The sequence below is a fragment of the Saccopteryx leptura genome, chromosome 4, assembly GCF_036850995.1.
Source record: "Saccopteryx leptura isolate mSacLep1 chromosome 4, mSacLep1_pri_phased_curated, whole genome shotgun sequence".
Lineage (NCBI taxonomy): Eukaryota > Metazoa > Chordata > Mammalia > Chiroptera > Emballonuridae > Saccopteryx > Saccopteryx leptura.
Genome location: NC_089506.1, coordinates 192,548,586 through 192,678,816, shown reverse-complemented (window position 1 = coordinate 192,678,816; position 130,231 = coordinate 192,548,586). Strand labels below are relative to the sequence as shown.

The window sequence follows — 130,231 nt, the reverse complement described above, 5'->3', positions numbered from 1 at the left end:
TTCAGATAACCAGACCACGCTTGGCTACTTCTGAGATTGGGAAAAACATTAAACACACCCCCAAATTGGAGCCCCTGCAGGCCAGATTGGCTCCCACTGAACTACGGCATCCACAGTGGAGGTGGGATTGACATGGTAGGTGTGACCTCACTCTGAAAAGTAATGTCCTGAGGAGCCTTCTCTTGAAAGAAGTGTCAGCCTGACCAGGCGGTGGTGCAGTGGATAGAGCAGGGGTCCCCAAACTACGGCCCACGGGCCACATGCGGCCCTCTGAGGCCATTTATCTGGCCTCCGCCGCACTTCTGGAAGGGGCACCTGTTTTATTGGTGGTCAGTGAGAGGAGCATAGTTCTCATTGACATACTGGTCAGTTTGTTGATTTAAATTTACTTGTTCTTTATTTTAAATATTGTATTTGTTCAAGTTTTGTTTTTTTACTTTAAAATAAGATATGTGCAGTGTGCATAGGGATTTGTTCATAGTTTTTTTTATAGTCCGGCCCTCCAATGGTCTGAGGGACAGTGAACTGGCCCCCTGTGTAAAAAGTTTGGGGGCCCCTGAGATAGAGCATCGGACTGGGATGCAGAGGACCCAGGTTCGAGACCCCAAGGTCACCAGCTTGAGCGTGGGCTCATCTGGTTTGAGCAAAGCTCACCAGCTTGGACCCAAGGTCGCTGACTCAAGCAAGGGGTTACTCGGTCTGCTGAAGGCCCGCGGTCAAGGCACATATGAGAAAGCAATCAATGAACAACTAAGGTGTCGCAACAAAAAACTGATGATTGATGCTTCTCATCTCTCTCCATTCCTGTCTGTCTGTCCCTATCTATCCCTCTGACTCTGTCTCTGTAAAAAAAAAAAAAAAAGTCAAACCACAGAGGTGAGGTGTTTTTTTTGGGGTTTTTTTTTTTTTAATTTTTTTTATTATTTATTCATTTTAGAGAGGAAAGAGGAAGACAGAGAGAGAGAGAGAGAGAGAGAGAGAGAGAGAGAAGCTGGAAGCATCACCTCCCATATGTGCCTTGACCAGGCAAGCCCAGGGTTTCGAACCAGTGACCTCAGCATTTCCAGGTCAACGCTTTATCCACTGCGCCACCACAGGTCAGGCCGAGGTGTTTTTTTTTTTTAAGTGCGGTTCATCAACCTTTAATTGATCCTGTGTGAACATGTAGATTTTTTTCCCAGTACACTTAAGAAGTCTTTAGCTTAAAGGGGGCCCTGTGATCTAGCAGTCCAATCCTACACAACAGAGCCTAAGAAGAAGAATAAAAGGGACCTGCCGAGACACCTAGCAGGCCCCCTGCCCTCTGCCACTCACGCTGCTGTCCTTGAATTTTCCAGATGTCTCAGCCGCGGTTCAGCCCTGCTCTGTGCTCAGGTCCCCAGACTTACTGCGTCAGAACCTGTGCGGTGCGCCCGGGCCTCAGCATTGGTGTAAAACGCTGGGCGATTCTGGGCAGCCAGGCTTGAGAACCAGACCAGAGCCTCATGAAACTGCATTTCTAACCTGCTCCCAGCTGAAGCCGCAGCTGCTGGTCCCTGGACCGCACCTGAAGTGGCAAGACTTCAGGCAGAATAACTTTTACTTGAAATAAAATTTTTAGGACACAAGTAGTTCACAAGTAATTCTTATGGTGGAAGACTAAAGCTAACAGAAATGCATGGCATGAACCACAGGGAAAGTTCACCTAGTCCCCTTTACCACCACTGTCCTCCCAAGAGGACAGCTAAGGTTGCTTCCTTCGGGCAGAGATATAGTTTCTTTTTAGATACATTAGGTTATGATTTTTCCGAGACTTTGGGGGGGGGCGGAGTCAGAATACATAGATGACCTTCCTATTTTAGTAACTGTGTAGTATGAATACACCATCATTACCTAACCATTACAGTATTAATGAACATTTCTATCATTTCCTGTTTTCTCCCATTCTAACTGGCTGCAGTGAATATCCTAATACAGATGTCTTTGAGCACATGGGTAAACATTGCATTTAAAATTTTTTTAAAATTTATTGACTGATTTTAGAGAGAGAGAAAAAAACATTGATTTGTTGTTCCACTTATCTATGTATTCATTGGTTGACTTCTTTTTTCTTTTTTTTGAGAGAGAGGAACAGACAGGAAGGGAGAGAGACAAGAAACATCAACTCATAGTTGTGGCACCTTAGCTGTTCACTGATTGCTTTCTCATATGTGCCTTGATGGGGGGCGTGACAGCCGAGTCAGTGACCCCTTGCTCAAGCAGGCAACCTTGGGCTCAAGCCAGTGACCATGGGGTCATGTCTATGATCCCACACTGAAGCTGGCAACCCTGCGCTCAAGCTGATGAGCCCATGCTCAAGCCGGTGACCTCGGGGTTTCAAACCAGGGTTCTCAGCATCCCAGGCCAATGCTCCATCCACTGAGCCACAGCTTGGTCAGGTCATTGGTTGACTCTTGTATGTTCCCTGACAGGGATTGAACCCACAACCATGGGGTATTGGGATGATGCTCCAACCAACTGAGCTACCCGGCAAGGCCAGTGTGTAAACATTCCCGTAAGAGGGTTCTAGAAACAAATTCTGGGTCAAAGAATGCATTCTTCTAAAGCATTTCTAGAAACAGACAAATTGTTCTCCAAAGAGCTTTATAATTTATACAGAACAGAAAAATGAGCAAATGAACAAGTCACAAAAGACATCAACACACATTAAGTGTAAAAGGTGAACACATGTTAAAATGTGCTTATCAAGAAAATGAAAACACAGCAATTATATATACACATATATTCTATGTCACACGTAACACGTATGTTTCATGCAGTAAACATATATGCATGCCAGATTGGCAAACAAAGAAAAATATGCACTCCTATCTCTCATCTGCTGTTGATGGAATGATAACTGGCCCTAACTGGAATGAGCTCGGTGCTCGGATTCCGGCCCCTCAGCAGATTTACATGCGGCCACATGGAGGCCAGGGTGGACATGCTGACAGAGAACAGGAAGCAGGGAGAGTCTGGAGGAATAAACAGAACAAAATTAGAAGTAAAGAACCCAACAGCCTAATGATCCATGCTCCAGAGTGGGGGGCAAAGAGCTCCCTACACGCCTGTATCCTGGGGTCAGCCTCACATCACAGCACACAAATCACTCAGCACTCTGCGACAATAACCCTAAAGCATCAGGAAATATTCTGTACCCTTGGTTTTAAGGGGGCGAGGAAGCGTGTTAAGCAGTTTTCAAAGTTTCCCAATTATTAAAATGTAACAGAACACTGAAAATGAACAACTTTGGACACAGAGGGCACTTTCCCGGAACAGGTCTTTATGTAGAATTCTCTGGGAGGGATATTAAAGTATTCCTATTCAGGATTTGCTTAAAGCAGGATAGATTCTCTTTGAAATCACCAGCCTCACTGCTTCTTGGCCTTTTGGCTAAAATCAAGTGGAATCACCAGCCTCCTCCACTCTAAAATGCCACTTTGTGAGAAAAAGTAAATGTCTTTTAAAAGACGTGTCTTAGGGTATTTTGGAGACACCTTCTCTACCCCTCAAAATAGAGGTATCAAGGAACAGAGCTTTTCTGCTGAGAGGTGTAAACATGTAAAAAAAAAACCCCACAAGAGTCCTCTTGGACACACTGGCTCAGGAGCACTGAATTTAAACTTGAGCTGTGCTTCCCATTGAGGCCTAGCTCACAGATCATGTCCCCATAGAGCCTGGGCCATTCTAGCCACAAATGACCTTTCCCTCCCTGTGCTCCTCAGGTGTCACCAGTGGTGTGTGGGACGCCTGAACATCTTAGACAATGAACTTGTCGTCAAACTCATTTTTGCTTCTCCCACCATGGTCAGAACAATGCTCCCAAAACAGTGCTCACAGGAGGCTGTTCCTTTGTGGGCTGACCGTGTTGGAGTCACATCCAGACTCCATAGCACGACCTGTCCTTGTCCAAAGGGCTGCCTTCTCCAGGATGGACGCCTGTGGAGGCAGCCCAGCAGGAGGTCGCTAGCAGGTGTGACAGGAGCAAGAGACACCACACACACACACATGCAGAGACACACACTGGATTCAGGGAGAGGCTCAGAGAGGCAGAGACAGGCATGGAGGGAGAACCTTTCAGGTGTCGGGTCCCCAAGCTGCTAAGGCCCCCAGGAAGCCCCTGGAGAGTCTGAATGTCCTCAGAGAGGCGAGCAGCTGCTCAGAAACGGCTGAGGGGCACAGCTCAGGGTGGGGCCCTGATGATGGATCCAGGTTCCATCTTCTGCTCACGGAGAAACCTGGGGTCCTGTGTGCCTCAGTTTCCAAATCTGTAATGGAGATAGTAACAACCTCACAGAGGGGTTTCGAGGAAAAGTGGAAAGCCTTTTGTTATTATTGTTAGTTATTATTACTGATCCTCAGCAATGCCTGAAGACTGTCACGAGCCGGAGACTCCCCGAGGGGACACCAGGTAGAGCAGGCTGAGAGGCAGCTGTCCAAGGTGGAAGGGGAGGCCCTAGGGAGCGGCTGGGGGTCTGGCACACACTGATCCAGCATGCATTTGCGGCAGGTCTCACTGTCCTCAGCAGCCCTTACTTTTCTATCTGTAGCAATAGTAGTACTTGGCCATTGAATAGCACTGTAAAAAATTACTGTACCTCCCGATTCTGCTTGTAAGAGCATGCGCTAGCACAACCCTTCAGGACACAAGTAGCAACACTCACCCCATGGGAATATGGGTTTTCTCGTGGGCCCTATGACAACTTTTGTGTATTAAAAAGCTTATTTGGAAAGTTGCTTAAAATTTTTGTTTTGTGCCCTGTCCGCATAGCTTGGTTGGTTAGAGCATCGTCTGGAAGCCCAGAGGTTGCTGGTTTGATCCCTGGTCAGGGCACATACAGGAACAGATTGATATTCCTCTCTCTCCCTTCCTCTCTTGCTAAAATCAGTTTAAAAAATTATTTCACTTTGCCTTATGAAACCTACAAATTTGAAAAATCTCTTTTTTCCTCAAGCTTTCAAGTTCACTTTACAAAACTATTTTTCTTTTTATAACTCTGGCCAATTTTGACAACTTTTAAAGGTCATTTAGGTACAATATAATTAAATTCTCTGAAACATTTTAAACTACACTCACAAATTTAATATATTTTATTTCCTTTTTAAGTATCTTAGTTATCTGACAAATCTTCCAAGTACTTAAATATATCTTATAAACCTAGTAAATTAAACTTGTAATATGTTGGATCTCAAGTTTTTTTTAAACATCCTAACACTATTTATAAATTTGGTAAATTTCAATCTAAAATAACACTTAATTCAATTTTACATTTAAATTAGAATCATACATTTCCCCTGTTATAAATTTGGTAAATTTCTATCTAAAATCATGTTTAACTTAATTCCATTTTACATTTAAATTAGAATCATACATTTCCCCTGTTAGACACTAGTAGGCCAAGTTTTCGTAAGCATTTCAAATCCTTAACATATCAAATATATAACAATTATGTATGAGTGCTACAAAAATTACTAACATAAAATTTTTACTTTTTCATCATATCTGTAATTCTGAAACTCCCTGAGGTTATTCATTCACTCAAAAAATATTTATCAATGTCTGTAAAGTGCCAAGCACTCACAATTCAAGGCACTCACCACAGCCGTGGCTGAGATAGAGAAAATCCTTGCCATCATGAAACCTATTCCAATGGAGGACACACTCAATAAATACATAAGACGTTTTCAGCGGGAGTTATATGTTATAGAAAAGGGAAAGCAGGGTAGGTTGGAAAGGACTTGGTAGGAGGAGGAAAGCAGGGAAGACTCACGGAGCAGATGACACTGAGCAGAGACCAGGATGAGGCAAGGGGCAAACCATGTGGACATCCAAGGGAAGTGTGAGTACAGAGGGCCCGGGGTGAGGATGTTCTTGGACCTTCTCATTTGGAGCAAGGAGGCCCACGTGACTGGAGTTAAGTGTATGAGGGTGAGGGTGGTGGAAAGGGAGGTCAGGAAAACACCTGTGTGTAGGTACGACACACAGGCTCTTGTAGGGCTTGGGTGTTTATTCTGCCTTGACCTTGAATATTCTGTGAGGATTCGTCTGGAGATCTTCTACAGAAAGTCATTCTAGCCTGACCTGTGGTGGCGCAGTGGATAAAGTATTGACCTGAAATGCTGAGGTCGCCTGTTTGAAACCCCAGGCTTGCCCAGTCAACACACACATGAGAAGCAACAACTAGGAATTGATGCTTCCTGCTCCGCCCCCCTGCCTTTTCCTCTATCCTCTCTCTAAAATCAATAAATAAAATCTTTTTAAGAAAGAAGGGCCTGACCTGTGGTGGCGCAGTGGATAAAGCGTTGACCTGGGCTTGCCTGGTCAAGGCACATATGGGAAATAATGCTTCCTGCTCCTTCCCCTTTCTCTCTCTCTCTCTCTCTCTCTCTCTCTCTCTCTCTCTCTCCCTATCTCCTCTCTCTAAAAATTAATAAATAAAAAAAATCTAAAAAATTTTTTTTAAAAAGAAAGAAGTATTCTTTTTTTGAAAAGTCATTCTAATGATCCTTATTAAGCTGAAAATGCCCTTACCTGGGACTCGACAGTTCCATTTCTAGTATCCGCTATAGAGAAATTGTCTCAGAAACACGCTGTATGGCAGAAAACAAATTCATTCATTCGGCAAGTTTTTATTGAGCTTTAACTTTGTGTCAGGCAGTGAATAAAAAGAGATACGTAATTTTACATTCCACAAGATGAAATAGACTGATATAGATAAACCTCCAAAACATAATGCTAAGTGAAAAAAATTAAGTTACCCAAAGAATGATTGAATTTATGGAAAGTTTTAAAGCCCACCAAACAATAGTACATCATGTTAACAGATACACTGGGGAACATTTTTTTCTTTCATTTTCTGTTGCATGAGGTTTTAGAACTGTTTCTATATATTTCTGCATTGCTGATTCCAAATCTGAAATCTATTTTTTGGTGCATGCTCTAGTTTTTATGCAATTTTAATTTCTTTTTGTTACAGTTAATGGCATCCATTGTTTTTTTTTTTGTTTTTTTTTTTTTGTATTTTTCTGAAGCTAGAAACGAGGAGACAGCCAGACAGACTCCCGCATGCGCCCGATCGGGATCCACCCGGCACACCCACCAGGGGGCGACGCTCTGCCCACCAGGGGGCAATGCTCTGCCCCTCCGGGGCGTCGCTCTGTCGGGACCAGAGCCACTCTAGCGCCTGGGGCAGAGACCAAGGAGCCATCCCCAGTGCCCGGGCCATCTTTGCTCCAATGGAGCCTCGCTGCAGGAGGGGAAGAGAGAGAGAGGAAGGAGAGGGGGAGGGGTGGAGAAGCAGATGTGCGCTTCTCCTGTGTGCCCTGGCCGGGAATCGAACCCGGGCCTTCTGCACACCAGGCTGACACTCTACCACTGAGCCAACCGGCCAGGGCCGGCATCCATTGGTTTTTAAATTGGAGTTAAAGGGCAACGACTCTTGGATTGAATAACCACAAGGCAATTAATGTTTTACAAACATCACTTTTACATAATTGTAGTTGTTTTTAAATGTAAAAAATTATTATCTGATAAAAAACACCCTTTTATTTTGTTTTAAGATTGAATCATGGCTTGTTTGAGTAATGTAAGAATAGTCCTGACACCTTCTGTTATATATGTGGCTGTTACACACTTCAATGTCAAAGGTGTAATATTTCATCATTTGTGACACGTGCATATATTGCCTATTTTCAAGTTCCCCTTGGCAATCAAGACAAGAATTAGGCTTCTCATATTGTGTGTTATAATTGTGAGGAGATGCTTCATGACTGGACAAAAGGAAAATGCAAAGAAATGCCTTTTTTTGTGTATTTTTCTTTTTTTTTTTTTTTTCTGAAGTTGGAAACGGGGAGGCAGTCAGACAGGCTCCCGCATCCGTCTGACCGGGATCCACCTGGCATGCCCACCAGGGGGCGATGCTCTGCCCATCTGGGGTGTTGCTCTGTTGCAACCAGAGCCATTCTAGTGCCTGAGGCAGAGGCCATGGAGCCATCCTCAGTGCCTGGGCCAACTTTGCTCCAATGGAGCCTTGGCTGCGGGAGGGGAAGAGAGAGACAGAGAGGAAGGAGAGGGGGAGGGGTGGAAAGCAGATAGGCGCCTCTCCTTTGTGCCCTGGCCGGGAATCGAACCTGGGACTCCTGCACACCAGGCCAATGCTCTACCACTGAGCCAACCGGCCAGGGCCAAGAAATGCCTTTTGGTATTCCCATGGTTTGGTATGAACCTAAGGACCACAGCAGTGACTGTTATTTCTGTCTGATCCATACAAAGGGCATCGGCAAGAAAAAACGGCACAGGATCCCATATCCTATACTCCTTCAGCAATACGACCTATCCCACACTCTGAGACACTCCCGGTTCCAGTTTTTATTTTTTATTTTTTTTTATTTTATTTATTCATTTTAGAGAGGAGAGAGAGAGAGACATAAAGAGAGAGAGAGAGAGAGATGGGGGGAGGAGCAGGAAGCATCAACTCCCATATGTGCCTTGACCAGGCAAACCCAGGGTTTCGATCCGGCGACCTCAGCATTTCCAGGTCGATGCTTTATCCACTGCGCCACCACAGGTCAGGCCCCGGTTCCAGTTTTTAATGGTTTTATTTCTTCTAAGGACTAAGAAAGTGAACATGGTGATCAAGTGTATTTTGATAAGATGCACGAAGAAATGGCTGTAGAATCTGAAGGGTCTTCTTCTGATGCCAAGTAGTCATTAACCCCTCAGCAGTTTAGCCAACCTGAGTTGAATGACTTAGTAAGAATGACATAAAAATTGTCCTCGACTTTCTGAAGTATGAGGAGCATAACTGGATCATTTGTGTGGATCTTAAAATGGTAAATTTCCTGCTAGGACAACAGAGAGGTTTCATGAAGTATCCTTGCTTTCTGTGTTTGTGGAACAGCCGAGCTCGGGAGAAACACTGGACACAGAAGGAGTGGCCGAAACGTGAAGCTCTGGAAGTAGGGATGCAAAATATTGTGAATGAACCTGTAGTTAATCAAGACAGAATCATTTTTGCCCCACTTCACATCAAACTTGGCTTAATGAAGCAGTTTGTTCAGGCTTTGAATAGAGAAAATGAATGCTTTCAACATATTATTTCTGCTTTTCCTGCCCTGTTTTTCGAGAAGATAAAAGCAGATGTATTCGATGGACCTCAAATTTGAACCCTCATACGTGATGAAGAATTTGCCAGGAAGATGAATAAAGAGGAGAAAGCAGCATGGCAGTCTTTTGTGGCAGTTACAAAGAACTTCCTTGGCAACAAAAAAGCAGAAAACTATGAACTTCTGGTTCAAAGGATGCTGTTGGCTTTCCGTGACATTGGATGTAACATGAGCGTTAAGATTTATTTCCTGAACAGTCACCTAGATAAGTTTCCCGAAAATCTTGGAGCTGTTAGTGATGAGCAGACTACTGCTGGAGCATCAAACAAGATTGTCCTCAACAAGTACACAAACGCAAGAGCTACAAATGCAAATTTTTGCCTGAATAGAATTTAAGTAAGTTTTGCGCAAATTTTATGATTAAAATAAGTGTTTTAATGTGTTTTATTTTGAAATTGTAGACAAATTCTGATGCAATCCTATCTTTTAGTGTATTAGTGTATTTACTGCATTATATAAATTATTATATTTTCACAAAGATGATGCCCAAGAAGACATTCTACTTCATTATGTTAAACTAAATGTTGAGCATTTTACAATAATATGAAAACCTAAAATCTTGAATTGCATAAACACTTACAGAGAAAAACTAATGTCAGATTTGAGATCAGCACACTCGAATTAGGTAAGAACAAGTGTTTTTGTGGATGCAACAAAAATTTTGTTCCCCAATGAATCTATATCTCATTGAAGTACAAAAGTACATAAAACATATAGGCCCTGGGCTCAGACCACCTAGTCTTGATCCAGAATGTCCCCTACTCACCAAGAGACCCTGGGGACCAGCTTGATCTCTTTGTGCCTGTTTCCTCTTCGGGAAAGGAGTGGAAAAAGAAGGAGAAAGAACGCACAGGAGAACTTTAGCAATATCCATAGTTTTATTTCTTTTTTTAAAAAAAGGAGGCAATGCCCTGGCCGGTTGGCTCAGCGGTAGAGCGTCGGCCTGGCGTGCAGAAGTCCCGGGTTCAATTCCCAGCCAGGGCACACAGGAGAAGCGCCCATCTGCTTCTCCACCCCTCCCCCTCTCCTTCCTCTCTGTCTCTCTCTTCCCCTCCTGCAGCCAAGGCTCCATTGGAGCAAAGATGGCCCGGGTGCTGGGGATGGCTCTGTGGCCTCTGCCCCAGGCGCTAGAGTGGCTCTGGTCGCGGCAGAGTGATGCCCCGGAGGGGCAGAGCATCGCCCCCAGGTGGGCGTGCCAGGTGGATCCCGGTCAGGTGCATGCGGGAGTCTGTCTGACTGTCTCTCCTCGTTTCTAGCTTCAGAAAAATACAAAAAAAAAAAAAAAGGAGGCAAAATTTGAATAGCCATCTTGACAGAGAGCACATGAATGTTGCTATGTTCAGTATGTTTGAAATGTTTTATAATTTAAAATTTAGATTAAAAGATCATAAAACAAAAACAAACACCTCTACACACCTTTCCTCCACACGCGCCCTTGCCTTCCTCCAGACCACTTGCCGCGGGGCAACCAGTCATCTAAAATGTAAACTAGGTGTGTAGTTTTTTAAAGTTGGAAATGGGGAGGCAGTCAGACAGACTCCCGCATGCTCCCGACCAGGATCCACCCGGCATGCCCACCAGGGGGCGATGCTCTGCCCATCTGGGGCGTCGCTCTGCCACAATCAGAGCCATTCTAGCGCCTGAGGCAGAATTCCACAGAGCCATCCTCAGCTCCCGGGCCAACTTTGCTCCAATGAAGCCTTGGCTGCGGGAGGGGAAGAGAGAGACAGAGAGGAAGGAGAGGGGGGAGGGTGGAGAAGCAGATGGGCGCTTCTCCTGTGTGCCCTGGCCAGGAATCGAACCCGGGACTCCTGCATGCCAGGCCAATGCTCTACCACTGAGCCAACTGGCCAGGGCCTAGGTGTGTAGTTTTACCTAGCCTCCTCCAGGGGCTCGTTGCTTTTGTCCTGCACTAGACTCCTCTCTCTCCAAGCCAACTCCCACTCATCCCAGATAGATGTGGCCACTGTGTACTCCACTGTCACTGTCATTTAGTTGTTCATCCCTTCAGGACATATGGTACATCTACTCTGGGCCAGCCATATAAGCAACAGGGTACCATGGTGACCAGGACAGAGAGAGTTCCTGTTCTTGAAGGGCTGCCATTCGGGGGTGGGGGGACAATAAACAAGGCAATAAACCCAGATAATTATAATAAATTGTGAGTAAGTACAATAAAGAAATAAACAACACAATAGGGGAGAGAGTAGTGAGAGACAGGGAGGGTGTTAGGAGGGTTCATATCTCAGATTCAGGGCTTAGATCATGGGTCAAATGCCTGTCCTGTGCCTGACCTGTGGTGGCGCAGTGGATAAAGCGTCGACCTGGAAACGCTGAGGTCGCTGGTTCGAAACCCTGAGCTTGCCTGGTCAAGGCACATATGGGAGTTGATGCTTCCTGCTCCTCCTCTCTCTCTTTCTCTCTCTCCCTCCTCTCGAAAATGAATAAATAAAATAAAAAAATGCCTGTCCCCAGCAAAGCCCTTTCTGATCTCCCAGGTAAGGTGGTACCCAATTGATATCCTAACAACCAATCAGTGCATTTTCTAACATGTCTTAATTATAATTATGCATATGATTGGTTGCGTAGTGTTGGTTTCCCTCCCTTTAGTGTAAGCTCCTTGAGGGCCAGAAGCTTGCCCTGTTCTTGCATCCTGTGCCTATCATACACAGAAGCTGTAGGCAATTATTGAAATTTGTTAATGACAGAAACCAAGAGTCAGGCTAAACGATTACCAGCTTCGAAATTTTACAAACCTATTAAGAATGATTTCCAAGGACAAACGTTACTCAGATGAGAAGAAGGTCTCTACTACCATAGATGTAATTAGAAAATATGCTTTTTTATTACATAATGAGCCTTTTTTGTTTGTTTGTTTTTTTGTTTTTGTTACAGGCACAGAGAGAGAGTCAGATAGAGGGATAGACAGACAGGAACGGAGAGAGATGAGAAGCATCAATCATCAGGTTTTCGTTGCGACACCGTAGTTGTTCATTGATTGCTTTCTCATATGTGCCATGACCATGGGCCTTCAGCAGACTGAGTAACCCCCCGCTCGAGCCAGTGACCTTGGGTCCATGCTAGTGAGCTTTTTGCTCAAACCAGATGAGCCCACACTCAAGCTGGCAACTTCCGCATCCCAGTCTGACGCTCTATCCACTGCGCCACCGCCTGGTCAGGCCATAATGAGCCTTTTAATATTGAAAATGCTAATAAGAATATCAGAAAAACTCTTAACAGTGGTGGAACACTACAGTGTCTCAGAGAAAACAATTATTTCATTAATAGCACCACCATTTTAAAAATAGCTAAAATTAATTTTAAAAATCTACTAGAAAATAAGTGAATTTTTAAAAATTCAGTGTAAACAAGGCAAACGGCATCAAGCAGGTTCGACATTCTGGGCCAATGGGTGGGTGGGTGGAAAGCAGACGTATCCAGTAGTCCTGGTCTTGAGATGCCACCAGATTTTCAATCCCATCCAGCAACAGGGAAAAGTGGACTATAATCTAATGGTAAAAGTCAAACTGTCATTTTAACCGAGATGTGCCGTCTGTCCCATGTGCTGTCCCATGTGATAATTTGATTGGAAGGCTCTGGCTTTAGATAAAGGATTTCAAATTTTATCTCCTTTCCAGTCTTCCCTCTTTTCTATAACTAATTGCTCTCTTGTGAGAAAATAATCTGGACGTTTAGCCCAGTGGTGAATTCAATATTCTGGGATTTCACAGATTTGTTTGTTGGGAAGTGTAGGAATTCTCTTATGTTCATCTTTGCTCTTTCACAAGAGCCTGCGGTTTCCCCAATACTCCCTGGTTGCTTTGTGGCCCTAGGGGGAGGGCTGGACTTCTTAAACTCTTAGCTATCTGGGCTCAAGTCCAATAAGTCACAGAAGGCTCAGTCTAGGGCAAAGAAAAATGTCCTGATAGCGCAGTTCCGCCCCCCAAAGGTCACCTCCTTCTCTGATCCTCCTGGCATTCCAAGCACTGTCCTGGGAATGCCAACAGGCCTCTTGTAGAGAGGGGTTTTTGGAAAAGAACCGTGAAAGGGGAAAGAATTGTGCACTGTTTTCTACATCTATTGAAGATGTTTGGTTTCTAATCACAAACATCCAGGGTTTGTGGTGGGAGCTATGTGTGTGTGTCATAGCTGACTATAAGGAGAATATGAATATTATTACCACATGGGAACAATCCCAAGGGAAAACTACAAAGAGACATTTCAAGAAAAGTTTATTATTTCAAGAAAAGTTTATATTTTCTCCTTCAGAGAAATAAAGGGCTGGTGAAGAGTGATTTTAAAAATATGCAAGATGGCTCCATCAGTTTAAAGGGGAATGAAAGAGAGGCAGCCAACCTCAAACATTCTTACAAATCGTATAAAAGGAAGAAGAAAAACACCAAGTAAGTTTTGAACCTGGAAACTTTAATAATTAACATCATTAAAACAAAATGCTTCAGAATTTGAGTCATTTGAGGTTCCTGCCAATGCACAATAACTTGAAAAGAATGAGAAAGCACATGTTCTCGTCCCATCTCATAGAACACAATTGTGAATTGTGCCCGCTGCTGGGACCTTGCTGGCCTGGCGACAGAGCTGGAATGAGCTGATGTCAGGCAGACATCAGCTCCACGCCTACTACGTATAAGGGATGAAATGAGGAATCCGGGGGTAAGTACCATGTCCTTGAGGAGCTAAACGCTCAGGTTGCAAAGATGAAGTACAGAATTTACACATGAAAAATAAACGTAACAGCAATATTGTCTTCTCCAATAAATTTCCATAATGCACAGGGCTTTTTGGGGAAAGGAAAACTAAAAGATAAGGATAAAAATAGGAAAAGCAATCACCTACAACGTTGAGTCTGGAGCCTATATTTATTTGAACGACTAGTCAATCACCTAGAAGACAAGGTCCTCTACCTGTTATATACATTGTGGATGTTACTAAACCTAAAGAAGTCAGGGGAGGCCTGCATGGCAGGCTTTACAAACATAAAAATTCCTAACTTAAAGCTGGTCATGCTGGGTAGTCATGTCCAAGGCCTGTAGCTTCCTTGCCAAAGATCAATCTTTACTTTAAGTAAGCCTGTCTACTGTCCTTCTGCACCTAAGGTAACGTATCTTTGAAATGTTAATCTTCATTTCCAGATCTCTCAAGGCACAGCTGCTGGACCAGAGCTCAAGACCACACAACCCCTCACTGTTATCTTGTTGCCCCAATACCACCTCTGTGTGCTGTAAATATTAATTATTAACCATCCTGTATCCACCAATTAAAAGAAGTGTTTCTTTATTTTGCCTTTTTATCCAATTCTAGAGATTTCTCCGCTTTGCTTTCTCCTGCCCCCTTAATCTACCAAAGGATTTCAGGTAATAGTAAATGATAATCATTCATATTTTTATTTATTATTCATTATTATAACATTTGAGTTATGGGAGAAAAGATTAGTAAACAGGTAGAAAACCAGCCAAAAGAATGCTCAAATCACCTTGAATATGAAGTACGTATTTCTCTGAAATGTAACTGAGTCACATCTTACAGAGTGGATAGTTGTCTCCTCTGCAAAATGGGAGCAATTCCCATCTTGCAGCATCGTGAGAAATTTCCTGTTAATAGAAGTCAAGTTCCAGGGCGCACGCAGGAGCCCATCAGCAGGAAGCTGGTATTGCATGGGAACATTCTGAGCAATCGGGTAAAACCGGGCACCGGTAGGTTCCAGACGTCGGCTTTCTGCCACCCAGCATGTCTGGACCTCACTCAGTCCTTGTTCGTATCCGCCGCCGGGTAATGCGTTTGGACGGACCATCCATAGGCTCCTCTACGCACCGGGCAGCACAACCCGGCGCGCGGCCCCATCTGGCTCAACTGTTCTACGGGACACGAGGAGAGGGCCTTCCAACAAGTCACACAAAGACGAAAACTGCGAACGTCCCTTCCTGGAGGGAGCTACCTGCCTTCTCCGAAGGTAACGCAGTCGGGTCTGGCCTTCCTCTCCCAAGCCCAACGCCAGCTCTCCCATAGCAACCGCGGTCTCTAGCAACAGGCTACTCGCCACGCTAGTGTCCTCTGCGCAGGCGCAGAAAAGGGGAGCCGCCCGGCTTCCGCTCGGATTCCGTATCCCTAGCGTCCCCGGGGCGGGACTTGCGTCATGACACAATGGGGCGGGGCCTCGGGCGGCGGGAAGGGGCAGCGGGAGAATGGAGGTTCAGGAGATCCGTGGTGGCGCGGAAGAGCTCGGGGCCCAGGACCCTGGCCGGGCCCCCAGCAAGGCCCCCAGCAGCGCTGGCCACTACGAGCTGCCGTGGTGAGGGCCCAGGCCATAAGTGATGGGTGCTCTGGGGTGGTAGATGGGCAAGGGGTGGGTCGTGTCCCAGGGGAACCCAGGGTCGGGAGCTCGGTCCCGGGCACCTGAGCGGAGCTGTAGCCTTCAGGGAGGCGTCCAGGAGATTATTATTTGAAGAGGGCGAGGGACGTGGGTCGCTGAGCCCACCTGGGGTCGAGAGTGGCTGATTTGACATCTGGAAGCGGACTGTCGATCTGGACATTGCTAAATATGATCCTAGCAGTCCACTGTGATCACCCGCTCTGCGCTAGTACGGGGGCGACTCCGATGGTCACTTGGCGGGAAGCGTCGGATGCAGGTTCGGAATTACGGGCTGTGGAAGGCACCCGCTTCCTTTCCGTGGCTTGCTCCTGTTAAATAGCAGCATCCTGGATAGCTGAGAGGAAGTGGTGACTTGGGAAGTCACCTGCCCCTGGCACAGGTGTGGGGCGGACTCTCCCCTTGGGTCCCACCACCTGTGAGCACCTCTCAGAACTCTCCAGGGCACGTGTAACAGTTTACACGCTGTCCTCTGTGTGTTCCTATTTCTGTAGCCCACCCCTCTTCTTGATGAGAACAGACACCTAAATGGAGCCTGTATAGTTTATTGGAATATCTACAGCTGCACTATGCAGTCCCCAGCCACTAGCCACACGAGTCTGTTAAGCCCTGGAAATGAGGCCAGTCTGAATTGAGATGGTCTTTAAGTGTACAATATACACCTGGATTTTGAGAACTTAATATTCAGAAAAACTTAGTGACTTTTATATTGATTACATGTTTAGAATGACAATATTTTGAATATGTGAGGTTCAGTAAATTATATTATAAAAAATTAGGCCTGACCTGTGGTGGCACAGTGGATAAAGCGTCGACCTGGAAATGCTGAGGTCGCCAGTTCGAAACCCTGGGCTTGCCTGGTCAAGGCACATATGGGAGTTGATGCTTCCAGCTCCTCTCCCCTTCTCTCTCTCTGTCTCTCTCTCCTCTCTAAAATGAATAAATAAAATAAAATAAATTAAAAAAAATTAACTATTCATCTGCTTTTTGTTCATTTTATCTTTTTCAGTGTGGCTCTCAGTTTAAAATGACCTATGTGGCTGGCATTATATTTTTCATGCACAACACTACATACTTAGGATACTTCAAGTATACAAAACAAACTCTGCTGTCATGGAGCTTCCATTTGATAGGGAAAGACAAAGTAAAATAATAAGTAGATGTATATTTGATGGTGAAAAGTGCTGTGGAGTAAATAGCTATGGTGTTCAGGGAAGGCCTTTGATGAGATGACATTTGAACAAAGACCTGAACTCAGGGAGTAAGACATATGACTGTGGAGAAAACTTTCAGATAAAGGAAGCTATGAAGATCCTGAAGAGGAGTGTCTTTGCCTTGTTCAAAGTCCGGCTCAAATTTAAGCTCGTAATATTCCCAGGTGGTGATTCTCTTCCTCCTCTGGGCTTCCACAACTCTTGGTTGGTTTGTTTGTTTTAGAAAGGGGAAAGGAGAGAAAGAGAGAAATACTGATTTGTTGTCCCACTTATTTATGCATTTATTGGTTGATTCTTGTATGTACCTTGATCGGGGACCGAGCCTGGAACCTTGGTGTTTCTGGATGATGCTAACCAACTGAGCAACCCAGCCAGGGCCTTCTAGCTCTTGATTTCTATAACAAGTTTAGCATTGTAGTAGGACTTGGCTAAGTTCTACCTCCCTGCCATTGGGAAAGCCCTTCAGAGCAATAACTATGTCTTACTTATCTCTGTATCTTCTGCTTTCCTGCCCTTGAGATTTCTAACTCCTTTCACAGTGTTTAGCATCTGGAAGGGACTGGATATGAAGAATAAACAAGTAGGAATAAGCATGCTCCATCTGCTGGTCTAGGAGGAGAGCTTTCTCTTTATTTCCTGTAGTATATGAGAAACAAGCTTCTCTGCATGCTGTTGCTTCTGGAGCACAACCAGTACCTGCATAATAAATCAAGGAATAGCCCTGGCTGGGTAGCTCAGTTGATTAGAGCATTGTCCTGAAGTGCAGAGGTTGCTGGTTTGATCCCTGGTCAAGGGACATACAGGAACAGTTCAATGTTCCCGTCTCTCTCTCTCTCTTTCCCCCTTTCCTCTCTCTAAAATCAATAAATAAAATGTTTTTAAAATAAATAAATTAAGGCGTATTGTAAAGGACAGAGGAAGTCCTGACTGTCAAATCATTTCAAATTTACTGCCACTTCTATTCTCACTGAAGAAAGTCATTTTCTTGCATAGCATAGCCTGCTTATTTATTTAAAAGAGAGAAGTATCATAGTAGTGGTCTGACTAGGCCACTAGCCTGTCCATTCCACATAGGGTCACAGGATAGTCCTATGGTTTCTGTCTAGCCAGCCCTGCTGTGCATCTCGCCAGGTCTGCAGAAACTGGTAGGTAAGAGATGAGAAGGGGACTTGGATGTACCAGTGTCTGTCAGATCAAATGATGTCAGTGCTGTGTGTGCTGGACCTCTGTTGTGACAGGCAGACTGTGTTGCTGCACAGTGTCACATCGGTCCAGATGGCCTGCTCTGGCCCTTCTCCAGCAACAACAGGTATTTCTGTGCTGTGGTGGGTTTGAAGCCTCTGGTGTGTAATTTTCATGCATATAACTTTCAAATGGCAGTTGCGCACCCCCTTAAATTGAAAACCTGCAGCCATTTGGTGTATTTTTATTGAATATATCACCCGACAAAGCTCTCAAGATTGCTACCCTTTTGTGTAGAATGAAAATAGCTATGTCAACATCTTTATGCTTTTTTCTTAAAAACAGGGTTGAGAAATATAGACCGGTAAAGTTGAATGAGGTTGTTGGGAATGAAGACACTGTGAGCAGGCTGGAGGTGGGTGATTTTTTTATAGATGAACTTGTATCACATTATTGTGTCTTGATAAGCTCAAAGCATTTGGAGGAGGACAGCTAAGGTGGGGGATGGGGTGAACCACAGATCCAGAAGAGTTGAGGGAATGGGAGGCATTCAGTTTGGAGATGACTAGAAGTGGGGGTAACTTCAGATGTTTAAAGGGCTGGCTTATTGGAGAGGGATTATCAGACTTATATTCTTCAAGAGCAAGGGTGGCAGACCCTTTCTGTAAAGGCCAGTTAATAGATACCTTAGACTTTTTGCAATAGGTATCTACTGACAAATATTCTTTGTTCATTTTTTAAACAATCTTTAAAAAATGTGGAAGTGCCTGACCAGGTGGTGACGGAGTGGATAGAGCGTTGGCCTGGGATGCTGAGGACCCAGGTTCAAAACCCTGTAGTCACCGGCTTGAGTGCAGGCTCATCCAGCTTGAGTATGGGCTTGCCAGCTTGAGGTCACCAGCTTGAGCATGGGGTCAACGGCTTGAGCATGGGATCATAGACATGACCCCATGGTCTCTGGCTTGAGCCCAAGGTTGCTAGCTTGAGCAAGGGGTCACTAGGTCGGCAGGAGCCCACCCCACCCTGTCAAGGCACACATGAGAAGCAATCAATGAACAACTAAGGAGCCACATATATGAGTTGATGCTTCTAGTCTCCCTTGCTGTCTGTCTCTCTCTCTCTCTTTCTTTCTGTCTCTCTCTTGCTTTAAAAAAAATGTGAGCCTGACTAGGCGGTGGCACAGTGGATAGAGCATCAGACTGGGATGCAGAGGACCCAGGTTTGAAACCCCAAGGTCGCCGGCTTGAGTGCAGGGTCGCTGACTTGAGTGTGGAATCATAGACATGACCCCATGGTTTCTAGCTTAAGCCCAAAGGTTGCTGGCTTGAAGCCCAAGGTCGCTGGCTTGAGACCAAGGTCGCTGGCTCGAGCAATGGGTCACTCACTCTGCTGTAGCCCCCGGTCAAGGCACATATGAGAAATCAATCATTGAACAACTAAGGAGCTGCAACAAAGAATTGATGCTTCTCTTCTCTCTCCCTTCCTGTCTGTCTGTCCCTATCTGTCTCTCTCTGTCTCTGTCACCAAAAGAAAAAGAAAAAGTGAAAGCCATTTTTAGCTAAGGTTCTTATAAAAATGGACCTCAGACTGTATTACCCCCACTTGCTCCATGCCCCTTTCACCAGTTTGCCAACCCCATCTAGAGGGACTAAGTGACAAGGCAGCTGGCTTCAAAACGGGCAGGCAGAAATGTTTAGCACTACAGCAAGCTTTGAATTTCTAGCCATAAAGGTCTTTAGGCAGAATCAAGAGGCCCAGCTATTCGAGACATGACAGAGACAGTCTCTGTAGTAATTGGGGCATAGACTTTAATAGCTAATGAGATATTTGTTTATTTTACAAATTAATTTATTTTACAACATTTAAGTATGTTCTCTGAGCCAGATATGGTGCAGTGTTAGAACCTATTGATATGAAGGTGAACAGAATAGACATGATTCCTGCCTGAGTAAAATTATTAGTCTGATGGGCAGCATTAGAGCCATCAGGCAATGTGCTAAGCACTCTGCTGGAGGAGGTATGGGGGGCTGTGGGAGCACATGGGAAGAGTTTAGGGAGGAGCTAACCTGACAGTATCTTCATTCCCAAGTGCAAGAAGTGAAACCAAAGCTTGAGTGGGAGTTAGCCAGACTTGGAAGGGAGGGGTGGAGAAAATAGAGGTAGCAGGAATAGCATGTGCAAAGGCCCGGAGGTGAAAAAGCTTGGCTTGTTCTTAAGGGGTGGGAGGTAATGCCATCTGATGGGAATAGTGCAGTACGTGTGTTGTGGGGTGGAGAAATGAGCTGGTGAGGTTGGCAGGATTTAGACTGGGCAGGGCCTCATGGGCCATGTTTAAGAGTTTGGGTTTTGCGCCCTGACCAGATGGCTCGGTTGGTTAGAGCCTCATTCTGAAGCCTGGAGGTTGACGATTCGATTCTCGGTCAGGAACAGATTGATGCTCCTGTCTCTCCCTCTCTCTCCGTCCTCTCTCTAAAATTAAAAATAAAAATAAAAAGTTAAAAAAAAAAAAAGAGTTTGGGTTTTGTGATGAGGGGAGTGAGGAGTCATCTAAGGGTTTCAGGCAGGTAACACTGTTTTAATTAGATATGTGTTTGAGAAAATTGGTTTTGGTTACAGTAAGGGAAGTGGATTGAGGTGGGGCTAGATTAGAGGCAGGGAGACTAGGAATGACTAAACCGGTGTAATTAAGGGGCTGTGTGGGGTGAGGAGGAAGGTCAAGTCAAGGATGACAGTGACCTCCTTGTTCCTGGCTTGGGTGATAGGGTTGATGGCGTTGATCGTCCGTGGAAGGGGAAATGTGGATGGGGCCTCAGGTTTGTAGACAAAAATGAATTCACTTGTGAATATGCTGAGATGGGAGTTCTGTGGGGCATCCATAAGGAGAAGTTTGTGGCCACGTTTATTACACAGGCCTGTGTGGCTGGGGAGGTTTGGCTCCTTAAGGTTTACAGGTTAACCAGTTTTAATGAACATTTCTTCCTTCAGGTCTTTGCACGAGAAGGGAATGTGCCCAATATTATCATTGCTGTAAGTACTCAGTCCTGGCCCTGGTGGACATCTTGAAGTCTCATTTTTGCTTCTCTCTGAAGTGCTTTCTTGTGCGCAGAGCTTCCTCTTCAGAGAGGCCTGTTACTACCAGAGCTCTTACCTACCCCTCTGCAAAGGAAAACATTTCACCTGTGTTGGTCAGGCGGCCTGTGCGTTGGTTGCTGTGTTGATTTGGTGTGTGCCGTGGGTTAGGGTCGAGGATTCGAGGGGGAGGCAGGTACAGGAAGTGGTGGACAGCAGATCAGGAGCTCTGTTAAGTTCATTCTATGGCTCGAAGCACTGACTGGAGCTCTCATTCCTAGGGCCCCCCAGGAACTGGCAAAACTACCAGCATCCTGTGTTTGGCACGAGCCCTTCTGGGCCCCGCTCTCAAGGATGCCGTTTTGGAGCTCAATGCCTCAAATGACAGGTACGTCTGGGAGTTAGGACTGAAGACCAAGCATGTTTTACATTTTGAATTGTTATAGAAGCAGCCTTTTTCCCCCCGCTCTGTGTTGTCCACGGAGCTTGCCTGGCCAGCCTTGCATTTTCTTTTAATCGTTATCTTCCCAGTGAAAGAGAATGAGAATTGCTTTCTCATCGCGGACGCATCATAGGTACTTGACTTGACGGCTTAGAGTTTATAATGGAAATTTAATGTATTATTTTTAACTGTGGTAAAATACACATGACGTAAAATTGGCCATCTCATTTTTAAGTGTACAGTTCAGTAGTGTTAAGTATATTCACGTTGTGCTGCCAATCTCTGGAACTTTTTCACCTTGCAGAACTGAAACTCTACTCACTCCCCCTCCCCCTGCCTCTGGCAAGCACCATTCTACCTCTGTATCTATATGAACTTAACTCTTATAGAGGCCTCACATAAGTGGTTTCATCCAATAGTTGTCTTTCTGTGACTGGCTTATTTCACTTAGCACAGTGTCCCCAAGGTTCATCCATATTGTAGCACCTGTCAGACTCTTTCCTTTTTAAGCCTGAATTATATCCCTTGGTAAGGCTAGCCCACCTCACATTTTGCTTGTTCATTCATCCATCAACAGATACTTGGTTGCTTTCATCTTTTGTGGTTTTTTTTTGTTTTTTTTTTTGTTTTTTGTTTTGTTTTTTTTTGTATTTTTCTGAAGCTGGAAACAGGGAGAGACAGTCAGACAGACTCCCACATGCGCCCGACCAGGATCCACCCGGCACGCCCACCAGGGGCGACGCTCTGCCCACCAGGGGGCGATGCTCTGCCCCTCTGGGGCGTCGCCATGTTGCGACCAGAGCCACTCTAGCGCCTGGGGCAGAGGCCAAGGAGCCATCCCCAGCGCCCGGGCCATCTTTGCTCCAATGGAGCCTTGGCTGCGGGAGGAAGAGAGAGACAGAGAGGAAGGAGGGGGTGGGGGTGGAGAAGCAAATGGGCGCTTCTCCTTATGTGCCCTGGCCGGGAATCAAACCTGGGTCCCCCGCACTCCAGGCCGACGCTCTACCGCTGAGCCAACCGGCCAGGGCCTGCTTTCATCTTTTGTATATATGCTGCCGCTTTCATCTTCTGGATATTGTGAAAATGCTACTGTTGTATAAACACGGCTGCACAGATATGTTTTCAAAACCCTCCTTTTAATTCTTTCGGATATGTACTTAGAATTGCTGGGTTACATCTGGTAATTCTGTGTTTAATTTTTGGGGAACATCCATGCTGATTTCCATAGTGGCCACATCTTTTTGCGTTCCCCTCAGCAGTGCTCAAGAGTTCCGGTTTCTTCACAGCCTCTCAGACACTTGTTGTTTTCTGGTTTGTGGTTGTCAGTAGCCATCCTAGTGGCTTGTTTATTTATTTATTTATTACTTTTAATATTTTAAAAATTAATTTATTGATTTTTAGAGAGAGAGAGAGAGAGAGAGGAAGAAACATCAATTTGTTGTTCTACTTATTTATGTATTCATTGGTTGATTCTTGTGTGTGCCCTGACCGGGGATGTTGGCATATCGGGATGATGCTCTAACCAACTGAGCTACCCGGTCAGGGCACCAGTTTACTTTCTAGCTATGAAATACTAGAGGATTGTAAAATGAGCACATGTTAAATAAAAGGTCTTCAAAGTCTGTCTTTCATTATTCCTTGAGGATATAGTTCTCTACTCTTTGGCATTGTCTTAGTGTTGAAGATCTATGTATATTTGACCAGGTGGTGGCGCTGTGGAAGATTCCATGTATACAGTACTTGATATAGGCAGTGTCCTTGGAATGCAACTAACTTCTCACCAGCTGTCAGGAATAAGCCTATAATCAATCCATTTTATTAATGCTGATTCTTTTCATTACCTCTGTTCTTCTTGCACTTGCATCATCAAACTATTATTTTTGAAAACTGATGGCTCATAATTTTGTTGAAGAAAGAATGGCTCATCATTGCAAAATATTTTCAATTTTAGATTTATAAACACCTATTTGAATGCTCAATACAATAACTGTTTTCCATTTCCATATCATTTGTTTCCTTCCAATCAAGTTTATGTACAAACCTGCCTTCAGCTTTTGATCACTTACAACCGGTACTGTATAAGTGTTGGTCTACACATGTCATAAAAAATGAAAGAATACTGTCACATAGTTTTTTATCAAAACAGAATGTCCAAGTTCTTATCATAGGATATTGGGGAATGAAGTCCTTCTTGTTGAGTGACGAACTGGATGAAAATATATTTAGTTTTTGTCCTTAGAAATATATTGTTCACTCTTTGATTCTTTTTTTTAAATTCACTTTTTATTAAAATAACAGTTAATATACAATATTATATCAGTTTCAGGTGTACAGTAAGTTATTCAACATTTATATACCTAATGAAGTGACCCCCATAGTAAGTCTGGTAATCATCTGGCACTGTACCAGGTTATTCAGTATTATTGACTGTATTCACTCTGCTGTGTATTATATCCCCAGAACTTAATGAGTTTAAAAATATGGAATATTTCATGAATTTGCATGTTAATCTTGTGCAGGAGCAATGCTAATCTTCTCTGTGTCATCCAGTTTTCATAGATATGCTGTCAAAGCGAGCACACTTCTTAATTCTTAAGTTTGAGAAAATGCATCTAGGATTTTGGCATCTGAGGAAACATGGTCGGCTGTGTTGCCTGTCTGATCACTTCACCATCATTGAAGTCTCGAGTGCTATGTGTTTCTCTGTAGTCATTTTCTGATTTGTCTAATTGTGAAGCATCTTCCTGTCATTTTTTTTCTCTTTGACATTGTGGGTGGAAAATGAAAAGCTCTGATTTTTTTAGTTGTGGTCAATGAAAACTTTAAAAAAGAGAGCAAAGACGGTGTATCTGAACTTCCTTTTATGTCTTCTAAAAAGACAACGCGGTACCTCAAACAACACAAAAAAATGAAGGATAAGACAATAGTAACAGTATTTTCCCTCCATTATTGCATTATTCTTCTAGGCAATTCCTTCCTTCTGTTTTATTATTTCAGTTATTTTTAGCATAGTTGGGAATAATTGATGAGTAACAATGAAATAATTACTAAGACAATGAAACACCAAACAGTTTCAAGATATAGAAAGAATAAGATCACTTAGACCTTAAAATATATCTGATTATAAAGTGATTCAGTGGACCCATGTAATTACACGATAAAATGAGTTTCATAATATTTTAAATAGTAAGTTTTTTTGTTTTTCTGAAGACCTCAAAGAAGGAATAAAAGTAATGAAATTTCAGTTTTTTTGTTTTGTTTTGTTTTGTTTGGTATTTTTCCAAAGCTGGAAACAGGGAGGCAATCAGACTCCCGCATGAGCCCGACCAGGATCCACCCGGCACGCCCACCAGGGGGCGATGCTCTGCCGCAATCAGAGCCATTCTAGCGCCTGAGGCAGAGGCCACAGAGCCATCCTCAGCGCCAGGGCAAACTTTGCTCCAGTGGAGCCTTGGCTGCGGGAGGGGAAGAGAGAGACAGAGAGACAGGAGAGGGGAAGGGGTGGAGAAGAAGATGGACGCTTCTCCTGTGTGCCCTGGCCAGGAATCGAACCTGGGACTTCTGCACGCCAGGCCGACGCTCTACCACTGAGCCAACCGGCCAGGGCCGAAATTTCAGTTCTTATAGTTAAAATTGCTAAAAAAGGAAACTGAAAAACTAAAATTGGGTCAGTGATAATGTATGAGGGTTAAAAGTTCCCATGAAGGTAACTGAATTTGTCTCAGAAGGGTGGCAGTTAAATTCTGGCTCATTGTTTCAGGGGCATTGATGTTGTGAGGAACAAAATCAAAATGTTTGCCCAACAGAAAGTCACTCTTCCCAAAGGGCGACACAAGATCATCATCCTGGATGAAGCCGACAGGTAGGGGGCTTTGCCAAACATTTTGACCTTGATCTCTAAATCTCTTACTGAGCTTTATTAAATCCAGAGAAAAAGCTCCAACCTTTGTACTTTTGTGGTATATTTGCTTATCTTCAAAAGCAATTGAATAGGGAGCCAGAGCTCTAACCCCATTTTAATTAAGTAACTTACAAACGTTTGTCTAAGACAAATATTAATGTGTTTTTTCCAGCATCACTTATAGTAAGAATGATTTAGATGTCACTTTGTTTTATTGTGGTAAAATACACATAACAAATTTTTTATCCATTTTAGTGTATAATTCAGTGACATTTAGTGCATTCACAATGGTATACAGCCATTACCAGTATAAATGAAAAGTTTTAAATGATATTAAAGGAAACCAGTAACTCATTCTTTGAAGAAAATTTAGAAAATGTTAATGTCTTGCTTTATTTTCTTTTTCTGTACTGTGTATTTTTACGTTGTTGAGATTATATAATTTTTATATCCTGGCTTTTCCTTTTAATTTTTTTTGTGAAGATTTTATTTGTTGATTTCAGAGACAGGAGAGAGAGAGAAAGGGGGGAGGAGCAGGAAGCATCAACTCATAGTAGTTGCTTCTCATATGTGCCTTGATCGAGCAGGCCTAGGGTTTCCAACCAGCGACCTCTGCATTCTAGGTCAATGCTCTATCCACTGTGTCACGACAGGTCAGGCTCCTTTTATGTTAAAGCAGTGTTCCATGTTATTATAATCTTACTGGGAACATAGTTTGTAATTGCCGTATTATAGTCCGTAGTTCGATGCCCCTTAATCTGTCTTACTGTAGCACAGCAATAATAGCAGTTAACCTTCATTGAGCACTTATAGGTAAGCATTTACATTATCCCAGCACACTGCTGAACACTCTCTATGTTATTGTCTCATTCAGTTCTCATCACAAACCTCTGAAGTAGGCAGTATCATTATCTCCTTATAGGTGATGACCTTGAGGCTCAGATAATTGGCCTGTGGCCCCAAAACTAGCAGGTGAAGGAGCTGCGGGGTGAACCCAGGCAGCCTGGCCCCAGAGTCTCTGCTCCATGCCTGTGTGCAGCCTGCCTGTGTAAGACCCGGACGGGGTCCTGCAGAGAGTCTGAGCATGCTTACTGAGGAGCCAGGGTTCCCAGGCTCGGTAGGGAGGGATTTGTGTCCACGGGGCCCTGGGTCACAGTTGTAAACTGCACTCTTACGTTTTTCTTCTCAGCATGACTGATGGAGCCCAGCAAGCCTTGAGGAGAACCATGGAGATCTATTCCAAAACGACTCGCTTTGCTCTGGCTTGTAATGCTTCGGATAAAATCATAGGTGAGGGGCAGCTCTGGGTAGCTTGGGGTCCACATGGTGTTCATTTTTGGCTTCTAGCAGCAGAAGAGTAGGGGCTTTGTGGTTGCCGGTTGTGAGCCAAGCACTATCCTGTATAATCAACTTTTTCATTTAATCTTATAGAATTATTTGCAGAAGTATTATTAGCTCCACATTAGAGATGAGAAAACTGGAGCCCAGAGGTTGAGTAATTTGCCCAAAGTCGTGCAGCAAGTAGAAGAGCTGGGACTGGAACCCACATCTTTCTGACTCTTGCACCATCACAGACACATGTGACATGTTGATATCCTGTGCACAGTGTCATAGTCACTGCCTGTCTCCAGACATGCTCCTGCGCTTTCTGTGTGTCTGAGTACTTGGCATGCACTGTGTCTGCACGCCAGACTTGGTTATTACCAGGAATTGCCTCACCTTTGAAACTGTATATGTGAATCTTCTTTCTGACCTGGCATTTGTCCTTTTAGTTCCCTCCTTCCCTCAACTCCCTCCCTCCTTCCGTCCCGCCCCTTCCCTTCAATCTGTTTCCTCAGTGCTTTGAGCCATCCCATCTGAGCATCTCAACTTCCTGGTGGTTTCACATCCTTCCCCTTCTGATGCAGACTGCGGGCACAGTCCAGCTTTCTCTCTCTCTCACCGTTCCTCACAGCTCTCTTGTCCCGCTGTCCTGGCCTCGCATCTGCCCTGCTAAACCGCAGTCTGTGTGAACTCGGCCCTCTGACTCCCCCTTCTCCGCCCAGGCTGCTGTGCGCTGCTGCAGACAAGCAGGTTACCAACCGAGATACCCCTAGAAAGTTGGCGGGCTCTTCGTGTTACCAGAAATCCTCTATGTCCTTTTACCTTCCCTAGATAGTCATTGTTTGTTCATTGATTTATTCAGCCATTCATTCAACAAGCATTTACTCTGTTCTCAGCTGGTGTCGGGTACCATTAGTACAGAGCATACAAAGTTTAATGAGAAATATTCTCTATCTTCAAGACATCAGAGGTGTGGTGGGGGAAACTGCTAAAAGTTCTTGATTGATGGATGTGTATGTAGCTTGTCTTCTTAGCCAGAGGTGAGACAAATCTGAGGGCAGGGGCGATATTATGCTTAGAGACACCTCCCCAGTGCATTTTGCATAGGGCCGTGTGTTAATGAGTTGCACTGATTTGAAATGGCACTAGGTGGAGAAAGCTCTGGCCCTCCCTTTTTATGAAAGTAATTGTGATGCACACAGCATTGGAGTTTCTATTTTTTTTAATGTTATTTGGTTTATTTCAAGTAATGTGGCCCCTTGTAATGTAGAAATGAGTCTTTTTTTTTTTTTTTTACAGAGACAGAGAGTCAGAGAGAGGGATAGATAGGGACAGACAGACAGGACCGGAGAGAGATGAGAAGCATCAATCATTAGTTTTTTGTTGCTACACCTTAGTTGTTCATTGATTGCTTTCTCATATGTGCCTTGACCGAAGGGCTACAGCAGACCAAGTAACCCCTTGCTTGAGCCAGCGACCTTGGGTCCAAGCTGGTAAGCTTTGCTCAAACCAGATAAGCCCACACTCAAGCTGGTGACCTCAGGGTCTCGAATCTGGGTCCTCTGCATCCCAGTCCAACGCTCTATCCACTGCGCCACCGCCTGGTCAGGCTGGGGTTATTTTTTAATTTCTAAAGGGAAATAGCAAATGTAAGTGAAATCTCTAAAGGAATTTATTTCTTAACATTAGAGGAAGATCAAATTGCTGCAGAGTTGATTTTTAAAACTTAGTAGCCTAATCTCACTGGTTCCTGGAGTCATACAGGTAGAGGGAGATATACTTTCTTTGAGGAAGGCCATGGCTGCCTTATTCTGATATGTATTTAAGTTCTGTGAATTCAGCTTTTGGAAGTTCTCAAAAGATAAAAATCGACTAAAGGAAACTTCTAGTGTAGTTGGAATATTAATTGCATTAAAACAGTGTTTTTCAGATGTCAGTCTGCCAGAAATTTTCCACAAAGAGTTAACCACCCTGCTTTAAAATACAGACTCCAGCCTGACCAGGCGGTGGCGCCGTGGATAGAGCGTCGGACTGGGATGCCGAGGACCCAGGTTCGAGATCCCAAGGTCACCAGCTTGAGTGTGGGTTCATCTGGTTTGAGCAAAAAGCCCACCGGCTTGGACCCAAGGTCGCTGGCTCGAGCAAGGGGTTACTCAGTCTGCTGAAGGCCCGTGGTCAAGGCACATATGAGAAAGCAATCAATGAACAACTAATGTGTCACAATGCGCAACGAAAAACTAATAATTGATGCTTCTCATCTCTCTGTTCCTGTCTGTCTGTCCCTGTCTATCCCTCTCTCTGACTCTCTCTCTCTGTCTCTGTAAAAAAAAAAAATACAGACTTCAGTTTCTAATTGATCTTTCTCTTGTCTGTACTGATTAACCATATATGCAAATAAGGTTCAGCTTTGAGGCTTCCTGCTTTCAGGTAACTTGAGATGGACTAACTCTTAGGAAAGCTGCTGTTGGAAAAGTCTCATCCACTAGGCCCGAAACATATGCAGCATCTGCTCAGCACCGGGCACAGCGGAGGCTACAGATCTGTGTGAGGCTCTGTCCCTGCCCTCCAGGAGCTTAGCAGATAGGAGAGGGGCTCCCAAACAGCAAGCCCTGACCCACCCAGGTCCTTCTCTGTCTGCTGACCACCAAGCCAGCCCCTCCCCAAAATCAAATTCACCGTGGTCCCTCCCCAGTGTCTCAAACTCCGACCCCTTTCCCTTGCTCCAGGTGTGTCCTCACTGTCTCCCCTTCCCTGTGCGCTGTTGTCTCCTTTCACTCCGTGCACTGTAGCCTCGACGTCTCACCCTTCCCCGAATCCCCGGCCCCTCTCATCACTCTTGCCTTTGAGTGTGCTGTTCCTTCTGCCTTTCCAGCCTAAAAACCCAGCTCAGAACTCATCTCCAGTGAGAAGCTGTCCTTCACCAGGCTGAGTTGATGATCACTGTGGTCGGGGTTCCCAGACCTGTTCCTAGAAACCTCTGTCAAGGCCCTGCTTTATTGTGTTGTAACTTTCTTGTTTATATCTCCTCATATCCTGGTAAACAGAGGCTCTGAAGAGCCACTACTTTATCATAATATTCTTTATCATAATATTTATCCATTGCATCCCCCAACCTGGGGAGGTAATTGGTCCCTTCCTTCCTTCCTTCCTCCCTTCCTCCCTTCCTCCCTTCCTTCCTTCCTTCCTTCCTTCCTTCCTCCCTTCCTCCCTTCCTCCCTTCCTCCCTTCCTCCCTCCCTCCCTCCCTCCCTCCCTCCCTTCCCCCTCCCTCCCTCCCCTCCCCCCTCCCCCCTCCCTCCCTCCCTTCCTTCCTTCCTTCCTTCCTTCCTTCCTTCCTTCCTTTTTATTATTGATTTTATTGATTTTAAAGAGAGGAAAGGAGAGAGCAGGAGAGAGACAGGAACATCAAGCCATTCCTATATGTGCCCTGACCAGGGATCAAACTGGCAACCTCTGTGCTTTGGGAGGATGCTCCAACCAACCGAGCCATCCAGCGTGTAACTGGTTTCTTTAATGCAAATCAGCTATGAGGAACACATTCCTTGAACACTGTATGAACAAAGGAGAGGCCGCTGCAGGCTGGGGAGATCTGGGCTGGCTCCATGAGGAGGGGTTTGAGAGGAGCTTTCAGTGATGGTTGGGATTTAATGGGAAAAACACCGGAGGAAAGGACATCCTGGGTGGCAGGAGCCCTTCAGGAAATGCAGGGTCTCTGTTCCAGGAGAGATGAGGTAGCAGGCGTGGAATTAGGAGGGTAGAGACAGGTGAGGCACAAAAGGGTGAGTGATGAAGTACACTGTAGCGTTAGGGGGTGGTCAAAGGGTCTGCCTTAGCAGGGAGGGGTGACAGCAAAACATTCTGAGAAAGGCCAGTGCGGCAGCAGAGAGACCAAACTGGGGCTTGGAGGAGCTGTTGTCATAATCTATGCCGAGGCTCAAGGACAGCTTCCGGAGTTCTGTATCCATCAGTCTAGCAGTCTAGTGATTCTCAGCCCTGCCTGTGGTCAGAACTTCCTGTGGCTCTTCTTTTTTTTTTTTTTTTTGGACAGAGACAGAGAGTCAGCGAGAGAGACAGCTAGGGACAGACAGGAAGGGAGAGAGATAAGAAGCATCAATTCTTTGTTGTGGCACCTTAGTTGTTCATTGATTTGCTTTCTCACATGTGCCTTGATGAGGGGTGGGTAGACTACAGCAGAGCGAGTGACCCCTTGCTCAAGCCAGCAACCTTTGGGCTCAATCCAGTGATCATGGGGTCATGTCTGTGATCCCATGCTCAAGTTGGTGAGCCCACGTTCAAGCTGGATGAGCCTGCACTCAAGCCGACGACCTCGGGATTTCTAACCTGGGTCCTCTGCGTCTCAGTGCAATGCTCTGTCCACTGCGCCACCACTGGGTCAGGCTCCTGTGGCTCTTTAAAGAAACCACACAGATGTCTTGTGCTTACCTGACTGGCTGGGACGTGACCTGCCCAGAAGGGCTCTGATGTTCAGCACACACAGTGACCTGGCGTCTGCCTGGGCCCACACTGGCTCACATGTGGGCGGCGGCACGTGGATGCCTCCATCTTGGAGAATCTTTCCATTCTGGAAACTGTGGCCAGCCAAGGCTGTCCAAGACAGTGCTGGCTGAGGCCTCAACTTGTTGCTTATCAGTTGATATTTTGAAATTTAGCCTCAATGACTCAGTCACTGGTGAGCAACTGCTGGGTAGAGAGCATGGCTGGGCTGTGCAGCTGCTTCTGAGTAACTGGAGAGCCAGCAGGGTGGCGCCACCACTGGCCAGGGGAGCCTCACTCTCCTCCTGTCTCCTTCAGAGCCCATTCAGTCCCGGTGCGCAGTTCTCCGCTACACGAAGCTGACCGACGCCCAGATCCTGGCAAGGTTAATGAACGTGATCGAGAAGGAGAAGGTGCAGTACACGGACGATGGTCTGGAAGCCATTATCTTCACCGCCCAGGGAGACATGAGGCAGGTGTGTGCACTCACTGCCACTGAGGCGCAGGCCACCTGGGCCTGCTGTGCCCCTTTAGGGGGAGGAGAGGAGTGACCGCTGCACAGAGCCGAGCAGAGCCAGAGTGGGGAACGTTGACCCACACGCTGTTGGGGCCTTGGGCTGATTGAGAGCAGCCTTGCCAGGAGGGCGCTCAGCTAAGGGAGATGGGGAAGGGCCGAGCCTGAACACCTCCCTGGACGTGTGTCTGTTCCTCCACAGGCCTTGAACAACCTGCAGTCGACTTTCTCGGGATTCGGCTTCATTAACAGTGAGAACGTGTTCAAGGTACAAAAGCTGGCTTGGGCATCACAGTCTGCAAAAGCAGTGTTGACTGGCAGGCGCTAGTGGAGTGGAGGTGGGACAGCGCTGGATGGAAGGGGCCAGACACGGTGCCACTGCTGTGGGGCTTGCCCTCGGCGGGTGGGGGCCTGCCCAGCCTCCGCCCACACCGCAGAGTTGGGAGGGCCTTTGGGATTCCCCAGTGCGCAGCGAGTACAAGTGCTGCCCACTATGTCCGGCCGGGCCCTGGCGCTCTCCCCTGTGGGCCCCGGCGCTCTCCCCTGTGGGCCCCGGCGCTCTCAGCGCCCCTCTCCTGGGTGTTCTCATCAGCATCTGTGGCTGAGGAGACGAGCTCAGGCGAGACCCTGGCTGCTGGGGGCCAGGAGGGAGCACAGCACTTTCCTGCTCAGGCTCTGGCCCCCGCCTGGGACTTTCCTTCAGCACTTCCTGTGCCCGGAGGATATCAGAGCTCTGCAAAGCCAAGGCAGAAATCTCACTTCCATATTGGCAAAGGATTTTTATTTGGGGATTACTTTTTTTTTTTTTTTGCTGAGAGAGAGACAGGCAGGAAGGGAGAAAGATGAGAAGCATCAACTCAGTTGTGGCACTTCAGTTATTCACTGATTGAATTCTCATTTGTGCCTTGGCTGGGGAAGGGGGAGCTCCAGCCGAGCCAGTGACCCCTTCCTCAGCCAGTGAGCCCTTCCTCAGCCAGGGACCCCTTCCTCAGCCAGTGACTTTGGGATCATGATGATTGCCATGCTCAAACCGGCAAACTCGGGGTTTCGAACCTGGGCCCTTAGCGTCCCTGGTAGACGCTCTATCCACTGCACCACTGTTTTGGGAATACTTTTGAAAACTTCCACATCCAGCAGCTTGGTGTTTGCTATTCCCCTTATTTGGGGGTAAGAATTGGGTAGGGCTGTCCGTGTGTTCCATCGGTAGCTCTTTCTTACCAAGTTTTTAGTAAAGAAAGCTGTGCTGAGGCCCTCTGCTTAGACCTTGGCAGTGATGTATATTCAAGGACACGAAGGGAACTTGTTTAGTCACCCATAGTGACAGTTAAGGGCTTGTCTCCTCCTGGAGCACAGCCTTGAGGGTTCTGGAAATCAGGACTTCTGAGGGAAGTTAGCTGAACTGGGAAGAGAAGGCCAAGGGCCAGTGTAGGCACTGTCTTGAGATATCAGAAAGCTTTCACTTAGATTCAGGTGCTGAGACTGCACTAGAAGGTGGGCTCTAAGGCGAAAGGGGGCGTGGCAGGGGCAGCCTGTGGGCTTGGGGAGAGCTTCCCCAGCCCCCAGCAGAGGCTGCTCTTCAGGGTGGCTGAGGTGGGGGGGGGGGAGCCAACGGTGGTTCCCGAGGGACCAGCCCAAAGACCTCACAAGTCTTTTTTTCTTTTTTTAATGTTTATTTTATCGATTTTAGAGAGAGGAAAGGAGGGCCAGAGAGAGAGACAGGAACATCAGTCTGTTCCTGTGTGGGCCTTGATCAGGATCGAACCAGCAACCTCTGCGCTTTGGGATGATGCTCTCACCAACTGTGCTATCCGGGCAGGGCCCTCCCAAGGCTCAAGTGGCTTCTAAGTGGTTCTGGGCTCTGAGATGTGACTTACAATGGCTTCAGAGCTGCCCCCCCCCCCCCGCCCCGCCCAGCAGAGATTCCTCAGTGGCCCTTGTTCATTCATCTTCTGTTGGAAAATTGGTAACATGCTGTAAAAGCCTTCCTCGCTACAGTCGGTCCACATCTGTTCCCCCTATTATTTAGTGACTTGTTTGGTGCTGAGGGGCTTTCTCCAACCTGTTTCTGTTTGCTGGAGAATTTGATAAAAAAAAAAAAAAAGTTGAGGGTTGGTTGCATAGATTGTGCGGAAGGTGATGTGTCAGGGGCGCCCCTCAGGTGGCCCCGCAGCTGTTGACGCGTCTTCTCGGTTTGGTCAGGTCTGCGACGAGCCACACCCGCTGCTGGTGAAGGAGATGATCCAGCACTGCGTGAACGCCAACATCGACGAAGCCTACAAGGTGTGCTCCCCACCCCGATGCCTGCCGGGGACCTTCCCCGTCCTTGGGTGGAGCTGGGGGAGCTCCCTGAGCTGGGACTCAGTGTGTCTCTCCTCCTCACTCTTCAAACGGTGCCAGGAGCTGTGCACCCTGCACATGAGAAAACCGCGAGAGGCTACATTCCCCTCTCGGCATCACACTGTTTAAAATAGCAGACCTGAAGTTTAAAATCATGTTTTTGCACTATACTGATATTCTCTGAAACAGGAGTTTGTCCACCGAACACCTGAGGAAGACCAGCCTAACTCCTTACTTTGCAGGGAAGCCACCTTTCTCTGTTAAGGGGAGATTTCCGCTTCATCCTCCCAGGAACTTGGGGGTAGGCATCCTGGGTCCCTGTCAGCCAGGAGGGCTTTCTGGCCTAATGATAGTCTGGTCCTGGGAGTAGGTTCCAGCGGGCACCATTGGGGTTCAAGTGACCCTCAAGCCACAGGGGTGGCAATGGTGTGATCTGAGGCCACTGGTCTGACACAGTGGGTTTCCCTGCCACCACCAAGTTAGGCTAGAAGTTGACTGAGTGGAGGGCCGGGCTAGATCTCATGTGAAATGAGTGCAAGGCAGGGAGACTGAGGCAGGGCCCCAGGCATCCAGACTGGTTCACTGGGGGGCCTGAAGGAAGCCTTCAGATTTGGGCACACAGAGCTGCCCCAGCCCCGGAATGTACCCCAGATGCCGAAGCAAAGGGAGAAACAGCTGACTGCGGCCCCCGCAGTCCCGATGGGGTGGAGTGGGGAGTGAGGAGCAGGAGGCCGAGACCACTGCTGCAGTGTCTGCCCTGGCCAGGATGTGTTCAGCCCGCCCCGCTGCGGTGCGATAGAACTCGGGCAGAAAGCTGGGGAAAGCATGGCGGATACAGGGTCCGCTGCTTCCACCCTGAGGTCTACGGGGATGATTGATAAAGTGTGTAAGGTCCCTTGGGGTTGATAGTAGACTTTGCAATACATTTTAAAATATTTGCAATATTATATTTCTGCCTGCTGGAAAAATTAAATTGTCCCCACATGATATATAGGGCAGTGGTCCTCAACCCCCGGGCTACAGGCCAGTACCGGTCCACAGAGAAAGAATAAATAACTTACATTATTTCTGTTTTATTTATATTTAAGTCTGAACGATGTTTTATTTTTTAAAAATGACCAGATTCCCTCTGTTACATCTGTTTAAGACTCACTCTTGACGCTTGTCTCGGTCATGTGATAAATTTATCCGTCCCACCCTAAAGGCCGGTCCGTGAAAATATTTTCTGACATTAAACTGGTCCGTGGCCCAAAAAAGATTGGGGACCACTGATATAGGGCATGGCCCACCAGCTCCATGGTGTTCAGCTGATTCTCAGAATCACCTGAGTTTTCTAAGGTGCTCTGTCCACTCCCAGCAGTGTGACAGGCCCAAGACTGGTGTGGCCTTAACCTCATTTCCCCTGAGTACCCTTGTCATTTTTAGAATTCAGCAGCCTCATCGTGTCCTCTTTTGTCTAGATTCTTGCTCACCTGTGGCATCTTGGCTATTCACCAGAAGACATCATTGGAAACATTTTTCGAGTGTGTAAAACTTTCCAAATGGCAGAGTACTTGAAACTGGAGTTTATTAAGGTCAGTGAATATGGCCATGCCTCTCTCCTCAAGAATGCGGGCCACGCTGTGGTTTTCTTTGTTTTACTCACAGGCCTGACACCAAGAAGATGCTCAGTGAGTGTCCCCAACATCGATGGAGGCGCTGGCTGCTTGCCTTGGGGGCCAGAAGTTTGTTTAAGCCAGTTCTGCTCAGGGACCTACTGTTCCTTAGGATGACTCTCTCTTTTTTATATATTAAAAAAAAAATTATTGATTTTAAAGAGAGAGAGAAACATCGATTTATTGTTCCACTTATTTATGCATTCACTGGTTGATTCTTGTGTGTGCCCTGACTGGGGATTGAACCCACAACCTTGGCATATGGGAGAATGCTATAACAAACTGAGCTACCCGGCCAGGGCTAGGATGACCTTCATTAGAGATTTGTTTGTTTGTTCATCTTTAAGGTCAGATTAATTGAGGTATAATTTATACAGAGTAAAATTTAGCCTCTTAGATGCATTCTGTTAACAAAATCATTCAGTCATGTAAACACAACTCTCTAATCCCCTCAAATTTATGTGCCTGTATGTAGTCAGTTCTTCCCTCTAGAACCTGGAAACCACTGATCTACTTCTGTTTGGGGGACAGAGTTTTCCAGAATGTCATACAAATGGAATCGTGCAGGAATGTAGGCTTTTGAATCTGGCTTTTATCTTTCTTTCTTTTTTTTTAATTTTATTTATTCATTTTAGAGAGGAGAGAGAGTAGAGAGTATGAGAGAGAGAGAAAGGGAGGAGGAGCAGGAAGCATCAACTCCCTTATGTGCCTTGATCAGACTAGTGCAGGGTTCTGAACCGGCGACCTCAGCGTTCCAGGTCGACGCTTTATCCACTGCGCCACCACAGGCCAGGCAAGTCTGGCTTTTTTCACTTAGCTGAATGCATTTTGGATTTGTTCTTGTTTTTGCTGCGAGTATCAGTGGATCATTCCTTTTTATTGCTCAGTAATATTCCACTGTGTGGAGGTGAGATTGCTTGGTTGAAAGGTAAGTGTAAGTTTAACTTTATAAGAAACTGCCAAACTTTTCTAAAGTGGCTGGAGCATTCTGTATGCCAGCAGCAGGGTGTGAGCATTTCAGCTGACCCACGTCCCAGCCAGCACTTGGAATGCTCAGTTGGTTTTCCAGAGCCAGTCTAATAGGTATGTAGTGGTACCTAATGGCTTTAATTTGCATTTCCCAGTAACTAATGAGCACTTTTTCATGTGCTTATTTGCCATCCAAAATCTTCTTTGATGAAACATCTGTTGAAATCTACCCAGTTTTTTGTTTGTTTGTTTGTTTTGTTTTGTTTTGTTTTGTTTTGTGACAGAGACAGAGGGACAGATAGGGACAGACAGACAGGAAGGGAGAGAGATGAGAAACATCAACTCTTTGTTGCGGCACCTTAGTTGTTCATTGATTGCTTTCTCATATGTGCTTTGACCTGGGGGCTACAGCAGAGTGAGTGACCCCGTGCTCAAGCCAGTGACTCTTGGGCTCAAGCTGGTGAGCCTTGCTCAAACCAGATGAGCCTGCGCTCAAGCTGTCAACCTTGGGGTTTTGAACCTGGGTCCTCTGCATCCTATTCCGACACTCTATCCACTGAGCCACCGCCTAGCCAGGCTGGGTTGTTTCTTATTATTGAGTTTTAAGAGTTCTTTATATATTCTGGATGCGAGTCTTTTATCGGATATGTGCTTTATAAACTTTTTAATATTGCCTCACTTTTTATATTTTTTTTGTATTTTCTTAACAGTATCTTACAAAGAAAAATCAACATCCTTTTAAGAAATACATTGGACTTCAGTTAAACATAATCCATGACAACTTAGAGTTCATTTTCTAGTTGGATTCTGAGGTCATTGCCTCAATTTTGAGTAAACCGTTAGTACAGATTTTAAAAAATAAATTCCTCCCCCGCTAATTAACCATCTTTAAATTTGATTGTTTTTGTTTTGTCTCTTTGTTTTTTCAGGAAATTGGATACACTCACATGAAGATAGCAGAAGGTGTGAACTCCCTCCTGCAGATGGCAGGTCTGCTGGCCAGGCTGTGTCAGAAGACAATGGCCCCGGTGGCCAGCTAGCGTGCAGGAGTCACTCACCGGGTTACAGGAAGCCCAGAGAGACAGGAGTCATAGCCTTCCACTCTGGGAAAAAATGCTGCCCCGACTGGCATTGGAACTTGCCTTTCTTTACCACGTCCTGTCTTCCTGGTGCTTCTGCACGTCTCCAGGAGCATCTGCATTCAGTCCCAGGCTCGGGAGTGGTGGCAGGGGAAGGCCCTGGAGAACCTCCAGGGCACGGCACCCAGTCTGGGCATGTGTTGGCATTTTAGCTAATAAAACCGTACAGTTTTGTCAGCAATAATGTGGCAACGCAAGGCCACAAAGAAAGCCAGCTTCCTGTCTGTATGCCCCTTGCACCCTACAAGTAGATAAGGATATAATAGACTAGACAAGCTAATCTGGTTTTTTAGGTGCCTAGTGAACAGTTCCATGGGTTGAGGGCAGGGTTTGTTGTAATTTACTGACTATTTAGAAAACTTCTGGGAGGGGGTATAAAACTGAGACTCATGGACATAGATAAAAGGGAAGTGGTTATGGGGGGGGGGGAGTAAAGAGAGACAAATATACAGTGAAGGAAGATGATTTGAGCCTGACCTGTGGTGGCACACTGGGTAAAGCATTGACCTGGAATACTGAGGTCGCCGGTTCGAAACCCTGAGCTTGCCTGGTCAAGGCACATATGAGAGTTGATGCTTCCTGCTCCTCTCTCTGTTCTATCTTTTTTTCTCTCTCTCTCTTCTCTCTAATAAAAATGAATAAATAAATCAATTAAAATAAAGAAAAAAGAAAATGATTTGACCTTGGGGTGGTGGGCACACCACACAATCAACAGTTCAAATGCTATAGAGATGTTCACCTGAAACGTATGTACTCTTATTGATCAAAGTCACCCCATTAAATTTAATTTCTAAATAGAATAGGGAGAAAAAAATCAGAACAAGCTGAGGCCATGAGCCCTTCAGAAAGGACTTACAGGAGTCACCGAGGGAAGTGGTGCAATCAGCACAGCCAGGCCCCCGCCATGCGGCCTCTGCTGTGCAGTACTTGTCGCTTCAGAATTTCCCAATGGGTATTTTATTTTTAAGATTTTATTTATTCATTTTAGAGAGGAGGGAGGGAGGAAGAGAGAGAGAAGAGCCGGGTGAAGAGCAGGAAGCATCAACTCCCATTTGTGCCTTGACCAGGCAAGCCCAGGGTTTCAAACTGGTGACCTCAGTGTTCCAGGTTGACTCTTAATTCACTGCACCACCCACCACAGGACAGGCCCCCGTGGGTTTTATATTAACTTGTAGAATTGCAAGGCACTGTATCTTCCCTTTTTTTTTTTAATTATGAAAAATATCATTTGTACATGAAGCAACGATACAGGATACCTTCACATACTCATCCAACTTAATTATACCAACACATGGCCAACCTTGTTTCCTCTGTATTCCCACCAGCCGCCCACTCAGGAACTGATCTGAAGCAGATCCCAGAGGTCATTTTAGAGTGGTGTTTTGGGGGCAGAGGGTTGGGAGTGCCTCAGCTTCTGTGATTAGTGGTATACTGAAAAGCTTTGGGGACACTTGCGTGAGGTGCTGGCTCTTCCTGCCCTGTGGGCTCCTGGACAGAGGGCCTCCACTGTGTGGCCGTGTGTGCCCAAGCTGCCCGTAGTCCTGGAACCACTGCGGGGGCCCGTTTGCTTTTCCCCCTGCCCAACCTGGCCAGCAGCGGCTCTGGTGCTCTAGCCTGAACCTCTGAGATAGGAGGAAGCGGGAGGGAAAGGGCCTGCCAACACTTGACACGTCGTAGTGCCATCCCTCCTGGGCTGGTTAAGTCACCTACCCAAGCCACACTGTTGGATGGGGACACGGGCTCTGAGATTATTGGCTCTTCGGGTTTAGGTTTTAGTAAAGAGGGAAAAAATGTTCTCAAAAACTGCAAGGTGTTTTACAAAATACACAATTTCTTGACCTTCATTTTTTTGTCGAATCTCGGGATCCCAGTGAGGTGAAAGAATGATTGTGTCCAGTTTGTAGGTGGGGGCCCAGTTGAGATCAAGGTTTCCACACCTGTAATGGAGAAAGGGCCCACCCCTGCCTGGAGCCTCCTGGAAGCCCTACCACCCTCCCTGCTCAGGTCTAAGCCCGCCCCTGCGCTTGTGAAGTCAGGGCTTCGGGGTTTAAAGTGACAAGTGGCCAACAGTTGTGTTCTAAATTTTCTTTTTTCAAATTTCCTAACTTGTGGCATTGATTTCTCATGGAAAGAATTGGTGTGGCATCCTGGAAGAGAGCTGGACTCGAGGCCCAAAGCCCTGTCCCCAGGTGTCTCCAGGCCTCGGTTCCTCTCTGTGGAACGAGGCTGGCTCGCTCCCTTGGTTGTACACGACGCAGGGAAAGCAGACACTGAAGAACTACTGCTCTTAAACTGAAAAGGTTTATTGAGATGCTTCAACTGGGGGAGGCATTTTCCCCTGACTGGCTTTTCTGGCTCAAGGTCCCTTTGGACCTCCGCCATTCCCATGAGACAGTCACACTGTCCAGTCAGCTGAGCTGAGGCCGTCCCTGCAGCAGAGGGGTTCAGGGCAACAGGGGCACCACCGCTCTGCCCAGCTTGCCCCTTCTGCACTTTGTCCTCCGGACATGCCCACTGAAGAGGCATGTGGGTGGCTGTAACCTCATCTCTCCTCCAGGGAACTGAGGCCCTGAGAAAGACGCCCCAGGGCTCCCCCCTGCGTGCCTGCTGAGGTGAGAATGTGTAATGCTTACAGGAGACAAGACAGACAAAATCTACCCTGGAGTGTAGAATATTAAATAGGGCTCCATCTATATAAATTAATTGTACAAGCCTATCGATCACAAGACAATCCGGACCTTGGTAAGCAATTTGGGATCCAAATCCAAAGCAAAAAAGGACGTGGAGACCAGTATCGAGTGATGTTTTAGGTACGGGGTGGGGACGCGGCTTGTCCTTGGTGCTGGGCAGTCAGTTGCCACAGGAGCTGCACTGCCCTCGGCGCCAGGCTCCTGCCCAGCCGCGGAGAAGCTGATTCCACGTGTCGCTGCCTTCTTCAGGCCGGGCCCGCGAGGCCAGAGGGACGGTCATCAGGACCTGTTGGTGCACCTCCTGTGAATAACTGGTGGGGTCCAGAGGTTGAGCAACTGAAGAAGTGATGGTTGGGAGACGGTAAACATTCCTATAAGCTTTGGGTTCCTTGGCTCCTTCCGTGAAGATGGAAACGGTTGGCTAAAAGGAAGAGGTTTGTCTTGGCTAGCACCCTGTCCCCTCATGCGGGAGTGACTGGCTCAGTAAGGGGAGGGATGCCCAGTGGTGGCCGGTGTTCAGCTCACTCCCACAGCCCCATCAAGCTGAGTTTCTTCCTGGAACTTCCACTTTTCGTGTGAAATCCTGACTGCGCTCTGGTCCTGGCTCATCCCAGCCTGTCCTCAGCGTCAGTCTCCAGCCCGACTTCTCCCTGACTCCAGGCGCCGATGTCCGCCCATTCTATATCTTCCCCCGCATGGACCTCTGCAAAGAACAGGCCCGGAAATAAACTGGCTTTGCCCCCAAAACTCGCTGTGCCTGGAGCCTCCCGGACCTCGGTCGATAGAGAAAACCTCTATTGCTCAGGCAAAAACCTGCGGTCCTTTGCAGTTCCTCCGCCTCACACCACGTGCAGGGCGTCAGGGTGACTGCACAAAACACTCAGTATCTTCCTCTCCCACTGCCTCCCTGGGCCAACGTGGCACCTTTTGTCTGGACTCAACTCACTGGTCTCCCTGCTGCCCTTGCTGTCCCCCTGTGTAGCTGTTCCTCGGTATCCTCAGGGGATTGATTCCAGGATTGTCGCGCCCCCCCCACACACACACACCCCACCAGATATCAAAACCTGAGGGTGTTTAAGTCCTTACGTAAAAATGATGTATTTGCGTATAGGCTACACATCATTTGTGTGAATTCAGTATAGTGCTCAGCATGCAGCAAATTCCAGTTTTGCTTTTGGGAACTCTCTGAGATTTTTTCCCCCCTCAAATATTTTGCATATGAGGTTTGTTGAATGTATGGCTTTGGAGGGCTGACTGTAGTCATTGCTCTACTCAGTAGCCATTGATTCTTTAGGCATATCAAGTCACTCTTGTGTTTCAAACCTTCCCATGTTCCCCCTTCTCACCCCCAAACCTCAGACAAAACTCAGGTGCTGGCCCTGCGTGACTGACCTCCACCCCCACCGTCCCACCTCCTGCTGGTGTCAGAGCCTCTGAGCACGCCTCTGCTGTCCCTCTGCCTGGGTGCCCTGCCCCAGAGGGCGAGGGGGGCCTCCAGAAGGCTCCCCTGGCCCCCCTACTTCATGGTCCCCCTTCCTCCCTGTCCCTTCCCTCTGCCGTGTTGGTCTCTGCAGGACTTCCCACCATCTAGAATGCAGTATTTCCTCTCTGCCCTCTCTTAGCCTGTGGGTATCTGTTGTCTCCCTCCCCCCACAATGCCAGGCATTTTGTGTATTGTGTTCATTACTATGTCCCCGGCACCCAAGGCAGGTCTTGCCCCTGACAGGTGTGGTAAATATTGGGTGAATGAAAGAAAAGTGGGTCTTCTGTACCCTGAGCTCCACCTTCTGTGGCTGACTCCCGACCAGCCGGGACTGCCACCCACTGAGAGGGCTGCCTGTGCTCCTCAGGTAGGGACCTTAGACAGCCTACAAGGGCTCTGGGGTGGATCCTGCCACTCCGACCTCCCCTCCACTTATTCTGAGTGTGACCTTGGGCAGATGGCTTAGTGCTAGGTGCCTTTGTGGTGGCAGAAGATGGTGTGTGTGAGCACTTAGCACCATGTTATGCTGGCCAGAAAAGTGGCTGCTTAACAGCGCAGCCACTATTGTCAGCAGTACCATCTTCTCCCTGTCCTGCTTCCTGTTTCTGAGTCCAACACGGGCCCAGCAGGACTGGGTACAGTGTCTTATCTGAGACAGATCCCATGAGCTCCATTTTGCAAGTGAGGAAATAGGCCCGAGGAGGTTAAGTCACTCCCCCAAGGTCGCAGGGACCCACCCAAAGCCCACCTTCACCCAACGACTTCACCAGCCATCCCCGCCTGACAGCGTCAAGGGCTGAGACCCTTGTGCTTGCTGTGAACCTGTCCCCTCACCAAGTCTGCCAGGGAGTTGGGTGCAGGATGGGCAGAGACTGCATTGGAGGCCCGGCACCCTGCAGAGGCACCGCCTTTCAGCACCCATGGGTGCTACCCCTTGGCCCCCACCACGCTCCTCCAGCCCAAGAGCTCATCTTCTCCCTTGGAATGGGCCCCTCCGGCCAGTGAGGCCCCCACCCTGCACCGAGGCAGGTGTACCTTCTCCCAGGGGTGCCCTAGGCTTCCCTGGCCGCCACGTCCTCGTTCACGTAATCGGGCTCGCTGTCATCCTCGTCTGGGCTTCCTGCAGGGGACGGAGGTGCTTCTCTCGGAACTTGCCCTGTGGACCAGCAGGCAAATCCTCAATTGGTTCGCGTGGACACACCCAGACCTGTTCCCTGGGGCTCCCACCAGAGCTCCCACCTGGGGCTCAAACCCTCAGGTGTCACAGAACAGCCTGAAGGAAAAGGCGGCTGTGGACGGTTTGTCTGTCCCTGTTCTGGGATTTGCCAGAGATTTATGCTGCCCGGGAAGCAGAGAGAGCGGGACTCCATCCGTGCAGCTGGTGAGCAGCCTGACCGGCAGGACCTGACCTCAGGCGGCCATGGCTGCCGAATACCTCCCGGCATGGTTCAAGGCCAGCGCCACTGCTGCTGTGCTGAAAGCCTCACTGTGGAATGAGCCGACCTGGCTGCAGGGAGCTCACCCCGGCCTGGCCTCCCCAGTCCTCCTCCCCAACTCCTGCCTCCCTTCCCTGCCGTCCTCCTGGGCTAGGGTCCTCTGAGCCTGCTGAGGCTGACCACTCAGGAGCCCCTGCTCCGGCCACATACCCACGACCCTTACGGACTCCCGCCACTGCTGGATGGAAGCTGAGTTCTGATAATCCTCGGATTCTTCATCCCCTGCCGGGAGAGAAACCGAGAGAAGGGCTGCAGGGGGAAGCCTCCACGGCTAGTCTTCTGGCCAGCGAGGCGCCATGGGCCCTGCCCGAGAGGCATGCTGTGCCCTCGAGCTGGGCAGCCCTCAGGGGAGGAAAGGACCCCACAGAGCAGTCCCACTGAGGCCCAGGATGAGGGTGCCTCCTCCCGGGACAGGAGTGAGTCAGTGCCTGACCCAAGGCACTGGCGGATCGGTGAACTTTTATGCTTCAAGGCGGGTGATGCCCTTGGGCCAGGGAGACTTCAGATCTCACCAGTCCCTGTCCAGCTCCAGGCTGGCAGCCTCACCTGAGTCAGGCTGCTTCTGCTTGCAGATGAGCACATTCTCATAGGAATTAGCATCGTCATCATCTGCTGGGGAGAGAGGGGAGAGGGGAGAGGGGAGAGGGGAGAGGGGAGAGAGGAGAGGGGAGAAGGCAGAGGGGAGAGGGGAGAGGAGAGAGGGGAGAGGGGAGAGGGGAGAGGGGAGAGGAGAGGGGAGAGGGGAGAGGGGAGAGGGGAGAGGGGAGAGGGGAGAAGGGGAGAAGGGAGAGGAGAGAGGAGGGGAGAGGGGAGAGGGGAGAGGGGAGAGGGGGAGGGGGGAGGGGAGAGGGGAGAGGGGAGAGGGAAGAGGGGAGAAGGGAGAGGGGAGAGGGGAGAGGGCAGAGGGGAGAGGGGAGAGGGCAGAGAGGAGAGGGGAGAGGGGAGAGGGGAGAGGGGAGAGGGGAGAGGGGGAGAGGGGAGAGGGGAGAGGGGAGAGGGGAGAGGGGAGAGGGGAGAGGGGAGAGGAGAGAGGGGAGAGGGGAGAGGGGAGAGGGGAGAGGAGAGGGGAGAGGGGAGAGGGGAGAGGGGAGAGGGGAGAGGGGAGAGGGGAGAGGGGAGAGGGGAGAGGGGAGAGGGGAGAGGACTCTGGTTACGGTGGGCCCTGCCCATCAAGGCTTGCTCTTCCTCCCTCCCTCTGCCCAGTCTTCGTTTGGCAGGTGACCTGTTCCGCCAACCCCCCAGCCGTTTTGGTTCCGCAGAGCCTTGAACATTTTCCTGGACAACCTTCTTAATGGGTATTGTTCTGGCTCAGCAGCTGCCACCCAGGCTCCTTCTGTGTCCTCCAAGGCCACCCCCGAGTGCACTGGGGAGGGGAGGTTAGGGGACAGGCTGCCTTCAGGCCCAGGATGGATAGCTAAATGGAGGGAGGCCCATCTCTCTCAGGCAGTGAGGGGCAGGGAGAACCACTGGGCGCCCAAGAGAGAGGTACCAAATCTAAGCTTATCTAGAAGCAGAACCCTTTAGGCAGGGCTAGGTGGGCTGGAAGCCTTTGCCCAGGGGCTTAGGCTGGGTGTGGCATATCAGCACCTGGCACCCTGGCATCACCCCCACTCCAATGGGGAAGTGAGCTCTAACCACTGCCCCACCCAGTGTCCATCTACATCAAAAGGGTTCTGAGGGCCCCAATATGGAAGCAGCGGTAGGAAGAAGAGGACCCCACTCCCTGCCCCCCTGGTGTCTCACCCCCCACCCCAGCAGGAGCCCGGTCTGTGCATCTCTCTTCAGGCGCTGCCTAGCCTCAGTCCTCAGTTTCTCTTTCTGTAAAGCAAAGCTGTTAGGGAGGGCCTAGAGTGCCAGCATCCTCAGAGCCTGCAGGGCTCAGCACCCATCAGTAAGTCTGCCATCCAGGGCCTTCCTCTGGGGTCCCATATGTGCCCCGCCCTGCATGGGGCTTGGGTGACAAAGAGCCCAGCTTTCCTCCTGTCCCCAGATCCCTCTCTTGCTCCCTCATCCCTGTGGTCCTAACTCCTACCCCTGGCTCCTAAATGCCTTGGTCCCACCAGTGAAGCAGTGCTCTGATCTCCTCCCTGCTGTCCCCCTCCTCCCCCTCTGCCTCACCTTCCGAAGGCTTCTGGAACTTCCCCCAGTTGTAATAGTCCGTGGTGATGGGGTTTCTGGAGAGAAAACAAAAACACACCAGTTGCTGGGCAGGCTCATGGCTGGGCTGGGGGCTTCATGGCAGGGGTGGGGGCAGGGAGGCCAGGGCCGCTCCATCCATCACTGCCCTGGGGGCCCATGGGGTCAGGGCCAGGGTCTCCCCTGATCCCTCCACCCCACTTCCTTGGACACCTGAGCCACCTTGAGGCTGATGGGGTGGCAGCCTGGCACTAGCCACCTTGCCATGTGACCCTAGGTAAGTCCCCGGCTGCCCCGGGCCTCAGTTTGCCCATCTGTGAGATGAGGTATCGGAGGGCCTTCCTCTCTGGAGTCCCAGGTGCTCCTGTAACTTGTCTCTGACTGGGTGATGCAGGATAAGTCCTCCCACCCAGCCACTCCCCAAAGTAGGTCTATGTCCCTGCTCTCCCATCCCCACAAAGCCTCCTGAAAGGAAACACTGCTACTGAGTCTGCTCAGTAGCCTGGGCTGGTGGGTGCTCGGGCAGGAGCCTTTCATAAATAAGGAAGTTCGGGGCAAGGTGGGCAGGTGTGGGCAGGAGGTGTCAGGGCTGGGAGAAGCCCACTCACATGTAGGCGGCATCTGATCCGTGTCTGCTTCCTGCAGGAGGAGGCAGAATTAGGCCTACGCTCTGGGAGGTGGCCCCCCACCACAGCCCCCACATCCCTGGAGCCCACCTACTTTTGCTGAAGTTCTGGTACCTTGAGGATGCAGAATCTGGAAGAAAAGCCAAAGGTTTCCAGCCTTCACACTTTTGTTGTACGTGCTCTCTGCCTTCTCCCCCACCAGGCCAACCCCGTCTGGCCTCCCTGCCTGCCGAATGTGTCCACTGCACAGGCCTCCCTGGCACGCCCAGCTAACCTCCCCTGCCCCTCCCTCTACAGGAATGAGGGAGCAAGAGAGGGATCTGGGGACAGGAGGAAAGCTGGGCTCTTTGTCATCCAAGCCCCATGCAGGGCGGGGCACATACGGGACCCCGGAGGAAGGCCCTGGATGGCAGACTTACTGATGGATGCTGAGCCCTGCAGGCTGTGAGGATGCACAGTGCTGGTCCCACCCGGTATTCACCTGCCTCAGTCCTGCTTCCCCCGCCCCCCTCCTGTGTGCCAGGTCACTCACCCTCAAGGCTGGGGGAGAAGCGCAGTAGCTTATCCTTCCTGCAGGGGAAGGGGAAGGAGGGGGCTGAGAAGGGGTAGAGGGGTGAGGAATGGCCCTAGGGTGTGGGGGGTTTGAAAGCCACCGCCTGCCCTGCAGTCTCCTGGTGGGGCTCTAGAATCCAGCACCGGAACTCTGAGGTTTGAGGAGGGAGGAAGGTCTTGTTCTGGGTTCCGCCAGGTGGGGACCCCAGGGTCCTCCTCATTGCCTCCTGTGGGGGCTGCAGCCCCTCTGGGCCCAGGACAAAGGGCTCATTCCTACCTTGCTGCTGCCATGTCAGGGGCCGTGTCCATCAGGGGCCCTGGCCAGGCCTGCCCAGCTACTGCAAATGACAAGGGGGTTTTGTCTGGACCCCCAGGCCAGCTTGCCAGTGTAACCCCCTCACCATCTCACCCCCCCAGATCAGGCGTGGGCACAACCTCAGGATGATGAAGACAAAAGGGACTCTGATATGAATTCCCCGCCCCGAGCCCCGCCCCTAGACCCTCTGTTTGGGGACTCACAGGAATAGGTCCGGCCTACTGCAAAGTTCTGCTGATTCTCTTGCCTGGAAACACATGGGACTATTCTGAGCGAGGGCCTGGCCTCCCGCAGCCCAAGGGACAGAGAGACAAGAGACATGGACAGATGGGGACAAGGAACAGAAAGGAGGGACACATCATGGCAAGAGTAAGGAGAAGGAGCTGCCCCCCCTATGCGTCTCAGAGCCCTGTTGCCTGATGGCCTCGTTCTCTGGACGGCTCCCCCATCCTACCCACTGGATGCCCACACTTCTCACATGGTGTTGGGCTGGAGCCATGTGCCAGAGAGACCCATCCTCCACATGCCCAACCAGGAATCCCCAGAGATACAAGAGAGTCTGTGGGCAGGGCTTGGAGGCAGCCCTGAGATTCTGAGGTGTGAGGTTAGGAGGACTACTCAGGGACCCAGCAGTGACTTCAACCAGGAGCAACAAGAAGGCTGCCCCCACCAACCTATAGCCCCAGGAGTGTCTAACATTCCTAAAAGAGCACACTCCTCAAACACAAACACACCATCTACTCCCAAATAACTGGTGGGACTTCTTCACGGTTAGCAGACAACAGCCAGGTATCTAGCCATTTCCCAGTGTCCCTGTCTTCCTGGGAAACATAACCCTGATTTGTTTAATCAGCAGCATGCACATCCAAAAGACTGTATTTCCCAGCCTCCCTTGCACCTAAATGCACCTCCCTTTGATGTGGTCATGTGATTAAGGTCTTGTCAATGAAATGCAAGCCAAAGTTGTTGGGAATTCCAGCAAAAAGCTCCTTAAAGGAGTTACTGACAACTGGAGTAGAGAGAGCAGTTTTGTTCTTCTCCATTCTTACTACTGCCTGAAATGCAGAGGTGAGGGCTGGAGCCTTAGCTGCTATTTTGGGCCACGAAGTGCCCTTGAGAATGGAAACCACCACTGAGGATGGTGGAGGAGATTAGCTAATCATTAAAACACTTTGGGCTCCTCCCCTGAACTAATATGGGTACCTGGCCCAGGCTTCCAGGAGCTCCTGGGGTGCTGGGGGTCAGGGTGATCAGATGTAGGAAGGATGCTCTAAATCTACAGGAGTCAGGCATGGCTTCCAGAGGGGGCGGTGCAGGAGCTGGGCCTGGCACCCACAGCAGCTGTTTCACAAAGGCTGGCCGGAGTGAGCCCCAGTGAGGTGGGGAGAAACCCAGGCCGCCCCTCCCTTCTCCTCTCACCCTGGCCCCATTTGTCCACCTCCGACAGAGGAGGTTTAGTCTACAGTTCTAAGATCAGTCAGGGGCCCTGAGTGGGCAGGGCCTGAGTGAGGAGGGCAGGGGAGGTGCTGAGGAGGGCTGGCGTGGGCAGGAGAGTGGGGGGCACCAGGGGAGCACAGCCCACCCCTGGTGGAAGTTGTAGGTTGGCAATCCAGATGGCCAAGTAACCAAAGCTGCCTAGCAAGATCCAGTCCTGGCCTCGGGGGTGGGCCTGGGTGGGAAATTTCTGTTTTCAAATCTCACTGTGGTTTTTCAGTTGCAAAAGGAAATGAGAAAGGGTGTGTGTGGGGGTTTGTATGTGAGTAGCCACCCGGGTGTGCATACAGTGCTGCGTGTGTGAGAAGTGCATGCATGAACAAGTGTGCAGGGAGCATGTGGGTGTGAGTGGGCGGGCAGGCCTCTGCACGTGTGCACACACAGTCCTCAGAGGTCCCCAGGCACTCCATCGGTCACGCTCCTACTCAGTGACTGCTGCCCCCTGCCTGGGGTTGTTCTCGGGTCACCCCCTGGTCTGCACGGCTGACTCTCCCAGGACTCAAAGAGCGGACCACCTGCCCTCAAAGTGCCTGGAGTTCCATTGCCCGGCCCGGAACTCTGCTGGGGTCACTGAGCCTGCCTCCCTCCTTCCTGCTGCACGGGAACCCCTGCTTCCACCTCTCTGCCCCCTCCCCCGGGGCCCTCAGAACAAAGGCCAAGGCCTCTCCCCACAGTCGAGGCTCTCATCCAGTTCATCTCCCCCAAGACACACGGTACCTGCCACCTCATCCCCGGAACACAGTGTCCACCCGGTCCTACGTCAGCGACTGCCCACACTGTTCTCTTTCTCTCTGGAATGTCCCCTTTTGCCCCCTTCTCTCTTAAAATCTCCCCCACCTCCTCTATCAGGCCTTCCTTAGTCCCCCAAGGGACATGCCCCATGCTCCCCCAAGCTCCTTCAGCATTTTCCGGGGGAGACCCAGCGCCCACATTGTGCTTTGTGCCCAGTCTCTGCTCCACACCCCTACCTCCCACTGCAGGAAGAGGGCGGATTCCTGGCCACACCCCCCAGCACAGCAGGCCGCCCTGGGCTGGGTCCACAGGGAGGCTCTCTGGAGACGCTTTGGGCCAGCTGCGGAGTGGCATCCCCTCCTCCTGAAGCCCTTGCTGATCAGGCTGGGGCAGGACAGCCCCTGGGTGCCTCCCTCTGCCTCCCTTGGCTGCTCAGGATCCATCGGAGTCCAGCATGGAGGAGGTGTGAGTGAAAGGGGGAGGGACAGCATGTAGGGACACCTGCGGGGATGCTCACGCCCAAGGCACACTACATCTGAGGACACTGAGGCACTCACATGCTCCTCCGCTCAAAGATCCTCTCGGACCGCTTCGCACCTGCAAGAACAAGACCAAAATAGCCAAGTATCCAGAGCCAGGGTGGAAACTGAGATCCGAGGCCTCCCTTATCCTGTCTCTCCTGTGTCCTGTGCGGGTCTAGGACAGCACATGGGGACCTGCCAACCACTGTGGGCCACCTGACATTGACAGACTGTTTCTCGCCATTTATTTAGGACAGCAGAACTTAGGGAAGGGGGACATCCAGGCAGCCCACCCTCCCTCCCCTTATCCAGAGCAGCCCTCTGCCCCAGATATAAGCCCTTGATCAGGCAAAACCAAAGCCCTACAGTGAGCCAGAACCATTGAGTTCAGGGGCAGTTTGGGGCCAACCCTTGGGGGAATCACCCCCCATCTTGTGAGGCTTATCTGACTGCCCCTTCCAACCACAGCCAGGTCTGGGCTTGCAAGGGTTTCTGGGAACACCGTCTTCTCCTCCATCGCGCCACTACCACCCCACCTCCGCCGTAAGCCTACCTTTACCTGGGCGGGAGCAGCGTGCACACAGGCTGGCCACCACCCCCAGCAGCAGCAGGAGGGCCACCCCGGGCCACAGCAGCCCAGTCTCTGCACTCATGTCCGCTCCTGGCCACTTATCCTGCAACAGTACAGTGAGCCAGGGTGGGAGGGCGGCAAGACTATACCCCTCCAGGAAGCTGCCTGGCCCACACTCTCGGGTTACCCCACTGTTTCCTGCCAGCCCCACAGCTGAATCTAGGCTGTGGGAATGCCCTTCCTATCCTGCTGGAGGACCAGGGCAGGACCAGACCTATTCCTCCACCTGACCCCCCACCCATACTCTTGGACTCCCAGGACCAACAACACTTGATAAGTGCTGGAAGGTTCTGGGGACCCGCCTGACAGCACCACAAGTATGTGCACACTCCTACATATGTCGTTGCTTAATCCACACAATTGTCCTTCAAGGGAATGGGTTGCTCCATTTGACAGATAAACTGAGGTCGGAGATCTCACAGTTGCTAAGTGGAAAGACAGGGTTCAAGATCCAGCCTCCAGACCCTAACTATGGCTTTGCCCATGGCATCCCCTTCCTCCTGTAAATCCAGATTTAATCCGCAAGCTTGGAGTCTGTGGGCCATCCTGCATGAGAGCCCCAGGCAGCCCTTATGCAACCTAGGGCACTTCTCCGCCCCATCCATGACTTCCTGGGGAAGCTGGGAGGGAGAGTTCCATTCATTAAACACCTGTGCACCCAGATGCCTCCTGTTGTAGGAGCTGGAAGGAGGGAGATCAAGGAAGGCTTCTTGGAGGAGGTAGGTTTGAGAGCATGGGAGAAGTGTGCCCAGGGCAGAGGGACCTTGCGTGCTGCCCATGGCGGCTGGTGGTGGGATGTGGGGCTGGAAGAGAGAGGCTGCAGGACGAGGAGGCCCTGGGTCCCTGACTGCCGGCTGCTGTCTTAGCGGGCTGGTCTTAGCCATGGCCTCGGGCCTTGGCGATCACAACCAGGCACCAGGGTCTGGTGAAGGTGAGTACAGCCTTCTTGAGGGGGCTTCTAAGGAGAATCATTGAAACTGCAAAGGGATTCAGACTCTCAAAATAGCCAGGACACAGCTGAGGACAGCAGGGCGGGCACACGGAACCCCGGCACTGGGCATCCACTCTGCACACCTGTGCATCTTGCATCCGGCACCTGGGAGGAGGGCTTCTCCCCACCTTACAGCTAGAAGGGTGAGGCTTGGGGAGAAAATGAACTTTGTACTGCCACCCCTGAGGCCTGTGTGCACCTGGCTGTCCCCTCGCCTCTTTGAGCTTCACAAATCTCTGTGGCAAAGACAACGAGGAATGTCTGTGTGGCGTGGAGCCTCGGTCAGGGACCTGTCACAGAGATGCTACTTCTCCTTCCCCAAAACACCAGTGAGTCAGTGGGAACATGGGAGTTCTCAAATCTCGTGACAGAGCAGCCTTCATGTGAGGAGTGACCCCGTCACACAGGCTCTTGTTTGAAGGGGAATCTGCTCCCCCACCTCTCAGAGGCTGGGCACTGTCCTTCTGGCCTGCACACCTTTCTCGGCCTCAAGGGGCAGTCCCGGGGCAGACGCCCTCCCGAGTCCCCAGGCACGGCTCAAGTCCATCTCAGGCTGCTGGAAGTTGGGGACCTGCTTTAGAGGAAGGACTCCGTGGGTCAAATCTTGCCTGCGCTTCAGCATCTGTAGGCCTCAGCTTTCTCATCTGTAAAATGGGGGCCGATCGTGTCCAGCCAGGCTCACGCTGGGGCTTTCAGAAGAGTAACCTGTTGAGGGTCTTATTTCCAGCTGGCTGGCTGGTTGAGAGTTTCTCCAGGCTCCTGAACCTCGACAACTTTGTCCTTTGATTAGGACAGTGACTTTTTCTGTCCTCAAAGGAGATTTGGGCACAGATACATGGAGTGGGTCACACACATGCACCCTCTGAAAGCCGGAACACGAGTCCACCATCAGCCATCCCTAGGGGCTGCTTAAGACCCAGAAGCAAGTCCACGCTCTCGACCTGGCACTCGAAGCCTTGGGTCATGGCCTGCTGACCTCTGGGGAGAGGCAGCCCTCCGGCCCAGAGGACCCTGGCTTGTCAGAGAGCCCTCTTGCTTCCTGTGGGGAACAGCACACTCAAGAGTGGCCCCAGCCCTGGTCCATCTCCACCCACCTGGAGCATGAGAAGGCAAATTCTGCTCAGGAAGCAAAACTGAATTCCAGAGTCAAGGGCCTGTGCTTGCCCTTTGTTACACTGGGGAAATAATGACACTGTGCTTGTGGGTTTGTCACATGAGGCCTGGCATTGAGATGATGCTAGTGTAGGGCGGGCACGTACGGTTGGCTGTGACTCCCATGCCTGGCCACCACCGCTGTCCCAGTGGAAGAGGCAGCCGCAGCTTGTCGGGGCCAGAGCTGACTGGGCAGCTGCAGTGAACCATGTGGGGCAACTTGACCAGGAGCCTTCCCCGCCTGACCTTCCCTCCACTGCCTCGTGGGCGTGTGCTGGGACCCTGAGAGGGGCAGGGATCACAGGAAAGCATGGCCCTTGCCTCAGTTAGTTGTCACAGACACTCTTGGCATCATGTGGGAGACACCAGGCCCAGAGAGGTGAGTGCTCCGCCCAAGGTCACACAGCTGACCAGTCACGGAGCCAGGATCAAAAGCCAGGGCAGGCCCTGGCCAGTTGGCTCAGTGGTAGAGCATCAGCTGGCATTGTGGATGTCCTGGGTTCGATTCCCAGTCAGGGCACACAGGAGAAGCGACCATCTGCTTTTCCACCCCTCACCCTCCTTCTCTCTCTCTCTACTTCTCCCACAGCACACTGGCCCCAGGCACTGAGGATGGCTCCGCGGAGCCTCCACCTTAGGTGCTAAAAATAGCTTGGTTATGAGCATGGCCCCAGATGGGCAGAGTGTCAGTCCTAGACAGGGGTTGCCGGGTAGACCCTGATTGGGGCTCATGTGGGAGTCTATCTCTCCTCCTCTCACTTGGAAAAGGAAAAAAAATAAAGTAAAATAAAATAAACTTACATAGGATTTAAAAAAAGCCACAGCAGGCTGCCTTCAAAGGCTGCACTCCTTTACCTTTTTCTTATACCTGTATTACATTTTTAAGAATCATGAACTATTTTTTAAAAGAACCTAAACTAGTGTACAGCGATGGTGGCCAGGCATGGGAGTCACAGCCAACCGTACGTGCCCGCCCTACACTAGTTTGAGGAAAACTCCTGTGCCCCCCCCCCCCCACTCTGAGTAAACCTGCCCTCTCTCATTACTTTCCACCCATGTTCTGAGAGCACAGAAGACTGGGCCCCAGGAGAGGCAGACCCAACAGCTCCAGGAGGCCCCAAGAAGACAAGCAGGGCTGGGTGGGTAGGGACGGAGGCTGCCACAGTCTGTGGCTCTGCAGGTCAAAATAGCACAAGGGGAAGTGGGCAGTTTTCATATGAACAAGGTTTGCAACAAGCCGGCTGTGGGAGCGCCCTGGGTGCTGGGCCGCGTGGGCCTCCGCGTCCGAGCCTCCCGCCCGGAAAGGTCCTTGGAGATGATACTGCCCACTGCCCCAGCATTTGTCATTCTGTAGGTGGGGAAACTGACACCCACCAGGGCTGCAGGGCAGGCCGGGGTTGGAGGTGGAGTGAGAGGTCCCAGTCTGAGCCCAGGGAGGGTTTATCCACTGGGCTCTGCTCTGGTGTCTGTTTCGTTTTTCCAAATAACCTTGGCCTTCAGATGAGGCCGGCCGAGAGGCTTCCAGGGGAGGCTCTCAGCGCTCAGGTGACTGGTGCAGGGCCCGGGCAGCCCTTCCAGAGCAGAGGTGGGGGAAGGTGAAGGCCAGGGCCGCCTGTTGAGAGAGCTGGGCACAGTGTGCTCCCCAGGGCCCCAGCCTCTCAGAGCCCCAGCAGAGAGCTGGCCGGCCAGGTCGGACTCTGGGTGGGGGCGGCAGGGACAGGTGCTTCCCTCTGGCCTGGGGCAGGGCCTGGGCGCACTTGCCTGCGGGCTCTCACCCATTCTCCCGTAGCCCTGTGTCTGGGATGTTACAGTTCCATTTTACAGATGAAGAAACCTAGGCTCGTGGGCCTGACCCTGGGAACCACTGTCCTGGCCCCTCACCAGTCTCTGGAAGCGATGGGACCACTGTAGGGGCTTCCCAGGATGGCAGGCTGGGCTGGGGAAGGTGAGGGCAAGAAAGTGGCGGTAGCGCCGGAAACAGTCTGCTCCCCTGAATGTCACAGGGTCCCAGGTGAGGACTCCCTAGGCAGGGGTGCCAGGGAAGGACTGGGGCCACAGCAGGGGTGCTGACTGTCCGACATCTTTCCACCTCACCCAGTGGGCTGCCAAGTGCTCCCGCCTGGCCAGAGAGGCCGCTCCAACCCCAGGGGGTGTCGGGGGAGCGGGGGCGGCCTCAGGAGCCCTGTCTTCAGGGCCAAGCTCCAAGCGCTCCTGGGAAAGGCTTACCTGACTGAGAGTTGGGGGCTCTTCACTGCGGCCACCTCATCCTGAGCCCGTACACCTGCACGAGCTGACAGCAACGCCACGGATACTGAAGGGCAGCGGGGAGGGCGGCAGGCTTCCTGTCAGCCACTGAATCATCCCTCACACATCCGCTGCCCTGCCGGACAGGCTCCGCTGTGTGCTGTGAACAGAAACACACACACACACACACACACACATGCGCGCACACGCCCACACACAAGAAAGAGACAGGGAGAGAGAGATTGAGAGAGACAGAGAAAGAACGAGACAGTCAGAGAAGAGAAAGACGTGGACACACACATACTAAACACATACACACAAACACAAGCCACACAAAGAGTAAGAGACACACAGAGGACAGGGAGAGAGAATGAAGTGGGAGTGCTCACATGGACACATACACAGGCAGCGAGACAGTAGGAAGACACAGAGAAGCACACACTAAACAACACACATACACACCCACACTGAAAACACCCATACACTCAGAAAGCCAGAGACACTGAGAATCAGTGAGAGAGAGACAGAGACAAACAGGCAGAAAGAAATGAGAAAGAAAATAAATAAAAAAAAACTAAAAAAAAAAAAAAGGCCTGACCTGTGGTGGCGCAGTGGATAAAGCATCGACCTGGAAATGCTAAGGTCACCGGTTCGAAACCCTGGGCTTGCCTGGTCAAAGCACATATGGGAGTTGATGCTTCCAGCTCCTCCCCCCTTCTCTCTCTCTGTCTCTCCTCTCTGTCTCTCCCTCTCCTCTCTAAAATGAATAAATAAATAAAAAAAACTAAAAAAAAAAAAAAAAAGAAATGAAGAAGAGAAGCACACACACAACATACACAGAGACCCAGAGAGGGTCGGAGAGAGACAGGCAGAGACTGAGCCTGAGGTCAGCCCAGAGACTCAGACTCAGAGGGAGAGAGACACACAAGAAAACAGAGAGAGAGAGAGAGAGAGAAAGAGAGAGAGAGAGAGAGAGAGACCCAGACTGTCAGAGACGCAGAGCCAGAGCCAGAGCCAGAAAGCCAGAGCCAGGTACTCAGACAGCAAGAGTCCCAAGAATGAGGCACACAGTACACACACACACACACACACACACACACACACACGCCATGGGACATGGTGAATGGAGAAGACAGAACAGCTGGAGACAAGGATAGCTGAAAGAGTGAAAGAGAAACGGACAGCCATAGAAGCCTTAGAGGCAGCCAAGCTGAAGGACAGGAGAAGGAAGGACAGTCATGTAGTCCTGGGAGTCACATCTCATCACCCCCATTTCCCAGAGGAGGCTCCTGGAGGTGCAGAGGTGGGGGAGAGCCCTGGCAGTGTGACCACAGCCCCACTCAGACTGGCTGCTTGCCCTGCGCCAGCCCCTTCTTCAGCCGTGAAAGGTGTGAGGTGAGGTCTGGAAGGAATCAGCTCACTGGGAGAGATCTGTAACAACTGTGTTCATGTTGCTGGTCATTAGGAACTTGTCCAAGGCCATGGAACTATTGGTGGCACCTCAACTGCCAGAGATCCCAGGGAAGCCCCCAAGGGTCCCCTGACATCCCATCAAGCCTGGCACTTCAGAGCCTGGTCTTCCCAGCTCCAGGTCTGACACCAGGTATTGCTTGTGGCCCCAGCAGGGGTGCCCAAGACTTCCTGCATCCTGCAGCCCAGGCCCAGCCAGGGCTGGCGAAGGGCCAAGTGCAGACAGGAGTCTCAGCCAGAACTGAAACAGAAACCGAGGGCTGGGCCCGCTGCTGCCTCCCCGTGGGGGAGCAGGGCGGTGCATGGACTAGAGCTCATTTTGGGAGATGGTAGGCCCTCAGCGACAGGAGCTTGTCCCCATCTGTGTATGTGGTGGGACTGGGACTAAAATGAACCTCACTTGACTCCCAAACTTGTGCCAGTGCAGTCACCACTGCCACGCTCCCTTATTTCATATGGGTGAGACTCCCTTTAATCCCATGGGCACTCTTGCTGGTTATATGTTTGTTTCTCACACAGGCGAGAACATACTGGCTCAGAGGCTAACTGGATTTGAACCCAGACCCCCAAAACGTCCTGAGCCTGTTGTCTTCTCATCACCCGAGCACAGGGACATCAGTGGGTGAAAGCCAGCAGTCCACCTCACTGGGCTGCCTGTCTGGCCCCTCCTCATAAACTGGGACAAACCTGAGTAGGTTTCCATCTATCCCTGGACCATGTGCCTCCTAGGAGCGTCCTGCCTGCAGAGACGATCAGAAGCTCCAACACATCTAATGGGGACAGAGTTCTGTTCTATATTTCTGGCTTCTTAGCAATGGCAGGTGCTGGAGAAGTGACCTCTGACCACTGACAAGGTCTCCAGGTCCAACCAGTGTGACCAGGAGCCCTACTGGACCCTTTCTGGACCTGAGTGGGAGGATCTTGCTTCCTTTCTAGGCACTTCTCAAATTCTTCCAAGTTCTACTTTATTTATAAGCCATTCACTTATGAATTAGAAAATTAGCTTTAAAAAACTAAACAGTTCATGTCCAGTGCATTTTTTTTATAATTCAATGGACTTTGGCATATTACATTATGTATAACATAAAATTTACCATTTTAACTGTGCAAGTCAGGGGTATTAATTATACTTACAATGTTGTACAACCACAACTATTTCCACAACTTTTTCATCACTCCAAATAGGGCTTGTTATAGAAGCAAAATGTCAGATAGCAAGGCAAGACAAATCTCCTGGGGTCACATATACTTTATAGGCTAATGGAAAGCTATGGATTTTCTTCAGAAAAATGCACCTTAAGAAGCGCATACAACATTCTAGAAGCCCCTGGAGCCCACTGACTGACGGAGTTGTCTGACTGCCACTCTCAACTCTCAAGGTGCAAAGGAGCATTATTACTCCCACTCCTCATCCCCAGCGTTTATGGTGTTTCTCTGGTAATCAACTCACTATCCAATGGACCTAGAATATTCCATTCTTCTGCCTCACCCTAAGTAATTGCTTTTTTAATGAATTTTATTTTTATTTTTTTACAGAGACAGAGAGTGAGAGAGAGGGATAGACAGGGACAGACAGACAGGAACGGAGAGATGAGAAGCATCAATTATTAGTTTTTTGTTGCACATTGTGACACCTTAGTTGTTCATTGATTGCTTTCTCGTATGTGCCTTGACTGTGGGGCTACAGCAGACCGAGTAACCCCTTGCTCAAGCCAGCGATCTTGGGTCCAAGCTGGTGAGCTTTGCTCAAACCAGATGAGCCTGCGCTCAAGCTGGCAACCTCGGGGTCTTGAACCTGGGTCCTCTGCATCCCAGTCTGACGCTCTGTCCACTGCGCCACTGCCTGGTCAGGCAGTAATTGCTTTTTAAAACACTGGTTTTGTTGGCCCTGGCTGGTTGGCTCAGTAGTAGAGTGTCAGCCTGGCGTGTGGAAGTCCCTGGTTCAATTCCCGGTCAGAGTACACAGGAGAAGCGCCCATCTGCTTCTCTACCCTTCCCCCTCTCCTTCCTCTCTCTTTCTTCCCCTCCCGCAGCCAAGGTTCCATTGAAGCAAAGTTGACCCGGGCGCTGAGGATGGCTCTGTGGCCTCTACCTCAGGCACTAGAATGGCTCTGGTTGCAACAGAGCAATGCTCCAGGTGGGCAGAGCATCACCCCCTGGTGGGCATGCTGGGTGGATCCCAGTAGGCCAGTCTGTCTGACTGCCACCCTGCTTCTAACTTTGGAAAAATACAAAACAAACAAACCCCACTGGTTTTGTCCTGTTATTTCTCGTTTATATATATATATAAAAGTATTGCCCTGGCTGGATAGCTCGGTTGGTGTCATCCCGATATGTAAAAGTTGCAGATTCAATCCTTGGTCAGGGCACACACAAGAACAGATCAATTTTTCTAAAGTCACTCAATAAAATGAAATAAAATATGCCATCTGTAAGCATTTGAGACTTCCTATTACCATAACCCACCCATATTGTTGCAAGTGGATGTAGTTGATTCCTTTGGACTTTACAACATTCCATCATCTGAATATAGGTTTTGCCACTGTGAATATTCTTGGACGGACACACACACACACACACACACACACACACACACCTGGGAGGGGAACCACTGGGCATAGTGTGGGAACATTCGTTTTCAAGTTCATTTCCAAAGCGGCTGCACCCATTTACACTCATCTGTAATGAGACTCACAAAACCTCCAGCACCCATTTACACTCTCCTCTGAGACATGAGACCCACAATCACAAGCAACTTGTTTGTCAAGTTTCCCGACTTGCCATTTGAATGGGAGTAAAATAGTATTTTGTCTTTACAATTCCTTGATTGCTAATGAAGCAGAACATAATTTGGGGGCCGCATTTCCTCTTCTGTGAAATACCCGTTTGCTTAGTTTTCCATTGGGTTTTTATTTTACCAATTTGCAAGAACTCTTCATATATCCTTCACCTTTTTTTTTTAAAAAGTTTTCATGGGTCTTTTCTGTTTTTGTTTTGATACTTTAAAAAATTGTTTTAATGTGCTATTTACAGAAACTCTGGGCTACCTAAAGTTCCTCTGATTCCCCTCCCTCCCAATCTTCAGAAAGAAACTCTAGGCCAACAGTGATTTTAACATTTACTGCCATTGAACAGAAAAGCAGTTACAGGAAACACATCCTCTCTAGTGTCCAAACTGAATACCAAAGAGCCTCCTGCTGTGAAATAGTTTGTTCTTTTTTATTTGTGTACTTTATTTTACAATTAGAGGGTGGTTACAGGTGGGAAAAGAGATTAGTAGATTATAATTAAGTACACAGTCTTCATTATTTTAATTCATTTTCATGACAAAAAACTGCAAAAGGAAGACTTTAAGATACCAGATATGTTTATTAGCCTGTTAATCTCATACAAATAAGAAACTCAAACATCTCAACGTTGTAAAACATCAGCCAAGAAAACATGAAAGAGCAAAGCTCCTCACCAAAAAAGGACACATGTGGCCAGGCCCAGACCAGCCATTCTTTTGAGCATGAGGAGCCCAGCTAAGCAAGCAGCCTGCCCCTGTGCAGCCCCCCTCCAGGGGGAGGTTAGGGTAACCCAGGCAACAGCCACCTGTGACACACACCACTGACTGCTGTCCTGTACTAAAAAAGATCCTTTAGAACAGGGGTCAGGAACCTTTTTGGCTGAGAGAGCCATGAACACCACATATTTTAAAATGTAATTCCATGAGAGCCATACAACGACCCGTGTACGTTAAGCATTATCCAATAAAAATTTGGTGTCCCAGAGGACAGCTGTGATTGGCTCCAGCCACCCACAACCATGAACATGAGCGGTAGGAAATGAATGGATTGTCATACATGAGAATGTTTTATATTTTTAACATTTTTTTATTAAAGATTTGTCTGTGAGCCAGATGCAGCCATCAAAAGAGCCACATCTGGCTCGCAAGCCATAGGTTCCCGACCCCGGCTTTAGAAAGTCTGAAACGTGACACCCTGCCCTTCTCCTCTCCCAGCTCCTTGAAAGAGCTCTGGTGAAGAGTCCCATTGGGTAGATAGTAAAAAGCAGCTGAACAGACAATGGCTGCCTACCCCCTTGTCCACCAGATCAAAAGCCCCATGATTGACATTGGGCCCTGCGACATTCCAGAGTGAACCCTGTCACAGTGGCGGTGACCCTGCATGACCTCAACAGCCATTTGGAAATTGAGGACTGAGGGGAATGAACAAAAGTGTATTTAAAGTACAATTTGTGAAAAGAGCAGATTATAAGGCTGTTTAAAAGCCAAATAGGCACAGGGCCCTCTAGAGGCTGCAGAGCACAGTGTCATCACATGGTGAAAAAAGGCTGGTTCTAGTTGAGTCTAAGCCAGAGTGGCTTTACGAGTTGAAGTTAAATGGCTCTTCTTGTTCTAGACTTAATTTTAACCAAGTAATCTCCTTCACTGAGAAAACCAGGCTATTACTTTAAAATCACAAATTGGACACTAGGTAATAATCCCAACACCTCCCGACTTCTTCCGTTGTTCTGCCTTCTCCCTAAAGAAACATGACACTTGAGTCGTGATGGGAAACCTAGGCTTCTGTCTGCTGTGGAAACAATTCCTTTCCCAGGACCTGGAGAAGGTCTGGCCTCTGACAAAATGGATTCCGAGGTAAGGACATTCTTAGAAACCTGAGTCCCTTATTAATAATAAAGGGGCCTCGCTTGTTACTTCACTGTTTCTCTGAAGCCAGCTCAGTAGCAGAGAGAAATCAGGCATCAACCATCATTTGAAACTTATCTCTGGAATATTCACATAGCAGGTACAAATGTTTATGAAAATGACCCAATTTACGTGCTTCTTTGGGGAAAGATGTACCCTCCTCTCTTAATGGACTTATGGATGGGAGGCAGATACTAAAATACCTTCTGTAATATTTAATGTTACAGAAATATTACACACCAAGAGAACAGGTGCTTGTGAGGAGCAACCATTGTGAAGTTATAACCACCTCTGAGGGAGGCAGGAAGACAGCTAGCTGCACAGGAGTTCCACTTCAAGTAAAAAGAAACCTCTGAATTCCTGGGAAACCTAGCTGAGCTGAGGGTCCAAACATTCCACAAGCCTTCGGAGCCAGAACCTCAAAGGACCTTTGGAAAGAAGCCTCACGGAGTTGGATTGCAAGCCTCTGGCCACCAGGGAATCCCTCCAGAGCAGGCAGAGCGTGCAGCCTCAGGGAGTACCCCTTATAGAAAACACCAGGAGGCACCCGGTCCTTTCCTCCACACTCCGGGCTGGGGAACAGGTGAAGTAAACAGTCACTTATACACTCGTCAGACAGCACCTGTCTCCACACCTGATTTCTCCTGATCAAGCTGGAATCGAGGCTCTCACCTTAAGGTAAGCCAATTCTGCACCGGGTCAGGCCCTACAGCACCACCTCCCACGCCAGCCAGGCCTCTCCCAAACAGCTCACAGCTCTGCACCGTGCCCACTGAGTGACAAAACCACCAGCCTACACAGCAGTACCTCCCCAAACATGATCTGCTTGCCATGGAGTAGCACCCATCACTGTCATGAAAAGTATCTAGAATTTCTTCTACAAACAAGCAGTTAAAGAGAAGCAGGTGCACATTGTGCAAATATTTGATTTCTTCCATATTGGGGAAAAACAAGTCTCTTTACCTAACCAAAGACTATACAATCAAACCACATGAATGTGTTAGGAAAGTTACATTTTAAAGAAATGGTAGTGGTGGTGGTGGGGGGGAGAATTGGTAACCTATTCCTAAATCATAACTCTTTTTAAGATAATTTCACTAATCCTGTAACTTTCAAAATCAAGATGCTTTTCTCAGAGCACTCTACAAATTTGGATACTGCTTCCCAATTTTAAAATGGCTAATTTCATGATCAGCTAAAGATAACTCAAAATAAAGACAAGCATTAAATATTATGTAAGGTTTTCTTTTATTTAAAAGATCATTCACAAAATACCATATCCATAGATTTACTTTCTGTCATATAGCTGAATGTGTTAAGTGTTTGGAATTTCATTCTTACATTTAAAAGTCAACTGGATTGCCCAGAAGTTTAGATGAATTTGTTTTGTTCTTAATCTTTTCCACATTGAAGATATAAGTAGGTCATCTGAAAGTATCAGGTTTGGTTACAACCACATAATGCATGTCTTTCTTAAGTTAAGTATTGGTGTTACACAAATGGTTCTTATTTCAGAAGCAGAGAGGACAGGTAGAAGGAAAGAAAGGAGAGTTCTGTAAATTGCTGAGACCTTGTAACAAAGACAAAGAGAAGCCAAGGATGCCAGCTAGTGATGGACTACTCTCTAAGCACGCTGCTCTGCGGAGGCCAGGCATGCTGGCGAGGGTCTCTTATCTGTAGGGCTCTAGCTGCTGGCTGACCCTGAATTGCTCCCAATGAAAGACTGGGATTCAGGTGCTAAAGAATTTAATTTGTTCACACACGGGTGTTCAAGCTCAAAAAGCCATTGCCTAGCCCCGTCCCTGGGTAAATGCTGAACACGATGTGGGAACAATAAACTTTGTCCCAAAGATGAGACCTAGTAATTTATAGCCACCTAACCAATTATTTTAAAGTTCTTGATAGCTCTGCATAGTAAAATTCTCAATTTATCAAGTGAAACAGAATAAAGTGCCAGATTCCAGGCCCATTTTCATTATAAAATTAAGGGATGGTGGGAAGCACAGTATCTCCTTGTTAGGCAGGGATGCAGAATACACAGATAACAGGGATCTGGAAAAAGCAGTGTCCACACTACACAGTTAGCCCAGCACCCCTCTAGCCCCCATTGGCCATCAGTTCCCCAAGCACCTATGCCCAGCGGAAAGGACACCAGCAGCAGGCAGTGCACCACCCCCAGCAGACAAGAGGGACCTGATACTGCCGGTGAAAGGAGGGAACCAGTTTGGACACAGTGTTGAAACAGCAGTAATAAACGTGTGAATCCAGCAGTGCACTCAGCTGATGGTCCATGTAAACTCCATCCCAACATTTCACGTTTCTCTTTAGGTTTCACTGTTTGAAACTTGAGCCTGTTTTGCTCAAATAATCCATTTGGGGAGAGGGCAATAGAGACAGGACTACCTATAAATAGGGATGGGAAGGAATTTTCAAGGAGCAATAGATATTTTATCCTTGTTTTGAAAACAAGGTGCCTCAAAAATCTGTATGTTGATCAAAGCTGAATAAAAACAAGATGCTATCCAATTCATGACTTTGGGTGTTTTGGTGAAAGCCACAGAAATACAGAACTCAACATGCAGGTCAGAAGAAAAACACTGAAAAAAATCAAAGGAAGTGACTGAGTCTGGCCAGTGTGTTTCAAGTAAAAAGAGAAAGCAGAGAAAAATGAAGCAGCACCTCAATCCAAAGAGCTCCCACACGGTGCCTTTGTCCCTCCGGACAAACTCCTGTGCTGGAAGGAAACAAGGAGCAAGGAGGAAAGGGACAGAAGGAAAACGGGGGAAGGTGTGGCAGGAAAAAAAAAAGCACGAAACGGGCACTAGATACAGCAAAGCCAAGAATGTACTAAAAACCACTTGTTAACTGCTGACATGCACTCACAAGCTCTGTTTCCTTTGTGAGAAAGGACAAAGGTCAGGCGCAGGAATGGTAACTGCAAGACTGCCGGTCCAGGGGGCTAGCCAGGCTGCGGTCTCGCGTAACTCCCCCCAAACCCCATTCCCTCCCAACTGCAAGATCATTCTTGCTCCTTTTGAACAACTTCCTCTCTGGGCCGGGCTCCCCCGAAGATAGCAGAGTTAGGATTGGCTACTTGATTGAGGGGTGTTGCAACTGTTCGAGGTTTAAGCTGGAGCCGTGGTCTCTGTGCTCTTTCCTCTGGGGGGGGAAAAACAAGGTTTATTAAGAATGGACCCACCCTGGCTGGGGTGCTCAGTGGATAGAGCGTTGTCCTGGCATGCTGAGATTGCAGGTTTGGTCCCTAGGCAGGGCACAAATGAGATGCAGCCAACGAGCGCCCAACTAAATGGAATGACTAAGGCCCTGGCCGGTTGGCTCAGCGGTAGAGCGTCAGCCTGGTGTGCGGGGGACCCGGGTTCGATTCCCGGCCAGGGCACATAGGAGAAGTGCCCATTTGCTTCTCCACCCCCCCCCTTCCTCTCTGTCTCTCTCTTCCCCTCCCGCAGTCAAGGCTCCATTGGAGCAAAGATGGCCCGGGCGCTGGGGATGGCTCCTTGGCCTCTGCCCCAGGCATTAGAGTGGCTCTGGTCGCGGCAGAGCGACGCCCCGGAGGGCATACCGGGTGGATCCTGGTCGGGCGCATGTGGGAGTCTGTCTGACTGTCTCTCCCCATTTCCAGCTTCAGAAAAATACAAAAAATAAATAAATAAATAAGTAAATGGAATGACTAAGAAAACAATGAGTTGATGCCTCTCTCTCTCCCCCTCCCTTTCTCTCTCAAATGAATGAAAAAATTAAAAAGGACCCCATTCCCCACTGGACAAAATGACCAAACTGATGATCTCTACAGCCCAGTCCAATTTCTAAAAATTAACAGCTTTGAAAAACTAGTTTTTCCCTAGATACACTATTTAAAAATTTTTTAAAAAAATTTTTATTCATTTTAGAGAGGAGAGAGAGAGACGGAGAGAGAGAAGGGGGGAGGAGCAGGAAGCATCAACTCCCATATGTGCCTTGACCAGGCAAGCCCAGGGTTTCGAACCAGCGACCTCAGCATTTCCAGGTCGGCACTTTATCTACTGCGCCGCCACCACAGGTCAGGCTTCCCTAGATACACTATTAAAGATAAACTTAAAAACTAAGGTTACTTGGTCTTAACAACTATGCATGGCCTAAGGTGGCAAATGTCCACATGGTGCATCATGAAAAGGTACCTTCCATTTATAAGCTGTCGCCATACCTTCTGTTGGTTCTCTGAAATCCATATTGGACCCTCGAAGCGGAGGGCCATCTCTGAAACGACTTCCCATTGGGGGGCCCGTTCGCCGGTCACCTGGGCGACTCCCTCCCCTGCCTCCTAAGAAGTCGTCCCTGAAGCCTGAAGAAGGAAGATGACAATTACTTTTTAAACTACAGTCTCAAAGTTGATCACATAGCTTGAGTAAACTGTCTCTGACTTTCAAGTTCTTTAGTTGTCCAGCATCTGAAGTTTTTCCAAAATACAGTGCTTGCATTGAAAATGAGCCCAAATGCGAATCTGCTTGGTAATTTCAATGCTAACAGACTTCTTAAAGAAAAAAGAATCTTAGGAGAAAAAAAATTGTTTAAAATTTTAGCTTACAGGAAAAGTGGAGAACACTATATGAAGCTATATTCTAATATGGCTTAAAACAATATGAAAATCCTCAAAACATATTTCATTGTTTTCTAATATAAATTTATAGTTATAAAAAAGATAAACCTGAAATTTAGAAGTTACAATTCAGAATGCACAACCACAAGAAAAAACTAGAGACAAAGACAAAGTAAAAATACGAAGTCACCTCTGGGTGACACTCCCCATTATCCTGCTCCCGCTGCGTTTCAGTGGATCACTCTAAAAGCAAAGCACCTGTGTGGTAAACAAAGCAGTGATCTGAGTACAGCCGCTCCCTAGGGGGACATGCCCGCTCCCTAGGCAGACATGCCAGAGAGCAGAGCACCTCACACCCAACCTCACCTCCTCTGCTAGCAAAGAGGTTTCCCCCTTCATTTCTATATCTGCTATAATTACCAACAGAAATAAAATAAATGTACCTCATTCAGAAATGTTAAGAGTAGGTTACAATTCTCATCAGTATGTAGAAGAAAGAGTATTTTCTCAATGGACTTTAAAAAGTTTAGGCCTTAAGCCTGACTTGTGGTGCTGCAGTGGATACTGTCAACCTGGAACATTGAGATCCCAAGTTCAAAACACCAACATTGCTGGCTTGAGTGCAGGACTGACATGATCCCAAGATCACTGGATTGAGCCCAAAGGTCACAGGCTTGGCTTGAGCCCCTCAGTCAAGGCACATATAAGCAGCAATCAATGAAAAAGTAAAGTGCCACAACTACGAGTTGATGTCTCTCCTCTCAAAATCAAAATCAATTAAAACAAAACAAACAAAAAAACCCCTTTAGTTTTGTATATAAGTGAAAGTCCTTCAGTTACAGGGGTTTAAGCTCATTAACTTTTTAACAGCCTATTGAAATTAGCGTTAACTTCCAGTAAAAATATAGGAAATAAGACTGTAATTAAATGAATGCACTTGCCTTCTTTAAGTTCCCATGGTGACTTTTACTCACTCTAAGGATGGTGCCATGGCTCAAAGTTTTATAGGAATGTAGGTTTAAGGATTCTGAGCGCAACACATGTTCTTCTATACAGAGAATTATTATTCCTATTATTCACAGATTTCATATTTGCAAATTTATCTGCTTACTAAAATCTTACTTGTAACCCCAAATCAATACTTGTGGTGCTTTTGCTGCCATTCAAACATGTACACTCAGGAAAGATCGAGTCGCCTGACTTGCAACGTGTTCTCAGTGCAATACTTTGCCTTGTTTCAGCGCATACTGTAAATAGATCCTTTTCACAACCTACTTAGTGCAGGGTTTTTTTGCTCTTGTGTTTTCTGTGATTTCTGTTTTAAATGGCCCCCAACAGTGCTGAAGAGCTGTCTAGTGTTTCTAAAATAAGAAGGCTGTGATGTGTTAGGGAGAAAATACATGTTAATAAGTTTCATTCAGGGAGAGTTACAGTGCTACTGGCTGTGAGTTCAATGTTAATGAATCAACAATACATACAAAATAAAGTGTCTTTAAACAGAAACACACATACAACGAAGTTTATGTGTTGATCAGTTGGCAAAATGCTCAAAGGATCCTGACCTTGTTATTTCCCCTGGGAGCAGTGGATCAGTATTTGTTGATTCGGTCTTCTTGGTGATTCTATAGAACCTAACTACTGCATATATGGAGAATCAACCCTATCTGCCATGGTGGTACTTTTCCTGCTCTTCAAGGGTGGCAAGGATTTTGGAAATAGATCAAGTTATTTAAACCCAGGTTAGAGACTGAGTTGAACAATACCAACTTTAACAAAACAAGCAATAAAAACAATTTCAAAAGATTTATACCAAAATAGGAGCATTGAGAGAAAACACATTGGGATGCATATAATCAAGTATAAGATTCTTCAGTCTTTTAATCTAACATTTTCCACAAACCAACCTAAACTGTGAAGCGTCCTTTCCATGAGTATGGAAGCAAAGTCACTTTCAGGCAAAAATCAAATCAGCTCTCTGCCTACATCAGGAAGGCAGATAAACACAACTACTACTTTGTCCAGGTGTATGAGACACAGTATAATAGAAGAAAAACCCAGTATACACTACCAGAGACAGCTTCATTTCAAAATATCTTATAATATGAGCAGTGGGAAGATATGAAAGAAAAGCAAGCTGACATTAACAAGTATCTTTCCATCAATTTGATGAGATTTCTAGGACGCCACTGTTTGCGAGAATCTTCTGAGTCTTCTCTCCCAAGTTTAGTTTAACACACTGGCTATTTCTGGAGTTGGGACGTGTAAATTTTTATTTGCTTTCTGGTAATGCCTGATGGTTTTTTTTTTTCTTTTTTGTATGAGCACATATCAGTAAGAAATAACATCATTCTTTTAAAGGGTAAAAAAGGTCTATATTCATAGTGTATATAGGCATTACTCTACCATGTGGGTACTTTACCAAAACACTGCAGTTCACACTGAAACTGGTAGGTGGCAAGGTTGTTTCTCTGGCTTTGTTTACTACATGTTCTGCTTCAGAGTAAAAGCCCAAGCTAAGCCAGTAGCAGAAAGGCATTAATTACTTAACTTTCACAGACCCAGAGCTAAAGCTCACCGTGCCATTTCCACGGGACCAGGAAATGCACAGGAGCAGTTCAGAGACCAGCACTCACAGAGCCACTAACTGCTGCGTCTGGATTGGCTCTGAGAAGACATTTGTTGCATGTTTCAATCAGAGACTAGCTTATACATAAAATTACAGGTTTACCGGATCATACTGTACTTTTATGAATAAGCTCATTTCTGATTGCCTTTAGGACTTTTAAAAATTAAATTACTCAAAAGATATAAACAGTCATTTGTTTAGTTAAAGCAGTACTGGAAATAAATTTAAAAACTTTTTAGACTCACAAGACACCTTGCACCAGTTTCCCGATACTTACCCATTAGTTTATATTGAGTTTTGTTTTGATGGGGGGAAGGTAACAGGGTGGGTGGATGTGTTGTTCTCATATATTGGAGTACAGAAATAACCTCAAGTTTAAAGACAAGAAAATATTTATTTTTAACTTTCTACCTTTCTACTACAATGGACACTTTTACTCCACGTATGAATTCCTTTTAAAATTAAAAAAAAAAAAAAGTGAAGAGATAAATGTTTAAGAGCTCTTTCAAAGCACAGACCTGGCATGCGAACTGGCCGCTCTTGGTAAGTTAAGGAAGGAATGGTACAGTGGATCGTGCCCATCATTCAGGGATGAGCTCTGCTTTCTTCAGGAAAAAAATAGGTCACTAGGACTCTTTTACCCTCTCTGAGGGAGCCACCAGGAACAACAGTTATAAGGCTTTCTGTATGTTTCTAGAATCACCGTACTATTTCTAGAAGTATTTTTATTTGTGCTATATACACAACAGCCACCACGGAGTTTCCTTGGGCTAGAACCTAAGAAAGACTACAGCACACGACAAAGGCACATGACAATGAATAGAAGGCTAAGGAAAGGTAACAAAACAAGGTGAATCCGTCTCACTCGCCCACTGCGTAGAACCTTTCAGGCCCTACCCAATATTTAGATTTTAATAGAGGCTTATTGCATGCCTGGGTACCTTTTGGGGAAAGTTTCATTTGTAGAATGAACTAGAGAAGTAGTCTGGCCAGCTGCCAGCTACTCACAAGAAATGTACAACAGCAGCAAGGCCATTGAAAAAGGTTAAGGGTGATTGATACTTTAAATACTGATACCGGAATTGAAGTCATCCCGGGACTCCCATCCACCTCTAGATTCTCGAGAGCCACCCATTCCTGAGGATACACAAAAAAGATAAAGTTGAGGTAGGATCATTACCTTGCTGCACAAACATGGAAAAACTCACTGGGATGATGTACAATTCATGTGATGGGAAGTTCAATAAAATTAGTTTTTGCTGTCAACAGAAAAAAACAACCCCAGGCTTGCAGAAGCATCATCCATCTAAGATTTTAAAAGCTCACAAAAGCTTATCAGACCTACAAGGCAGAGTTCCACCAGTAACCTTCCAGAGCTGGAACCAGTTATAAGTTTTACGTTCAGTTTTAGAAGAACCAATCACCTCTGTCATCTGGTCCACCTTTCCTGAATCCAAATCCACCTTTATCTTGTTTTCTGCCTTCTGCAATGTCCACACGAAGTGACCGATCACCCAACAGCTAATGATAAGGGGAAAACAGTGTAAGTATTAGCAAGAAAACACTCAACTACTAACATGACAAAGAAAACATGAACATACTTACTGCACCATCGTATGTCAAGGCTTCCTTAAGGGAATCCACCTCGTCAAATTCTACATAGCAGAATCCTGTAAAAAACAAACAAACAAACAAACTCCATTTCCTCAAGAAATTATGGGTTAAAATTAAGGTGGGATCCCTATTTGTACAACTTGCCCACATCAGAACTACCAGTTTGGCTGCATCTAGATGAATGCAGACTAGTAGAGCCTGAAAGAACATATTTTACTTTTCAATAAATAGAACTTGATTGGTACTCCTCCTTCTGTTATATTTTATCAGAAAATACTAACCAAAAAGGCACTAAAATAGCAGCTGTGTTTTTATAAAGCTTTCTTCTCATATGTATTACTCATAATATTAAAGCCTTTCTTGAATCACTCACTGCAGAGTTGTTGGTTCTGACTTCTGAATGACTTCAATATAACCTAACACTGGGGTTTTAAGACAGATTTCAAGGTCGATACTACTATGCCCTGAAGGAGAGGGTGAAGACTATTACTTCTTAGGTAGTCGATATAAAGCCTCTGAGTAAGTTTTCCCTTTATGCGCAGCACTCTTGTCCATTTCCTCTCCTTGCCACCTGGAGTCCACATCTGGCGGAAGTATTCTCCCGGCCCTAATACCCTCACACTGCACCGTGCACAACCCCACCCGCCACAGGATCCGTATCCTAGGCCTAGGCAATGACCACACTTCACCTTCAAAGCCCACTAGACTGCAAGTACTTTGAAGGCCTGCGTCCAAACCTTTCCTGTTCACCATGTGCTCAGTTCAGTAAGTACTTACACAAGAAAATGTACTACTTGGTTGGAGAGTGTCCCCAGTCCCCTGACTTCTTCCCTAAATGATCAATGTTTAGAGAAATTGAGAAAACCACTCTGAAGTTCAAAGAGGCAACAACAGCCCAGTCACACATCTCACAGCTGCTGAAACTGAGGGTGACCTTCTGTGAGACAAAGTCTAAAACCTACTGCTGCTACTGACTTAGCCCAATGGTTGGCCTGCACCTACACATTTTTACCGTAAGTTTGAATTCATAATGCTTGTTAGCAAGAAAATTGGGTAAGACTAACTTATACAAGTTTAACTGATATTTGTTTTCATTGTTTGATTACCTGATAACAAAACTTCAGGTACTAAAGTAAAAAAACCTTCAAAAAGTTAAAATACCACTATAAACAGAACCACCCAGATGGGCAACACCTCTGCTTCTTGTGCAGCTCCCCACTATAAGTCACCTTAGTCACTCTCTACTTTTCGTGGATATACTTATTGATAAATAGTGCAAACCAAGTGCCCTGGTACCTTGCATCATGCACTTAACTACAAGGCACATTGCCCTTTTCAAGCAACCTTGAAAGCTAGATGATGATGTCATTTGATTCTTCACTCTTACTCCTTTTCTCTGTTCAAGTGCCCTTAAGATACTAATCTGCCCTGGCTGGTTGGCTCAACAGTAGAGCATCAGCCCAGTGTGTGGAAGTCTCGGGTTCAATTCTTGGCCAGGGCACACAGGAGAAGTACCCATCTGCTTCTCCACCCCTCCCCCTCTCCTTCCTCTCTGTCTCTCTCTTCCCCTCCCGCAGTCAAGGCTCCACTGAAGCAAGTTGGCCTGGGAGCTGAGGATGGCTCCATGGCCTCTGCCTCAGGTGCTAGAATGGCTCCGGTTGCAAAGGAGCAACACCCCAGATGGGCAAAGCATTGGCCCCTGGTGGGCATGCCGGTTGGATTGCAGTCAGGCACATGAGGGAGTCTGTCTCTTTGCCTCCCCACTTCCAACTTCAGAAAAAATACAAAAACAAACAAACAAACAAATAAAAAAGATACTAATCCATAGACACTAGCTTTATCTAAAATTTGGGCCAACCCTCTCCCAAACACATATGTAAAGTTACAAATGTATAGTGATAACACTAGGTTCTCTTTTGGATTTTATAATAAATAACTGAACTATAGGAAAACTAACAAGAAAAACTCACAAGTTGGCTAAGGTGAAATAAACCTAAAAAATCCTCAGATTTACCTGTTCTTTTCTCTCCCAGGTTAACTCCTTTACTGTCAAACAGGACTGCTAGAGTGGTTTGCCAGAGTATATGCCACATATTTTTACAAACTAGATGATGTGTGAAACATTTTCCTCCAAGTAGAACTAGAGGCCTCTGAGTTAAAGTGCCGTGTTTACTTTAGCTACCTCGATAAGGCAAACATTTAAAACACTTTCATTATTAGAGCTCTCTGGTTCACTAACACATTTTGGCTTAGCCCCTCCCCCCTTACAATCATGTACCAGAATGTCCCCCAAACTCACCTTTGAATTTGTCTGTGTCTTTGTCTCTGACTAGCCGTACACTCCTTATGCTGAGATCTTTAAAGATAGCATCTATGTCGCCCTGAACCGTATTAAAAGGTAGATTTCCTACGTATGCTGTGTAGGGGGGCTCTGTGGGCAGCTCCTTCTGGCTACGGGAACCATGGCCACCAGCACTGCCGCGGGACCTAGGTGGGGAAATAGACAGGATTCAAGTCGGCCATGTGTTCCTGTCCCAGATCAGAACAATAAAAATGCCATCCAGCCAGCTACACTACCCTGGTGAAACACTTCACTCTAACGTACAATAACATCGCCTGGGAATTATAAGAGTTTTCCAAATATTATTTATGAAAAAGGTGCCTATTTTTGTTTTGTTTTTTAGATTTTATTTATTGATTTTAGAGAAAGGAGACAGAGAGAGAGAAAGGGGGAAATCATCAACTCATAGTAGTTGCTTCTCATATGTGCCTTGACCGGGCAAGCAGTCTGCTGTTTTGAACTGGCAACCTCAGCATTCCAGGTCAAGACTTTAATCTACAGCGGCACCACAGGTCAGATGGCTAGAAATATCCACAGAATCTATGTAAGCATGCATTGCTCTGAAAAATCAAATCCAAATATAACATATGCTCCTATGGCTTTCTTATATTCACTTAGAATTAGCATCTACCAAGTGTTTATCTCCTCAAACCTAAGCAAATGCCCTTCCTCAAACCCAGTAATACTAATACAGTACATACAGAAATGGACTCTCCAGAGTCACTGTGTTGCACTAGGAGGGATTACTAAAACTGAAGTTGAATGCATTCAGATACAATTTCTTCTTGCTACTGTCTGGTTCTGGGTACTACTACTCTAACAAAAACTTGAGACTTTGTGCAAGTACTGTGTACATACTACTCTCCACTTTCCAGGTATTTCTTACTGCAGTAGGCCATCAAATCTATTGTGCGTCATCACTCGTCCATTTGAATCTTACTGCCGTTTCTTTAGATGTAACAAGTGGTTTAGTTACAAAGCTAAAAAGTGGCAAAGGCAGGGCTTGATTGTGCCTCATCACTGCTAATTTGCAGAGATAATTTAAACCCCAGCTCTGCCACTTACTAGCCATATGATTTAAGCTCAACTTCTCTAAGCTTTATTTATTTGTGAAATTGGGTTAATACTAATAAAGACCTCGAGCTATTGAGAAATAACAAATACAAGGCACTTAAAACACTAATACACGGTATGTATCTATAGAATAACAAGTACCATTGCCACCACCACCTACAACTTGAGGTTAAAAATGTTTAACATAATTAAAAAATGAGTGGGGCCATTTGTCCAAACCCATAGAACGTACTACACCAAGAATGAACCCTAATATAACTGGACTTTGGATGATAACGACATTATCAACGTAGAGGTTCACTGACTGTAACAAATGTACTACTACTCTGCAAGCAGGGGATGCTGTGCATGTACAAGGGCAGGTGGCATATAAGAACCCTATAATTTCTGTTCAATTTGCCATGAACATGAACCCAAAACTGTCTAAAAAGTAGTCTATTAAAACAAATTAATGGAAGGGAAGGGAACTACTCTTTAAATCAATAAGAATGTATATAATAAATGTAGGAGTGATATTATTAGAAAATCACTACTCTGCAACATAATTGTAATAACTGATTCAGGCCAGGGTTATCAATGGATGCTAAAACCATTGAAAAACTGGGTTTTGGGGAACAAGATATTCACATGATCTCAAATGATCACCCTGTGTAAATTACTAATCTCAAAGGGGGAAAAACTTCCTTTTCAAATGGGAAAATCTGGCAGTCAACACCTTAATCAGGCAGTGTTCTGCTAATAATGGACAAGCCCACATTATATGCCTTCCATAATGGCATGAATTCTTCAAATATGTCAGTCAGAAAAGACAAAAAAGGCAAGGGGACTAATGAAATATGACAACCAATGCTAAGTGTGATCTTTGGATCCTGAAATGAACAGCTATTAAAAAAAGGCAGATGTAGAAATCTGAATATGGCATGTATATAGATATTATTTTATCAATGTTAAATTTCTTATGAGTGACAATTGGTGTTGCAGTCAGTAGAATGCCCCCGTTTTCGAGAGACTTAAAGTATTCAGGGATGAAGTGTTGAGACAACCAACAGTTACTTTCAAAGGGTTCAAGCATAAAGGATATGTGAGCTTGTACATATATGTATATAAAGCAAATGTAAGACTTAATAATATATCAGAGTCCACTGTTGTTATTTCTTCAACTTTACTGTAGATTTGAAAATTTTTCAAAATAAAATGTTTGCAGAACATAGAAGGAAAAAATTAAAGGGGGGAGGCATTGTTTCTTTTAAAAGAAATATTTAAGCCTGACCAGGTAGGTGGTGGCACAGTGGATAGAGTTGGACTGGGATGCTGAGGACCCAGGTTCGAGACCCCGAGGTCGCCAGCTTGAGCATGGGCTCATCTGGTTTGAGCAAAAAAAAAAAAAAAAAAAAAAAGCTCACCAGCTTGGACTCAAGGTCGCTGGCTCAAGCAAGGGGTTACTCGGTCTGCTGAAGGCCCGTGGTCAAGGCACAAATGAGAAAGCAATCAGTGAACCACTAAGATGTCGCAATGCACAACAAACAACTAATGATTGATGCTTATCTCTTCGTTCCTGTCTGTCTGTCCCTGTCTATCCCTTACTCTGACTGTCTCTGTAAAAAAAAAAATAAAAATAAAAAAAATAAAAAAATAAAACAAATCAATCTCACAAAGTTCTCCTCAAAGTCATCCTTTCTGTAGAGGAAATATGTTAGTCTTGGAAAGCAACTTGACTTCCATATACATATTGCTAGAAATATCACAAAAGAAATTCCATCTCTTCCTTGAGATAAATTCCAGGTAAATACTTGGTAATAAATATCATTCAAGAAAACCTTTTTCAGAGGCATAAGAACCAAGCCATCATATCATTCTTAGATGGCTAAAAATATTAATTTTAATAACTCAGAACTCTGCTACTTCCCAATAGGAAGTATTAGGTATTGTTCTGCATTCTTTTCTAAGAAAACCAGAAAAATAGGTTTATCCCACTTTTCCCTTTCCCAAAGCTATGCAAATGTGACTTATTTTGCATTTTTAACATTACTGATAGCAGCACAAGACACGACTGCTATTATTTCAATGACCATAAAATCTAAGGTATTTTCAATAAGATACTCTTTGGAACTGGATACTGAAATAAGATATAGTATAAACATATGGGAAAATGTCAAAATAGAGGATGATTAAAAAACATTTTAAATTCATGTATGTAACATTTATTAAATATCTGACGGAAAACAATCCCTGGCCTTCAAGCAGCTCACAACTGAGTAGAGCACATATAAAACACAAATAATTATATGCATACACGCATGTGTTTGTGTATATAGGTCCATCTATAGTAAATTCTCACTCACCGTTGATTGATTCTGCAACTTTAAGCAAAGCAACTTACAACAAAACCAATTTTATCATAGGCTAACTAATATAAACCAAGAGTTAAGTTACTACAGCATCACATCAACATTATAAATTCTACCATGTCTGTCTGATGAATCAGGAAAGTGGAGGTAGGAAGGCCTGCCAAAAAGGCACGTTAAATGTTTACATGAGAACTTATGGAGGGTTCTCATGTAGAACTGTAGACAGGGTCAAATGAGCTCTGCTTGAGTACAGAGATCTAGGAGAGCTTCAATAAGGGCCGCCGCCGCCTTGGTGAATGGTAATATTAGGCGATGGAGGCACTAGTAAGAATGTAGTAGGAGCCCTGGTCGGGTAGATCAGTTGGTTGGGAATCATCCAGATTTTACAAGGTTGAGGATTTTTTTTTTTTTTTTTACAGAGGCAGAGATAGACAGGGACAGACAAACAGGAATGGAGAGAGATGAGAAGCATCAATCATCAGTTTCTCGTTGCGGCGACTTAGTTGTTCATTGATTGCTTTCTCACATATGCCTTGACCGCGGGCCTTCAGCAGACCAAGTAACCCCCTGCTGGAGCCAGCGACCTTGGGTCTAAGCTGGTGAGCTCTTTGCTGAAGCCAGATGAGCCCGCGCTCAAGCTGGCGACCTCGGGGTCTTGAATCTGGGTCCTTCCGCATCCCAGTCCGACGCTCTATCCACTGCGCCACCACCTGGTCAGGCACAAGCTTGAGGATTTGATCCCCAGACAGGGCACAAACAAGATCAAGCAATGCGCAGGTTCCCTCATGGGAGCACACCTGCATCTTTCTCTCCTCCTCCTCCTTTTTTTCCTCCTGCTTTTCTCTTGCCTTTCTTTCTCCTAAACTGTAAAGCAGTGATCCCCAAACCCAGGCCACAGACCGGTACTGGTCTGTGGGCCATTTGGTACCGGTCCACAGAGAAAGATAAATAACTTACCTTATTTCCATTTTATTTATATTTAAGTCTGAACTATGTTTTATTTTAAAAAAATGACCAGATTCCCTCTGTTACATCCATCTAAGACTCACTCTTGACGCTTGTCTTGGTAACGTGATACATTTATTCGTCCTACCCTAAAGGCTGGTTTGTGAAAATATTTTCTGACATTAAACCGGTCTGTGGCCCAAAAAAGGTTGGGGACCACTGCTCTAAGGGACCCCAGGAGACTTGCAACCAGGGGAAGAGTGGGCAGTGACAGCTTGCCCCGGGCTATCCCTTTTACCTTTTCTCCAAGGCCCCCTTTTCTTGCTGGGGGGGATCAACCAATAAATTCATCAATAAGTGGAACAACAAATTGGTACGTCTCTCTCCCCCTTCCTTTTATCTCTCTCTAAAATTAATGAATTAAAAAATGTAGTTCTGGGAAGATAGAATTTCAGGGAAGCGATATTTTAAGAGCTACATAGATGGAAATAGCTAAACTAACCCAAATCCAACAACTCATTTCATCCTAGCCTCACAAAACCATCAGTGGCTTAATACTCTAGACACTTTCAAGAATTACTGAAGCTGTCCTAAATACTACCCTTTCTGATGTAGTCAGTTCTACAGGACTTAAGAAATTTTCAGCTGTTCATTGGGCAGTTCACTGAAGATACTACAGGATGGTGGGATTGGGGCCATCTAGGTAGATTTCAACTTATCCACTCTAACATTTATGAAGCATTTACAGTGTGCTATTAACTTGAGACAAATCCCAGAGAGTGCATATGTATGTAATATAATACACATTCTGTTATCAAATAAAAAGTTTCAAATGTCAAAAAATTCTTTGAGCTAAAATTTCTAAGATACTTTTGACACTAATTTAAGTTTAGAGGGGACTATTACCTAAAAGTAAGTTATGTTAGATGAAAGCATTTTTTAAAACATTAAAAACAACACAGGGAAGACTCACTTGAGACGTTAGCTTAGTGTAGGAGCTCCTCCAAATCACCTCTGTACCTCAAGTTTCCTTGCCTGTTACATTTCAAATCTTTATTTTATAGAGAAGTTAAAAATTGACCATAAAAACACTTCATAAATACTAATTGCTTTATAAAAGTTTAATAACAATGCTAAAGTGTTATAGGAAGACTAAACCCGCTCGAGGCTACACTGTTCACCCAGAAGCAGGTGGACTAGCAGCAGTGGTTATAAGACAGGAAACAGATGATGTAATAAGTGCTGGCCCCTCTCCCCACTCAGAAGAGACACCTGAAGGTCTGGTCTGTGCTGCAAACTCTCAGACCATACCATCCTGCCACTGAGCAATGTTTTCCCTACTCATTATTGTTCCTTACTGTCCCTTAGGAACAGTCTACTGATTTTAAAAATACATGATAGTTTTTAAGGTAATAAGTTACATCTTCAGAATTTGGAAATCAAACTTTCAACTCCAAGTATAACCAAAATCCTTTACAGACAAATCACTTTTCTTTACTAAGATCAACTAAATATTTGCATGTCTATGAAGTACCGAGTACAGTACAGAGGGCACAAACCTAATTCTCAAGTTTCTGCCTTCATGGAGCTAATTCACCTGAGGGGGTGGGTCCAGGCATCTAGGACAGAGAAATCCCATTCCAAGCGAAGGACTGCAGAAAATGCAGGAGACAGCAATAAGAGCAGTCTCTGCAGAGTGGAGCGTGGAGCAACAAGAACTTGGACTCCTGATCAGGCGGTGGCACAGTGGATAGAGCGTCGGACTGAAATGTGGAGGACCCAAGTTCAAGACCCCGAGGTTGCCAGCTTGAGCACGGGCTCATCTGGTTTAAGCAAGGCTCACCAGCCTGAGCCCAAGGTCGCTGGCTTGAGCAAGGGGTTACTAGGTCTTCTGTAGCCCCATGGTCATGGCACATATGAGAAAGAAATCAACGAACAACAAAGGTGCTGCAACGAAAAAAACTAATGATTGATGTTTCTCATCTCTCTCCGTTCCTGTCTGTCCATATCTATCCCTCTTTCTGACTCTGTCTCTGTAAAAAAAAAAAAAAAACAAAAAAAAACTTGGACTCTACTTTCCAAACAGTAGAGAGGAATAGCAGAGAACTCTTAATAAGATGATAATGTGTGAATAAGCAAAGATATGTAGGAGTGAAAGGAAACTATACAGTGGCCATAGGAAAAAAATAAGGATTAGAAATTATTAAGGCTGACTGGGAATAGATCCAGAAAGTAGATGAAAGAGAAAATTAAGCATTCAAGACTTACTTCCAAAGTATAAAAATTAATGAAAAAAAAAAAAATGGACACATGCTAAGTTATTTCTGGAAAATAATTTTACAAAGATTTCTAGGTGCATTAGAAACGGTACACAAGTTAAGCATTGTTGTTGTCACTCTTAAAACTTCAAGACCAGCTCTGGCCGGTTGGCTCAGCGGGAGAGTGTTGGCCCGGTGTGTGGAAGTCCTGGGTTCGATTCCCGGCCAGGGCACAGAGGAGAAGTGCCCATCTGCTTCTCCACCCTTCCCCCTCTCCTTTCTATCTCTCTTCTCCTCCTGCAGCCAAGGCTCCATTGGAGCAAAGTTGGCCCAGGTACTGACGATGGCTCCATGGCTTCTGCCTCAGGCACTAGAATGGCTCCGGAGCAACACCCCAGTTGGGCAGAGCACTGCCCCCTAGTGGGTATGACGGGTGGATACCGGTCAGATGCATGCAGGAGTCTGTCTGCCCCCCCTAACCCCTGCTTCTCACTTCAGGAAAATATAAAATCAAACAAACAAAAACAAAAAAACCCTTCAACACCAATGCCAAGATACCAAGAAGAATTAACCTCTCTTTGGTGTTTGGTATTAGGTGGTCTCCTTCTATCATCTCTAAGTGATAACTGAGACAGTTTCATTAGGGCTAATTAACAACTCTGGTCTTTCAAGTGCCCTCCAGAAACACTTATTAGTACATACCATTTGGCATGTGGCACGATGTTAGATCCCACATAAAATCTTAGTAAGATAGATTATTAACTAAAGTTCAGTTTATTCAGGTTTCCTTAGTTTTTACCTAGTGTCCTTTTTTTCTGTTCCAGAATCCCATCCAAGATGCCATACTAACTTTAGTTGTAGCGTTTTTTAAAAACTAGCCCAGTGTAACCTGAATTAGGGCACTTTATTTCTAAGGAGATCTCCCTCTAAGTACATATATGTGTTTTCCAAGGCCTTCAGTCAGCATTCAAAATTAAATCCCTTCATCTTGATTACTGTCATTTGCAACAGGAAGTGAATGGAAGCCTCTGTAAGTTTCTGGTAAACAATGGAGGTGGGGCAATGTCTATGGTGAATTCTTCAATGTGCCCTATTTCAAGGAGCTCTTTTCTGCTGTGAATGAGATTTAATAATTCAATCACATCTCTAAGATAAGAAAAAGCCTGCTGGGAAATGCTAAGTAGTTCTAAGGCAGGAACTCAGTCTTGTACACTGCTTTATCTTCAGAACTATAATATTATCAGGTACTTGTGGGGGTGGGGGGAGCAATAAAGTCACAGGCCTAGCAACTACTTTAGCATGGCAAATAACTTCTCACCAATATGAGTGTTCTTATTTGGAAAAAAATTTTTATACACAGAGGGTTCTACGTGTTTAGATGACATTCCCAATAAGGTACTTAAGTGTTTTTCCAAAATCTGAGTTACTTGTATTACAACATGTACGTATTAAACATATTTAATATTAACAATTATGTGTGTCAATACCAAATATATTTTATATTGTTGGCTGTGACCAACACCTAGAAATACATTTTACACATGACTTAATATATGCACACATATATATGTTCCTGCACATTAACTAACAAATAAAAGCTTGCCCAATAGCATTAAATCAGTAAAATATTCACTATTCTCTATTCTGTTTCACCTTTTAAAATCCTTGTCAGGACCCACTAAATTGATTTCATCATTTAGCAGCACACAATAGGCAGTTTGTAAGCCTGATTTAGATGAACAGTGAACACACGAGGGACTTTTATGGTTTACATATTCTTTTAGAGAATTTTTCTTACTAGGATAAAGGCATTTATCATAATATAATGACACTTTGCATTCCCACACATTAATGAAAACAAGAAAGGGTTATTAATTTAGTAACTTCATATAAGTGAAAAAGGTTACGCAATTCAAAAGTCCCAGATTTTCCAGAGGAAATGAAGTCTTAAATCTTGTATCTATTTATTGGTCCTCAGAGAATACTGCAACAAAAACATTTGTCTTCAAGCTATGGTGTAAACTATTTCTGTGGATTGGTTCTCAACTTCACAGGCCAAGAGCTCTTTTTCCCTAAATTCAAATGCTTATTATTTGATTTGACATTCTACAAACCAGCTCCAATTACCTTACAACTACAGAATTTACTTTTAAATTTTTTCTATTAGATAACTATAAAATGTCATAGAAAGACCACCATTTAAAATCTAGAGTTCAAAGGCATTCAGTCAGAGCCATTCTTCATTCAACATTTGAAATATCAAAAATCTGAGTTACCTGTATTAAAACATGTACTCACTAAAAAGAATACTTAATAGTAACAATTCTGTATGACAATTATCAAATTTATTTTAACTTATGCCTACTTCTCACATAATTAGAAAAATTAAATGCATAAGAAGTACCTGAGATAAAAGCCATACACACTCCCGCTTTATAAACAATAGTCAAGAAAAAGAGAGGAGCCTATTAATTAAGATATTTAAATGGCAGACCGACCAAAGCAATGTACAAACCTTGTATGGTCCTGACTCTAAATCAGCTGCACATCAAATATATGAGCTAATCAGAGAAATCTCAATATTTACTGGGTTACTATTTATAGTTTTTAATATTTAATATGAAAATATTTTAATATATTATACTTAATATTTTAAAAACTTAATATTTACTGTTATATTACGTTTTCAGATGTGTTGATATAGTAGTCCTATTTTTAAAAGTTTTTACTTTTGAAACTCATACTGAAGTACTTCCAAATGAAATATCACTGTTTGCTTTAATCCAGAAGAGGCATAGCTAAAATGAATGGTCATTTTTTAAAAAGTGGGTAATAGATACATGAAGTCGATCATTTAGATTAGACTGCTTTTGTTTAAGTTCTCTATAATCAAATATACTGTATTTTGCAGATTCAAACAAAGTAGCTATATGAGGTAATCTTTGAAATAAAATTGGGGAAAAAACGAACACGAACTGGATAACAGAAAAACTAGTAGTTAAAAAGACTCTTCTCAATTAGATACATATAGTCAAATGTCCCAAGTATTTTAAGATAGAATAGGATGGCTGGGATTGGCTTTAAAATATTCTATCCTCTCCCCCCAACAGTGAAAACAGATGAAATAGAAATAGCCAAAATGTTTATTAAGCTGACTGAAAAATGGAGAGTACCTTAGCTTAACAGGTAGTTTCTGTCTGGGATGATGTACAAATTCTAGAAATAGAGTGGTAACCATTACACACCACTGTAATCACTGTGAACATTAGAGACAACGAACACACTTAAATGGTAAATTTTACTTTGTATGTATATAAAACCACACATACTGGGTAAGGGCTACATGAAAGTTCAATGTATTAGTCTTTACTTCTGTTTATGATTGAAAATGTTCAGATTAATTTTAACTGTTAGGTAAAATGAGCAACTAGTAAATTTCAACCCAATCTAGACCACACTGAGATTTTCCCATTAACGGATTATCTCAGGTTGCAATTCTTTATTATCCTCAATCTCTACAAAGCACGAAAATGTACTTCCTTTGGTTCCAGCTCTGTCCTCCAGAGCCACACCTTCCTATTTAATAGTGCCTTAGGCTTACTAGCTGTTGAATCCTTGTTAACTCTTCCCTTTTTATCCGAGACCTACACTGATCTTACAACTGGCCTTAGCACAAATCAAGGGAGCAACAAATTGAATGATTACGCATGCTTCACTTGAGTATTAAAGGGGGGAAAAGCCAGCTTCAATAAAGAATGTGCTTGATAAAACAATCTGTAAAACATTAATTTTATTAAATTATGACCCATTTTTAATATCTCATGTTACGAAATGGGGACAAAGCACCTCTGTTGTTTACAGAATGATGGTTATCTCCAGGAAAAGCACACATTCATGTAAGTCAGTGGTCCCCACCCCTGGGCCACGGACCGGTACCAGTCCGTGGGCCAATTTGGTACTGGTTCGTAGAGAAAGAATAAATAACTTACCTTATTTCCGTTTTATTTATATTTAAGTCTGAACGATGTTTTATTTTTAAAAAATGACCAGATTCCCTCTGTTACATCCGTCTAAGACTCACTCTTGACCTTGTCTCGGTCACGTGATACATTTATCTGTCCCACCCTAAAGGCTGGTCTGTGAAAATATTTTCTGACATTAAACCAGTCCGTGGCCCAAAAAAGGCTAGGGACCACTGATGTGAGTTACAAGCTGAACTAGCTATTCTTTTCATGAAACATCTTTTTTTTTGAGAAGGAGGAAGAGGGGAAGAGAGAGAAAGAGAAGAGAGATGAGAAGCATCAACTCGTTTTACTCAGTTGCGCACTGATTGCTTCTCACACGTGCTCTGGCGGGGACAAAACTGGCACCCTGGGGCTCAAGCCTTGCCTTTGGTGGTGTTCCAGGTCGACACTCTAGCCACTGTGCCACCACCAATCAAGTATGCAACATCATTTTTACTTTAAAAAATTGACAAACTGGTTATTCAGACTTAGGTATTTGGCAGACATTTTCTTGAAAATAAAGTGAACCTGTCATTTCAAGGAAAACAACTACAAATAACGGTACCTGTTGCCAATGGTAAAACGCACGCTTTCAAGCAAAAAACAAAAACAAAAAACCAAAACTTTAGAAAACTTGTATTCATCAATACAAGTGTGATAGATTCCCAAAAAACTTGGATTTCTTTCAGATGAAATTGATAGTAATAATAAACATGATTACTATATAATGGAATGTATCAACATTTGAGAAGATCTGCATACTCAGTCGACTATTATTTCCCAAAGGACCATTTTGTATCATGTCATTCAAAACATACAAGACTGATTGAATGATTTTTAATGTAACAGTATGAAAAATCTATAGATATATACTGCTCACAAAAATTAGGGGATATTTCAAAATGAATATGAACCTATAAAATATCCCCTAATTTTTGTGAGCAGTAATTTCAGGTTATATACACACAACTAACTTCTGTGGGAACTACCACTTGTTGAGTTTTGGTACAGTACCAAATAAGAATATCCACAATTACCTGAGTATTAAAATACTCCCTTTTCCAACTACTTATCTGTGTATGGGTGAAGAGTATATCTTTGTTCATATACCTATGTCAACTAAAACCTATCTCAGAAGCAGGTAAGAGAAACCACTGTCTTCTATTAAGCCAGATATTCAAAAAGCTCCAAAAATGCAACTGATTAATTACAGAAGAGTATGTGCAGAACAAGGGAGACCAGAGTCTCCCTCCATCTACCCTCTACTGGAGTACAACACTTAACTGGAGGCGCCATATTTTCACTGGCATATCAACATGTTGGAGTACATCCAAAGGGCCAGCCACATCAAGAAGAAACATGGGAAAACTTCCAAGAACCTAGGACATTCAATTTTAAAAGACAACTTGAATGAAAAGACCAAGAGGCAGGGCAGGCTCTCCTCCCTTCCATTTCTTAGGAGAAGCTGGACACTGAAAGATGGAACCTGATCATGGACTGACGCATCCCCTCAAACATACTGCTTTGGATGTTCTAAGCTTCTGGGAAGACTTGAATTATGTCGTGTCAAGTCTGCCCAGGATCCTAAGGTCAATTAAAAAAAATTGTTTGTTAATTTATTTATTGATTTTTTTTAGAAAGACAGAAACAATGACCCGTTCTTGTATGTGCCCTGACCAGGTATCAAACCTACAATCTTTGCATATCAGGACAATGCTCCAACCAACCAAGTCATCTAGTCATGGCAAAAAATATAAAATTAAAAAATATACTAAGAAAGTTTTTAGAAATCTCAGAGGCATTTATATTAAACATTCCAAGCATAAATTCTGTAACCAATAACGAATTACTTAATACTCATTTATAATACTTATGGTACCCTAAATGAACAGATTTTTTACTTGGATTTAGAAATATAGCCAGTTAAGAAAAAACTCACTCCAGTTAACAGAACTTTCCCTAACTTTACTAATTGCAGAGGAAAATACTTTAATTAAAAAATTATAAAGCAAGAACTACCAATTATTAAACATTTTTTATGAACTAGATACTGTGCCGCACACTTTAGACAAATCTCATTTAGTACTCCCAACAGCCCTGTAGAGGAGTTTTTATCTTACACGTGGGGAAAATGAGGATCAGAGAAGTAAAGGACTTGTTCTAGATCACACTGCTAATACCTGGTTGAGCTGACACTCATGCTCTGGTCTGCATGATTCTGAAGCTAGCGCTTTTGCCTGAAGTGTCTCCTAGAGACCTCTTGGTAAAACCAAGTATTTAGGTAAAACTTTTCTCTTTTTGGGAGTGGTGGTAGTAAAACTTTTCATAGGGGATGGATGACTTGGAATCAGGCATTGGGAGACTGCGAAATGGAGAGAAGGATGTCAATAAACCCAAACAACTTGCCATTTGATAGGTAAACAAATTTTTAAAAATGTTTTATTATTACTTTTTAGAGAGCAGAATAGAGAGGGGGAGGGAGGGAGAAATCAATTTATTGTTCCACTTATTTATGCATTTATGGGTTGATTCTTTAGGTGCCCTGAGTATTGAATCTGTAACCTTGGCATGTCGGGATGATGCTCTAACCAATTGAGCTACTGGGCCAAGGCTGGTAAACAGAATTTTAAAATAAGCTTTTCAATACCTATATAGATTCTGTTATCAGTAGAAATAGCTACTGTTTTTATATACTGCTTTCTTTCCAGTTTTAAGTTAAATATGCTCTGAAGTTTAGACAGAGATACTAAGCTTACCTACAAGATTCAAATTCTAACCTCCTTAACTAAAACCTGATAAAGAATATTACTTAGGTTTGGTAGTTTTATCAATTTTTAGCAATTACTACTTCAGCAACCTCTCTATTCTTGCTAACTCCAAGTTTCATCCCAATTCTCAAGATGGATGGTTTTAGGTTACACAAACTCAGAATGCTTTACTGCAGTCAGAAATGTAAAATCGGTATTACTCCCCAATGACAAATGAAAAACTATAACCTCAGAACCATAGTTCAGAAAACTGCAAAAACAAAATACATTCAAGATCTGGTACAATGAACTCTTGATAATTTGGAATTTTGTTTTGACTTGCTTTCTGAGCAACAAGGTAGCCTCTGGTTCTCTCCTTGGCTGCTGGGGACATGCCTTTCTATAGGCTGGGAAAAACATAGCAGTTGTTCAATATTGCTTCCTGAAAACTGCTTATGACTATAAAATCAACTTACAGGGAACGTATAATTATAAAAACTAAGTTATTAGAATATAACTATACATTTCAAACTTGTATTATTCTCACCTTGACCCAACTGGTTTAGAATTGCGCATCTTATCTAGCCAAGGTGTTATAGACTAAAGGGAAGGTGCCTTACAAAAGTAACAAAGCAATATATGAGTAGTTTTTTTTTTTTTTTTGCATTTTTCTGAAGTTGGAAACGGGGAGGCAGTCAGACAGACTCCCGCATGCGCCCGACCGGGATCCACCTGACACGCCCACCAGGGGGCGATGCTCTGCCCATCTGGGGCATCGCTCTGTTGCAACCAGAGCTGTTCTAGCGCCTGAAGCAGAGGCCACAGAGCCATCCTCAGCGCCCAGGCCAACTTTGCTCCAATGGAGCCTTGGCTGTGGGAGGGGAAGAGAGAGACAGAGAGGAAGGAGAGGGGGAGGGGTGGGGAAGCAGATGGGCGCGTCTCCTGTGTGCCCTGGCTGGGAATTGAACCGGGGACTCCTGCACACCAGGCCGACACTCTACCACTGAGCGAACTGGCCAGGGCCTATGACTAGCTTTTAATAGGTGATATAATCTTCTATTAACGCTTAAGCACTGTTATCTGAACATAGGCAAACAGCACAGAGACATGTGTTGGTGTGAACATACTTCAAAGAACAACTGAAATTTCCATCAAAGAATATCTGGTCAACTATCCTACCATCTTGCTAAATTTCAGAGATCCCAATAACAGGTAAGACTTAATTAACATTGATGAAATTAAAATAACACTGACTCTCTGGGAAAAGGAAAGCTTCCGCACAGACCACAACATTACAAGTCCGGTCTTTGAAGTTTCTGGGTCCACTCAAGACACGATCTAAATGAATATACAAATTCACCAACGGATTTTTAAGAATCTGAGCAATATTTCCTATGTACTTTTACATGAATATGACGTCAAGGAAAAACGTAGAAGGTACTTAACAGTACACTGACTTTTCATTAGGAAGCATAGGTGGTACAGAGCAATGGTTTTCAACCTTTTTATACTTGGAGACCAATGAAAATAGGAGAATGATTTGGGGGATCGCTAAGGCAGAAATCACCCTGAGCATAATCAACTTCGACTAAGATCACTGGGTCTATAACCTATAACATCAGGGGGGTTAACTCTTTTGTGTGGACTGGCAGTTGAAACACAGGGAGGTACAAATGTTAGCTCCTGTTCTCTCTCATCAGTTTTTGGAGTACATCTGAGCAAATGGCTAACATTTTCATCTGTCTTTTGATACATAATATAAATTATATCTTAACAGCATTTTACTTTTGATCACTTTGTATTATTCAAGTCACTTCCAACTGTCAAAACAGACATCCACTAAAAGTCTAACTTGAACACCTCAAGTAGCCAGAAGGGTCGGCACATTTGTGAACAGGCAGAAAGAATTAAAAAAAAAAAAAAATCCCCAGGCTCAGTAAAATATGACTTATTGCAGGGCCAAACCAACTAACTCCTTGGATCTGCCTTATATCAAACCACTCTGTTTAAGAGTAGTTTCCCTGGGTACTTTTAAATGAAAGTAGAAAAAAAATCCTAGTTATTAAATTTCAAGTACAAATCTGATGTCTAAAAACCTACCCCGAAGGCAACAACTTCACATGTCACCCAACATCTATTTCTTTTTTATTAGCAAATAAAATGTTCTTTGAAATAACAGGTGGCTCCACTTCCACGTTATAGTGTAATGAATGATATTGGGTACACTCCCAAACCCAAACAAACCTCTGTTTGAGCCATTCCCAAACCAAGGCATTAAAAGATCATTCTTCACCAAACAAAGATACTGTTGGGATTGAAACCCAGGAGACTGGACACCTCAGTAGGTACTATTGTGGTGTTATCCTGGGAAAGGAATCCTTTCTGTAAAAGCACACAAAGGCCAAGTGTGTCCTTGACAAACAGCAAGATGTTTATAGTCTACCTTCTAAATCCTGTATGGGTAACTTGTTTTAAAAAAAATAATTCAGTGTGGGTTGCTGGAATTAAACACCATAAGTTTTTTGTTCACTAGTCAGGGATTTTTCTTTTAAACAGGACGTCTCAATTGTATAGTCTGTATGTATATGTTCAGAATCAGAACAAGGCTCAATGTGATTCATCCTTCTCTAGGTCAAAACGAAAAACTAGGGAGAAGTCGTATTTTCTGCCGGCAACCACGTAGCACCTGTCAATAAGGCACTCTGGCCCGAGAAAGAATAAAAAATGCTCCGATGTGTTCGTTTTGATTGGTCTCCCCCTTCCCGACTTGAATCAGACCATTCCCGGGCTTCAGTCGCCAAATCCCTGCCTCACACGTAAGGGAAGGGGATCGTCCCATTCTTGGCCTCCGAACCTTACCCAGTCGGCTGGCCTCCTGAAGAAGGGGGTCAGGACGCCTGCAGCGAAGGCAAACACGAGGGCCGAGGAGGGGACCGGGACCTGAGCGGGGCAGGCTGCGGTCCCGGCCCAGCGCTGCAGCAGAGCCCCATGCTGGCTCCGCCGTACTGGGGGATGGGGTTGGAAGCCGGTGCTCCCTCTTCCCGGGTGCCCAGTGCAGCTACAGCGTGGCCTTGCGGCCAAGGAAAGGGGAAGACGACACGTCGTCGTCGGCAGAGCTAGGGACCCGCCCTGCGATCAAGACCCCGGGAGCTTAACCGCCCCCTCCCCGAGCGCGCCATTTCCAGGCCCCAACCCTCTAGGCGCCTCTCCCAGGCCTTCACCGGCCCAGCACGTACCCTACCTCTCACCGCCCCGGGTGAACACGGGAAGGCCGCCGCCCTGGAGTCCCCGACTCCGCCCGCCCCCCACACCCGGCCAGGGTCTGAGCACGGTCCCCTCACCCTCTGCCGCCGCCGAAGCTGCTGTAGGCTCGATCGTCGTAGGTATCGAAATCCGCCATTTGCCGTCTCCGCTCCGAGAGGAACCAGGGTGAGCGAAGAAGGACCCCGCAATATAACTCCCCCCCGCCCCGCCGTCGGGGCTGTCCGCAGAGCCGCCTGATCGCAAATCGCATGCACGCACGCGCACGCGCGCGCACGTACGCCGCGTCGCGCCCGGCCTGGGCGGACGGGCGGCTTCTGGCTTGGTGTGCTCTGCAGCCCGCGTGTTGCGGCGGCGCCTTTGCCTCGCGCCTGGCCTCGCTCCCGGGCCCATTGTGTGCTATCCCTGCGGCTTCACTCGCAGCAGCCTACTGCTCCCGCCCCGCCCCGCCCCGCCCGTGGTGCGATCTCTGCCCTCACTCGGGAACCTCTGGGTGGCTCCATCTGCGCGCCCTGATGGCTACTTTCCCCGCTAGCCTTGGATCCCGTGCCAGGCCTGCAGTGCTTTGTTTTCGCCTAGCTTTTTCGTACTCCAGAATTGGCGGGAACCCGGAGTCCTGCTCAGTTTGACTCCACTTCGACACCCTCTTCCCCGCCATAGGGTCATCGGCTAACGCCAAACAGCCACCTCCTCCAAATTGGAGACTCCAGAGCTGGGCACTCGCTGAGAATTCACTGGGGCGAAGGGCTTTGAAGGGGTGAGATTGGGTTTAGGATCCGAGCTTGTGAGGCGATGGAGATGGAGATATGAATCGCCGTCCAGGGTCTACTCTAGGTCTCAGTTTTGAGGTTGGGATAGGGGTCGTCGGGTGGTGAGATTAGAGTGTAGGTAATCGTTTTACTAGCAAGAGTCGGTGCGTGTTGCTTTTGTAGAAGGCATACGCTAGAGAAGAGTTCAGCCCTCACGTGAATTCATCTAGCAATGGCAAAGGATGGATATGCGTTGAGAATCACACTTCTGATTGCTCAGGTTTGTGCTTGAGATTGTGGTAATATCAGATACTCCAAACCCTAATGTGTCTAGGCAAATTTAAAAGAATCTCAGAATTTTTGCGTATACCAATAAGTACTGAAGTATAGTAAGTAGGTATAAAAGTATAAAAATGCTTTTAAACTTAAACGTTTTCTGCTGTTTATTTCAGCACTGGGATTGACTAATTTTTTTGTCTCTTTTTCCTTTTTTTTCAATTAATAAGACCACTTTACTGTTAAATAGACCCAAAGTAAACTGGGTTCTGCCTTTAAACTAGCTGTGTGACCTCAAGCAAGTTACTAAACCTTTTTAAGGTCTCAAGGGGAGGATATCATATACCTCCTCAGTGTTATAAAGATTGAGTGAGCCTGACCTGTGGTGGTACAGTGGATAAAGCATCGACCTGGAATGCTGAGGTCACCAGTTCAAAACCCCTGGCTTGCCTGGTCAAGGCACAAATGGGAGTTGATGCTTCCTGCTCCTCCCCCATTCTATCTCTTTCCTCTCTCTAATAATAATAAAAAAAAATGAATAAAAAGAATCTAAAAAAAAAAGATTGAGAAAATTTTTGTAAAATTTCTGTCAATAATCTATATTGAGCACCTACTACTATGTGTCTGGTGGCATTATGGGTGTTTTGTGTGTATAATTTCCAAATCTCTCCTATAACTTATAGATGTGAAATACCCAGAAAGAGAAAAATGACTTGCCCAGGGTCCCAGAGCTTTGAATATAGCACATGGCTCAGAGAAGAATCAATGGTTTCTTCTTTCTGCACAGTTTAAATTTGAACCTCCCCTTCCATATCTCTTTCCCTCAACTCTATTATTTGAAAGTGCACTTAAATGCATTTGACTAAATGAAAACCTTCATATTTATCCCAGTTTTATTGAGACCTTAATATTTATTATTCAGTAATAATTTATTATAAATTATTACATTATTTTTCGAAGTGTCCCAGTTCAAAGTCACCGCTAGGTGAGATCTGGAGGACAGGAACCATGTTGAGAGGGTTCCCTGTGTCATCTCCCACTGAGCTCTTAAAGAGAAGGGATAATTTATCATTCATGAAATGAAAGGAGGGAAGAATTCAAGGAAGCCCTATGGTCACGGTTCTCAGCACCAGACCGTCCATGGATCATTCCCTTCCTCTTGGTTCAATCCCTGTTTCTACCTCGCAAGCACCTCTTGGGCCATACTCCTAGACCTAGATAGACCATAGGCCCTTTTTCCTTCCGCTGGTCGCCAGCACACAGCCCACTTCCCACCCTGGATTCAGAGGGTTGAGGCTTGCGCTACAAAGTTTCATAGACAAGATGACTGCCTCCATGGCAAAGTTAGATGTCCAACCTCTGTTGAGGTTGTCCTCATAAGCCTTCATTCTAATTTGTTCCCTAACTCCTTCCCCAGAGTTGGATACCCTTTACCAGTTCACTTGAGTCCTGGGTGTGAGAGAAAGCATCCCTCCTTGAAGGCCCTACTCAGATACTACTTTTTCTGAGAAGCCTTTAGTGTAGTGGTGAACCTGCCTGTGTTTAAATCCTGGCCAAGCCACTTAATAGCTGTGTGACCTCAGCAAGTTGTTTTTGTCAGTCCTTTGTAAGATAGGAATAATAGTCATTGTGATACCAGTTTTCAGTATATATGCTATTTTTAAGTTCTGAAATGTTGGTGTTTTGTTGGTATAATACTGTTAACTTATCTAAAACAATCTGAACTATGAATCATTTTTATGTTGAGATAAAATGACTTAAATGTTCAATTTACATGCAAAAACACATTGATACTTTACAAACTGGACAGATTCACTGCTGTGTGACCCTTAATAAGCATCTGTATTGAGCTCCTGTAAAGCTTCTGTTACAGGCATGATTTACGCTAGGTCAGAGACTTTCCAAATGAATATGAATGTGAAAAATAATTGAAGTTGACACATGTAATCTTCATCTGTACACGATGAAAATAAAGAAGGAAAAAAAGTACTGAATATGCTTTTTTTCCTAACCAAAACACTAACACTAAAATGTGCAGATTTTGCAAAATAACTAAAAAAAAAATTGCTTAAGAAGATCTCAAATATATCAAATAAGAAGAGGAAATATTTGAAGAAGGATGCTTCAACTCTGCCACTTTGATCTATTTTCCACACAGCAGTCATTATGTTTCTTCTAATCAAAATCAGGGCATGCCATTGCTCTCTCAAACGTTTCCATTTTCCTGAGTAGGAAGGAGCCAAAGCCCTCATTGTGGCCTGACGTCAGAAGAGCAGCCTGTATTCCCCAGGGCTCCTGCTGACAATCTATACCTTGTGGCCTGAGCAAAAGTCACAAACGGGGAAAAGGGTGAGGGGAACACAAATCAAATTTCACTCCCCTACAGAAGAGTCTCCATTTTTAGTCTTTCTAAGAACTGGAACATAATTCGCATCAATGTCTCGATTTCTTGTCTTCCAAATTGGGAGGATCTGGTGACCCCGGACCTTCATTTCTTCATGGCACCAGGCACTAAAGCTGAGTATTAATTCCCCCAGGCTGTGCTGAACCTCCAGGGCCCCCTTACCACTCCCTATTGACTTACATTCCACCCCTTTAATCACTAAAGAATAGATGTTTTATTCAATATTTATACATTCCTCCAGTATGACCAATTGGTGGTTGGATATTAAGTTACCCATTTAAAAAATGGCTATAGGTTTATTTAGGTTTTCTATTCTTGAATGCATTTTGGTAAGTTATATAAGATAACTTACCAAAGGTTTTTATTTTTGGTGTTTTTTTTTGTTTTTGTTTTTTTTTTTTTGAGAGAGAGACAGATAGGAAGGGAGAGATGAGAAGCATCAGCTCTTTGCAGCACCTTAGTTATTCATTGATCATTTTCTCATGTGCCTTGACCAGATGGGGGTAGGGGCTCCAGCTGAGCCAGTGACTCCTTGCTCAAGCCAGCTACCGTGGGCTCAAGCCAGCAACCATGGGATCATGTCTGTGATCTCATGCTCAAGCCAATGACCCCATGCTTAAGTTGGTGAGCCTGCGCTCAAACTGGATGAACCCACGCTCAAGTTGACAACCTCAGGGTTTCGAACCTGGGTCCTTTACGTCCCAGGCCAATGGTCAGTCCATTGCACCACTGCCTGGTCAGGCTGCTCCAACTAAGATTTTAAATTTAATGCCATAGTATATTATATCTATATCTATAATGTCCTTTTTCTTTCCATTAGTTTTTGTTCTCATTTTCTCTCTCTTTTCAGAATATTTATTAGGTTCTTAAAAGAACCACTTTTTATTTTTATTTATTTTTTTAAATTTTTTTTAAACTTTATTTTTAAATTATTATTATTTATTCATTTTTAGAGAGGAGAGAGAGAGAGGGAGAGACAGAGACAGAGAGGGAGAGAGAGGAGAGAGACAGAGAGAGAGAAGGGAGGAGGAGCTGGAAGCATCAATTCCCATATGTGCCTTGACCAGGCAAGCCCAGGGTTTCGAACCGGCGACCTCAGCATTTCCAGGTCGACACTATCCACTGCGCAACCACAGGTCAGGCTAAAGAACCACTTTTTAGCTCTGGCTGGGTGGTTTAATTGGTTATAATGTTGTCCTAGTATGCAAAAGTTGCGGGTTCAGTCCAGTCAGCGCACATACAAGAATCAACCAATGAATGCATAAATAAGTGGAGCAACAAACTGATGTTTCTCTCTTCTTGAAAAATCAATAAAAGTTTTTTTGGAAAGAACTTTTTGTCTGACCAGGGCATGGCACAGTGGATAGAGCATTGGATTGAGATGCGGTGGACCCAGGTTCAAAACTCCGACGTCGCCAGCTTGATCAGGGGGTCACTGGCTTGAAGCCCAAGGTTGCTGGCTTGAGCCCAAGGTCACTGGTTGAGCAAGGGGTCACTCGCTCTGCCATAGCTCCCCCACCATCAAGGCACATATCAGAAAGCAATCACTGAACAACTAAGATGCTACAACGAAGAATTGATGCTTCTCATTTGTCTCTCTTGCTGTCTGTCTATCCCTATCTGTCCCTCTCTCTGACTGTCTTTGTTTATTAAAAAAAAACAAAACTTTTGGGTTTATGGACCCTCTCTCTTGTTTCTTTGTTCTCTATTTTATTGTTTCTTTGGATTTATTTATTTATTGCCCTCTAACTCTGAGTTGTCTGCCCAGTTCACTGACTTTGGGTTTTTATTTCTAACATATGCATTGAAGGTTATAAATTTTTCCCTAGTATTTCTTTGCACATCCCACAAGTTTTGTGGTGTATTTATTTCTTTGACCAGTAAATAACTCAAAATATTTTAAAGTTGCAACTGTGTGGAGACTTGTGTTCTCTTATTGATTTCTTATTTTATTGTATTGTCATCAGAGAACATGGTATGTATAATACTAAGATTTTGGTGTTGATTAAGGCTTGTTTCTGACTTAGTAGATGGTGAGTTTTTTCAAAATGTTCCATGTGTATTCTCTAATTGTTGAATGTGGAATCACACTAATTTTTGTCTGCTTGATCTAACTCTCAATTAGTGGGAGAATATAATAAAATACATTTTATTATATTTGTCAGTTTATCCTTGTAATTCTGTAATATCTGCATTGTATATTTGGAGAGTCTGTTGTTACATGCATACAAGTTTAAGTTATTTTATTTTGGTCAGCTGATCCTTTCAACATTATATAGTGAGGCTCTTTATTCCTATTAGTGTTTTTTGATTTTTGCCTTAAAGTTTATCTAAATATGTTCATAATGTATGGGACACACATGCACAACAGCTTTCTTTTGCCTAGTGTATCTTTACCCTTATCGCTTTACATTTAGCTTTTCTGAATCTTTATGTATTTAGATGAGCATGAATATAGCCTGTGATTAAATATAATTAATAGCATATGATTATATTATGTTTACCTTTCAATTGGCAAGTTAGTCCATTTATTGTGATTACTGATACATTTGGATTATTTATATCATCCTGTTCTGTGCTTTCTATTATATACTTTGCTATTTTTTTACTGCCTTCCTTTGATTTTTTTTTTTTTTTTTCATTTTTCCGAAGCTGGAAACGGGGAGGCAATCAGATTCCCACATGCACCCGACTGGGATCCACCCAGCATGCCCACCAGGGGGCGATGCTTTGCCCCTCTGGGGCGTCGCTCTGTTGTGTCCAGAGCCATTCTAGCGCCTGAGGCAGAGGCCACAGAGCCATCCCCAGCGCCCAGGCCATCTTTGCTCCAATGGAGCCTCGCTGCGGGAGGGGAAGAGAGAGACAGAGAGGAAGGAGAGGGGGAGGGGTGGAGAAGCAGATGGGCGCTTCTCCTGTGTGCCCTGGCCGGGAATCGAACCCGGGACTCCTGCACGCCGGGCTGACGCTCTACCGCTGAGCCAACCGGCCAGGGCCTGCCTTCCTTTGATTTTTATCTTCTATTAAATTGATCAAAATTTTTATTCTTACCCCAGCTTTTCTTATAATTCTATTTCAAATATGTTAGAATTTAGAAGTTGTAGTTCAGTTTTCAGCATGCAGATATAAAAAGTTTAAAATTAATCCCAAGCAAAACAAGGACCCTAGGACTCTTTAATAACTCTCTTGCCATCTGTAGTAGGTCTAATAGTGGCCCACAAAAGATATGTATAGATGGAGGTGGAAATGGGCGTGATGCCACTATAAGCCAAGGAGTGCCGCCAGCAGCTACCAGAAGCTAGAAGAGGGGAACGGTATGGATTCTCCCTCGGAACCTCCCGAAGGAAGCAGCCCTGGTGATACCTTGATTTCTGACCTCCAGAACTTTGAGAGACTAATTTCTGTGGTTTTAGGCCACCCGATTTGTGGCACTTTGTTAGTGCAGACCTGAAAAAATAAATGCAACATCTTGCAAGTTATTGATTTCCATTATTTTATTTTCAGTACTAAAAGTAAGCTTTTTAAAAGTCCAAGCTTGTTAGATTTGTCCACATACATTTTAATGTCTTTGCTGTCTTCACATCTTGCAGCCTACTGCATCATTCTGAATTCCAGTGCTTTCTTCCTGGAGTGTGTACTTTACAATTCTTTTGGAAAGGCTTAATGAGAGATAAATTCTCTCATTCTTTCCTGAAAATAATTTTTTTTTACTTTCATTATTAAAGGATGATTAAGCTGGGTATTGATTTTATGGTCGAGAATTATTTTCCTATAGAATTTGATGATGTTATTTCATTGTCTTTTTTGTCTTCTGTTGTTGCTATGGTTCCTGACTATTGTCAATCTTATTGTTAGATAATCAGCATGTTTTTCCTCTGGTAGCTTTAAACATTTTTGCCTTAGTTCTGCACTTTCATTATGATGGTTCTAAATGTAGACTTACTGTTTCTAAGCATAGGTGGGTTTGTGCTTCTTGAGTCTTGTCAATTCTGGACTTTTTTTTTAGGTGAGAGAGGGGAGATAGTGAGGTAGACTCATGTACACACCTCGACCCAGATCTACCCAACAACCCCATCTTGGGCCAGTGCTTGAGTATCAAGCTATTTTTAGCACCTGAGGCTGATGCACTTGGACCAACAGAGCTATCCTTGGTGCCTGGGGCCAAACCATTGAGTCACTGGCTGTTGGAGGGGGAGCAAAGGGGGAGAGAAACAGATGGTCACTTCTCCTGTGTACTCTGACCAGGAATCCAACCAGGTCTGTCCATATGCCAGGCTGAAGCTCTATCCACTGAGCCACTAGCCAGGGCTGATTCTGGACATTTAAAAATTTATTTTATTTTATTTATTGATTTTACAGAGAGAGGAGGGGAGAAGCAAGTAGTATCGACTGATAGTTGCTTCTATGTCTTCTAACTTCTATATTTTTTCTTATCATTTTAGCTTATTGTGCATTCTGGCCACAGATAATGTATTCCTCAAATATGTCTCCAAGTTCACTAATTTTAATTTCAGGAATATTTTACCTGATAAGTAACTCATTTCCTTTTTAAAAATGTGTTTCATTGAGTGATTTTTTCATTTTATTTTATTTTATTTTTTTATTATTATTTACAGAGACAGAGGGACAGACAGGAACGGAGAGAGATAAGCATCATTCATCAGTTTTTCGTTGCGACACCTTAGTTATTCATTGATTGCTTTTTCACATGTGCCTTGACTGTGGGGCTACAGCAGACCGAGTAACCCCTTGCTCGAGCCAGCGACCTTGGGTCCAAGCCGGTGAGCTCTGCTCAAGCCAGATGAGCCCGTTCTCAAGCTGGCGACCTTCGGCGTCTCAAACTTGTGTCCTCCACATCCCAGTCCAACGCTCTATCGACTGCGCCACTGCCTGGTCAGGCGATTTTTTCATTTTTAAAAGTTCTATTTAGTTCTACAAACCTGCCCCTTCTAAAGTCTTACTCTGTAGAGTTCTAATCCCTAATATTTTTATTTAATCATTTATTAACTTAATTTATTAACAACATACAACCTGAAAAGTTGGTAAATTATAGGTGTACACCTCAGTTGTCAAAAACTGAACCAACCTTTGTAACCAGCACACAGAACATTGCAGTACCCCCAGAAGCCTCCATAATGCCCGCTTCTCGTGACTCCTTCATTTTTAAAAATGATTTTGTGTTCTCTTGCAGATTGTTGTGTATTCTGGAGATCTGCCTGCATCTCCCAGAGTTTCAATTCTGGTGGATTGTGCCCTCAGGAGTTTTGACATTTCTTACTGTGAGCTCATCCTTAGTGTGGCTGATTCTTAATTATTTTTTACCTCCCCGAATCTGCTGCAGCCTTGGATCCTGGGCGCACGGCTTCAGGCTTTTCCCCCTTTGCTCATACACTGGAGTACCGCTGGACTGGGCCCCAATGTATCGGCTGTCTGTCCAGGAAATTGACATCCCAAATCATACCATGTTGGGTTGGAAGTTTTGGATTCTCAGGCTGATATAGACAAGTTTGCTTGTCACCTCCTTGTAGATGGGCACAATTTCTCAAGTTTGCCCTTTTGCTGAGTGTGGCTTTTCAAAGGTCCAGTTTTATGCCGAGATCTCAAGTTTGCTCTGACTGTAGGTGTACCCGAAGGCAATCTCCTGCCCCCACTTGGGCTTTAAGAACAAGCTTCTGCTACTCTCCCCATTCTCCTTCCAGGGCAGGTGCAGGCTGAGCTCCTTAGCTGTCATCTGTGGGAGTCGGTCCCCTCTTGTTTCTGGCATCTCATTTCTCTTTCATAGGAACCCAGCTGTGCATTTTAAATAATTTCTGTTTTGTTCCATTGGCCATTTTAAAGAATGTGTGATGAGAAAAAATTGGGGGGTTATTTAATTTGCCAAGTTGGAAATACCTGAGCTATTTACTACTTAAAAGTTAAATAATATGGCTGTGGAACTAATTATTAAATTTTATTCAATTTTAATTAATTGACACTGAAATTTATTGATAAATAGCCATCTGTGGCTAGTGGCTCCCATGTTGGACAGTGCATAGAGAGAAAGGAAGAGCTGGCCGTGGCCCCGCAGTCTTGGCAGGCTCCAGGTCAGACTAATTGCAGGGCGTGGACAACCTGCATTCCAGTCTAGGTCCGGGGCTCTGACGACCTTATGGAGGTCAAGTGGGAAGCATGTGGGCTGGCCTAGATTCCATTCTGTGCATTTGGACCCACCAGTGCTTGATGAATTAACTGGGCCAGTCAGCCTGGAGGACTGGCCCTGACGGGTGGGGGTTCAGGAGTCTATATTAGACCTTACCTATTCATCTGTCAGGGGCGTGGCACAGAGTTGTGAAGGATTGGCGACACCTTGAGTGAGAGTCAGGTGCCCAATGGCCTGGCTTCTTTGCCCTTTAAACCTGAGATTTTTACCTTTTCTTTGTTCCCCATTCTGTCCTCAGCCCTTTCCTGACCCTCAGACTCTTCCTGGAAAGCCTTCCAGTAGGGTGCTCCTACCCAAGGGGCTACAGCTCCCTGGTGTGCCTCAGTCACCTGAGCTACAGCCTCAAACATCTCATGATTCCACAAACAGCCTGCTTGCCCAAGCCTGTGGGCCTTTGTCCATGCTGTAACCCCTTCCTAGCAAGCCCTCTCTATTACCCCAACCCACTTTCCTGATGGGTACATTTTAATTCTCTTTCAAAACCAATCTCAGATGTAAGCTCTCCTGAAAAGCCCAATTTCTATACTCTCAAAACACTCTAACATATTTTATTCTAATACATCTGTATACATATGTATATGGGATATTGTCTATGTATATATCGAAACAACCGGGGTTTCAGGCCACCAGTTCTCCTTCCCAAGGGCAACTGCTGTGGAACACCCTTCCTCAAGGGCCACCTGGACTTCTTTGTTTATTGAGAGAGAGACAGCAAGGGAGAGAGGATGAGAGCATTAACTTGTAGTTGCTTTCACTTTAGTTGTTCACTGATTGCTTCTTGTATGTGTCTTGACCAGGGCTGAGCCAGTGTCCTCTTGTTCAAGCCAGTGACCTTGGGCTTTTCATGCCAGCGACCTTTGGGCTCAAGCTGGTGAGCGAGCTTTTGGGATCTTGTGGATGATGCCTCACTCAAGCCAGTGACCCTGCACTGACGAGCCCGCGGTCAGCTGGGGACTTGAGGGCTTTGAACCAATGAGCCCAGTATTCTGGATTGACACTTTCTCCACTGCACCACCACTGGTCAGACCACCTGGATTTCTTTTGACATGCCAGCCAGTGCCTGGAGGCCAAGGATAATCTTGTTCATTCTCTGCAGGCTGTAGGGCGCTAAGGAAAGGTTTGAGGTTTGGGCAAACCGAAACCAGTATCTGAGGACAGGGGTCTGGATAGTAAAAGGGAATATAATGGAGCTACAATGAGGGATCTGCCCTAAACTCGTGAACTTCAGAGAAGAATGGGTGACAGCACTAAGAAACTCATCCACCAGCTTTCTGAGGGCACCAGGAGTGGGAGCTAGAATTTGCTCCTGGGCAGAATCTTATGCGTAAACATCAGGCATTGCTCCTGATATGATCCTGGATAAAAGGACACACGTCAGTGCTGTGGATGAAAAGGGGGTTATTTTTATGATACTCTTAGCCAGGAAACTCAGATGGTTAAAACATCATCCTGATACACCAAGGTTGCAGATCTGATCCCTGGTCAGGGCACATACAAGATTCAACCAGTGAGTACATAAATAAGTGGAACAACAAATCAGTGTTTCTCCCTTCCACTCACTGTCTTAAAAAAAAAAAAAAAAAGGACAAAGGGATGCTGTGTCAAATCTAACCGAAAGTAACCTCACAGGGTGATCTGATCATAAATTCCAAACTGGGCAGGTCATGGTAGGTGGTCACTGCCCCAGGCGTGTAACTTCTGTTTTTTGTTTTTGTATTTTTCTTTAGTGAGAAGCGGGGAGGTAGAGAGATGGACTCCTGCATGCACCCAACTGGGATCCACCTGGCATGCCCACTAAGGGGTGATGCTCTGCCTTTCTGGGCTGTTGCTCTGTTGCAACCAGAGCCATTCTAGGGCCTGAGGCAGAGGCCATGGAGCCGTCCTCAGTGCCCAAGCCAACTTGCTCCAATGGAGCCTTGGCTGCGGGAGGGGAAGAGAGAGATAGAAGGGAGAGGGGCAGGGTGGAGAAGCAGATGGGCGCTTCTCCTGTGTGCCCGGACCAGGAATCAAACCCAGGACATCCACACACCGGGCCGATATTCTACCACTGGGTCAACCAGCCAGGGCCTTTAGTAAAAGGTTTTTAAGGAATGCTTGTCTGTTGTTCTTGTGCATCTAGGTTAACCTACCTCTGAAATGCCAGAGTAATTCTCTTTTTTTAAATTGAACTTATTGGGGTTAATACAATTACATAGGTTTCAGGTGTACAACTCTATGATGCACAATTGCTGTTGTGTGCTCACCACCCCAAGTCAAGTCTCTTCCATCACCGTTTATCCCTCTACCCTCTTCTTTCTCCCCCCACCCTCTCTTCCCCGTGGTCATCACCGTGCTGTTGTCTGTGTCTGTGAGGGCTTTTTGTCTTGTTTTTGGTTTTGTTTTTTGCTTAATCCCTTTACCTTTTTGACCCAGCCCTACAACCTCTTCCCCCTCTCAGAGTTGTCAATCTGTTCTCTATCTGATGATCTTTTTCAGATCACCATTAAGGGAACATTTGAGGTTTTGCATATGCTCAAACTGAGGCATGTGTCTCAGTTTGGCTTAAACTCATAAAAATTCCCTACAGGTTTGGACATTTCTTTTTTTTTTTTTTTTTTTTGTATTTCTCTGAAGCTGGAAACGGGGAGAGACAGTCAGACAGACTCCCGCATGCGCCCGACCTGGATCCACCCGGCACGCCCACCAGGGGCAACGCTCTGCCCACCAGGGGGCGATGCTCTGCCCCTCCAGGGCGTCGCTCTGCCGCTACCAGAGCCACTCTAGCGCCTGGGGCAGTGGCCAAGGAGTCATCCCCAGCGCCCAGGCCATCTTTGCTCCAATGGAACCCTGGCTGCGGGAGGGGAAGAGAGAGACAGAGAGGAAGGAGGGGGGGGGAGTGGAGAAGCAAGTGGGCACTTCCCCTATGTGCTCCGGCCGGGAATCGAATCCGGGTCCCTTGCACGCCAGACCGACGCTCTACCACTGAGCCAACCGGCCAGGGCCAGGTTTGGACATTTCTTCATTGCTGACAGTGCAAATGTTTCAGGCTGGGATGTTCCCACCTTCTCTGGAATACCAGCGGGAATGCGCCCCCTTTGATAAGGCATCATGGAGACCTACATTCATAGGAGGGCAATGATGGGGGGAGGGAGAGGCAGGAGTCCTTGTGGAACAGTTGCTGGAATGGTGGCTGTATTGTAGAAACCAGAGAACTTGGTGACTCGGGCTACAGGTGTCACCACGCTTTGTGGGAAGTCACCATCTGGTCCTGCCTATTCTACCAGCCCCGCCCCCAGCCTCCGCCACACTGCATCTTCCTACGGTGCTGGACTCATGATGGTTCTGAGACAATCCAAAGCCTTGCTCACATGTGTCTTTGCACTCAGTGTTCCCAGAATGCTCTGCCTCTCCTTCCTCACTTCTCTCACACATCCACCAGGCAAACACCCACTCCTCTGCGCTTATTTCAAGTGCCACCTCCTCTGGGAAGCTTCTCACAGCATTGATTTCACAACTGCCTGTTGGCATGTCTGCCTCCCCACTGTGCTGTGGGTCCTTCAGTCCGAGGGCAACATGGTACTCATTTCTATCCCATCCATCGACTGAAGCCTGGCATATTGGTGTGCAACATGTTTGCCAAATAAATGGAATTTTGAAAAAGCTAGTAGCATTATTTCAAGATAAGTGGAACCTGGCTTTAAACTATGCTGCTGTGGAATTTGTAGTTATCCATAAAGTTTTCTCCCATTCTGAGATGTAGTGAGTTCTGGTTTCCAAAAAGCAAATGCTATCCCTCTTTAAAGTAAAGTAGTAGACACCCACTGATTTTCATCTTGCCATCATCACTATTTCTCATACATTCACCCATCTACCATGCAAGGACATAGGCTTCAGGCTTAGGTAATCATAGTCCCATCTTCCCGGGGATAGTGATTGGTCTAAGCAGTGTGCACATGACCCAGCAGGTCAATCAGCCTTCCCTGGACTGATGCACATTTGTAGGGAGGCAAACCCTCCCTTGCTGGGATTGCTAAACTGGGACTGCTATGTAAGCCAATGGATTTGATTTGGGTTTTGCTTTGTTTTTCTTAAGCCAGTTTGGGTTGGTTTGTATCACGAGTGACCACAAGAGTTTAACTAATAAAAGCTAAATCAAGTATAGTGAGTGCTCCTGGACTAACAAGGGAGAAATATCAGCTCTGAGCAGTAGTTTTAGAGTTAGATAAATAAAGTGATGCTTCTTTCTAGTATGTTGAAAGGTCTGGAAACCATGTCCTATATGTAAATTAGGAAGACCTGTGGATTTTTAGTCAGAAGAGAAAGCTGAAGCTGAAAGGGGGTTAGATGAACCATTTCCATATTGAGAGACGTGAACTTGGATAACAACTGGAAGATACAGGAAGAGGAAGGACTGGACAGTGATCAAAGCTGCCTGAAACTGGAGGGGCTGCCTGTGAGTTCTGGCAGAGTGAGATCTCTGTCACTGGAAATATTCCAACAGAGGTGTAATGTAACTCAAGAATTCTGATGAGGCAATTCTTGCGTTGGTTCCAACAGTAATCCCCAATAGGGGAAGTACTGCTCTTCCCAATGGGAAATATGTGGGGACTTTTTAAAATACATTCTCTGTGCCTGACCAGGCGGTGGCGCAGTGGATAGAGCGTCGGACTGAAATGTGAAGGACCCAGGTTCGAGACCCCGAGGTCGCCAGCTTGAGCACAGGCTCATCTGGCTTGAGCAAAAAGCTCACCAGCTTGGACCCAAGGTCGCTGGCTCGAGCAAGGGGTTACTCGGTCTGCTGAAGGCCCGAGGTCAAGGCACATATGAGAAAGCAGTCAGTGAACAACTGAGGTGTCGCAACGAAAAACTGATGATTAATGCTTCTCATCTCTCTCCATTCCTGTCTGTCCCTATCTATCCCTCTCTCTGACTCACTCTCTGTCCCTGAAAAAAAACAAACATTCTCTGTGACTGCACCGCCATTTAATGGATTCGATTCTTCGGACTAATTCATACAGTAGAGATTGCCTAAAATGCTAAGAGTGCCAGCCCTGGCCAGTTGGCTTAGTGGTAGAGCGTCGGCCTGGCGTGCAGGAGTCCCGGGTTCAATTCCCGGCCAGGGCACACAGGAGAAGCGCCTATCTGTTTCTCCACCCCTCCCCCTCTCCTTCCTCTCTGTCTCTCTCTTCCCCTCCTGCAGCCGAGACTCCATTGGAGCAAAGATGGCCCGGGCGCTAGGGATGGCTCTGTGGCCTCTGCCTCAGGCGCTAGAATGGCTCTAGATGCAACAGAGCAACGCCCCAGAGGGGCAGAGCATCGCCCCCTGGTGGGCATGCCGGTGGATCCCGGTCGGGCGCATGCGGGAGTCTGTCTGACTGCCTCCCTGTTTCCAGCTTCGGAAAAAAGAAAAAAAAAATGCTAAGAGTGCCTATATTGAGAAAGACTGGGAGAAAAGGTTAGTTTGCAGAGTAGTTTTAAATTTCACTTTAGTAATGGAACACATCTTATACAGAACAATTCCACTTTTACTATATTCATACTCATGGAAAATGATTGTACAAGTTTATTTCAGAAAAAAAGTTGGAAGCAATTTAAATATCTATAAATTATATTTCATTCATGCAACAGTTAACTGTGCAGCCCTAAAATCAGATGAGGCATGTACTGGTAGGTACCTGTTTATCAGAAAACCAAACAGAATTTTGTTCATCAAAAGATGTATACAAGAATGTTCACAGAGCACTATTGGTTATAACTAAACCTTGGAACCCGTCCAGACACCCATCAACAGTAGAATGGATAAATAGTCATGTATTCTTTCTTTGGAGTAGCTCACAGAAGTGAGAATGAATCAGCTACAACTATACACCATGTGGATGAATTTCACAGGGACAGTGATGAGTAAAAGAAGCCAAACACAAAAGAGAACATGCTCTGAGTCTGTTTTTTTTTTTTTTTTTTTGTATTTTTCCGAAGCTGGAAACGGGGAGAGACAGTCAGACTCCCGCATGCGCCCAACTGGGATCCACCGGGCACGCCCACCAGGGGGCGACGCTCTGCCCACCAGGGGGTGATGCTCTGCCCCTCCGGGGCGTCACTCTGCTGCGACCAGAGCCACTCTAGCGCCTGAGGCAGAGGCCAAGGAGCCATCCCCAGCGCCCAGGCCATCTTTGCTCCAATGGAGCCTTGGCTGCGGGAGGGGAAGAGAGAGACAGAGAGGAAGGAGGGGGGGTGGAGAAGCAAATGGGCGCTTCTCCTGTGTACCCTGGCCGGGAATCGAACCCGGGTCCCCCACACACCAGGCCGACGCTCTACCGCTGAGCCAACCGGCCAGGGCCACTCTGAGTCTTTTATATAATAAAAATATGAAAGCAGGCAAAACTAAACAATGTTAGAAGTCAGGATAGTGGTTACTGTTGGGGTAACATGATGCTGGTGTTGGGGGCCTGGATTCTTCTGTGTCTTCATCTGGATGCTGTTCACATGGGTGTGTTCATTTGGTGAGAATTCAATTAGTGTTTCCCTTATGTGCACTTTAATGTATCTGTAGTACACTTTCAAAAGAGGTTACAGGCCCTGGCAGAGTGTCTCAGTGGAGAAAGCCTCATCCCTGTGCACTGAGGTCGTGAGTTCAACGTCTCGTCAGGGCACATAGGAGAAGCAATCAATGAATACACAACTAAATGAAACACCTACCTGAGTCAAATGAATTGATGCTTCTCTTTCAAATCAATGGAAAAAAGTTATTTTAAGTGATTGGCTATTTAAAAAATTATTAAATAAAAAGCGGTTACAAAAAGAAGAGTCTGACACCTTTTCATGTACATTACTGGGATGAAGTGATCTCTGTGATTTCTAGGTGGAAAGAAGCAAGGAACAGAGGAGTATGTGCCTATTTAAAACCAGTGTGTGCTGGGCCCTGGCCGGTTGGCTCAGTGGTAGTGCGTCGGCCTGGCGTGCAGGAGTCCCGGGTTTGATTCCCGGCCAGGGCACACAGGAGAAGCGCCCATCTGCTTCTCCACCCTTCCCCCTCTCCTTCCTCTCTGTCTCTCTCTTCCCCTCCCGCAGCCAAGGCTCCATTGGAGCAAGGTTGGCCCGGGTGCTGAGGATGGCCCCATGGCCTCCGCCTCAGGCACTAGAATGGCCCTGGTTGCAACAGAGCAACGCCCCAGATGGGCAGAGCATCGCCCCCTGGTGGGCATGCTGGGTGGATCCTGGTCAGGCACATGAGGGAGTCTGTCTGAGTGCCTCCCCGTTTCCAACTTCGAAAAGATACAAAAAAACAAAAAACAAACAAAAAAACCAGTGTGTGCTGGCAGAGAATATACCTCCATCTGCTGGGGACAGCTGCAGTATCAATTCTTTGCACCTTTTGAATCTTCTACCATGTGAATATTTCTAATTCAAGAGACTAAATGAAATTTGGATTTGGCTTTAACGAACATAGAGCCCCTGTCATAATCCAGACACTGGCTGGGTCATACTTCCTGCAGTCCTTGTAAGACAGGTGGGCACTGCTCCCCTCACCTGAGCCTGAGAGGGTCAGCGTTTTCCTGCGGGTGACTAGAGCCTGAGGGTGACAACTGTGGGGACTGGAATGAATGTCCCACTCCTGTGATAGAGACAGAGAATTTTAGAAGTGTCTGGATCTTGGGTCACACGTGTTCTTTGGTGCCTTAGGGTTCTGGAGAGGGGCCATGGTGGGAGCTACCCTGCCTTTAAGCACTGTGATTCTCTTCTGTATCCTGGGTCTGTGAAGCTATTGTGTGAAAAATATTTTCATTGCTGAAAGAAGATCGAAAGCCATTTTCTAAACAAGCTGCTCATCCAGAAGTTCTTAGTTCTTTTTATGGGACTGTCCCATATGTTGCAGGGCTATGAGTATCCACTGTCTGTTAACATTTGCAGTCATTGTAACAACCAAAAACACTCCTTAAAGTATCCAGCTGGAGTGGGTGTGGGGAGTGTGACACTAACCAATGCAAGAGACACCTCATGAGTCTGCTTGGTGGTCCTCTAGCCACCTCTAGCGATGAGGAGCTCACCATCTCACAGGGTAGCCCATGCCACATCAAGCAGCTTTGACCCCTATATGCAGCCATGCAGCCTTCTCTTTTTCCCTGTGATGTCTGCCAGTTCCAGATGATCAGCCTAAACATGGAGACTAAATCATACTCCTTTCCCCTATGTACACTGTACCACCCGTGAGCTACTGTCTAAACATTTAACCTGAGCCCAGTCAGGTCTTTACATTAACTTCTCTTCCCAGTTACAGGAAATACAGGGGATAGAGGAACGAGTTAAATGACAACTCAAGGAAATGAGACAAATCCAGAAGGTGGGACTTTATATGAGACAACTGGACTGGTTGCTTAAAAAAGTGAGGGATAAAGGATTGCTGGGGACAGAGACGCAGCAGGCAGGGTAGCCTCCAGCCTTGACTGGATCCTGAGGTGACCAACAAAACAGCTATAAAATACTTTTCTGGGACAATTGGGGAAACTATGTCTAGATATTAGATAATACTGGGAATTATCGTTACTTGTTCATCTCCTTGAGTCTGATTATGGTATTGTGGTTTTGAAGAGAATGTACTTTTAGGAGATGCATGCTGAAATATTCATGTATTCAAGAAAGGAAATATTTTAATGTTTACAAATTAGTTTCAAATGGTTCAGCAAAACCAACCAACCAACCCTATACACACATAAGCAAATGGTAACAATTACTGCATGTAGTTGGTGGGCATAGGGACTTGTTAACCTACTATTTCAACTTTTTATTGATTGATTGTAGACAGACAGAGAGAGAGAGGAACATTAATCATCGATCTGTTCTTATCTATGCATTCATTGTTTGATTCTTGTATGTGTCCTGACTGGGGTTCCTAAACAAGGCAGGTTGTGATGGGTAGTCACACCCAGGCACATAATGTCTTTGCAAAAGGCTATCTTTGTGGCCCTGGCCGGTCGGCTCAGTGGTAGAGTGTCGGCCTGGCGTGCAGAAGTCCCGGGTTTGATTCCCGGCCAGGGAACACTGGAGAAGTGCCCATCTGCTTCTCCACCCCTCCCCCTCTCCTTCCTCTCTGTCTCTCTCTTCCCCTCCCGCAGCCAAAGCTCCAGTGGAGCAAAGATGGCCCAGGCGCTGAGGATGGCTCCGTGGCCTCTGCCTCTGGCTCTAGAATGGCTCTGGTTGCAGCAGAGCAATGCCCCGGATGGGCAGAGCATCGCCCCCTGGTGGGCGTGCCGGGTGGATCCCGGTCGGGCGCATGCGGGACTCTGTCTGACTGCCTCCCCATTTCCAGCTTCAGAAAAATAAAAAATAAAAAAAATAAAAAAGGCTATCTTTGCCTTGAGCAAGCCCTGCCCGTTGTTTCTGTGCATCTGGGTTAACACACCCTTCCTTCTAAAGAGTGACCACCCTCCACCTTGCTTTCTCCCATCCTCATGTAATCTTCCTTACTGCCCTTCTTAATTTCAAATGCATGAAAGAAACTGCAAAACGGTTTTTCTCTGGAGCATTTGAAATCTTATTCCCTGACATATGTTGTTTGCTTCAGATAAACTCTAATAAAAATTCTCTACAGGCTTGGATGTTTCTTACATGTACATAAGTGTACACACTTTGGTGTATATAGCTCTGTACAATCGTTCTTATGTAAACTAAGAAGGATCAAAAGCCCAATTTATATGTAAGAAAGGTTTGGGAAAACCGGATGTGTTTGGGAGATGTGAGAAGGCCTGTGAGGCAGTAAGCTGCGATGCTCGCAGGGGGCAAGAGGCCTGGGGCGAGGCCAGAGAGGGGCAAGGGTGGGGTGGGGAAAGGCCTTGAATGCCAGGTGAAAGGCTGATTCCCTCTGTGGGACTTAGACAAACTGCTGAGTGGCAGGGTCAACTTTGGTGTTTCAGTTGGGAACAGTGAGGATGATAATGAACTGGAGAGAAAGGAGCCTTAATCTCAAAGGTCTTTAGGGGCAAGGCCGACAGACAGGTCTGGGTCTGTGTTCATCAGGGAGTCCCCTCGGAAGGGAACAGCTGCTACTTGGGGACAGCTCCAAGGGGCTGGGTTGTATCTGGGCCTAGCAAATTTCTCAAATGCATCCAGAATTATTCTTCTTCTTTTTTTTAATGTGAAATCTTCTAGTTTATAGTGTTGGCCCATTTAAAAAAAAAAGCAAAGCAAACCACTGCTGGAGGCAGACAAAGCAGATCTGAGGCCCTGGTCAGGTTCAGGGGCCTCCGTCCCTGGGTTAGAGGCCGGAGGTGAGTTAAGAAGTGTGATAATCCAGATGGCAGAGCTGGTAGCTGACCTCAGTCCGTGGTGGAGAGGGTGGCTGGCCGAGGCCTGACTGTGGAGATATCCAGAGATGGACTCCATCCAGGATACTTGGTGACTAAGCAGGAAAAGGGAGGGTGGAGTCCAAGGTGACACTCTGGACATAGAATCACGGAGTACAGAATGTGGGGAAAGGGGGGAGTCTCTATCTGGCACATGGCCTTCTGAAGAGCTTTTGTGCCCCCCTGCAACAGCCTGGAGACCCGGAGAGAGGGTGAGCTGGAGCCCCTGGGGTGGGCAGCTGTGCTAGAGGAGGAGCTCTCTGCAGAGTCAGGGGTAGGAAGGGGCTGAGGACAGAATGGAGAAGAGGGGAGGGGATGGAGAAAGAAAGCTCAGACTAGGGGGCAAAAGAGGCCATGCCGGGGGCTGACTCAACGTGTTTCTGGCCCTTTACATCTCTACCATGCCCCAAACAGAAGAATAGGTGGGGCCTGATACAGAATCCTGACACCCCCCCTCGGGCCTGCCCTCCATGCTGACTGGTCCATTCTTCAAGCACCTGTTGGTCCAAATCCATGGAATGGAATCTAGGCCAACCCACACGCTTCCCACTTGACCTTCATCAGGGTGGTCAGAGACCTGGACCCAGGCTGGAATGCAGGTTGTTCATAGCCTGGAATTAGTCTGACCTGAGCCTGCCAAACCTATGGAATGTTGGCGAGCTCCTCTTCCCTGTTACAGGGTAAGGAAAAGTGGACCTTTGTCGAGCAGTTACTATGTGTTGGGTCGTGTCAGGTACTGTCTGGTTTGATCGCATATCAGGCCTGCGCAATAGGTGTTCTCATTATTTTACACTGATCACAGAGCATGTAACAATAGTCATTCATTCATTCATTCATCCCTTCCTTCAGTGTACATTTACTCAGTATCTTTTTTTTTTTTTGTATTTTTCCGAAGCTGGAAACGGGGAGAGATAGACAGACTCCCGCATGCGCCCGACTGGGATCCACCCGGCACGCCCACCAGGGGCGACGCTCTGCCACCAGGGGGCGATGCTCTGCCCCTCCAGGGCGTTGCTCTGTTGCGACCAGAGCCACTCTAGCGCCTGGGGCAGAGGCCAAGGAGCCATCCCCAGCGCCCGGGCCATCTCTGCTCCAATGGAGCCTCGCTGTGGGAGGGGAAGAGAGAGACAGAGAGGAAGGAGAGGGGGAGGGGTGGAGAAGCAGATGGGCGCTTCTCCTGTGTGCCTGGCCGGGAATCAAACCCGGGACCCCTTGCACACCAGGCCGACGCTCTACCATTGAACCAACCGGCCAGGGCCTTACTCAGTATCTTTAATGGGCCATGGAACTATACTAGGCACTTGGTGTACAAAAGTCTAAAACACCAGAAACTGAATCAGAACACTGGGAAGTGGGTTATGTGTTGTTTTTCAAATTACATAGCAATGATCCCCACGTCCATCGCATTTTTGGCCCAACTCCACCCAGATTTTGTATACTCCTCAGGGGATTGTATCAGAATTTTGGCAGGGGAAGAGGGACTTTGAAACATACTCTAAAAAACCTCCCCATATGTTTCTGATTTGGCAGGCTAAGATAACCAGAAATTTCTCCTATTAAAACTCTTTAAGATGTGTGATAAAATATAAATTTTTTATTTTAAATGCACAGCTGGTGCCAAGGGAAGAAAGGGAAATCTCAGGAGTCCAGAAAGAAACAGGGAATAAAAAATTGTAGATGACAGCCAGTGAGTTGATAATGTGTCTTCCCTTAGGTGTCAATGAGAGTCAGTAACCAGGAGTGACAGGAGATGAGACCCTGCACTAGGGTTGCCAGAAAAAAGTACAGACTAGTACAGGATGACTATGTATGTGTGTGTATAAAATATACAAACATACGCTATATATATATATATATATATATATATATATATATATATAGAGAGAGAGAGAGAGAGAGAGAGAGAGAGAGAGAGAGAATTAGTGACCTGGAAGAGAGAGTTGAAGAAGCACAGAGAGCTGAAATGACGAAAAAATATGAAAAAGAAGTTAGTAGACACAGACAATGGAATCAGAATATTCAACATATGTCTATAGAATTTCCAGAAAGAGTATGGAAAGAATGAGGTAGAAATAATATTTGAAGATATAATGACAAGAATTTTCCAGAACTGTTGAGTCATTAAACACTATGAGTCCTAAATATAATTGTAACTGGGTCGTAAGAAATAATAGTTAAAAAAAGGTGTTTTTTTTTAATCTCCTAGCTGATGGTGACACAGTGGCTAGAGCAGTGGTTGGCAAACTCATTAGTCAACAGAGCCAAATATCAACAGTACAACAATTTAAATTTCTTTTGAGAGCCAAATTTTTTAAACTTAAACTATATAGGTAGGTACAGTCCTTATCAAGGTAGCACCTGCACATGGTATTTTGTGGAAGAGCCACATTCAAGGGGCCAAAGAGCCGCATATGGCTTGTGAGCTGCAGTTTGCCAAACACTGGGCTAGAGCATCGAGCCATAGTACCAAGGTCATCAATTCGAAACCCAAGGTCACTGGCTTGATCCCAAGGTCACCAGTTTGATCCTGTTGTTGCTGGTCCAGTCCTCAGTCAAGGCACATGCAAAAAGCAATCAGCAGATGCACAACTAAAGTGGAGCAACAAGTTGGTGCTTCTCTTTCTCTCTCCCCCCTTCCTCCCTCTCTTACCCCTCTCCCACTTTCCCTTCCTCTCTCTCTCAAAACATTTTTAATAAAGAAAAACTCTTGAACCTTGGTAAGAACCGTGGCAATCTGTGGCATTTTATCTCCAAACAGTTCCCATTTCCCTCCCTTCCCCTACAAGTGACATGGTAGCCAAGAAAACTGGCAGCTCACTGTTACTGGAGGGCTGACCTGATTTGGAGCTCTGTATAAAAGCTCCTGGTGAGGAGTGATGTTGAAAATAATATCAACTGGTGGCAAGCAGTTGGGCAAGGCTGATGTCACAGTCGCCTAAGGCTACACTGCTGTCTGAGGCAAGCAGAGACATCCAATTTTTAAAAAAGAGATGTAGGCCCTGGCCGGTTGGCTCAGTGGTAGAGCATCGGTCTGGCTTGCAGGAGTCCCGGGTTTGATTCCTGGCCAGGGCACACAGGAGAAGCACCCATCTGCTTCTCCACCCCCCCTCCTTCCTCTCTGTGTCTCTCTTCCCCTCCCACAGCCAGGGTTCCATTGGAGCAAAGTTGGCCCGGGCGCTGAGGATAGCTCTATGGCCTCTGCCTCAGGTGCTAGAATGGCTCTGGTTGCAACAGAGCAATAGCCCAGATGGGCAGAGCATCGCCCCCTGGTGGGCATGCCGGGTGGATCCTGGGCAGGCGCATGCGGGAGTCTGTCTGCCTCCCCATTTCCAACTTCAGAAAATAAAAAAGAGAGATGGAGAGCACAAGATAGCCATAGGGGGCTTTGAGAAAGCTCCAACATGTTCTTGGGGATCTCAAAGAGCGCACACACTGAGAGCTGCATGTGCATGCAGGAAAGGATCCCAACTCCAGGTCCACAGCCGTTCACAAGGCCTCATGAAGCAGAAAGCAAGTCAGACTTGTAACCTGCCTGAACTTCATGTGCCCCAGCCACACACATGGATCCTTTTGGCAAAGGTAGAAGGCTCGAGGTGTTTAAGAAAAACTTCTGACCAACCACTGGCTGGCCACTAAGCTATGCCAACTCAGGGGTGAGACCTAGGAAGCCAGGCTTAAAAACAAAAACAAGACCAAAAAAAAAAACCCCAAAACAAAACCAACACAAAAACCATGAATAAAACTGAACAGAAACTGCCTGACCAGGCAATGGATAGAGTGTTGGCCTGGGATGCTGACGACCCAGGTTTGAAACCCCAAGGTCTCCAGCTTGAGCACTGGCTCATCCGGCTTGAGTGCAGGTTCGCCAGCTTGAGCGTGGGATTCATAGACATGACCCTATGCTCACTGGCTTGAACCTAAAGGTCACTGGCTCAAAGCCCAAGGACACTGGTTCGAACCCAAGGTTGCTGGCTTGAGCAAAGGGTCACTGGCTTGGCTGGAGCCACCTTCGGTCAAGGCACATATGAGAAAAAAAAATGCTCTAGCAGAATAGCTCAGTTGATTAGAACATTGTCCAGATATGCAAAGGTTGCCAGTCAACTGAACTACCTGGCCAGGACCAATTAATTTTCTGAAGTAACTCCATACTGCTTTCCACAGTGGCTGTACCAATCTGTATTCCCACCAGCAGTGCACAAGGATTCCCTTTTCTCCACATCCTTGCCAACACTTTTTGTTTGTTGATTTATTGATATTTACCATTTTGACAAGCATGAGGTAATATCTTTTTTTGTGTGTGTGTGTGTGTGAGGTAATATCTTATTGTGGTTTCTGCCTTTCTCTGTGGATTAGTGATGTGCATCATTTCATGCCTGTTCGCTATGTGTATGTTCTCTTTGGAGAAGTGTCTATTCAAGTCCTTTATCCACTTTTTAATTGAATTGTTTTTTTGGTAATGAGTTTTTAAGTTCTTTATAACTTTGGATGTTAGGCCTGACCTGTGGTGGTGCAGTGGATAAAGCATCGACCTGGAATGCTGAGGTCGCCAGTTCAAAACCCTAGCCTTGCCTAGTCAAGGTACATATGGGAGTTGATGCTTTCTGCTCCTCCCCACCTTCTCTCTCCTCTTTCTCTTTCTCCTCTCTAAATTAAAATAAATAAATAAATATATATAAAATTAATTAATTAACCTTAAAGGTTTATGCCTATTTTTATGCTGTTTTGTACCATGCTGTTTTGATTACTACGGCCTTGTAGTGTAGTATAGTTTGCTATCAGGTAGCATGATTCCTCCAACTTTGTTCTTCTTTCACAAGATTGCTATGGCTATTTGGGTTTTTTTGTGATTCCATACATATTTTTGGAACATTTGTTCTAGTTCTGTGAAATGCGCCATTGGTATCTTGATAAGAATTGTATTGGATCTATCAATTGCTTTGGGTAGTATGGACATTTTAATGATGTTAATTCTATCAATGAACATGGTATATGCTTCTACTTACTAGTATCTTCTTCAGTTTCTTTCTTCGGTGACATAATTTTTCAAGTACAGATCTTTTACATCTTTAGTTAAATTTATCCCTAGGTATTTTTGATGCAATTATAAGTAGGATTGTTTTTTTTAGTTACTTTTCTGATGGCTCCTTATTGGTATATAAAAATGCAATTGATTTCTGGATGTTTATTTTGTATCCTGCTACTTTACTGAATTCATATATCAGTTCTAGTAGTTCTTTTGTGGACTCTTTAGTAGAACAAAACAAGAAACTAAACTGATGGTATTTGAATCTACTGCTCACAAAAGTTAGTGGATATTTTATCACTTCATATTCATTTTGAAATATCCCCTAATTCTTGTGAGCAGTATATTATTGAAGGTTTCCCTATTTATGGAAGATCCACCAATATTTGAAAAAATTACTTCAATTTGTTATTGGCATGTTTGAGCTTCTTAAACTAGGATTTTAAAGCTTTTCATGAGTGGTTGGGGCCAGTCTCTGAAGGAAACAACACATTTTGTGTATATACACGATCACCCTGCAATGTTAACTCCTCAGCCTGCAAGAAGGAATGCACTCTAAAAGAAGGAAATGATATAATATTTTTTCTGAGTGAGAGGAGGGGAGATAGACATCTTCATGTGCCCCAACAGGGATCCACCTGGCAACCCCTGTGTGGGGCCAATGCTCTGCCCATCTGGGGTATGATTGTAATCAAGCTACTTTTAGCACCTGAGGCAGAGGTTCCACGGAGCCATCCTCAGCACCTGGGACCGATGTGCTCAAACCAATCAAGCTACTGGCTGCAGGAAGAGAAGAGGGAGAGAGAGAAGGGAGAAGGGGAGGGGTGGAGAAGCAGATGGTCCCTTCTCCTGTGAGCCCCAACCAGGAATCGAACCCAGGATATCTACATGCCAGGCCGATGCTCTACCACTTAGCCAACTGGCTAGGACAAAATGATATAATTTTAAAAGCCATATTAATTTGTATAAAACAACTAGCTCTTCTATAAACTCTGGAAAAAAGACCTAGTAATTTGATTTTGCACTTAAATGGTATTTTTGCTGTGGAAATTATCATTGAAGTGATTATAAGTCCAACAAATCCAACATTGTTTTATTTTATTACAAGGTACTGAATTGATTTGCCAAAATTTTGTCATTTGGCAAAGGAATTACCTTCTTTAGATTTGTATTTCCAAGTCTTAATGATTTAGAATGCTGCATTATAGTCTGATTATGTTAACTGAAAACTATTACCTACATTTTGCAGCACTCTAAATTTAAACATAGGAATAGTTGTTCACATCTTTCAATATTTTACATTTATTTAACTTGTAAAATTGCCATGTGTCAAAAATCATAAATCTGGCCCTGGCCGGTTGGCTCAGTGGTAGAGCGTTGGCCTGGTGTGCAGAAGTCCCGGGTTCGATTCCTGGCCAGGGCACACAGGAGAAGCGCCCATCTGCTTCTCCACCCCCCCTTCTCCTTCCTCTCTGTCTCTCTCTTCCCCTCCCGCAGCCGAGGCTCCATTGGAGCAAAGATGGACCGGGCGCTGGGGATAGCTCCTTGGCCTCTGCCCCAGGCGCTAGAGTGGCTCTGGTCGCAACAGAGTGACGCCCTGGAGGGGCAGAGCATTGCCCCCTGGTGAGCAGAGCATCGCCCCCTGGTGGGTGTGCCGGGTGGATCCCGGTTGGGCGCATGCGGGAGTCTGTCTGACTGTCTATCCCCATTTCCAGCTTCAGAAAAATACAAAAAAAAAAAAAAAAAATCATACATCTATAATTGCTAAACCAGGATGTCAGTTTATTAGATTGTAATTACATTTTGAAGTTAATTGTGACCACAAAACATTCTTTCTAAAAGAAAACTTGTGCATTACTTGACTTATAAATCAACTCCAGCGTAAATTCCAGGTACTTAATGCCCCCCTCCCCCATTGATTTGAGAGAGAGAGAGATGGGGAGAAGAGAGAAAGATTCCCGGCCAGGGCACACAGGATAAGCGCCCATCTGCTTCTCCACCCCTCCTCCTCTTCTTCCTCTCTGTCTCTCTCTTCCCCTCCCGTAGCCAAGGCTTCACTGGAGCAAAGATGGCCTGGGAGCTGAGGATGGCTCTGTGGCCTCTGCCCCAGGCGCTAGAATGGCTCTGGTTGCAACAGAGTGACGCCCCGGATGGGCAGAGCATCGCCCCCTGGTGGGCATGCTGGGTGGATCCCGGTCGGGCGCATGCGGGAGTCTGTCTGACTGCCTTCCCGTTTCCAACTTCAGAAAAATACAAAAAAAAGGATTATGTTCTGCCTGGCTGGATAGTTCAGTTGGTTAGAGCAATATCCCGCTATACCAAGGTTGCCATTTGGATCCCTGGTGAAGGTACCTGTAAGTCAACCAATGAATGCATAAATGGATAAAACAACAAGTTGATGTTATTCTCTCTCTCTAATCAATCAATCAATAAATTAAAAAAAATATTTTAAAAAAGTATTATGTTCTAATGATTATATTTTTGAAAAACAAATAGTTTGAGCAACTTGACAATTCTACTGTCCACACTGCCTCTGGGAACTTTGCTGAGTACCTGGCAATGGAGTTGAGGCTACAAAGCAGAGAGTTGACAGTGTCATGGTGCTCAGAGTCTAAGATACTAGAAGAATTAAATAAGAAAGAGAAGTGAAGCTAATCAAGGCTAAACTGCAAATCCTTCTGAGTTCAAATCCTGACATGATCAAAGATCAGCTGCTCTGTGAAGGCATTGGAAGTCAGAGTTTGGGCTTAAGGCAGAGAGACCTCCTTAACCCCCTCTGAAATCAAAGGTGAACGTAACCTAATTAAAATTGCAACATAATCAGCAGTTCAAATTCTATAGAAATGTTTACCTGAAACTTATGTGTTCTTATGGATCAATGTCACCCTATTAAATTTAAGTTTTCTAAATAAAATTTTTTAAAAAACCGCAGGCAATCCCCATATCAACTATATTTTGGGGGGAATCTCAGTGATCATTTCTCTACCTTAATCTCTTTTTTTCTTTTTTGAATGGACGGGAGAGAGAGGGAGGGAAAGGGAGTGAGAAGCATCAACTTGTAGTTGCTTTCACTTTAGTTGTACATTGTTCTCTTCTTGTATGTGCCTTGACTGGGGATTGGACCTTGGGCTTAAGCCGAGCCAGTGACCCCTTACTCAAGCCAGCCAGCAACCTTTGGGCTCAAGCCAGTGACCTTGAACTTTTCAAGCCTGAGACCCATGGGCTCAAGCTGGTGACCTTTGGGATTGTATGGATGATCCCATGCTCAAAGCCAGTGACTTCAAGCTGGTGACCTCGAGGTTTCCGGGTCCCAGTTCTAATCCATTGTGCCACCACCAGTCAGGCTCCATGCTAACTTCTTTTTTTTTCTTTTCTTTTTTTTGTATTTTTCTGAAGCTGGAAACAGGGAGAGACAGTCAGACAGACTCCTGCATGCGCCCGACCGGGATCCACCCGGCACGCCCACCAGGGGCAACGCTCTGCCCCTCCGGGCCGTTGCTCTGTCGCGACCAGAGCCACTCTAGCGCCTGGGGCAGAGGCCAAGGAGCCATTCCCAGTGCCCAGGCCATCTTTGCTCCAATGGAGCCTTGGCTGCGGGAGGGGAAGAGAGAGACAGAGAGGAAGGAGAGGGGGAGGGGTGGAGAAGCAGATGGGCGCTTCTCCTGTGTGCCCTGGCCGGGAATCGAACCCAGGACTTCTGCACGCCAGGCCGACACTCTACCACTGAGCCAACCGGCCAGGGCTCCATGCTAACTTCTTGATGGAGGAAAGGGATTGCATCCTCTGAGAAAAATATGAACACCACAAAAACATTATACATTAGCATCTGCTTTTCTTTTGTATATAATATCTAAAACAAAAAAGAGAGAGAAATATATATATTCAAAGAAGCAGAGAAATATGACCTATACACAAGAGAAAACAAAACCAAACCTCTAAACAGACTTCTGGAATTCTAACAAAGTCCTAGAATTTCCATTTTCAGTTTCTAATTCTCTAAGATTTCCTATCTTTCAATTCATTGTGAAAATATTTTCTTTGTTCCATTGGCATAATTGTAATTGATACTTTAAAAATAAAATACTATAGTGTCAATGTCCACACTGGGGTCATTTTAGGATCGACCTTGGATGATTTTCTTTCTTTTTTTTTTTTTTTTTTTTGCTGTATGTTGAGGCTTTTGGATTTTATCCTGGACCTTGTGAATATTATGTTGCAGAAATTTTAGATTCTTTTATATAACTCTGTGCTGATTTTTTTTTTAGCCGAAAATTAAATTTGGTGGACTCAAATTCAAACTTTGTCTTTTGGGTGGCAGCTCAAATCTCAGTTGTCCTTTTCAGCTGTCTTGAGTCTGCCTTGTATCCGGGGTGTGAGAGTCAGCCAGAGACTTGGGCAGACCTGGGTCAGCGTCCGAGACCCCACTGGCTCCCCTTTTACAACTCCCCTTTACTGTCCACTGGCTGCGTTTGTCCCAAATACTGTCCTTTGATTCTTCAAGTTAGAAATATTAATTTTGGTTTGGACAGAGCACTTACTATGTGACACTGTCTTTGTCTTGACCTTAGGCTAAAAGCTGTAAAAGTGGGACACTCACACTGCACCTGTCCCTTCTTCTAGTTTTCAACCCTCCTTCAGAATCTGCCTGCTCCGTTCACCCTCCAGTGCTTTCATGCCATTTAACAATATTGTCTAGAATTTACAGTTGTTATCTTTAGGAAGGTCAGGTTTGTTAGGTGCTTAGATGGCCATACTAAAAGTGAAACCAAATTTTCTCTTTCCTCTTTTTATTGAATTTATTTGGGTGACACTGGTTAACAAAATTGTACAGGTTTCAGGTGCACAGTTCCAAAACACTCCATCTGTACATTGTATGATATGTTCACCACCCCAAAAAACAAATTTTCTACCCTTTTTTTTTTTTTTTTTTTTTTACAGAGACAGAGAGTGAGTCAGAGAGAGGGATAGACAGGGACAGAGAGAGATGAGAAGCATCAATCATTAGTTTTTCATTGCGCGTTGCAACATCTTAGTTGTTCACTGATTGCTTTCTCATATGTGCCTTGACCGTGGGCCTTCAGCAGACTGAGTAACCCTTTGCTGGAGCCAGCGACCTTAGGTTCAAAGTGGTGGGCTTTTGCTCAAACCAGATGAGCCGGCGCTCAAGCTGGCGACCTCGGGGTCTTGAACCTGGGTCCTCTGCACCCCAGTCTGACGCTCTATCCACTGCGCCACCACCTGGTCAGGCCAAATTTTCTACCTTGGATGAAAAGCATTAACTCATATGTTCAAAAAACTTCAAATGAACACGGTGAACTGAGGAACGGAATAGAGGCAGAGGCAGGGTCACCGGGAGCAGAGGGACAGCTGTCAGAGGGAAGGGGGACCAGGGGATGGGATCAGAGAAGGTGAAGGGATTAGTGAAGTTATATATACATAACACACAGATACAGATAACAACAGGACAGCAAGTCCCAGAGGGGAGGGGTGTAGGGAGGGAGTGGAAGGTGAGGCAAAGGGGTATAATGGGGGGTATGTTTTGGGGGGTTGAGGGTGTTATATTGAGCGGGACACTTGAATCCATGTTAATACAATAAATTAAAAAATTTAATAAAAACAAAAACTTAATGAAACCCACACTGGATAAATACCAAAAAAAAAAAAAAAAAAAAAAAAAATCACACCTAGGTAAACTGGAGTCAAGCATCTGAAGACCAAACAGTAAAGAGAAAAATCGTAAAAGGAGACCAAGGGAAAATACACAACATATAAAGGAACAATAAGAATAATAGCTAACATTCAGAAACACGGGAAGCCAGAAGACAATAGAAAGACATGTGTAAAGACTAAAAATACAACCTCCAGCCTAGAATTAAAAAAAAATTTTTCTTATTGATTTGAGAGAGAAAGAGACAGAGAAGTATCAACTCATTGTTTCACATAGTTGTGTACTCATTGGTTGCTTCTGATATGTGCCATGACCAGGGATCAAACCCATGACGTTGGTGTGCCAGGATGACGCTCTATCCACTTAGCAACCTGGCCAGGGCCTAGAATTCCATAGCTAGTGAAAATGGCCTTTAAAATGAAGGTAAAATACTTTTTTGATAAATAAAAGTTGAGAAAATTTGTCTCTAGTAGACACGCACTGTGAAATTACAATAGAATATTTGTCAGTCAGAGGGGAAATGATACCAGATGGAAACTCATATCAAAGGAAGTACAGTAATTGCCTGACCGGTGGTGGCGCAGTGCATAGAACACCAACTTGGGACACTGAAGTCCCAGATTTGAAGCCCCAAGGTCACCAGCTAGAGTGCAGGCTCTTCAGTTTGAGTATAGGCTTGCTAACTTGAGTGTGGAGTTGCTGGCTTGAGCCCCAGGTTACTGCTTTGAGCAAGGGATCACTGGCTCAGCTTGAGCCCCCTGGTTTCAAGAGATGGAATTTAAATATAAAGACACAGATAGGCCCCTGGCCAACTGACTCAGCGGTAGAGTGTTGGCCTGGTGTGTGGAAGTCCTGAGTTCGATTCCCGGCCAGAGCACATAGAAGAAGTGCCCATCTGCTTCTCCACCCTTCTCCCTCTCCTTCCTCTCTACCTCTCTCTTCCCCTCCGGCAGCCAAGGCTCCACTGGAGCAAAGTTGGCCCAGGTGCTGAGGACAGCTCCATAGCCTCCACCTCAGGTGTTAGAATGGCTCTGGCCAAAACAGATCAACGGCCCAGATGGGCAGAGCATCGCCCTCTGATGGGCATGATGGCTGGATCCCGGTCGGGCGCATGCGGAGTCTGTCTGACTGCCTCCCCGCTTCTAACTTCAGAAAAGTACAAATAAATAAATAAAGACACAGATAAGTTGAAAGTAAAAGGATGAAGAAAGATATACTATGCAAATAGCCCTAAGAAAAAAGTAATGATTACATTTATTAGAGATAATAAAAAAAAAGAGAACATTTCATGATTGGTAAAGGGTCACTTCTATAAGAAGACATAGCAATCCTAAATGTAGAGGCACTTAATAACAGAACTTCAAACAATAAACACATGGTGTCACTTAGACTTATGGTATTAATTATTTCACAATGTATACATACATCAAATCATTATGTTGTCTCCTAAAACTAACATAATATGTTAATTAATTCTCAATTTATAAAAAGCAAAAAGCCAAATGGTACTGCAATAATTAGTTATACAAGTGCCAAAAAAAAAAAAAAAAAAATCTGGTCACTAAACTCACATCCTTTGTTTAAAATTTTTTTTTAATGAGAGGAGGGAGGCAGAGAGACAGACTGCAGCATGTGCCCTGACCGGGACCCACCCGGCAAGCCCATTATGGGGCAATGTTCTGCCCATCTGGGGCTGCTGCTTCATTGCTGAGAAACCCAGCCATTTTTTAGTGCTTGAGGCTAAAGCCACTGAGCCATCCTCAGTGCCAAGACAACTTCCTTCCTTCCTTCCTTCCTTCCTTCCTTCCTTCCTTCCTTCCTTCCTTCCTTCCTTCCTTCCTTCCTTCCCTCCCTCCCTCCCTCCCTCCCTCCCTCCCTCCCTCCCTCCCTCCCTCCCTCCTTCCTTCCTTCCTTCCTTCCTTCCTTCCTTCCTTCCTTCCTTCCTTCCTTCCTTCCTTCCTTCCTTCCTTCTTTCCTTCGTGAGAGAGAGAGGGAGGGAGGGAGAGAAGAGACAGAAAGATAGAGACAGACAAGGAGAGAGATGAGAAGCCTCAACTTGTTGTTGTGTCTCCTTTTAGTTGTTTATTGACTGCTTTCTTATATGTATCTTGACTGGGAGCTCCAGCTGAGCCAGTGACCCCTTGCTCAAGCCAGTGACCTTGGGCTCAAGCCAGAAATCATAGGGTCATGTCTATGATCCCATGCTTAGACTGGCTACCTCGCACTCAAGCTGGTGAATCTGCACTCAAGTTGGTGACCTTGGGGTTTCAAACCTGGGTCCTCAAGCATCCCAGGTTGATGTTTTATCCACTATGCCACCACCTGGCAAGGCAAATATTAGGAAAAAAAAGTACAACTGTAAAAGAAAAGAAAAACTGATAAATTGGACTTCATCAAAATTAAGAGCTTCTGGTCTTCAGATATGGCTCAAAAGATGAAAAAAGTCAGAAAATGGAAAAATATATTTAGAAAATGCATTTAATAAAGGACTTGAACCCAGAATATATAAAGAACTCTACAACTCAGTAATATGGAGAACAAAACTAATAAGAAATTGCAAATGTTTCAAACAGATACTTTACCAAATAAAATATCTGGGTGGTAAATAAATAAATGAGAAAGTCTTCAGATTGGTCACTAAAAAAATGCAGATTAAATTCACAATGAGGTGCCAATGGCTAAAATAAAAAAGACTGATGACACCTACTGCTGTTGAGGATACAGAGACACTATAACTCTCAGACATTGCTGGTTGAAACAAACAATGGTATAACCACTTTGGCAGTCTCCTACAAAGTTAAACATATACCATACTTACCATATGACCCAGCAATTCCACTCCTGGGTATTTGTTCAATAGAAATGAAAACATATGTCCTTACAATCATTTGTATATGAATGTGTAATAGCCAAAACCCAGAAACACTAAAATGTTCACTAACAGAAGAATGTATAAACAAATTGTAGTATAGTATATTCATATAATGGAATACAAATGAGCAATAAAAATAATAAAGTACAACTATACTCAACAATATGGACACACTTGGAAAGAATTAGGTTGGACAAAAGAAGCCAAACATAAAAGAATACATGTATGATTTCATTTATTTGAAGTTTAAGAACTGGAAAATGTGTTCTCGAATGATAGAAATCATAACAATGGTTGCCTTGAGGTGGTGGTGGTGGAAATTTATGGAAAAAACACCTAGGGAACTTTCTGGGGATATAAAAATCTATATCTTAATTGGTGTGCTGGTTATGCGGGTGTATACATTTATTATAATTCTTCAAATTGTGCACTTAAGACTTATGCACTTCAGCGTGTATAAATGTTATTTAAAAATTATCTTGGGGCCCTGGCCGGTTGGCTCAGTGGTAGAGCGTTGGCCTGGCGTACAGAAGTCCCGGGTTCGATTCCTGGCCAGGGCACACAGAAGTGTCCATCTGCTTCTCCACCTCTCCCCCTCTCCTTCCTCTCTGTCTCTCTCTTCCCCTCCCGCAGCCGAGGCTCCATTGGAGCAAAGATGGCCCGGGCGCTGGGGATGGCTCCTTGGCCTCTGCCCCAGGTGCTAGAGTGGCTCTGGTCGCAACAGAGCGACGCCCTGGAGGGGCAGAGCATCGCCCCCTGGTGGGCAGAGCGTTGTCCCTGGTGGGCATGCCGGGTGGATCCTGGTCGGGTGCATGCAGGAGTCTGTCTGACTGTCTCCCCCCGTTTCCAGCTTCAGAAAAATACAAAAAAAAAAAAAAAAAAAAAAAAAATTAAAACTCAATACATTAAATAAATAAAAACGAAAACATAAAACATAAAAATTACCTTGGTGGTTCATTTTCCTTATTTTATGTTTTAGACTTAGGTCTCTCCTTTTTTTTTTTTTATAAATAAATTTTTATTTTAATAGGGTGACATCAATAAATCAGGGTACATACATTCAAAGAAAACATTTCCAGGTTATCTTGTCATTTAGTTCTGTTGCATACCCATCACCCGAAGAGAGATCATCCTCCGCCACCCTCCATCCAGTTCTCTCTGTACCCCTCCCCCTCCCCCTTTCCCTCCTTCCCTCCCCCCACCCCCATAGCCACCACACTCCTGTCCATGCCTCTTAGTCTCGCTTTTATGTCCCACCAATGTATGGAATCCTGCAGTTCCTGTTTTTTTCTGATTCGCTTATTTCACCCCGCACAATGCTACCAAGACTCCACCATTCCTCTATAAGTGATCCGATGTCACCATTTCTCCTAGCTGAATAATATACCATGGTGTATATGTGCCCCATCTTCTTCATCCAGTCCTCTATTTTTTTTACAGTGATTAAAAGCCTTTAAGCAAACTCTTGGCCAATACAGCAAGAATCCCTAAAAGAGTAGTGTCCTTAACATGTTCCCCAAGTCCAAGTTGGCCCCATCACCATGCCAAATCCCTGAAAAATGCAACCCAACCACAGTTCAGTCTGTTAGGAGCTGTCACAGGGAGCAGGAGTCCAGGAAATTTCCCCACAGGAAAAGTTCTCATGGCACTGGAATTGTTGTCACCATTCTATACTTTGCAGCTCATGTCCAAGTCCCAATGACCGCTGCTTCTAGCTGGTAATGATTCAGGTAGACTGGAAAAAGCCATTTGCAGCATGCGTGGATATGGAGCTTCTGTTCTCCTCTGCCTGGAGAGTTGAGACCAGGTTGCTTTTCCCTGGAGCTCTGCGACTGTGGCCTGGTAAAGAGAACCTTGGGATACACTAAGCTGTGTGGCAAAGGTAAATTCATAATACAAGTTGGCAAAAGGAGGAAAGAGAGCTCTAAATTAGGAGTAGGTCCCAGCCTGAAATATGAGTGGGGCATTGAAGTAAGAGGAATAAAGGAAACACTATATATTAAGCAAAGCAGCAGAAAATAGGACTATCAACACCCACAACAGAGATCTTTGAGGGAAGAATAAAAAACCTGACTGTTCAGGCAAAACATAGTTAAGTGGCCCTTGTGCGAATGAGATCAGTTTACCTGCTTCTTGGAAGAAATACCCTAGGCTTGTCCACAGTGTTGTAGATGGGCCCGACAGCCCTGGGCACCTTCAGCCTTCAGTGGCAAACCCCAGCTTTCTGGGCAGGGTTAGGTCATAGGTGGCTGGAGCAGGGCTGGAAGAGACTGAACCCTCCCTTAGAGGAGCGAGGGGGAAGCCCACCTTCCAGTGTCCCTGTTTCCTCACAGCAGAGGTGTGTAAGCCTGGCAGGCTTTAGCTCAATGACCTTCCTTTCCACTATTGAAGCAGGACCCAGATGGCATCCTATGAGACCCCTTTGGGGTGTTGGAGCCTTTAAGGGTGTATCCTAAAAGCTGGTTCCCCTGATCTCTATTGGGCTTTTTCTGCCTCTAGGTATCTTAAAAGCCATTCTCAGAAGATCTCGCTGAGGGGTTTGAGGATCCCCATCCGCCTATATAAATCTTTTCCATATATCTGGAGCTATTTGGAAAAAAGACAGAACAGTGTTATTAGCTAGATCTAATAAAGAAGGTAGTAGTTTGCAGGCGAAAAAGATTTGGTGTCTCCTGTTCATCAGCATTCAAAAGAAATGTAAATTTTTTTTTTTTTTTTTTTTTTAAGTAAAAAGCATGATATGGTAGACCCGTCAGGTCTCTCCTTTTTTTATGTGCTAATAGAATTCTAAGGAGTAGGCTTGAAAATGCTCAAAAAGGCTTAGAAAGAGAAGTATAAAATACATGCTCTTGTTCTACAGCTGCAGAAATGCAGACACCATTGAGTATCAGAACACTATTTCTGACAAAGTAGTAAATTGAGAGGATTCATTCACAGAAGTATCAGTTCTGCACTCCTGTCTGATGTGAGAGTATGCAAATTTAAGGTCCTCTTCTACCCAGACTAAAGGGGTTTTGTATTGTTTTTTACTATATTCTGTGCACTGTAACCAATAATCACTAAAGTCTGCATTCCGGTTATCTTATTTAATAACTTGTTGCCCTTGTGATGATGTTTAATCTGGTGTATATGCTCTCTGAAAGATACAACTAATTAAGGTTCATTTTGTTAAGCCAGGAAGAGGATCATTGGCACTTTCCCCCTTTTCCCACCTGCAAACATTTAATAAAACTCAAAATCTGTTGGATTTCTTGATCAAACAGAGGGTTGTAGAGACGTAATTTCATTTAAATTTGTAGGGCTGAAACATAAATTTATAGGGCTAAGAAGTGGAAGCAGAACATCAGAGTAAATGTTGAGCGATTTAATTATTGAATGAATAATTTAGCTGTTTATTTGGAGAGTAAGATGGTAGCTGGGCATCCTAGGCCTTGTAAGTTCAACTAAAAACTATTTTATTCATTAATTTGCCCAGCAAATACTTCAATCCCACTCCTGGTACCAAGTACTATTATCAGTGAAGGAACAGTCAGGATAGCAGAAAGCCCAATTTATAATTTATCAGAACCTAGGAGCTCTAAGTTGTATCTCAGTGCCGCTGTGTTCAGAACCTTGAGGAATCCTGAGGACAGGGTGCCCTGAGGGGGTGCCCAGACTACAGAGGACGCAGGAGGAGAGGTGCTGTGACTGGTGCTCAGTCTTCTGAAGAGAGAGCTCTTGGCAGCCTGGACTATGTGTGCTGCAGTTAGATGGGGGCAGATGCCAAATGTTTGCTGCTGCTTGAGAAATATAGATAACCCCTGGAAAAGTGGAAGGAAGTCCTTTTTCCTCTTTGTCCATCACTGAGGTCTCTTTAGTGCTTCCTGTTGTCAGAAGAAAGACAGCTGGCAAGAGAAACAGACCTTCGTAGATGGGATTATGAAATTTGACTGGTTATATCTTTGACCTTGAACTCAGTGCTGAGCACCTTGTCAATGTAGATGGGATTCTAGTATAAAGATAAGATTCTGGCATAAAGAAATACTTCAGCCTGACCTGTGGTGGCACAGTGGATAAAGCGTTGATTTAGAATGCTGAGGTCGCTGGTTTGCAACTGTGGGCTTGCCTGGTCAAGGCACATATGGGAGTTGATGCTTCCTGCTCCTCCCCACTTCTCTCTCTCCTCTCTAAAATAAATTAAAAAATATATTTCAAATGATCTAATTATCACTCATGGTTGCTTGAGATGAAGTGCCTATTGGATCCAATGTCATGTGAAAACAAGTGGCTAAGGAAAACTATAAGAGTGGTGAGTTGAACTATTTCTAACTGTACTCCAGAGTTACAGAAAGAAAAGGATTAGCTTGGGGCTTTAAATCCTCAGCTCAGGTCATGGTCCAAGAACCTGACAGGTTTTATGGTGAGTGTATCAGCTATCTATTGCTGTGTGACAACTTGCACTAGGACCTAGTGGCTTAAAATAGCAACCAACCCTTGTCTGATAGTTTCTGAGGGTCTGGAATTCAGGAGTTGCTTAGCTGGATAGTTCTAGCTCAGGGTCTCTCATATTGGTTAGGGCTGCTATCAGCTGAAAGCTGAAGGATTCACTTCAAAGTTCTACATCACATGGCTGTAAAATTGGTGCTTGTGTGATGTCTATTTTTCCTTTCAACTTTAGCAGTTTTTGCCTCATGTATTTCAAAACCATGTTTTTAGGTGCATACACATTTCAGATAGTTATGACTTCTTGCTTGAATTTTTTTTATCATTACATAATTCTCTTTATTCCTAATGATTTTCCCAGCTCTGAAGTCTATTTTGTTAGATATTAATATAATCTAATCTATTTTTTTTTGTATTTTTCTGAAGTTGGAAACGGGGAGGCAGACAGACTCTTGCATGCGCCCAACCAGGATCCACTTGGCATGCCCACCAGGGGGCGATGCTCTGCCCATCTGGGGTGTCGCTATGTTGCAACCAGAGCCATTCTAGCACCTGAGGCAGAGGCCACAGAGCGCTGGCCATCCTCAGCGCCTGGGCCAACTTTGTTCCAATGGAGCCTTGGCTGTGGGAGGGGAAGAGAGAGGCAGAGAGGAAGGAGAGGGGGAGGGATAGAGAAGCAGATGGGCGCTTCTCCTGTGTGCCCTGGCCGGGAATTGAACCCGGGACTCCCGCATGCCAGGCTGACGCTCTACCACTGAGCCAACCGGCCAGAGTCAATCTAATCTAATCTAAATAGAGCCAGTCTATCTTTTTTTTTTAAAGTAGTGTTTGTGTGCCTGACCAGGCGGTGGCGCAGTGGATAGAGCATCAGACTGGGATTTCTGGGTCCTCTGCATTCCAGAAACCGACTTGAAATATAATTACATAAATAGGTTAAAAGTAAAAGAATGGGAAAAGATATACCACGCAAACAGTACTTTTGTGTGTGTGTGTGTGTGTGTGTGTGTTGTGTGTGTGTGTGTGTGACAGAGAGGGACAGAGAGAGGGACAGACAGGAAGGGAGAGAGATGAGAAGCATCAATCATCAGATTTTTGTTGTGGCATTTTAGTTGTTCATTGATTGATTTCTCATATGTGCCTTTGACTATGGGGCTACAGTGGACCGAGTAACCCCTTGCTCAAGCCTGCGACCTTGGGTCCAAGCTGGTGAGCCTTGCTCAAACCAGATGAGCCCACGCTCAAGCTGGTGACCTTGAGGTCTCGAACCTGGGTCCTCTGCATCCCAGTCTGACACTCTATCCACTGCGCCACCGCCTGGTCAGGCGGATTTACTGCAGTTTATTAATTCATTTGTTGAAGGACATTTGGGTTATTTCCAGATTTTGGCAATTATGAATAGAGCTTTTACGAACATCCATGTCCTTATAGGGTTTAAACATTTTTTTCGTGTGTATGTGTGTGAACATAAGTTCTCATTTCTCTAGGGAAAATACCTAGGAGTGGGATTGCAAGGTTATATAGCAAATTACATGGTGTGTTTGTTTGTAGGAATTACAGTACTGAGTGACTGTATTGTATCATTTTGCATTCCCGATACCAATATATGAGCGCTCCAGTTGCTCCAATACGCCCTGATATTTGGTATTGCCAGTTTTAAAACTGTTAGCTACTCTAATAGGTATGAGTTGAATTTCATAATGGTTTTAATTTGCATGTCAATAATGACTAATGATGTGAAGCATCTTTTTATGTGCTTATTTGCCATCTGGATATCTTTCTAGGTGGAGTGAATGTTAAAAATTTTTTACCTGTTTAAAAATTGGGTTGCTTTGATCTGTTGTTTTTGAGTTTTGACAGTTTTTATGTTCTGTATAAAGCCCTTTCTTGGATATATGATTTGTAAAGTCTTTCTTCCAGTCTGTATCTGATTTTGGTATCAGGGAATTTCTGACCTCAAAATAAGTTTAGAAAGTGTTCCCTTCTCTTTCGTTTTCTGGAAGAGGTTGTGTAGAATTGTTTCTCCTTTGAATTTGCCAGTGACACTATCTAAAATTTTCTTTTTCTGAGGATTTTCTTATTTACTTTTTAAAATAATTTTTATTGAAGTAGCATTATGCATGAGATTTTTCTCCCATTGATTTTGAAAGAGGAAGGGAGAGGGAGAGGAAGAGAGAAGCATCAACTTGTTGTTCCACTTAGTTGTTCACCTGTTGATTGATTCTCATACGTGCCCTGACTGGGGCTCGAACTGATGACCTTGGGGGACCAGGCGACTTCTGTGCTCTAGGATGATACTCTATCGACTATGCCACCAGACAGGGTTTTTCTGAGGATTTTAAACTACAAATTCAATTCATTCAGTATATAAATTATTAATCACATTATATATTTTTTTCTTGGTGACCTTTGGCTGTTTGTGTTTTTTAAATAATCAGTCCATTTCACCAAAATTTAAAACTTCTATGCATTATCAAAGAAGTGAAAAGACATTATCAAAGAAGTGAAAAGACAATCTGCAGAATGGGAGAAAATATTTGCAAATTACATATATGATAAGGGATTTGTATCTAGAATATTTAAAGAACTATATTTTTAATTTTTATTTTTTTGTGACAGTGACAGAGAGACAGAGAGAGACAGATAGGCAGGGAGAGAGATGAAAAGCATCAATTCTTCCTTGTGGCTCCTTTGTGGTTCATTGATTACTTTCTCATATGTGCCTTGACTGGGGGGCCACAGCAGAGCACAGTGACCCCTTGCTCAAGCCAGCAACCTTGGGCTTCAAGCCAGCGACCTTTGGGCTCAAGCCAGCGACCTTTGGGCTCAAGCCAGCGACTATGGGGTCATGTCTATGATCTCACGCTCAAGCCAGCAACCCTGCACTCAAGCTGGTGAGCCCGCGCTCAAGCTGGCGACTTTGGGGTTTTGAACATGGGTCCTCTGTGTCCCAGTCCGACGCTTTATCCACTATGCCACCACCTGGTCAGGCTTAAAGAACTATTATAACTCAAAAAATAATAAGATAAATAACCCAGTTAGACAATGGGCAAAGGACTTGAACAGACATTTCTCAATAGAAGATATCCAAATGACCGATAAACACATGAAAATATGCTCAACATCATTAGTAATTAAGGGAAGACAATGGAATATTACTCAACTGTAAAAAAAGAAAATCTTATCTTTTGCAGCAGCATGGAGGACCTGGAGATTATTATGCTAAGTGAAACAAACCAGGCAGAGAAAGACACGTACCATGTGATTTCACTTATGTGTAGAATCTAATGAACAAAATAAGTGAACAAACAAAACAGAAACATATTCATGGACACAAAGAACAGACTGACAGCTGTCAGAGAGGAAGGGGGTTAGGGGCTGGGTGACAAAGGTAAAGGGATTAAGCTAAAAAAACAAAAACCTCATAGACACAGACAACAGTATGGTGATTACAACAGGGACA

General features: G+C 45.6%; 3 protein-coding genes and 1 non-coding gene across 12 annotated transcripts; 1 reads left to right on the top strand and 3 right to left on the bottom strand.

Annotated features, from left to right (window-relative positions):
* The first annotated feature begins 15,357 nt into the window (after positions 1 to 15,357).
* Positions 15,358 to 37,765, top strand: RFC2 (replication factor C subunit 2). Its single transcript, XM_066382410.1, has 11 exons — positions 15,358 to 15,490; positions 18,310 to 18,379; positions 20,950 to 20,991; positions 21,315 to 21,421; positions 25,236 to 25,337; positions 26,566 to 26,666; positions 31,511 to 31,668; positions 31,909 to 31,974; positions 33,906 to 33,986; positions 35,504 to 35,617; positions 37,597 to 37,765. Exons 1-11 carry the CDS (start codon positions 15,384 to 15,386, stop codon positions 37,705 to 37,707), a joined length of 1,059 nt encoding a protein of 352 aa, XP_066238507.1. The 5' UTR covers positions 15,358 to 15,383; the 3' UTR covers positions 37,708 to 37,765.
* Positions 23,950 to 24,055, bottom strand: LOC136404642 (U6 spliceosomal RNA). Its single transcript, XR_010751362.1, has one exon. It is a non-coding gene; the product is annotated as a U6 spliceosomal RNA (small nuclear RNA).
* A 134-nt stretch (positions 37,766 to 37,899) lies between the features above and the next one.
* On the bottom strand, positions 37,900 to 55,009 carry LAT2 (linker for activation of T cells family member 2). Of its 7 annotated transcripts, none has more exons than XM_066382412.1 (13): positions 54,853 to 55,009; positions 50,406 to 50,526; positions 49,889 to 49,928; positions 47,309 to 47,385; positions 47,067 to 47,127; positions 46,770 to 46,807; positions 46,332 to 46,367; positions 46,220 to 46,250; positions 45,594 to 45,649; positions 44,022 to 44,087; positions 43,626 to 43,697; positions 43,015 to 43,135; positions 37,900 to 40,917 (listed from the first exon to the last, which is right to left on the bottom strand). In XM_066382412.1, the coding sequence occupies exons 2-12, from the start codon at positions 50,503 to 50,505 to the stop codon at positions 43,032 to 43,034; spliced, it is 681 nt and encodes a 226-aa protein (XP_066238509.1). In that variant the 5' UTR covers positions 50,506 to 50,526; positions 54,853 to 55,009; the 3' UTR covers positions 37,900 to 40,917; positions 43,015 to 43,031. The 7 variants fall into 7 exon arrangements, with proteins under 7 accessions (XP_066238509.1, XP_066238510.1, XP_066238511.1 ...); XM_066382413.1 differs by having other exon boundaries at positions 37,900 to 40,892; XM_066382414.1 differs by having other exon boundaries at positions 44,022 to 44,084.
* A 7,253-nt stretch (positions 55,010 to 62,262) lies between these two features.
* On the bottom strand, positions 62,263 to 89,253 carry EIF4H (eukaryotic translation initiation factor 4H). Of its 3 annotated transcripts, XM_066382407.1 has the most exons (7): positions 88,926 to 89,081; positions 72,167 to 72,354; positions 69,859 to 69,923; positions 69,678 to 69,774; positions 69,331 to 69,390; positions 65,235 to 65,372; positions 62,263 to 64,192 (listed from the first exon to the last, which is right to left on the bottom strand). In XM_066382407.1, exons 1-7 carry the CDS (start codon positions 88,982 to 88,984, stop codon positions 64,053 to 64,055), a joined length of 747 nt encoding a protein of 248 aa, XP_066238504.1. In that variant the 5' UTR covers positions 88,985 to 89,081; the 3' UTR covers positions 62,263 to 64,052. The 3 variants fall into 3 exon arrangements, with proteins under 3 accessions (XP_066238504.1, XP_066238505.1, XP_066238506.1); XM_066382408.1 differs by lacking the exon at positions 72,167 to 72,354 and having other exon boundaries at positions 88,926 to 89,253; XM_066382409.1 differs by lacking the exon at positions 69,331 to 69,390.
* Between the last annotated feature and the right edge of the window lie 40,978 nt (positions 89,254 to 130,231).

Bases quoted from the DNA above. Each gene is read 5' to 3' on its own strand.
- LAT2 (XM_066382412.1), bottom strand. From the start codon at position 50,505: ATGAGTGCAGAGACTGGGCTGCTGTGGCCCGGGGTGGCCCTCCTGCTG. The intron at 49,929-50,405 runs GTAGGCTTACGG...TTGTTCTTGCAG, and splicing joins CTGCTCCCGCCCAGGTAAAG to GTGCGAAGCGGTCCGAGAGG. The intron at 46,251-46,331 runs GTAGGTGGGCTC...CTCCTCCTGCAG, and splicing joins GTACCAGAACTTCAGCAAAA to GAAGCAGACACGGATCAGAT.
- RFC2 (XM_066382410.1), top strand. From the start codon at position 15,384: ATGGAGGTTCAGGAGATCCGTGGTGGCGCGGAAGAGCTCGGGGCCCAG. The intron at 18,380-20,949 runs GTGGGTGATTTT...TTCTTCCTTCAG, and splicing joins ACACTGTGAGCAGGCTGGAG to GTCTTTGCACGAGAAGGGAA. The intron at 21,422-25,235 runs GTACGTCTGGGA...TCATTGTTTCAG, and splicing joins CTCAATGCCTCAAATGACAG to GGGCATTGATGTTGTGAGGA.
- EIF4H (XM_066382408.1), bottom strand. From the start codon at position 89,238: ATGGGCCCGGGAGCGAGGCCAGGCGCGAGGCAAAGGCGCCGCCGCAAC. The intron at 69,924-88,925 runs GTGAGGGGACCG...TGTTTTTTACAG, and splicing joins AGCTTCGGCGGCGGCAGAGG to GATTCTGCTATGTAGAATTT. The intron at 69,391-69,677 runs GTGATTGGTTCT...GTGTATCCTCAG, and splicing joins AGGTGGACCAGATGACAGAG to GAATGGGTGGCTCTCGAGAA.